This window comes from Lepus europaeus, chromosome 18, assembly GCF_033115175.1.
Source record: "Lepus europaeus isolate LE1 chromosome 18, mLepTim1.pri, whole genome shotgun sequence".
Taxonomy (NCBI): Eukaryota; Metazoa; Chordata; class Mammalia; order Lagomorpha; family Leporidae; genus Lepus; species Lepus europaeus.
The window spans coordinates 54,139,943-54,262,143 of record NC_084844.1 but is presented as its reverse complement, the minus strand read 5'-3'; the positions used below and the strand labels follow the sequence as shown (position 1 = coordinate 54,262,143).

At 42.4% G+C, this 122,201-nt stretch overlaps 2 protein-coding genes across 5 annotated transcripts; both read left to right on the top strand.

Moving 5' to 3' along the window:
- The first annotated feature begins 62,094 nt into the window (after positions 1-62,094).
- Positions 62,095-88,349, top strand: LOC133747070 (myosin-2). Of its 3 annotated transcripts, none has more exons than XM_062175206.1 (38): positions 62,095-62,298; positions 62,392-62,535; positions 63,892-64,048; positions 65,340-65,367; positions 65,451-65,565; positions 65,704-65,796; positions 66,301-66,364; positions 66,482-66,580; positions 67,047-67,150; positions 67,716-67,854; positions 70,538-70,656; positions 70,746-70,895; positions 72,397-72,567; positions 72,657-72,962; positions 73,580-73,651; positions 74,428-74,515; positions 74,598-74,715; positions 75,779-75,902; positions 75,989-76,125; positions 77,874-78,129; positions 79,708-79,950; positions 80,054-80,230; positions 80,312-80,457; positions 80,540-80,630; positions 80,717-81,106; positions 81,709-81,835; positions 82,526-82,644; positions 82,816-83,012; positions 83,787-83,970; positions 84,048-84,213; positions 84,315-84,439; positions 84,603-84,911; positions 84,995-85,198; positions 85,740-85,865; positions 85,957-86,127; positions 86,211-86,315; positions 86,442-86,537; positions 88,197-88,349. In XM_062175206.1, exons 1-38 carry the CDS (start codon positions 62,095-62,097, stop codon positions 88,347-88,349), a joined length of 5,817 nt encoding a protein of 1,938 aa, XP_062031190.1. The 3 variants fall into 3 exon arrangements, with proteins under 3 accessions (XP_062031190.1, XP_062031189.1, XP_062031188.1); XM_062175205.1 differs by having other exon boundaries at positions 72,657-72,966; positions 73,578-73,651; XM_062175204.1 differs by having other exon boundaries at positions 72,657-72,985; positions 73,585-73,651.
- A 4,499-nt stretch (positions 88,350-92,848) lies between these two features.
- LOC133747059 (myosin-4) lies at positions 92,849-118,185 on the top strand. Of its 2 annotated transcripts, none has more exons than XM_062175190.1 (38): positions 92,849-93,052; positions 93,144-93,287; positions 93,409-93,565; positions 95,725-95,752; positions 96,461-96,575; positions 96,714-96,806; positions 96,944-97,007; positions 97,653-97,751; positions 97,844-97,947; positions 98,095-98,233; positions 98,438-98,556; positions 98,647-98,796; positions 100,659-100,829; positions 102,231-102,540; positions 102,638-102,708; positions 103,827-103,914; positions 103,997-104,114; positions 104,369-104,492; positions 104,586-104,722; positions 104,821-105,076; positions 106,552-106,794; positions 106,887-107,063; positions 107,848-107,993; positions 108,073-108,163; positions 108,251-108,640; positions 109,558-109,684; positions 111,225-111,343; positions 111,460-111,656; positions 112,394-112,577; positions 112,862-113,027; positions 113,119-113,243; positions 114,028-114,336; positions 114,420-114,623; positions 115,285-115,410; positions 115,502-115,672; positions 115,919-116,023; positions 116,119-116,214; positions 118,033-118,185. In XM_062175190.1, the coding sequence occupies exons 1-38, from the start codon at positions 92,849-92,851 to the stop codon at positions 118,183-118,185; spliced, it is 5,820 nt and encodes a 1,939-aa protein (XP_062031174.1). The 2 variants fall into 2 exon arrangements, with proteins under 2 accessions (XP_062031174.1, XP_062031173.1); XM_062175189.1 differs by having other exon boundaries at positions 102,231-102,545; positions 102,640-102,708.
- The last annotated feature ends 4,016 nt before the right edge of the window (positions 118,186-122,201 follow it).

The window sequence follows — 122,201 nt, the reverse complement described above, 5'->3', positions numbered from 1 at the left end:
ACCAGGCCCCTACCCTGAGATCTGGTACCGACGCAGGAAGGCAGCCCGGGCTGCAAAGTCCCCTTGAAGATTCCTCAGCCTCCCAGGTATTTTTAGTCGTGGTAACTGTAGACGGGGGGGCCCAGCGCTGCAGCCCTCAAAATAAGATGGCTCTGAGAAGCCTAAGGTCAGCAGATGCCATCTGGGTAAGTCAAGCCCGCAAGGAGGCGGGGATTAGCTGTCTCCTCCGGGGCAGCTCCCCAGAAGCGAGTGTCTTGCAGAGTGATTTGTAGTGACTTTATGGAGGAGCAGACGCAAGCGCTTCTCCAGGGCGACACACGGGGACGCTCGGGAGATGGTGTGTTGTGGCAGCGAGGGGCAGGGTGTGAAGGCCTGCCAAGGGGGTGCAGGAAAATGAACAGGGAGCGGTGTGGCACGGGGAGGGCCAACAGGGGCTTCCTGACTCTGGTTGAATAACCTCGAATCACCCTCGGCATGTCAAGCGGCTTTGAATGAACTTAAGGATTCCCAGCTTTTGTCCTGTGCCTCTCCCCAGGGGAGTTTCGGGTCTCCTTTACCAGGAAAAGAAGGCTCTGGGTTCCACCGCTTAGGCCCAGAAGAGCTCCCTTTAGAAACAAAAGCACTGGAGTTCTGGTGATAGAAATCAGTCTCTCGTGAGTTGGGTTATAAACAATACTGAGGCCTCCCCACTACCTCTGGACTCTACAAGTGGCTTACTGAGTGGATCTGGAGAGGACCCCAGACGTCGGGAGTTTTTAAACGTCCCCAGATGACTCCGAGGTGAAGGCAGGCTGCGCATCTTGGATCTAGCTCAGCCCCTCTATGTGCTGAACAGTCGAGGAAAAAAAAATTTTTTTAATTAATTTATTTATTTTACTTGAAAGGCAGGGTGACACACAGAGAGAAGGAGAGACCAAGAGATCTTCCATCTACTAGTTTACTCCCCAAATGGCTGCAACACCCAGGACTGGTCTAGGCCTTAGCCAGGGCCCAGGAACTTCGTCCAGGTCTCCTACATGGGTGGCAGGGGCCCAAGTAGTTAGGCTATTTTCACTGCTTTTTCCAGGTGCGTTAGCAGGAAGCTTGATCAGAAGTGGTACAGCCGGGACTCGAACCGGTGTCCATATTGGGATAGCGGCGTTGCAAGCACCAGCCTAACCCATATACCACCAACATGCTGGACTAAAAGAATGATTTTTTTTTTTTATAATTACTATTTTAATCTTATCCTTGGCAGTAAACTCTGGGAGTTACAAGGGTACTTCAAAAAGTTCACAGAAAAGTGGAAATAAAAAATGAGATTCTTTGTGTGTAAAATATTTTTCGAAATTAATGCAAAAGCTTTTTTGTAATGTGAACTTTCCATGAACTGTTTGAGGAATTCTTCCAGACCTTAACGTTAAAAACCATTAAGGCCGCTGACTGAGCCATCAGCCACCTAGGTTCTGGTTGCATGTCACGCCTGGTGCACGTGTCACAGTTGGGGACACACAGGCCTGAGGTCTGGGAAGGCGTTGTGGCACCCGGCCAACAGTTGCTCACATGTGGTTGGAGGAAACTGCAGGTCCCCCCAGGTCCTGGGCTGCAGCTGAGCTCATGGAGGATGTCAGTCTTTTCTTGGCATCAAATTGGGAGGACTGGGCTAGTGACAGGATCAGGGTGAGGAAGGAGGGCACCATGGCCAGAGGATTGATTTTTTCCCTTCTCTAAAAGGCCTCAGGTCATCCCGTACCCTCAGACTATTAAAGTGAAGGGGCCCCTCCATCACCTGGGATCTGCTGACACAAACAGGCTTGGATTGATCTAGAAGGAGAGGGGAAAACCCATCACAAATGCTCATCAAGCAAGATGGCAGGGACGCTGCCGTGATTAGAGGCCATCTTTCAGCCTGTGTTCAGCAAGGTCCAGAATTTTTAATTTATTGTTCTGCGTACCAAGACCAGTTTGAGGGAGCCCATTCATCTTGCTCTCTTGTCTAATCTGTTTTGAATTGATACACGGTACACTGAGAGAAAGGAGGAGAAAGTTGGCTCGCTCACCAGTCTCCCCTTTAGGGAGCTTTGGGTGGCGTTCTTTGAGTTCTGACCTATGAATGTTTTCTAATTTGGGTTTTGATTAAGAGATTTCAAGCTGGGGATAAAAGTGATGAATGGAATTGGAGGGTTCATTCACAGATGCAATGAGATGACCTGGAATCCTTTAAAAGATTTATTTATTTAAAAGGCAGAATGAGAGAGAGAGAGAGAGAGAGAGAGAAAGAATCTTCCATCTGCCAGGACGTGATCTTGCACTCAGATATGGTATGCAAGCATCCCGAGCGGCAGCTTAACCCACTGTGCCACGTGCCTGCTTCCAGGATTTTCATTAAAGCCAACTATCCTGGGGCCTGAGTTGTGGCACAATGGGTTAAACCGTCACCTGCGACACCTGCATCCCATATCAGAGTGCTGGTTTGAGTCCGGCTGCTCTGCTTCCCATCACGCTCCCTGCTAATGAATCTGGGGGGGAGGGGGTGGGCAGAAATGACTGCTTGGGCCCCTGTCACCCACATGGAGTTCCAGGGTCCTGGTTTCAGCCTGGCCCATCCCCAGTTTTTATGGCCGTTTTGAAGGGGGAGGTGAATTAGTGAATGGAAAATCTCTTTGTCTCCATGTCTCCCTCGTTCTCTGTCAGTCTGCCTTTCAATAAATAAAATAAAATATTTTAAAAAAGAGAAAATCCCCAGACCATTCTGAAGAAAACCCAAGACTTTGTCTATTTCTCTCTTCCTCTCTCACCCTTGTATTTGAAAATGTTTTTCGACAGAGCTAGCAATTGCACTCCTAAGCAAATCCTTTGCGTAGACTCTGATTCAAGGGCACAAGAAGACACAAAGATGTTCAGTACAGCGTTGTCTACAGTGGAGAAGAATCAGAAGTGTGTTGAATGTTCATTAACAAGAGAATAGATAAATGGTGCTGGAGTCATAGGATACTATACAGCAAGGAAAACGAATGAACTAGAGTTACAGGTGCAACAGCATTTTTTGTTTGCTATTTTGGTATGGTTTCAAACCTAAAACAGCAGCGCACGTAGTTTGTGGATATGCTCCCATATTATGAAAGTGTAAAGCTGGGCAGGGAGACAGCCACCACGTTCAGGGAATCAGCTGCCGCTGGGATGACGGCAGGAGACAATTGTAGTATTTTATGATTACAATTAATTTTAGAGGAAATTTTAGGGGAAAAACAACATCTGTTAAATCTAGATGGATATTTATTAAATAACCTTCTAAACTTTTCTTTGAAAAGGTTGAAACCTTGTCCTTGAGGAAATATTGCAATTTTAGTGGCGGAAGCTTACATCAAAAGCATATGTATATAAATGTGTAGATAGATTTGTGACATAATGCATATGAATTCATTGGGTGGAAATATCAGGATTATGACAGATCTGTGTTGCCCACATTGAAGGACAAATGCAAAACCCCACTTGTGTCAGGTGGGCAGATACAGGTAAAACTGAAGGGATTCACCAAGGGGTTAAGAAAATAGTTTAATGTAAAATTTTTGTACAGGTAAAAAAAATCAGCGAGTTGGTAGTGTTTCATTTCTACAATGTTCCCTTTAATGAAAGGTGTTTCATTTTAAAAGTGCTTCATTTAAGGAAACAACCTTGCTTTAAAATATGCAAACTAAAACAGCTTTTTTGGTCCATTTTCTTCCTTTCTTGAATTTGCTTTAACAATGACAACAGTGCTAGCACTCCCATTAACAAGTCAAGTGAGACAGAGACAGGGAAAAATGGCAGTCCCCCTCTCGCCTTCCACGTCCACCAATCCACAGCTAACCAAGGTCACCGACTTGACACGTTCCCGCTCATCCCTTGCTTTATACAATTTTTCAAGACTGCTTTTCAGATGTTTTTCAAACCAATTCAGCTTTTACCACTAGAAATAACTTAGTTTTGCTATTGCCAAAGCGATTTTAGAAAAATACAAAGGGGCCGGCACGGTGGCGCAGTGGGTTAACGCCCTGGCCTAAAGTGCCGGCATCTCATATGCGCACCAGTTTGAGACCCGGCTGCTCCACTTCTGATCCAGCTCTCTGCTATGGCCCAGGAAAGCAGTAGAAGATGGCTCAAGTCCTTGGGACCCTGCACCCGCGTGGGAGACCCAGAAGAAGCTCCTGGCTTCGGATCTGCGCAGCTCCAGCCATCCGGGGAGTGAACCATCAGATGGAAGATCTCTCTCTCTCTCTCTCTCTCTCTCTCTGCCTCTCCTGTCTCTGTATAACTCTGACTTTCAAATAAATAAATCTTAAAAAAAAAGAAGAAGGAAAAATACAGAGAGTTCATGTAAGCCAAAGTTAGGTACAATGAAAACACAGCAGTGGGTGTGCATTTTACTTCATGGTTTGAGCACACTTGATACATGCTTAAATGGTGAAGCTGAGATTAAAGACAGGTGCCTCTTGCTGGCACACAGGTGGCTGGTATTATTCAGAACAACTGTGTGTCCTGAGAGGGTCTCCATCCTGGAGGAGTGGTGGGGAACTGGGACCGGTAAATCACTAAGCGCACTCTGAGGTTCAAAGCAGGGGCCATCCTGGGCCCCCGCAGCTATGTGCTGCTCCCTGCGCCAGGCCGCTGACAGCTGTGGCTCTCCTTGTCCTGCTCCACGCTTCCTCTCCCTGCCTCCTGTCACTGTCCCTTCTCCTCTGCCCTCCTCTTCACCACCTCGCTTGCCCTGCTCCTTCGTTTTTCTCCAACTGGCAGAAGAAATGTCATGTCACTCACCTCTCGGGTAACTGGAGCCCTTCAGCTGTTGCAGTGTCTGTTTGGAAGGACATCCCAGGGGTCGCTGGCCAGTTTCCCAGAAGGCTTCATCTGTTAAGACAGGAGGGTGGCTTTTTAGAATTCCTTACAAGAACTTTGCAAGAGCAGTTAAACTAAGTCCTCTTGAGCCCTGGCTCCTTCCTGAGGTTTCCATTTCAGAAGAAAACACAGCTCGGGGGAGGGAGGGAGCTCACCCTGTAGCCTTGGAGGGCGGGCAGGGGAAAAGCTGGGAGGAGAAGGAAGATCGCCGGACAACATTCTCTCTCCAGAAGGAAGGGGGTCCAGCAGATTTAGGAAACAGGAGAGGACCGTGGACATGTGAGGCAAAAGCCCCCACCCATGTCTGCCTACAGTGAGCTTCAGGGTCTGGGGATGGGCCTTGCCTGGGTGACAGGTGGTCCTTTCTCGTCTCTCTTTCCTTCCTTCCTCCATGCCTCTATTTCTTTCTTTTGCACTTCTACTCCATCTTAAAACTTCTCCAAAACAGGTTATTGGGAAATGGGCTAGTCTTACCAACCGTGCCTTCCAAGGGTTCTGGTAGGCTTCCCCAGGGGGACTGCTGCTGTGACAGGTCAACATCTCCTACACTAAGCATGAACCTGAACGTGAAGTATGGATTTTCAGTGACAATTAGGTTCACTGACTAGGACACATGTCCCACTCTGATATAGGACAGCCTCTGATGGTAGGGGTGGCTCTGTGTGTGTAGGGACAGGCAGTCTGTGGGATGCCTATGCATTTCCCACTTATTTTTGCTGTGAACCTAAAACTGCTCAAAAAACCCAAACAGCCCAAAATTGTTCTCACACACACACACTTTGAAAGTCAACAGCCACTATGAGGAGGCAGAAATACAAATCAGACTCAGCTGAACAAGGTAGCTGTGAAACAAACAAGAAACAAGACTTTCAAGACAGTCCCCAGGGTCTCAATCAGCAGGCACTGGCAATCGTATGAGGACAAGGAGCCTTGGATGGAGGCTGTGTTCCCTTGGCGGTGCCAGGATCCTCTGGCATTATCATTTTACACAAGGAGATGGAAGAATGTCTTCATAATCCAAGGCGTGGGCTCCTGCTCCTTGATCCCCATGGGGTAAGAAATCTGAGGACACAGTGAGCCTGCCAGGCACGGCCTCCCAACACTGCAGGTCTGGCCAAGAGTTGGGGCCGAAGCTGTAAATCCCAACTGGACTGTTCTGAGAAGCCAAGTGACAAGGTAACCTGACCTCAACTGATCTACCTGACCCTGGGTTCCTCTGCTGACCCCGCCAAAGGAAATGTTGCTGTCCATCGCAGGGTCTTCATCACATATAATCATGGGTTATTTAGACCCAACGTTTGTTGAGTACTTGCTGTGTGTGGGTCATGGCATGGAGTCCTTCACGTTCATTTTCTTACTCCTTTTGTTCCCACCTAAGACGTGTAACCTTTTCCTCCTTTTACAGTTAGTGAGCCTGATATCCAGAGTCAACACTTTGCTAAAACCACAAGTATAGTAAGATTTGGAGCTCAGAAAAGCACTTGAATGCCCTGTGTGAACGCCTATGGGGGTCCACCTGCTGAGCGTGCCCTTTTTCCACTCTTTTTTTTTTAAATTTTTTATTTTTTGACAGGCAGAGTGCACAGTGAGAGAGAGAGACAGAGAGAAAGGTCTTCCTTTTCCATTGGTTCACCCCCTAAATGGCTGCCGTGGCCGGCGTACCGCGCTGATCTGAAGCCAGGAGCCAGGTGCTTCTCCTGGTCTCCCATGCAGGTGCAGGGCCGCCCTTTCTCCACTCTTTGTTGAGAAAACTCCTCTTTCAAGAATGAACTGTGGTGGGGCCAGCTTGCAACACTGGAAGCACTCGTTGGAGTCCTGGCTGCTCTGCTTCCTATCCAGCTCCCTGCTAATGTGCCTGGAAAGGCAGCAAAATGATGGCGCAAGTGCTTGGGCCCCTGCTACCCATATGGGGGACTGGGATGGAATTCCTGGCTCCTGGCTTCAGCCTGGCCTAGCCATGGCTTTTGAGGCCATTTGGAGAGTGAACCAGCAGATGGAAGCTCTCTCTCTCTCTCTCTCTCTCTCTCTATGTGTTTCAAAGAAATAAATCTTTAAAAAACAAAGAAAACTTGCAGTGTTGCCCTTTCTTCAAGGAAGCGTTTCTTCCCTTGCAGAAATCACTTTTCCTCTCCCCAGTGTGTTCCTGCCCCACTGTGTGAGACCCTTGAATTTACACACCTTGGCATATTGCTTGTTATTATTTTTGTTCAATGTCTCTCTTTCCCACTGGACTCTGTACAGGCAACAGTGGTTGATGTCTTATTTTACTCACATTCATAGAGAGTAAATTCTAGCAGTATTGAATTAAATGCATAGCAGGTGCTCAAAATACCTGTTGTATGAGTGATTGCACAAAACAAATTTTAATTGAAAAATATAACTATGGCTTTGGCAATGAATGGTCCCATAGAGTTTTTGTTCACATTTGCAGGCTGCAAGGTTCACAATTATAGGCTCAGAGTCACACTACCAAAATCCTAAAGCTAGATCAGAACTAGTGTTAGTCACTGAGCAAATTGCCAGACTTAGATTGTAACCTCCTAACTGTGAATTTTGTTTTCATGAAAAGTGGTCCAAGATGGAAGCTATGTCCTGAAAAGTGGGTTTGATGACATGGAAGTATCTAATGGAAAGATGTGTACCCAGAAGAATTCCAAGACTTTCTCTATCTATGGACTTTTTTTTAAAAAAAGATTTATTTATTATTTATTTGAAAGAGTTACACAGAGAGAGAAGGAGAGGCAGAGAGAGGTCTTCCATCCACTGGTTCACTCCCCAGTTGGCTGCAACAGCCGGAGCTGCACCGATCTGAATCCAGGAGCCAGGAGCTTCCTCCAGGTCTCCCAGGTGGGTGCAGGGGCCCACGGACTTGGGCCATTTTCTACTGCTTTCCCAGGCCATAGCAGAGAGCTGAATTGGAAGTGGAGCAGCTGGGTCTCAAACCGGCGCCAATATGGGATGCCAGCACTGCAGACGGCAGCTTTACCTGCTACACCGGCCCCTATCTATGGACATTTAAGAGTCAAGCATTCCCTCCTAGGATCATTTGAAATAAAAAGGGGAAATTGCTTCTTCTGGAAATAAGTAGAAACAAACTAGAAATAAGTCTCATTCTAACTTCTTGGCAAATAATAATCCTTCTAGATGTGGCTCCAGACTGCAAGGTGCTAAGAGGGCCTTTCCAGTTCGTTCATTCAGGACTGGATTCTATGCTAGCCAGAGAGACTGGAGTGTGCTTACAACTGGTCTATGGGTTAGGGACCCTCTGATGTTAAAGGCTGGGCAATTCTCCTTGTTTGACTTGGGAAGCAGGAAATATTTGGTGAATTCAGTGTCCAAACTGGCCTGTAATTGGCAATGGATGTGTCAAATGATTAAGTCCATATGAACACCTGAGTCTCTGAGCTCATACTCTATCCCAAGCATTGACTTTTCAGACAGTAACTGCGAGGTGGTGGGTGCAAAGGGGGCCAAGCCAGGAAGTATGGATCCTGCCATTTCCTGCTCTGCCTTCCCACCCTCATCTACTACATATTATTGTCCACACAACATTAAACTCTGGCCACTGCACAAGGTCATTGATGGACCCAATATTCCAAGTTGGTTGGTAAAAACAAGGGAGTGTTATGCACAAGTAAAGCTTGGCTCTAAGTTTAGGGCAGCACATGGATGTTGTCTGCTCATGTGTTCAGGTCTGGCCTCCTTCACCAGTATAAGAGCAGCAGAATGGGCTTGGGACAAGGTGAGCACTGAGAAGTCTTTCTAGGAAATACTAAAGAATCTACTGTCTGCTGCTTAGAAAGAAAACTGAACTCTTCACAGGGTGAACTGGTGTGTCTCAGTTAGGGAAAGCATCAGAGCATCATCCACAGCTCATCCACTCGGGCCTCAGTTACCTTATTTGAACAAAGTGGTCCCTATATCTGCTGTCGTACATTCCTGCATAACTAATGCACCCATGAGACACTGAAAGAATACATTTTGTTTACCCATTTCAACAATGCATATTGTAGTTTTCTGCTTCTTGTAATTCCACTAAAATCCAAAGTAGGCCTACGGTTTTGACTATTTTTGTTTCTGTTTTGTTTTCTTCGTTAGGCTTGATACCCATAAAAAGTAACCTGACCACACTCTTGCTTCTATGAATGGACAGTCTTCTCCATACGCTAAAAGCACCACTCCAATAGGGATTACTTTGAATGATTCCAACACAGGCTTCTCCATGAGAGAATGCAAGAGAAGGGCCAGGCGGGAGCCCTGGAATTAGAACAACAATAAACCCAGCAGCAGGGAAGGTAAAATAGTGGCCTGCTAACATGATGGAATGCTTTATCTACATTCCAGAAGCTTACAAGAGGTGCCAGCTTTGAAAACCCAATGGTGGTGAGGGCGGGGACTGGCCACATTGCATTCCCACTGTTGCCTGAATCAAATTTAATGTATAATGACTGCTGGCTCCCCACCTGCTGCACCGTGCTGCCGAGGAATTATCTGAATTCATTGAGCTGCTTCCAAAACTTCCAGACATTTCCTATATGAGGTGGCACTCATCCGTACAACGTTCCTCCAGAAAGGAAGTCAAGTCCTATCCGTACTTTATTGAATGAATGGTGACACTGAACCATAGAGAGAAGCTGGCTTGGCGTAGACTAGCCTGAGGAGCTACAGGAGTTAACTTGCCCATTCTAGCTCTATGTATTGAGAGCCATCAGAGCAGAGATCAGACATTCAGTCGCTCAGTGAAAAATGTGTCCACTCTCATCAATTTGGGTGCTGGGTGTGTGTCAATCACTGTGTTAGCTGGGGGAAAGAACACAGACATGGGATCACCCCTAAGGGACTTACTACCTAACAGATGATTCTCTTACTAGGTGCTAGATGCTGTAGAGGAAATGCAGACTTCTTAAAAAAAAAAAAAAAAAAGATCCTTTGCCTTCTAGGAAACCTATGATCAACCACTGTCAAACTCCTTGCTACCTCAGGGTCTTTGCACTTGCTGCTCCTTTGCCTAAAATGTCTTTTCCCCGACTTTGCACGAATGGCACCGTCTATAGATTTCAACTCAAATGGTTTCTCCTCAGAGGGACCTTCACTGGGCATCTTATTCAACGCTATCTCATGTCCCTTACAAATTTAATCATATCACATTGCTTCCTTTTCTTCATTCTTTGGAATTACTGCATTTATTTTTGGACTTGTTCATTCTGCTTAACACATTGGAATATAAGCTAAGCTCCATGGGCACAGAATCTTGTTTGTATCCTCAGAACCAAAAGAGTGCTTAAAATACACAAGAGTGCTTGATACACATTTATAAAGAGCAGGTACATGCAACTTTTCATAGAGAAGTAACTTGCAAAGTGGAAGAGGCAAGACCTTGTAAACATGAAAAGAAGACTGAATCTTGTCAATGGAGTTGATTAGCAATTTCTTTCTGAAAAACAGATTCGGACCTGGATCACATGAATACAAAAGATGAATGTGTAGGGCAGGCACTTGACCTAGTGTTTAAGATATCAGTTAATACGACCACATCTCACAGCAGAGTACCTGGGATCAAGTACCCAGCTCTAGCTTCCTGTTAATGCAGACCCTAGGAGGCAGCGGGTAAAGGCTCAAGTAAGAGGGTCTCTGCTACCCACATAGGAGACCTGGATTGGGTTCCCAGCCCCCAGCTTTGGCCCAGCTTGGGCAGCTTGGCCCCCAGCTTGGCCCATTTTGGGCATTTAGGGAGTGAATTAGCAGATGGGAGCTCTCTTACTCTTTCTGTCTCTCTGCCTCTCAAATTTAAAAAAAAAAAAAAAAGGTGAATGTGTTTCGGGCCATCCAAGAGTAGATCAGAAGACTGTGCAAAGACTCAAAAGCAGAAAAGGGTGTTTTTGAGGAAAAGGACACCAATGTGGCTGCGAGCAAGAGTCCTTGGGAGCAGGCAGGGAGAGATGAGCCTCCCAAGATAGGCTGGATCAGCCCGCGGAGGGGCTTCAACACCAGCTGTAGAAATTACCCTCCAAGAGGGAGTTAGTACCCAGTGGCATCCTCACTAGAAAAAAATCTGTCATCCTCATAAAGGGGTGATCATTCAAGTTTCTTAGACAACACCATGTACTATTCAGACTTCTCTTTTGCTACCTGGAATATAAGTGCATTTCATGGGAGACTTAAGAAAAATCATTCAAGCTTGTTCAGGGCTCTCTCAAACCTGCCGTGGGATCTAGAGGGCTGAGGAACTGGGTGGACACAGAGACATGGGGTCCATGGTGCTTCTCCATCCTCTTGAATGTCCATGTGCGAGACATTCAAGGCCAAGGTAGGGACATCATGTTTACTCAGACTCAGTACCTGGGGACCATTAAATCTACTGGCAGCTCTGGGACTTTACAAAAAGTAGGTTACCAAGGGGTTCCACGTTCAGGATGACTAGATTTGCCATTCAAGACAGTTTAAAGTAGACCTTGCAAAAGGCAAATAAAACCATGCTGCAACCATTTGGGGATCGTGGACGGGATGTCAGCTAGAAATGTCTGGATGGGAAACCCACTTTTTTTTCCTTGCCCCTTTTTTCTTGACAAAGAGCTGAACAAAAAAATACACCTGTCTGTTTCTGTGGCTGAGGGGGAAACGCAGAGAGGGTCCATGTGCCCGTGAAGGGAGAATGACATTGCAGAACTTAAAAAAAGAACCTGATGATGGGTCCTAAAAGTCAATGTGTCACACTGGAAGCTGCCCCGGCACAGATCAGCTTCTGTTTGCAGCTCAGCGGGCCACATGCTAGCGTCACTCACTCCTCAAGGATCATCCGCTCCTTCCCAAATGTTAAGATGTCAGCGAAAACCTACCTTCTGGGGAAATTCGATCTGCAGGAGAAGAGCTGCTGACGCTCATAAAAATAGCTGTCAGACACTATGGCTCCTTTGGGATACAGATGATGCAGGTGGGGTCACGGCTCTGAGGGCAGAGCAGTAAAACTCTTCGGAACTTTCAAGATGGAGCAACCCAGTTGCTCCCCACCTGGGGTCAAGATGACTCACGGGGTCCATGAGTGGGCTGCGAGATTTCTAGAAATTCCTTGAAATTGAACAAAAATTTCCATGCCTTTGGGGGAGAACTGTTATGGGAGGTTGGGGGGCAGGGGAACTTTTGTTAGATTTTCAGAGGGCCAGGATCAGAAATTGAGTGAGAACCACCAGTTTGCTGTATTTCCTCCACAGACTTTTTTTTTCCTCTCAAAAATTACTTTTCATTACTCAAGAAATCTTTGAATACATGATCATAAGGGAAATTCTAATGCTGCAGATAAGGGGAGGTGTGTTCTCTTTGCCCACACCTCCATCCTAGATGCATTTTCCTCACTCTTGTCTATACAGGTAATAATAATAATAATAATAATAATTCTTTTTATGCTTTTATAATTAATGCACACAGAGAAAATGTATAGCACTTGAGTGTACGCTTTATAATCTAAATCACATCAAAGTGTGTATGAAACCATTTTTAAAAAATATTTATTTTATTTGTTCTTAAGATTTAATTAATTAATTAATTATTTAATATTTATTTATTTAAAGTCAGAATAACATAGAGAGAGAAGAGACAGAGAGAGAGAGAGAGGTCTTCCATCCGATGGTTCACTCCCCAGTTGGCCGCAACAGCCAGAGCTGTGCCCATCCGAAGCCAGCAGCCAGGAGCCAGGAGCTTCTTCTGGGTCTCTGATGTGGGTGCAGGGGCCCAAAGAGTTGGGCCACCTTCTTACTGCTTTCCCAGGCCATAGCAGAGAGCTGAATCGGAAGTGGAGCAGCTGGGACTCAAACCAGTGCCCATATAGGATGCCGGCACTTCAGTTCAGGGTGTTAACCCACTGTGCCACAGCACTGGCCCCTATTTTATTTGTTTGGAAAGAAAAGTGAGAGAGAGAGAGAGAGAAAGAGACAGAGAGAGAGAGAGAGATTTTCCATCTGCTGATTTACTCCCCAAATGCCCACAGTGGCTGGTGCCAGGTCAGGCTAAACAGGAGCCTAGAACTCCATCTGGGTCTCCCATATGAATCACAGGGTCCCAAGCACTTGGGCCACCCTCCACTGCCTTCTCAGGCACATTAGCGGGAAGCTGGATTGGAAGTAAAGCAGCCAGGACTCAAACCGATGCTTGTATGTGATGCTGGCATTGCAGGCAGTGGCTTGATTCGCTGTGCCACAACACCAGCATCATGGATCTGTAACTTGCCGCCACCTCTTCCTTTTCATTTGCTGTGTAGGATTCCAAGAGAAAGGCTGGGTTTACAGTACTTCTCTATTGCAATGCAAGCGATGAACCCTTTAGCTGTTTCCAGTGCTCTCCCACTACAAGCAACATCATGATGGGCATGTTTGTCCAAGTTCATTTATACAGAAGTACAGGTGTTTCTCCAGGAGCAATTTCCTTGTTATGGGATATGTGCTTTTAAAGTTTTTTAATGTTGGCCGGCGCCGCGGCTCACTAGGCTAATCCTCCGCCTTGCGGCGCCGGCACACCGGGTTCTAGTCCCGGTTGGGGCACCGATCCTGTCCCGGTTGCCCCTCTTCCAGGCCAGCTCTCTGCTATGGCCAGGGAGTACAGTGGAGGATGGCCCAAGTGCTTGGGCCCTGCACCCCATGGGAGACCAGGAGATGCACCTGGCTCCTGCCATCGGATCAGCGCGGTGCGCCGGCAGCAGCGTGCCTGCCGCGGCGGCCATTGGAGGGTGAACCAACGGCAAAAAGGAAGACCTTTCTCTCTGTCTCTCTCTCTCTCTCACTGTCCACTCTGCCTGTCAAAAAAATAAATAAATAAAGTTTTTTAATATTCCCTTTTTATTTATTTGCATCTACTAGAAAAGCAGAGAGAGAGAGAGAGAGATCTCTGGGCCAGGCCAAAGCCAGGATTCAGAAACTCCATTCTCTTCTCCTACATGGGTAGCAAGGACACAAACACTTGAGCCATCATCTGCTGCCTCCCAGAGTGCACATTAGCAAGAAGCTAGAATGGAAGCGGAGTAGCCGGGACTTGAATCAGCACTCTGATGTGGGATGTGGACGTTTTAAGCGGTAGCTTAACTTCATGTGCCACAACACCTGCCCCCATAGTTTAAATTTTTGATTCAACTTCCAAGCCTCCACCTGAAGTTGTCACACTGATTCACCCTTGCACTTATAATAAATGAGGCTTTTTACTTGCTGTCCCCTAATGCCAAACTAGATATTATCAATCTTTTTTAATTTTTGCCCTTCTGGAAGATAAAAAATGTATCTCTTTATTATTTTCATTTGCACTTCCCTAATTGTGAGGTTGATTCCCTTTCATGCGTCTATTGTGTGTTTGCATTTTCCTTTGCCTGAGAATTGCCTGAGAGAAGTGGTTCTCACATCTTTGATAGCTCAAAATCATCCAGAAGGCGAAGGCATGATTGACAGGCTCCATCCCGAGTTTCAGGCTCTGTGGGCATGGATGGGGCCCATGAATTTGCACTGTTTTCACTTTTTTGAATGGCAGAATTATGGAGAGAGAGAGAGAGAGAGATCTTCCATCCACTGGTTCACTCCCCATACCCAGAGCTGGGCCAAGCTGAAGCCAGGAGCCTATAATTCCTTACAGGTCTCTCTTATGGGTAGCAGGGGCCCAGGTGGTGCTGGTCCAGGAGCCAGATTTTGAAACCGCTGTCCTCTCATGGTCCTATCTTGGTGGTTTGCAGCTCTAGGTGAACATTAGAGAGCCACCTAGAGAAGGCCATGATAGGACTGGCACCTGAGTCCCACTCCAGACTCATTATACCATGTGCCCTTCCCATCTGTATTTTTTAAGCTTCCCAGGCTTCCCAGGTGGGTCTGATGCTCCGCCAGGTTTGAGAATCATTGCTGACTGATAGGAGTTGCTTTGAAGGAGGGCAAGGGCTTCATTGTATCTCCTCTTCTCTTGGAACACAGTTGTACAATGTGTTCCTTAGAACCATCTCAAAACACTCCTACCTGTGTTTCATCCACAGGCACACACATGGGAGCTTACACAGGGAAAAAAAATATTTGTTCAAAATGCTTATTCTGTCTTCTGTTTTGGGGAAACTCAACATGATGAGCCTTCAGGCCTGGGTTCTTATCCCAGTTTTGCAGTTTGCCAGCTGTAAAATGTCTAGGCTTGCCACTAAGCTTCCATTTGTTTGTCTGTGAAATGGACTTAATCATAGCTGACAGTCTTATGTAATAAATAAGTAAATAAATGCACAAAGGAGGGACCACAGACAATACCCAGCCCAGTAGGAATTCAACAAATCTACACTAGGATCCCTCCCCACTTTGCAACTTGTTGAGATAAAATCTGGCTTCTGGCTCCCTCATCATAGAACAATTCTATTTCTACCCATCCTGAGAATAATTGCTAGTCTCTCCCAGCCTCTAAAATCTGCATATTCCTCTTTATCACTCAGGCTTTTCTGCCTTTATTTAACTGAACAGGAATCTACTTAGAAATAGCGGCTACACTAAAAACAGTTCTGCTACCTAATGGTTAAGGTAATCAATCAATATTATCTTGTGTCTATTACATGCAAGATGGTGGAGGAGTTCAGAGAAAGATGGTATTTTCACCCTCAAGAACTGGTAATGGATTTGGGGAGACTGGGAGCTTGGAGAAAATCAAAAGCATCAGGTGAACAGAACAGTAAGTGAAAGGGACCCCGAGGGGTTCTAACAAGCCAAAAACAAAGACCTCTTTGAGTGGGGTAGACTTTGAAGGAAAAGCAGAATGTTGCTAGGTAAAGGGGAGAGAAATGTTTCTGGTGAGAAATATGGACAAAACAACAGCGGAGTGACTCGGGTGCTGAGTCCTGGGTAGACCAGATGAAGACCTGGGATGTTCCTGAAGGGCTGATGAGAAGCAGAGCCCAGAAAACTGAGCCACAGGGCTGTTTGAACAGGGCCTGGAAGGCCAGGGAGGGAGTCTGAATGTCAGTCAATAGACTGGACTTTCTGCAGCACTTGCTTTGTTCCCCTGAGTCTGAAAGAAAACAGGATGAAATTGTGTTTCTTCATTTTATCATTTGCATTTGTTTTTCAATTTACAATTACTTTTGGATGTGTACAACCACGTGGCACAAAAGCCATTGTGATAAAATGTCTCCTCCCGCCCCAGCTTTGCTCTTCAGAACAACTGGCTCTTACCAGCTTTTTGTCTATATCCTTCAAGGAGGTTTTGTCGCATTAATATAGTCAGGTCTTGTTATTTGTATAGCTAAGCTCTGTGACCTCACTGTGAACACTGAATTAGCTGTGAATTAGCTCTGAGCCAAGGCACCTAAAGTAAATAAAGGGTTTGGTTTCTGTGAACCTCTGGTCACATTTTCATCAACCACCAATACATCATTTTGCTTTAAGCGTGTTTCTATCTAAGGACACCATAAGATCTATTGTTCATTCATCAGCACCGAACCCATGGCCAACAGCACTGTTGCACATGCCTGTATGAAGTTAATCTAACACATGCATTTTCTGGGTAAGTCACATCACAGCCTTCTTGCACTTAGGAACAAGGGCTAGTACTTTAGCACTAAATTTTGAGGCCATTCTATCTATCTATCTATCTATCTACCTACCTACCTACCTACCTATCTATCTGAAAGACAGAGAGACACAGAGACAGAGATCTTCCACCTGCTGTTTCTCTGCTCAAATACCTGCGACAGTCAGGGCTGCACCATGCCAGAGTCAGGAGCCCAAAACTCAATCCAGTTCTCTCACGTGGGTGGCAGGGACCAAAGACCCTATGCCATCACCTGCTGCCTCCCAGGGGTGCACCTGAGCAGAGAGCTGGAATCAGAAATGGAGCTGAAACTTGAACCCTGGCACTCTGACATGCCCAAGTGCCCAAATGGTGGCATTTTCTTTTTTAAAGATTTATTTATTAATTTGAAAGTCAGAGCCGGCGCCGTGGCTTAACAGGCTAATCCTCCGCTTTGCGGTGCCGGCACACCGGGTTCTAGTCCCGGTTGGGGTGCCGGATTCTATCCCGGTTGCCCCTCTTCCAGGCCAGCTCTCTGCTATGGCCTGGGAAGGCAGTGGAGGATGGCCCAAGTCCTTGGGCCCTGCACCCGCATGGGAGACCAGGAGAAGCACCTGGCTCCTGGCTTTGGATCAGCGAGATGCGCTGGCCGCAGCGGCCATTGGAGGGTGAACCAACGGCAAAAAGGAAGACCTTTCTCTCTGTCTCTCTCTCTCTCACTATCCACTCTGCCTGTCAAAAAAAATAAAATAAAAATGAAAGTCAAGTGTTACATGGAGAGACAGAAAGAAAGATCTTTCACCCTCTGGTTCAGTCCCCAGATAGCCCCAATAGCTGGGGCTCAGCCAGACCAAAGCCAGGAACTTGGAATTCCATCCATGAAACTACAACAACAGGCTATAAAAATTCCCAAAAAAAGAAGCACTGGATAAGCTACAAAATATACACTTGCTTACAGTATGAGACTCAAAATAGAAGACTTGAGAGTCACCTACTTTGACTTCAGCTGAGAACGTGCAAGTGTAGGGATTCTGATGTTTCTCCATCTTTCACATGTCCATGAATGAACACAGTGCATGAATTCTGATCTGGGAGTTACAAACAAATTTCGGCAACTCGATGAACTTGCAAACATGGAATCCACAAGTAATGCACATCAAGTGTATTAGAAGATACCATTTTTCTCCCACTTCCATATAAGTAATGAAGGCCATAAATAAGAAAGATGGATAATAAATTAATGAATTGAGTGGGGAGAGACACAACCAATTGGGAGCATACCCCACTGTGGAACAAAAGGAGAATGACATCAACACCAACATCCATAGCCAGATCACCCGAAGGCTTGACTGCGCTTCCAGGACGAGAGGGCAGTGGCAGGTTGGGGATGGTGTCTCCTTCTACACAAGCAGCTTAGTAAGGAGGGATATCCAAGGGAGAGCAGTGGACAAATGAAAACCAAGATGGGTGTGGGCAGATGGCAAGCAGAGAGCAGAAGCACCAGATAGGACAATATAGCAAGGCCCAGCTGTGAACTCAGAGGGCAGGAGGAGGTTGGTGTTGGAGCACAGTGGATAAGGGATGATATCAGTGATCTAACTGATGTCTATGTGGAAGACTTGATGTTTAGACATTCTCTGCCTCAAAGGAGAAGCTCAAAGCCTGGGCTTGTTAGAAGGTGACAAGGGAAACTCTAAACTGGTGTCAAATGAATCCCAGGGGCCACAACAACCCTGTTTTAGGAAGACTGAAATCCTCGGAGGCCATTGTAGGGGCTGTTGCTATGAGCATTAATATAGGTCTCCGAGAATGTTTGGGTTAGAGTAGAATCTCAGAGTTGGGAAGGATCTTAGAACAATGGCTCCTATTCTAATTCATCACTGTCCTTTGCCTGCAACCTGTGCTTAACTGGGGAATTTGCTTAAATTCAGCTGGGAAGGAGTTTGCTGTTTGACTCTATTTCCCCATGAGGGTCACTGGGAGTCTAGGGCTGTGGTCAAGGAGGATGACACCAAGGTTTGCTGTGCCTGTAAGGCTCGGAAGGAATCATCACTTGACTCTTGAGAACTGGTTGATGATTTGTGTTTCAACACAACGCCCTGGCTCACAGCTGTCTCCTAGAGTCTCCCAAGTCTAAAGGTAACAGGCGCTACCACAGATCCTCTGCAAGAAACTGCTACATGAGCCATGTAAGTGGAAGGCAAAGATGGACTATGACATCTGTGAACCCGGATGCATCAGACATCATGCCCATTCGCAGGGCGATCTCATCCTCAAAATTCAACCCTCTGGGTGATGGCCAGCCTCAGTGCAGAAGCCCCACTGCCCCACACACCACAGCCATGGCCTCAGTAAAGTGTTGTCTGTGTGTGATTACCTACCTTGTCGTGGGCCATTGCTTCTCAACCTGGAGGCAGTTCATCCAGGGGACATTTGGCAACATCTGGAGCTAAGTTTTGGTTGTGTATCTCAGGGGATAGTGGTGCCACTGAGGCCAGGGATGCTACTGAGTAGCCTGTAAGGCACAGGTGTGCCCCCAAAACAAAGAAGCACCAAGTCCACAGTGCCAAGGTTGAGAGAATCTGGAACAGGGAAATCAAAGCTCCTTTGTTTACTGTGGTAGCATCTTACTCCAAATGTATTTAAAATATACTGAAATGTATTTCAGTTGTAACTTCTAGTCAATCTGCTGACAGGCCATTTTCCATGGGATTCAGGATTTACAGTTCAGGGTCTGACATATGAATGACAAGCAAAAGTCCATGCATAGGAATTAATTTGAGAGGTTCATACTTTCTGTTACACTGTGTAGTATTTCATTTTCCAGGTTTGCACTGTTGACTCAATATATTTCCTTATTTTATCACCGTATCATCAAAACTGCCATGAACAATGATACTGACTGAAGTTGACATGAGTTCATTTGATGGAATATACAGTTCCCTAGAGTACTGATCCAGCCCCGACCCAGTCCTGCAGAAAATAAGAGGTAAGACCAGTTTGTACACCAGCTATAGGTTCCTTAGAATCTGTCACTGCTTAAAAGGCACGTAAAAGGCACAATGTCATAATAGCTAGTGTTTCAAAATTACTTCTATTCCTTCACCGTGCAGCGAGATGGAAATTTCTGTGTCTTTTCTCCTCAAGGGATACATGAAAGGAAATGTTTATATCAGCCAAAAAGGAACCATGAATGGACATAGATAACAACCACTGCGTATTTATTTTGACTTGAAAGATGGCCCTTATTCAAAATAAACAGTGACAAGTCCACTGAATCAGGAATCAGTAGATCCAGGTACCAACACTGCCCCTGGGTCGCCTTGCAGAGTTGGGTAACCTCTGCAGGTGCCAGAATGAAATGTGTGAGGACCCTTTACATTCTTAAAGATCACAGCTTTAAGTGGAGGAAAACTTGGAATGGGTACACCCAGGGAGAGGTACACACGTTGAAAGTAAATATCTTTGATGGGTATTTCCTAAGCTAGCTGGAGGGTACCAGGTGCTTGTTTATTCTTTAAACCATACATATATATTATAGATGCTCTTTTAGATGTATGACATATTTCACAAAACAAATAATTATTCCAAAAGTCAAGTGGTTGGGCCCGTGTTATAGTACACTAGGTTAAATATCCCATAATGGAGTGCCAGTTTGAGTCCCAGCCGCTGGGCTTCTGATCCAGCTCCTTGTTAATGTGCCTGGAAAGATAGTGCATGATAACCCAAGTTTCTGGGTCCTTGATACCCATATGGGAGACCTGGATAGAGTTCCTGGCTCCTGGCTTCAGCCTGGCCCCGTCCTGACTATTGCAGCCATTTGGGGAGTGAATAGTAATTGGAAGATACTTCTCCCTCCTTCCCTTCCTCTTCTGTTTCCTCTAGCTCTCCCTCTCTGTGTTGATCAGCTTTGAAGGGTGGTGAGAGAGAGAGAGAGAGAGATCTATCTATCTACTGGATCATTCCCCATATGGCTGCAATTGTTGGGACTGGACCAGGCTGAAACCAGGAGTTGGGAGCTTCTTCTGGGTCTCCCACATGAGTACAGGGGCCCAAGCACTTGGACTATCTTCCCCTGCTTTCCCAGGCATATTAGCAGGGAGCTGGATCTGAAGTGGATCAGCTGGGACTCAAACTGGCACCCATATGGGATGCTGGTGCTGCAGGCAGTGGCTTAACCCACTCTGCCATAGTGCTGGCCCTCAGCCTTTCAAAAAAGCATATAAATAATTACTTTTAAAAGGTAAAATGTTGACATTATCAGGAATTTGGAGACTGAAACTCTAAATTAATCTCTTACTTAGTCTGTAAACAAGCCCAATTGCAATATCCTTTAGAAGATGGATGTTCATATTTTCTAAGCATGCACTCCCTGGCATGAACTCCCAGAGGAGTTGCACATCTGTATAAATGTGTATGTTAAACAATAAGGTGATTTAGCAAATTCTGTGCCTATAAATGTAGAATACAGATCATAATCTGACAGTGATTTGGAATGGAGGATTTCACAGTAGAAGTCAAGGAATTCCAGTCTTTCCTTAGTAGCTGTGGCCTCTGTGGTGTCCCAGAGCATGCAAGGATTACACACACAAGCCTGACACACAAAAGTTTTAGGAACTTTTCTGACAATATGACATCCTTATACTTGGAATAAGTATAAGTGGATATTTCTAGTAAGCACTGAAGGAGGAAATTCTGACAGTTCATATAGGTCGTGACCAGGTTCACTCCTATGCAAATCATTTCCCATCACAATAATGCATCACTAGTATAACACATAGTGGAAAACTAGAAGAAAAAAAAAAAAGAAGAGAGTTTGTAAATACAACCTAGATCCCCCATTTTGGAAGCACTTGTCCTTGGATTCCTAAAGGGTGACTCTCCTCAAATTCTTGACATCTTGTTACCTGTAACTCCTGCCTCTGGGCATGGGGAAAGTTCCTGGAGGGACCTGGGGTCTTGGGTCTCACCTCTCCAGGACCCAACATTTAGCAAACACCAAAACTCAGTTAATGTTAAGAATTCCAACTTTCCCTCCCCAGTCACAGTGGAAGTCTGTTATCTGAAGGGGTTGGTGCCATGAAAGAAGTGTCCAAGGGACTAGCATGTCACAGAGCACTGAGAAGGAGAGCTGGTGGTATTGGCAAAGTTCACACCTCCACTTCTTACATGGGTAATCCACAACAGGTCATTGCAACAGGTAGGCTTTGTGCAGTCGGGAACTAGGAAAGGGCCACTTTGTGGGTCAATATGTCAATCATGCTCAAGGTTGTCATTACTCAAAGAGAAATTTTTGAAAACACATGGGGGGCCAGTGCTGTGGTATAGTGGCCTAAGCCTCTGCCTGTAGCTCTAGAATCCCAAATGGGTGCCAATTCATGTCCTGGCTGCTCCTCTTCTGATCCTGTTCTCTGTTTGTAGCCTGGGAAAGTAGAGGAGGATGGCCCAGATGCTTGGGCACCTGCACACTGTGGGAGACCTGGAAGAAACTCCTGGCTCCTGGCTTCGGATTGCCCTAGCTACTGCAGTTGCGACCATTTGGGGAGTGAACCAGTGGATGGAAGACCTCTCTCTCCCTCTCTCTGTCTGTAACTCCACTTCTCAAATAGATAAATAAAATCTTAAAACACACACACACACACACACATGGAAGGCAGTACCCTGGATGGGATCCTGAAACAGAAAAATGATATTTAGGTAAAAACTAAGTAAATCTGAATAAACTGTAGACTTTTAGTTAATAATACTGTGTCAACATTGGTTTATTAATTATAACAAATATACTGCCTTCATTCAATCCCAGCTCCAGCTCCTCATTCCAGCTTCCTCTTATGGTAGAACCTGGGAGGCAGCAGGTAATGGCTCAAGTGATTGGGTTCTTGACACCCAAGTGGGTGTCACGCCCAAGTAGGTGACATACCAAGTTCCCAGCTCCTCACTGGATTAAATTTCAAGCTCCTGACTTTGACCTGGCCCAGACCTGGCCATTGCAGGCATTTCGGAGTGAACCAGCAGATGGGAGTTCTATCTCTATCTCTCTATCTCTCTACCTCTACCTCTATCTCTACCTCTACCTCTACCTCTACCTCTACCTCTACCTCTACCTCTACCTCTATTTCTCTATCTCTGTCTCCACTTTTATCTTTCCCATTTCTCTCAAATTAAAAAAAAAGTGTTAGATTTGAAAGTCTTCAAAAGTGTGAAAATAAGGAACCGTCACAACAGAACAAACTAACTGACAAAATGGGTCTCTGGGCTCCATGTAGATTGGGAAATCCAAATTTTCAATACATCTCTTCACATTCTTCCTTTAGTCTATTAAGGAGGCAGGATCTAGTTAATGGTAAGCAATGACATGACTCATCTTCCTTCACTCCTGTTTCCCAAAATAGGAAGGCTGTAGAGCATCAATACCATGGTCCTGACACCCTATATCTGTCAATCAGAAGCTATACTCTTCCAAGTCTCTGTGTAGGACTTATCAGTGTTGTACAGATTTTCCAACTACAAGTGGCTGCCAGGACTTGGCTTACCCACGGCCATGAGGGTGCTGAGGGAGTGTTCCTGGAAATCTAACATCCAGTTATCTCAGCAACTTTTATGATGATGTCAAGTTTCCACATTTTCAGCAGTTCTTTTGAAACAAATTCTTAAATACTCTCACGTACAGGCAATGGAAAATGAACAACAGTTTTATTTTCTGCAAGGTGTATCCTTAACCAACAGGTGTGTTTATATTTATTAGGCCTTCTATTTTCTTCTATAAAGTACTTGGAAATGTGAGACTGTGAATTTCAAACTCCTGTAAGAATACATCCCCCCATGCTGGTGCTTTCTTTAAATATACAGAATGGAAAATAAAAATAAACATGAGGCTAAAGAAATAAAAGAGCAAGGGGGAATAAAAGTGTGCTTCCCAACCTATGAAAATTAAGGCAAAAAATAGTGAATATTAGGATTTTAAAAATCTCTAACATTATTAATTCAGGAAAAGACCATTTTTAAATAAGCTTGCTTTTCACTAAGTATGTGTATCTTCATACTCCTGACATGAAAACGTATAACTCCATCATGTTCGTTGTAAACATCCATTCTTTGGAAATATTCCATCTCATTTAAGGAATGAACTTCGCTGAGCTATAGAGTTTTGTGTGAAAACTAACAAGGAATCAAGTGAAATGTTTTCAAGTGGAACAGCTGGTGATTTCGCGCATATTCACTTGGTAAGCATAGCCAGAGCTGCCTGCAGTCCTGAGCTTCGTTTATGGAATGCACTCAACAGACAGCAGCATTTGCAGGTGGCTATTTGGTGGCCCATTCCCTGCCTCCACTACACCACCCCCAGGGGATGTCAGCAGGATTGGAGAGGAAGCCTTATCACTACTAACCAAAGCCATCTACTTTTCAAGGGTAGGGTGGTTTAAAACGCTCACAGCTTTTGCACTCTCCCAACTGGGGAAGACCAGGCATCCAAGCAGGAAACATGCTGGAGAACAGAATATCTTTGCAAACATTTATAATAGACATTTTAAATTCATTTTTAAAAAAACTCATTCATTATCCCTGTATTCACTTTAAAAACTTAGTAGCAACTGTCTGTGTGCCAGGTCCTGTTTTAAATGCTGGATGGAAAAAAGACAAAAATATATGGTCCCATGTCCCATGCACATAAGGACATATACATATCTATCTCATACTTTGTAACACTGGCTAGTATTTCACTGATTGGATATATACCATATATTCAATCAATCTCCCATTGACAGGTATATAGGATTTTTCATCTTTCTTTTTCCTGCTACAAACATTTCCATATTGAATCTTACATGTATATATTGCTGCAGTCATGCAACTAAGTGTACAAATTAAATTTCCAGAAGTGGAACTGCTTGTCCAAACGATTTGTAAATTTTCAGTTTTACCGATACCCCCAAGTTTCCTAGAGATGTTGCATTTTTAAAAGGTAGAGCATTAGGCCACAGAGGACTAGGGCAGCCGCAGCCCAGAAAGATCATCTCAGTCAACCTCCTCAGCAAGTGAAAAATCCTACTTGTGGGGGAGCAGCCACTCTGTTTACAAGGTTGCTAGGTTACCAATGTGTCAAATGTACAAGTTTCAGAGGAAGGTGGCTTGTCTTTCAACACAAGTCATCTTTCACCAGGCTGGTCTTGGGCCTCCCAGGGACAATATCCTACTTAGCACCCTGTGCTCAGGACGTGCAGGGGGAAGGAGAAGGGACATAGAACCAGAAAAAACAAGGGCATCTTTTCATTATTAGTAGATCTCCTTCATTTTTCAAATGGAGGCATTTCTCCTTTATATTTTGAACCCTTGGCTAAAGTCTTAATCTTTTGATAGATTTATTAATAAAGAAAAATTTCTACACAAGACACCTTAATTTTTATTAAGCTGGTTGTCTAATATCATTATTACCAGTTGATAGCAAAACATACAATACCAAGATTCTTATGTACTAGTCCTGGGACACTTGACAAATGAAGATATCCCTTTAAGCTGATCAAATAAATGGACTCACTTTGGTCTGACGCAGGGCCATCCTTCAGTTCTCTGACTTAGACCTAAGTGGATGAGACAAGGTCCCTTAATTTTTCTTAGCAGAGTAAAGGTTTATTCACGGGTCAGGAAACCAAGCTCTTGCCTTTCCCAGGGCTCAGTTAACTGACAGTCGATGCCCAGTCTCCAGTTGCCTTTCTAGACACATTAGCTTCCAGTGGGAACTATCTGATGGGCAGAATTCTACAAACAGGCAGAATGCTGGTGGGCTCACTGGAAACGAATCTCACTGTGCCCTTCTCCCTTTTCTATCCACCCTACTGTCTTTGGTTTCCACTCCCTGTTGGTCTCTGCACCCCACACTATCAGAAAGTTCTCTTCTCTCATATCGTAGACGTCCCCTCTCAATGGAATTCACTCTACTCTCCTGCCTGCCTCCTCTTCCTCCTTTTTCCACTCTCCAAACCTTGCAGGCCCCACTGGTGTCCTGACTCCTACAGTCTGTGCTGGTCCTCTCTGCCCACTTGCCTGCTCCCTCAAACGTCTCCAGCCTACTGCCTTAACTCCTCCCTCCATAATTTGCTTAGTCTCCAATCACCAGTCACCCTCACACTTTTCCATTAACAGAAGCACATTTGTAACTTTTCTTGACCTCCACTAAGCCAGGAACCTACAATCCTGGGTTTCCAAATCACTGTGTTTCTATTTCACACACTGTTGACAACAATCCTACTGTTCTGTAGGCACAAAACTTCCTGCTCAAAACACTGCATTTTTAATACTCTTTTTTGACACGGACCTTTTGTCAAGGACCATCTGTTATATCTTGATTACCCTGAATGGAAATACAAATGAAGGCAAAAAGTAATAAGTCTAAGGTGTTGAACTGGAAGGGGGAAATGCAGGATTTAATCTTTTATGGAAACAAAGTCATTTCTTGAGAATCAAAGAGCAAAACCCTCCCAATATTCAAGTTCCTTTATTATATTCAAATTCCTTTCTTAGAAAAAGTTAAAACTTAGTATGTCACATCCACTCGCATAGGTATTTCTTGGGAAGTAGAAATCATACCCATGACAACTATAATAAAGTTAAAGTTAAAAGTTCACATTCACAAATTTTAAAGGCACTATGGAAAACAATATGTAAGATCCTCAAAAAATTTTTAAAAAATAGAATTATTATATGATCTGGCAAATCTACTTCTGGGCATTTATCCCACAGAATTGAAATTGGGGGTTGGGCATTTAGTCTAGTGGTTAAGATGCCACTTGAGAGGCTGGTGCTGTGGCGTAGCAGGTAAAGCCACTGCCTGCAGTACCAGCATCCCATATGGGCACCAGTTCAAGACCTGGCTGCTTCACTTCCGATCCAGCTCTGTGCTATGGCCTGGGAAAGCAGTGGAAGATGGCCCAAGTCCTTGGGCCCCTGCACGCATGTGGGAGACCTGGAAGAAGCTCCTGGCTCCTGGCTTCGGGTCAGCGCAGCTCTGGCCATTGCGGCCATTTGAGGGGTGAACCAACAGAAGGAAGACCTCTATCTCTCTCTGCCTCTCCTTCTCTCTCTGTATCTCTGACTTTCAAATAAATAAATAAATAAATAAACATTTTAAAGAAATAAAATAGATGCCAGTTGAGACATCCACATCCCAGGATGAAGCACCTCAGCTCAATGTCTAGCTCTGGATCCTGACTCCAGCTTCCTGCTGCTGCAGGCCCTGGGAGGCAGTACAATGGCTCAAGTGCCTGAGTTCCTGCCACCTAGATGGGAGACAGAGATGGAGTTCCCATCTCCTTGCTTCAGCCTACTTCCGCTCTAGCTCTTGCAGGTATTTGGGGAATAAACCAATAGATGGGAGCTCTGTCTGAGTCTGTGTCTTGGTCTCTCTGCTTCTCAAACCAAAAAAGAGAAGTGAATCGGGATCTCAAAGAGATATCTGTACTCCCATATTCATTGCAGCCTTATTCATAACAGCCAAAATGTGGAAATAATCTAACTGTCCAAAGGTGGATGAATGAGCAAACATCATGATGTATATACTTGTATATACCTTGTAGAATTATTCATCTCCAGAAAGCAGGAAATTCTGTCGTAAGTGACAACACAGATGAACCTTAAGGGTATCATGCTAAGTGAAATGAGTCAGTAACAAAAGGGCAAATATTACGGTGTCTTATTGTAGAATCTAAGGTATTCAAACTCACAGAAGCAGAGAGAAGAGCGGTGCTAGCTAAGCTGGAAGGAGGGGAGAACATCGGTGTAGAGTTTCAGTTATGCAAAACGAGTGAGTTCTAGATCTGCTATGCGACATCAGGCCTATAGCTAACAATACTGCTCAACCACAGATTTAAGCATTGACAAGAGCAGCTCTCATGTTCAATGTTCTTACCACAATTTAAAAAATAAAAAGTTGGCATTCATCAGATTTCTCTGGCTGCTAGTGACATTCAGCCAAACAACATTTACTATGTGCTGGGTTGTGGATCTGCACTTATTAATATGCACATAGACAAACACATATATTGGCCCAAGAGCCAATGTAAGGTTGGAGGAAAGCACTGAATCACCTGGCAGCAGGTGAGCTAATGGCAACCCCTCTCAGACCTCAGTCCCAGCAGAGGTCAGGTACAGGTTTGGTGGACCAGGGACACTAGAGGAGTGTCCCCTGCACCCCAATCTGGCCATCTGGTCCCCTAGTTTGATAAACAACCTCAGCATAAGCAACTCCATGACCTTACAGCCTCTCAACTTTTCTCTATGACATCCCCTCCCCCCATCCTTTTCCTTCCCATCTCAATCTCAGCTGCTTCTCCTGCTCAGTCCCAACTGTAAGACCAAAGCTATCCACTGATGCTTCAAAACACACAAACCATCTGCATATTCACAAGCTCCACCCTCAACTCAAAGTCTATTTACACAGGAATATCATTAGAGTGATTAGATTGAATGAGTATCTGTTCATGGGCAGTTGGACAGACATCAAATCTGCATAGATATATAAATAAAAAAGAAAAAACAGAGTAAGGAACACAAATCTATCAATATTCCATAACAGGAGTGGGGAACATTTTTCTACCAAGGATCACTTGGATACTTATAACATTATTCATGGGCCATACAAATTATCAGCTTAAAAATTAGCCTGCTATAGAATTATTGAATTTTGAGTCCTGCCTGCAGTGGCCTTGGCAGAGCCACACCAAATGGCTTTGCCAACCGTACATAGCCTGTGAGCTGGATGTTCCCCACCCATGTTCCATAAAAATATAGAAACATGGACTTGGGGCCAGCGCTGTCACATAGAAGGTTAAGCCTCCATCTGCAGCATCAGCATCCCATATGAGTGCTAGTTCGAGTCCTGGCTGTTCCACTTCCAATCCAGCTCCCTGTTAGTGGCCTGAGAAAGCAGCGGATGATGGCCCAAGTCCTTAGGCCCCTGCACCATGCAGGAGACCCAAAAGAAGCTCTGAGCTTTGGCCTGACCCATCCTGTGCCATTGCTGCCATTTGGGAGTAAACCCGTGGATGGAAGATCTTTCTCTTCCTCTTTCTCTCTGTCTTTCAAATAAATACATTTAAAAGAAAAATAAACATGGATTAGATATTGCTGACATTGTTGTTAGTACAAAATGATGTAAAAGAAGACCAGTTTCTTCCATAATAATCAAGTTTACAAAGGAAAGCATCATAAAAAGCTATTAACATAAACATCAATCACGAGCATGTATTTAGTATACTGCATCACATTACTAAGGGACAGCCCCCAGTTTTTTGCTTTTTAGTATTTTGCTTCTTTGTTCACCCCTTGCTGCTTAATCCAGATCCAGATATACTTCTCAATTTACCAGTACACTTAAGAAACTCTGCTTATTGGCCAACAGATGAAAATTATTGCTATAGATAACTCAAATTTTTTCTTAAAGATGTGAGTTTTGGGACTGGTGCTGTGGTGTAATGGGTAAAGCTGTTGCCTACAGTGCTGGCATCGCAGATGGACACCAGGTGGAAACCTGGCTTCTCTTCCGATCCAGTTCTCTGATACGGCCTGGGAAAGCAGTGGAAGATGGCCCAAGTCCTTGGACCCCTGCACCCGTGTGGGAGACCCTGAAGAAGCTACAGGTATCCTGTTATCAGTGCAGCTCTGGCCTTTGCGGCCATCTGGGGAGTGAATCAGCTAATGGAAGCTCGCTCTCTCTCTCTCTCTCTCTCTCTGCCTTTGCTTCTCTGTAACTCTGCATTTCAAATAAAGTAATTAATTTAAAACATGTGGGTTTTTGGAGGAAAGTGTTTTTGAAGTCAGTCTTCCAGTAACAAAACGCATCACTATGTTGACAGCTTACTCCGAAATGACCATCCTGTTATTTAAAAGGAAGATGCTTTTGCTTTGGTATCTCATCCCTAAACTGGATTAAGTTTAATCAGATTAACCTAAAGAAGGAGGCTGCTGTGGCGATGTTTTGATTTTTGACCCAGATGACGATTACTTGATTGTATTGGCATCAAGTGCCATCTGATGACATGCTTACCTTTTTGTATTTCTATCAGACTTGAATAAAGAGTTTCACAAAATGAACATGCTATCCTGACATAAAGATACAGGACTTGCAAATCTTCCTGGGTGTTTTTAACCTGTGGTAAATTGGTAAATGACTGGAACGGCTGCTGCTTGAAACCAAGAAAGGGTAAGTTCGGGGACCCAATCTAACACTTTGCAAGTGCATTTGTATTTGTAGGGGATTGTCTGAGCAAAACCCACGGCAATGTCCTTTTATCAATGATCAAATAGACGGGTTTAGTTCTCAGGTAGTGTGGGGGTAGGGCAAGGCTGTGGCTAGACCTTGCAGAAAAATCTGCTCTGTGACCAAAGCAATCCCCAAGAGACTTGGCCCCATGGCAACCAGCTGTGCCCGTCCATCCCTGGGGCAGTCCAAGTTCAGGATGTCAGAGCCAGTTGCTTCAACCTAGTTACAAAGCCACACACCCACTGTTTCTCTGTCTAAATCCCTTCTCTTCCCCTCCTCCTCCAGGACATCTCAATTGGATTCCTACACCCCAATTCACCCAGGGCCCCTCCTTTCTGCACTCAAATGTGTACATGTGAGGATACTCCAAAAAGTTCATGGAAAAATGAAATGGAAATATGTTTATTTTTGTGCAAAAAATATTGAGAATCAGTGAATAGATTTTTTTATAATATATATATTCCATGAATTTTTTGAAGACTCTTCATTGTCATGGATTTAAAAAGTATTTTTCATCAAAATAAACATCTTTAAATCCCATTTTCCATGAATTTTTGAGATATACTTGTAGATCTGAATTTTTTTTAAAAAGATTTTATTTATTTATTTGAGAGGTAGAATTACAGAGAGAATGAGAGACAGAGGGTATGGTCTTCTATCTTCAGGTTCACTCCTCAGATGGCCGCAATGGCCAGAGCTGTGCCCATCCGAAACCAGGAGCCAGGAGCTTCTTCTGGGTCTCCCACATATGTGCAGGAGCTCAAGGACTTGGGCCATCTTCCACTGTTTTCCCAGGCCATAGCGGAGAGCTGGATCAAAAGAGGAGAAGCCTGGACTAGAATGGGCACCCATATGGGATTCTGGCCGCAGGTAGAGGCTTAGCCCACTATGCCACACAGCTCCGGCCCCTAGATTCTGATTTAAATTGAACAACAGGGGCCGGCGTTGTGGCGTAGCTGGTTAAGCCGCCGCCTGCAATGCTGGCATCCCAGATGGGCATTGGTTCACATCCTGGCTGCTCCACTTCCAATCCAGCTCCCTACTAATCTGCCTGGGAGGGCAGTGGATGATGACCCACATGCTTGGGCCCTTGCACACATATGGGAGACCTGGAAGAAGCTCCTTGTTCCTGGTTTTGGATCAGCCCAACTCTGGCCATTGTGGCCACTTGGGGAGTAAACTAGTGAATGTAAGATCTCTCTCTCTCTCTCTCTCTCGCTCTCGCTCTCGCTCTCCCCTCCCCCCCGTCTCTCTAATTCTGCCTTTCAAATAAATAAATAAATAAATAAATCTTTTAAAAAAATGAACAACAAGCTCATATCCCTTCAAAGATTTCTCCTCTTATACTTGTAGACTGCTGGTTTATGTCCCAGCCAAACCCTCTTTCCCCTTCCCAGCATCTTCTAATTTCTGGTTGGGTATCTATCCAGTCCCAGGAAGGTGGCTGCCCTCCTGCTGGTTCCAGGGGTAGGTGAGGCAAACAGCCTAAGCCAAGGTCTTCATTATTTTTTAATTTTAATTTCTTGCTCACATGCACCTAAAAATTAGAGTAAACAATCTACAGGTCAGAGAATACAGACGAAAAGGATTTGTGTCCTCCATGGTATCCCTAAGCTTCCAATCAAGCCTGGCCTTACACTCGCCAATTAGCTGGATGTTCGAGGTCTATTAGCTGACCTATTTATAGTTTCAATTTATTTCAGTTGGAATTCCTGTTGTTTGTAGCAAAAACATACTACCTGATACACTTTTAAGACATTTCTCACCCAAATAGTCTACACTCACTGGCACCATTCCCTTCTCACTTCCTCTTGACCTACCTGCAATCAACTTCTGCGAAGGAGCATAGACATGGACCAGTTTCCCTCTGGGTACCCATGCCACACTCCTCTTTTCTTTTTAAAGATTTATTTATTTTTGAAAGTGTTACCAAGAAAGGAGGGGAGACAGATAGAAAGCCAGCTATCATCCGCTGTTTTACTCCCCAGATAGCCACAACAGCCAGCGCTGGGACCAGGCTGAAGCCAGAAGTCAGGGCCTTCATTTGGGTCTCTCATGTGGGTGCAGGGGCCCAAGCACTTGGGTCATCTTCTGCTGTTTTTCCCAGTCTGTTAGCGGGGAGCTGGATCAAAGTGTAGCAGCTAGGACATGTGGGAGACCTGGAAGAAGCTCCTGGCTTGAGATCGGCACCGTTCTGTAGTAGCAATGGTCTTTTTGACAATGGCATTTATCCCGCTGTGTCATATATTATTAGGTTCACCATCCCTTATCTGCAATTTTGAAGCCCAAAATACTTTGAAGAGACCCAAAAGCTTCTTTAAAAAAAATTTTTTTTAAAGTTAGCTCTTTGGCAGCAAAACTTGACTAGAAATAATGTACAGGTATTTATCTCTATGTACTCTACGCAGTGTGAATATTTATATGCAGAGATTATTTCACGGCAGGGATACGAATGTGTTTGGTTCCAAGGTGTTATCACAGACCCTGTGGGGGCATGGTAGGCAGTGCAGGCCCACAGTTCCAACTTCACAGCCTCAGGGGCCCGTGTGCTTGTAACTCAGTATTTTTGGTAATTTTAGGAACGTTCTGCACTGCATATAAAATATAGTAGCTTGCTGGGAATATTAGGTAATGTTCAGGAGTTCTCTTGAGAGGAAACCAATTCCAAAGCAGGTAGAACACTTACTGCTTGTAGCAGAGCAGTGAGAAGCCATCGATTCAATCCAGGGACAGATGTTGGGGGAGGCAAGGAAGATTCCTTCATCAACATGTTACTCATCTACTCTGGCTCTGAAGAAGAAATTGGCATCTGTGGGAGACCATGATGACAGATGCGTGACATTACTCATTTGTCAAAAGCCACAAAACAAGACAACAGAAAGAATGAGCCCTCACATAAATATGGACTTTAACAGTGTGTCAGTACTGCTCCATCAGTTGTAATAAACATACTACTCTAGTAATGGAAGATATTAATAATAGTGGACACTGGTGTGGGGAAAGGAGAGGGCATAAAGGGATTTGGAACTTCCTGTTTAGGTTTTTAGCAAATACAAAATTGCTCTTTAATTACATACAATTTAAAAAGAAATTCGGGGTAGACGTTTGGCCTGGAAGTTAAGATGTCCATGTTCCATATCATAGTGCCTGGATTATATATTCAGCTCTGCTCTTGACTCCAGCTTCCTAGTAGTGTAGATGCTGGGAGGCATCAGGGATGGCTGAAGTAACTGGGATCCCACCCATTGGGAGACCTGGATGGAGTGTCTGGCCCTGGCTCCTGGCTTTAGGCCTGGACCAGCCCTGATCATGCAGGCATTTGAGTAGTGAATCACAGGTTGGGAGCTCTGTCTGTCTGTCTTTCTTTTTTTTTTTCTTTTAAGATTTATTTATTTATTTATTTATTTGAAAGTCAGAGTTACACAGAGAGAAGGCGAGAGAGAGAAAGAGAGAGGTCTTCCATACACTGGTTCACACCCCAAATGACTGCAATGACCACAGCTGAGCTGATCTGAAGCCAGGAGCCAGGAGCTTCCTTCAGGACTCCCACGCAGGTGCAAGGGCCCAAGGACTTGGGCCATCTTCTACTGCTTTCTCAGGCCACAGCAGAGAGCTGGATTAGAAGTGGAGCATCCAGGACTCCAACCTGCACCCATATGGGATGCCAGCATTGCCAATGCAGGCAGTGGCCTTAATCACTATGCCACAGAACCAGCCCCATCTCTTTCTTTATATATTTCTCTTTCTCTCTCCATTGGTCTCTCTCTCCCCTCTCCCTCTCTTCCCCTCTTCTGCTTCTCTGTGTCTCCCAGTCTCAAATAATTTTTCAAAAATTTAAATTAGTGTATATTTTTGGGATATGCCAACTTTTAACAAATCGGTTAGTAAAGAAACTGGTAGGCTGATAGTGAATGGGGACCTTGTGAGGGATCAGGGAGGAGGATATCTGTTGTCCATCTTCACCTACGAAGCCTGAGCACTGATAAGCACTTCTCTGCCTGGAACTCCAGGGATCACTCAAGCCCATGGGACTCTGACCCGGGACAGTGGATGGGGAAGAGACAAAGCCACGTGGACCAAGCCTGTTCTGATAGGACAGGTGAAGTTTTCCAAGGAAAAGGAAGTGGACGTTTTACATGAGGAGAGATGAAGGGAAGTTTTTTGGGAAGAAAAGGCCCAAGCTTCAGGGTAAGAAAGCCACCCCATCAATGGGGACAGCGGCTCCTTGGAAGCTCTGAGTCTCAGGTGCCCTCTTGAGAGCACCTGCAGACAGCACTGGGCTTACATTTCAGTCCCACCACACAGTGGATGTGTGACTTCCAGGAAGTTACTGAATCTCCCTGGGTCTTGGTTTCCTTTACATAAAATTGAGATCCCATTAATACCTACCCCATAGGGTTCTTGTAAACAGTAAGCAAAATCAGGGATGGTGCTATGGTGTAGCAAGTAAAGCTGCCGCTTGCAGTGCCAGCATCCCATATGGGTGCCGATTGGAGTCTTGGCTGCTCCACTTCCGATCCAGCTCTCTGCTATGGCCTGGGGAAGCAGTGGAAGATGGACCAAGTCCCTGGGCTCCTGCACCCATGTGGGAGACCTGGAAGAAGCTCCTGGTTCCTGGTTTTGGATCAGCCCAGCTCTGGCCGTTGCAGCCATCTGGGGAGTGAACCAGCAGAGGGAAGACACCTCTCTCTCTCTCTCTGCCTCTCTGTAACTCTGCCTTTCAAATAAATAAATAAATATTTAAAGTTACATTAGAAAAAAGAGTAAGCAAAACCATGCACATAAACCTTCAGTACGGGCAAGCACCTAGTAGGCACTCAATGAAGGTTAATGAACTATCCACTAGGTTTTACCTGCTAATGGTAGAATTATCCTTTCTGAGCTTTCAATAAAGACATTTACATAGGAATGGACATTTGGCTCAGTGTTTAAGATGCCATGATCCATGTCAGAGTACCTGGGCTTAAGTCCTGACTCCACACCAGATTACAGCTTCCAGCTAATGTGCAAGTGATGGTCACCCACGGGAGAACTCTGTATTGAGTTTCCAGCTCCTAGCTTCAGTTGGCTCAGCCCTAGCCATTGCAGGTATTTAGGGAGTGAACCAGCAAATGGGAGATGTCTGTCTGTCTGTCTCTCTCTCTCTCACCTCCTTTCTAATAATTTAAATAAATAAAAGAAATCTGCAGAGAGCACAGTCAGTGGGTCTGTCAGTTTTGGGGAGATTAGGGGAATAGAGTGACAAAGGAGAGAGTGAAAGAGAAGTTGCTCCCCTCCCTCCACCCTCATCTCCTCCAGAGTCCACCAGGGAAGGGCTGTTGGCCTTCGAAAGGGTTGAAGCTCCAAGTCTGAGATCCAGATGGTGGCCAGTGGCAAAGCTGGCCGGGACAGTCACAATGCTGTAAAACATGTTGAAGAGGACCTATGCAAAGCAAGTCCTATACTTTAGAGAATGCTGCTTTCCTAAAGGGGTACCAAGGAGAGAACCCAGTGAATATTTGGACATACTAGTATCCAGAACCTTTTCAAAATGGCTTGCCAAATTCAGACAGAGTTGAGGTAGCAGTTGGGCCAGCAACTAGCCTGTCTATGATTTCTTTGGGAGCCTCCAACTCCTTCAGACTCTTCCAGATCTCATCACCTCATCCCTGCCCACATACTGAAGCATAAACCTCATTTGCCTCTACACTCCTCCTTGTACTCCTCCACCCTAGCCTACTGTAGACTTTGAGACTTGCTTTTCCAACATTCTCCCTTCCATTTTTTCTTTCCAGACCTTCTGTGGCTTCTACTGCCTACTGAGCCAAGGCCAGGGAGCTCTCCTAGACACTGCAGGTCTTCGTGAATTCAACAGGTTCCCCTCTACAGATACAACTTTTTCAATCACTCTTCTTCCATGAGGACCCTCTACTACAAGATGATAACTGAGTAAATCTTTGGAAAAGGATCTCCTTTTTCTCCTACATCATCTCCACTATTTACCATCAAGTGATTTCAAATGTGTTCCTTTAAGTGAGTTCTTTTAGCCATTAACACAAGTCATTGATTCTTATGCATGAGTATGTCCTTAGCGCCTCTCAATTGTTATACCCTTTTAAAGACTCCTTTGTTCTAACTGAACATGTCTCCCATGATCTTGCTACTTACTTAATTAGAGCTGTCTGAGCTTTTAAACATCATTTTCCAGAGGGTATCCTTGATGAATTACATTCCCTTTGAATATTTGGTCTTTTATAAAAAGCTATAAATTTGAGTTCCACACATTTCAGAATAATATCAGATTAATCAGTTGAAAGAATTAATTGTCCCACTAATTTTTAATAGACGACTGGGGAGAGAAGGGATCATTTTCTTGACATACAAAGGTGATTCAATCATGAACAATTTAGCTGAAAGGAAGGAATTAACTTTAATTTGAAAGATGTCATTTTCTGTCATTCCTAGGTCACAGAGAAAGGACTTGTTCCCTGAATAAGTGACACTCGAAATGCCATTTTTCTTGATGTTGGTCTATTTTTTCTTCCATCTTTGTCACCTACTCTTTTGTGTGTGTCAAAGCACATGCCCCTAAACTATTATAAAGCTTCAGAAACCTATATTGTGTCTAACCTAGACATAAACTGAACCTTTCAAAGGGTGAGTCAGTGCTTCCTAGCCCTTGATTTTATTTGTTTTGATGCCAAAGATAGACCAGAGGAAAATTGCTGTGGAACTTCCTTTAAAGGTCAACCCACTTCTTGAGTGACTTGTTACAAAAGACATGAGGATCATTGAAATCCAACAGCCTCAAGAGGGGAAGAATGTTCCTGTAAAATAGGCTGCTCCTTCAGCAACTATCATACAAGCAAGTGAACCCAACTTACCAAGAATTTTGACAACACTGAATCGGGAGGAGTTACCAATGGGCATAATTGGACATAAAATGAGGTCTTCTGAGACCTCCTAGACGGGACGACTGATTTCATGTGTACATTTGGCTCTCCCTAGTTTTGATCAAACACCTGTCTTGACATCGCTGTGAAGATATTTTTTACAGTGTGATTAACACTTAAATCCACAGATTTTAAGCGCAGCAGATGGCCCTCCATAGTATGGGTGTGTCCCATTCAATCATCTGAGGGGGCTTAACAGAAAGGATGGTGAACCCCGGAAAAGAGCCTTCAGCCTCTAGACTGCAACACCAACTCCATGGTCTCTTGCCTGCTGATCCTGCTGATTTCAAATTTGTCACCCCATAATAGTCCGAATTAATTCCTTAAAACAAATTCCTTCCCCATTCTCCCACTCCCCGCCCCACCCCCAACTCTGTATGTGTGCTACTTGCTCTGTTTCTCTGGAGAATCCTATCTAATACAATAGATATGCATACTTAGGACTGAGGTACACAAGTGAGGATACAGTGATGTGATATAGAATGTTTGGACAAATAAGAAGGCTTGAACTCAGCCCCTTGTCCTCCAACTAAGGCCCAAAATTTGCTACTGTGACAATGCATTCATTTATAAATTGCTAATTTTTAGAAGTCATTCTAAAAACCTGAATATCATCTTCAAGCCAGCAAAGGTGCTGCATCTAAATTCCTAGGTTGGTACTGGTCCCTGAGATACTTCTCAAAGTGACCTCTGAGTCAGTCTTAGCCTGCCACTGAGCCAGCTCTCACAGCCCTTGGTGAAAACATAAGGAGAAGCAGCTGGGCTTTCAAGCTAAGAATTCAGGGACCAAAAGTAAAACAAGAAACGAAAGAATAGCAAACTCAATTAAATTTTCAATTCAGTAACTGAGAGTGAAAAGAACAGTGGCATTTATTGTTAGTAACTAGTAATCTGACAAGCAAAAAAAAGTACATATTACTAAGTGAAGATGAGGATCTCAGGGTTTTGTTTTGTTTTTTTTTTTAAAGACTTATTTATTTACTTATCATAAAGGGTAAAGAAGAGAGAGAGAGAGAGAGAGAGGAGAGAATCTTTCACCTCCTGGTTAACTCCCCAAATGACTAAAACAGCCGGGTCTGGGCCAGGCCAAAGCTAGCAGCCAGGAATTCCATCCTGGATTCTGGAATAGGAAAAGCACATTAGTGGAAAAACTGAAAATACTCCAATAACTTCTGCAGTTCATTTAATCATAATGTATTAACATCAATTTCTTTTGTCAAATGACTAAAGTTACAGATTTTAGCATGAGTGGAAACTGGGTAAAGGATATGGCAGAATTCTCTACATATATTATGTTTGCATCTTTCCTGTTGAGTCTCAAATTATTCCAAAATAAAAAGTTATTTTAAAAAAAGTCTGAAAGAAAAGAAGGATTTGGATTCCCAATGGCATTATTAACAACTGAACCAACACCAGTGATAGACTCTCCAGATCTCTTCTTAGATGAGCAAATCAAACACCTTTTTAAAGGTGTGATTTCAGGAGCTGGCGCTGTGCCATGGAAGGTAAAGCGCCACCTACAGTGCTGGCATCTCCTCTTCCAGTCCCAGCTGCTCCTCTTCCAATCCAGCTTCCTGCTATTGCCTGGGAAAGCAGTACAAGATGGCCCAAGTCCTTGGGCCCCTGCACCCGTGTGGGAGACCTGGAAGAAGCTCCTGACTCTTGGGTTTGAATAGCTCAGCTGTGGTCTTGCGGTCATTTGGGGAGTGAACCAGCGGATGGAAGACCTCTCTCTCTCTGCCTCTGCCTCTGTAGGTCTGCTTTTCAAATAAATAAATAATCATAAATAAAACAAAATCAAAGTGTGATTTGAAGCCGAATAAGTATGAACTAAAACAATAAGTTTACTCTTTTGTCTGATGCAGTCAGCTCTGAAACTGCCTAGCTGAGAGCAACAGCACTAAGTGACCGGCAGCAGTGGGGCCAGTTCCCGTCCCTCAGTGCTGGCCAGAGGTGTGTTTTAGCAGGGCTTGAGTGCCCAGCCCCCACACTACTCCAGTCTCTTAATTTAGATAAGGAAAAGTCAGGAAGTGAGGAGGAAGAAGTTGTCTCTTTGGGGACCTGCCTAAAGCCAACAATATTGGTAAATAATCTGAGATCAGATCCGTGCACACTCACACAAAAATAACTTTCTTTCCAAGCTCCATTCATCTTCAATTCCTTCTTTTCAACTTCAATTCATCAAGTATAATGAATTAGTAAATATGTAAAATGGGAAACAAATCTCATTCAATGGCAACAAACACTATAAAATATCTAGGAATAACCTAATAAAAATGCTCAAGATATATATGAATAAAGCTATAAAACTTTACAGGACATGAAAAAAGACTTGAATAAATGAAAAGGGCATTATATGTTCCAGGATATAAAGATCCTACATTGTAAAGATGTCAGTTCTTCCCAAATTAATCTATAAGTTAAAAATATTGCCCATCAAAGTTCCGGCGTAAAACCTAAATCTTATAAACAATACAAAAATTAACTCAAAATGGATCATATATCTTAATGCGGAACAAAGCCACAATATATCTGTAAGATGATAGAAGAGAAAGTCCTCATAACCAATGAGTTCCTGGGTGGGACACCAAAAATGAAAGAAAAACTGATGTGAGACTACATTAAAATTTAAAACTCTGCTCTGGGAAAGACACTGTGAAGAGAATGAAAAGACAAGCTAGAACTGGGGGTGGGGAGACATTAACAAATGAAATGTCCAACAAACGGGACCAGTTGCCTAATTTTCGGGGCTTAGTACAAAATGAAAATGTGGGATGTCTTGTTGAAGAATTATTAAGAATTTCAAGACTGTGACGGGGGGCATTAAACAAAGCATGGGGGTCCCCAGATGACCGCAACGACCACAGCTGAGCTATCCAAATCCAAGAGTCAAGAGCTTCTTCCAGGTCTCCCACACGGGCCACATCGATCACACTGTTGTGAAGACATGTGGCTGACACAGGATTGCTGTCCAAAATATATGCTAGAACTCTAGAAGCTCAACAGTAAGAAAACAAACAACCCCTTTTACAATGGATAAGGCAGTGGGTATTTGGTGCAGTGGTTAAGATGCCATTTGGATGCCAATAACCCTAATCAGAATGAACTGGGTTCAAGTCCTGGCTCTACTTCTGATGCAGTTTCTGGCTAATGTGTACCCTGGGGGGCAGCAGGTGATGGCTCGAGTGTTTGGCTCCTTGTCACCTATGAGGGAGGCCCAGATGGAGTACCAGGCTCCTGGCTTTGGCCTAACCCAGTCCCAATTATTGTAGGCATTTGGGGACTGAACCAGCATATGGAAAATTCTCTCTCTCTCTTTTCTGTCATCTTTCAGATAAAATGAAAATAAATAAATTTTTTTTGAAATACAAAAGATCTGAACACACACTTCACCAAAGAGGACATAAGGATGACAGATACACAAAAAAAGATGTTCAATATCGTTAGCCATTAAATAAATGCACATTAAAAATAATGAGATCCTGGGGCTGGTGCTGTGGCATAGCGGGTAAAGCTGCCGCTTGCAGTGCCAGCATCCCATATGGGTGCCTGTTCGAACCTGGCTGCTCCACTTTCGATCCAGTTCTCTGTAGTGGAAGATAGCCCTGTACCAGTGTGGGAGACCTAGAGGAAGCTCCTGGTTCCTGGCTTCGGATCGGCGCAGTTCTGGCCATTACAGCTATCTGGGGAGTGAATCAGTGGATGGAAGAAATTTCTCTCTCTCTCTCTGCATAACTGTGACTTTCAAGTAAAATAAATAAATTTTTAAAAAAATGAGATCCCACCACACACTGATCAGAAAGATTAACATAAAAAATACCAACCATAGCAAGTGTTAGCAAGAACCTGGATACCTGGAAGAACTGGAACTCTCATACTATGCTGGTAGGGATGCAAAGTGGCATACCACTCTGGAAAACAGTTTGACAGTTTCTTAGAAAACTAAACCCACATTTGCCATACAACCCCGAAATTCCCACCCATTGGTATTTATCCAAGAAAAATGAAAACTTTTGTTTATAAGACAGCCCTATTCATAATGACAAGAATACTGCAAACAACCTAAACGACCTGCAGCAGGGGAGAATGGACAATCTGTGACCTAACCAGACAATGGAATACTACTCAACACAAAAGGATGGAGTCAAGGGCTTGGATGAATCTAGAATGCTCTCACAAGGTTTCATGCTGTGTGATCCCATTTATGTAACAACTTCCAGAAAGTAAAATGTAGTTACAGAGAATAGACAGTGCTTGCCAGAGCACAGATTTAAAGGAAGGGGTGGTGTTACCAGGGAGGTTTTGGGGATGATGAAACTTCCGCATCCTGATCGCAGAATCCATGCATGTGCCAAAGCTCATAGAACTGAACATTCTTCCCCAAAACCATTCTTAGTATCTGTTAATTTTGTAACGTTTCCAATATAATTTTAATTTTATTTACTTTCATTTGAGAGGCAGACACAAACATACACACCCACACACACACATACACACACAGGGGCGGGGAGGGGAGAGAGAGAGAGAGAGAAAACACCTTCATGTGCTGATTCATAACCAAATGCCTGTGACAACCAGGGTTGGTCAGGCTGGAGCTGGAAGCTGGGAACTCAATCCAGATCTCCCTCCTGAATGACAGGAACCCAACTGTGTGAGCCATCACCTGCTGCCTCCCAAGGTGTGCTTTAATCACTATGTCAAACACAGTATAATTTTTTTATTTTTATTTTTTATTTATTTATTTAGTTCTTTTTAAAACTTATTTGACAGGTAGAGTTATAGACAGCAAGAGAGACAGAAAGAAAGGTCTTCCTTCCGTTGGTTCATTCCCAAAATGGCTGCCATGGCCAGCGCTGTGCTGATCCGAAGCCAGGAGCCAGGAGCTTCTTCCTGGTCCCCCATGCAGGTGCAGGGCACAAGCACTTGGCCATCTTCCTCTGCCCTCCCGGGCCACAGCAGAGAGCTGGACTGGAAAAGGAGCAATCAGGACTAGAACCCAGAGCCCATATGGGATGCCTGCACCGTAGGCGGAAGATTAACGAAGTGAGCCATGGTGCCGGCCCAGTATAATTTTTAAAAGGAACCTGAAAAATTAATATTAAAGATCAGAAAGATGAGAAAATGTACAAGAATAGTGGAAACTTTTTCAGACAGTAAGGAATTGGTACAGATGGATAAATAAATAAATCAGAAAAGGATGTAGATATGAATTTAGCTTATGATAAATTCAAGATTTTAAACCAATGGGAAAACAATGGCTGGAAACTAAAGGATGTCTGTTCTATGTAAACAAAATACAATCTAGAATTAATTGTATAAAGCAAGATTATAAAAGTGCATTTCCAAAACGTGTGTATGTGTCAACAAGAATGTTTGCTGCTGAGTTGTGCTGTGGCACAGCAGGTTAATGCCCTGGCCTGAAGCGCTGGCATCCCATATGAGCGCTGGTTTGAGTCCCAGCTGCTCCTTCCTATATAGCTCTCTGCTATGGCCTAGGATAGTAGTAGAAGATGGCTCAAGTCCTTGGGCCCCTGCACCTGCGTGGGAGACCCGGAAGAAGCTCCTGGCTCCTGGCTTTGGATCAGTGCAGCTCCATCCATTGCAACCAACTGGGGAGTGAACCAGCAGATGGAAGACCTCTCTCTCTCTCTCTGCCTCTCCTTTCTGTGTAACTCTGACTTTCAAATAAATAAATATTTTAAACAATAAAAGAATGTTTGCTGGGACATTATTTGTAATAGGAGAGAGGGCTGGGGTAGAAAGAGAGAAGAAAGAGAGAGAGAGAGAAACAGAGAAGGAAGGATGGGAGGAAGGAAGAAAAGGACTGCCCTTCAGAAGTCAAATATTATACATTTATGTTACGAAATGAGTACATCAATGTGTGACATGAAAAGATCTTTTAAGTGCAGAACAAAATGTACAGAATGATCTCTTTATTTTTAAAAATAACATTTTGTATGTGAAGCTGCATGCAAATCAATCTGAAGGGGAATACTCCAAACCACAAATAGTGGGGTGGAAGGCAGGGACAAAGAATATTCACTTTATAACTCCATATACTTACTGCATGCTTACTCTTTAAAGCTTATCACCGTAAACACAAATCTATTATCACATAAAAACCAGACTAGCTTCACCGCCATGTAATAAGCATGAGGAAAGAGACCTGAGAAAGGAAAGAGGGGAGCCTGGGGAGTGGCTCAGTGAATATGAGACAGGGTCACAAGAGAAGGGGCTCCCATGCTGGGCCAAGGCCAGGTCTCTCTCAGCCAGCAGGGCTCCTTCCTCAGGCTACACCTGTCTCTTAGCCTCCAAGGTCCCAGTTCCCCAGAGAGGTGGATGTCGAGAAATAAAAGGATGCTTCAAGCTAAGACCCAGGGTTAGTAAATGTTTACCAACTTGCATTTCCCAGTACTTTCTATAAGAAAAAGTACAGCAGAAATAGTGACAGGCAAGGCGGGTGTCAAGCTGAAAGAATCAGCCAAAGTCAATGTTACAACCGAGATGGGCAGAGCAGTTTGTTATTGAGATAACACAGACTCCACTGAGTCGCAATAGTGACTTTCTGGGGCATTTATAAAAGCGAGACATAAACAAGCATAAGTAGTAACAATGTACACCATGCATTGTTTTTTCATAATATGCATTTCCATTAACTGTTCTTTATTTTATAATTTTTTAAATATTTATTTTACTTATTTGAAAGAGTTACAGACAGAGGTAGAGACAGACAAAGAGGTCTTCCATCTGCTGGTTCACTCCCTTGATGGCTGCAATGGCCGGAGTTGCACTGATCCAAAGCCAGGAGCCAGGAGCTTCTTCTGGGTCTCCCATGCCAGTGCGGGTGCAGGGGCCCAAGTCCTTGGGCCATCTTCTACTGCTATCCCAGGTCATAGCAGAGAACTGGATCGGAAGAGGAGCAGCCAGGACTAGAACTGGCGCCCATAAGGGATGGTGGCGCTTCAGGCCTGGGCTTTAACCCGCTGTGCCACAGTGCCAGCCCCCCATCAACTCTTCTAAGATCCTTTGTACACAAGGATTTCAAAAATCTTACACACCAAAATAAATTTATCATTTAATTCCATTTTCCATGAACCTTTGAAGTACCCTTATTATGTAGGGTACTTATTATGTAGTGTTACAGAATTATGCATATACTGTTATGCTATTATTGAGTTATTATATACTATATATGTGTTATACATACATATATATGAATAACTATATAAATCATTCATATTTTACAAAACCCTCTATACACAAGTTTTTATTCAATCCTTAAAGCAGGACAGGTTTTCTTTTTTAATTAATTAATTAATTTGAAAGGCAGAGTTAGAGAGAGGGAGAGACAGAGAGACAATGGCCAGGGTTGGGCCAAGCTGAAGCCAGGATCCAGGAATTTCATCCAGGTCTCCCATGTGGGTGGCAGGGGCCCAAGCACTTGGGCCATCTTCCACTGCTTTTCTAGGTATATTAAAAGGGAGTTGGATCAGAAATTGAGCCGCTGGGACTCGAACTGATCCCCATATAGGATGCAGCATTGCAGGAGGTGGCTTATCCTACTATGCAACAACACTGGCCGCAGGACAGGTGTTATTATCCAGACAGAACACGAGGAGCTTAGAGAGTCTCATGATTTGGCACCAGTTTTCTCTCCAGGTCTCATGATTGGCTTAGGTGAGTGCCTAGGCGTCTCACCACAAGACACATCTCCCAGAACACACAAGAGAACATGGCAGCTTCCTTAGGAAAACACATAGAAAGGACCATCTCATCTCAGCAATGCAAAGAAAGAATTTGAACAGCGTGGTTCTAGGGAGTAGACATTTGGTATAGTGTTCAAGATGTCACTCTGGACACCTGCATCGCAATCTGGAGTACCTGGGTTCAAATCCTGACTCCACATCCAATTCCAGCTTCCTGCTATTGAGCACCCAAGGAGGCAGTGGGTGACAGCTCGAGTGGTTGGGTCCCTGCCACTCCCATGAGAGATCTACACTGAGTCCTGGGCCCCTGGTTTTTAGCTGGCTCAGCTGTGACTGTTGTAGGTATTTGGAGAGTGAAGCAGTAAACGGATTTCTCTTTGTCTTTTTCTCTTGAATAAACAAAAATAAATAAATAAAAAAACTGAAATGGTTAAAAATATTTAGTAATAATGGAGCCAGTGCTGTAGCGTAGTAGCTTAAATCTCTGCCTGCGACACCAGCATCCCATATGGCACCTGTTTGTGTCCTGGCTGCTCCTCCTCCGATCCAGCACTCTGCTAATGGCCTGGGAAAGCAGTAGAAGATGTGCTTGGGTCCCTGCACCCACATGGGAGACCCGGAAGAAGCTCTTGGTGGCTGGCTTCGGATCAGCACAGCTCCGGCCGTAGTGGCCATTTGGAGAGTAAACCAGCAGATGGAAGACCTTTCTCTCTGTCTTTCCCTCTCTCTGTAATGCTGCTTCTCAAATAAATAAATCTTTTTTAAAAATTTAGCAATTACATAAATACAATACATGTATACATGCACATTAAAAGTTCCTTTGGGGCAGGTGCTTGGCCTAACAGTTAAGACACCTGTATCCCATCTTGGAATGCTGGGTTCAATGCCCACCTCTGACTTCTGACTCCAGCTTCCTGCTAATGCAGACGTTGTGGGATAGCAGTGATGGATCAAGTGATTAGGCTCCTGCCACTCATGGGGGACACCTAGATTAAGCTCCTGGCTCTAAGCTTCTGCCTTGGCCCAGTCCTGGCCATTGTAGATATTTAGGAAGTGAATCAGCAAATGGGACCTCTGTCTCTGTTTCTGTGTGTGTGTGTGTGTGTGTGTATCTTCCTTTCAAATAATTTTTTTTTAAAAATTAACTCCTTTTGTTAGAATTATTGATGCCTCAAGTAAAAAGAATAGAATTTAAAATTACTTCAATAGAATAAATGATACTCTCAAGGCAAATCAAGTCATGCCTTTTGTTTTAAACTTACTCTGTCACTTTAATTTTACTGGTAAAACATACTGCTACAAGGAGGAAATTCCTCTAAGCTGTGCTAATATTTGACTAAATTGAAGCTCTGTTTGGAAGTCATGTGAGTTAATTATCACAGGCTGTCAGGTAAATTTGTCCCCTTATGACTAATATAATTTACCACCTTTAGGGAGCTCGCACAGCTTTCTACAAACAGTAACAATAAAAAATTTTTAATATAGCAGGTACAGTGTTTTTCATATAAGCATCTGTAACTTCAGATTTACAAGACAACAGTCCTTGAAACTAGTAAAACGTTTTTCAGTGTTACAGAAAATGTCTCTGCTGTCCTCAAGAAACACAGAAATCAAACTGCAGGAGAAAAATGCAGAGTAACTGTTGGTTTACCTTACATCTTACACATCTCTCTCTGTCTCTCCCTCTATCTCGTCACTCTGCCTTTCAAACAAACAAATGAATGTTTTTTTTTTTAAAGATTTTTTATTTATTTATTTGAGAGGTAGAGTTACAGACAGTGAGAGGGAGAGACAGAAAGGTCTTCCGTCCTCTGGTTCACTCCCCAAATGGCCACAACGGCTGGAGCTGCGCCGATCCGAAGCCAGGAGCCAGGAGCCAGGAGCCAGGAGCCAGGAGCCAGGAGCTTCTTCTGGGTCTCCCATGTGGGTGTAGGGGCCCAAGGGCTTGGGCCATCTTCTACTGCTTTCCACAGCAGAGAGCTGGATAGGAAGAGCAGCAGCCGGGACTAGAACCGGTGCTGTATGGGATGCTGACACCACAGGCGGAGGATTAACCTACTGCGCCACAGCACTGGGCCCTAAATAAATGAATCTTAAAAAAGGTGTGTTTGTGTGTGTGTGCTCACACAAGCACAAGGGTGTGTGCCAGTGTTCTGGCATTCCATATCGGAGCACCAGTTCCAGTTCTGGCTGCTCCACATCCTATCCAGCTCCCTTCTAATGCACCTGGGAAGGCAGTGGATGATGGCCCAAGTACTTGGGGCCCTGCCTTGCATGTGGGAGACCCAGATGGAGTTCCTAGTTCCTGGTTTCATCCTGGCCCAGCCCTGGTTGTTGTGGCCATTTATGGGGGAGAACCAGCAAATGGAAGCTCGCTCACTCTCTCTTTCTCTCACTGTTTCTCCCTCTCTCTCTGTCACTCTGCCTTTCACAATAGCTAAGATATGGAACCAACCCAGATTGCCATCAACTGATGACTAGATAATGAAAATATGGCATATATACACTGTAGAAGACTACTCAGCCATAAAAAGAATAAAATCCTGTCTTTTACAGCAAAATGGATGCAACCAGAAACCATTATGCTTAGTGAAATAAACCGGTATCAAATATCATGTTTTCCCTGATTTGCAGTAATCACAGAGTACAAAAAAAGTAATGTATATAAGAGAAATTGACATTCTGAGATTTGGTTATTATTTACAGCCTTTGTAAAGAACAGCAGTTTTTATAGTTACTACTCATTGAATTCTTTATTTACTGGAGGATTAAGCTTGTGATTATAAAATAATCTGAAAATATGTCATAGTGAAAATTAAAAGAAAAAATAAGAAAGGAAGGAGAAGGAGGATGGGAGCCTGGGCAGGAGGGAGGACAGGGTGGCAAGTATCATCATGCTCTTAAATCTGTAAATATGAAATACATGAAATTTATTTACATCAATTTTTTTAATTTTAAAAATTTTAAAAAGAAAATAAAAATATTATATAAACATGTGCTCATTTTTTTATCTTCCAATAAGAAATGATGGCTAACTAAGAACTCTCAACAGCCCTTCATTTCTTCATGGTTTCTTTGTAAACTGCCAACCGAGGCCTGTAGTTTCCAGCTAAGGACAAGTTCAAGAAGACAAGGATGAAAAGACTCTGCTTCTCTGACAGCCAGCACTTTCCCATGGGCTGTGCCCAGTGTCTTGCCTGTACTATATCCTTCATCCATCACACTGTTACAGTGGAGGAGGCAACAAAAGCTGTCAACACTTAAGCAATGTGTCCAAGCCATGCAGAGGTCAATTTCAGAACCAAGATTTAAGCCCTGCAGATCCGTGTGAATCTAGAACATGGCTCTTCAACAGAGAACATGAAAATAAAGACCTCAGTGTTGGATTTAATTTATGATAATAAGTAATTCACATGTGTGACTTTTGCATTTTCATCATCAACATTCCATTTGAGAAATATTGTGTCCACTGGGCACCAGGAAACACCTCAGTGCTGGTCAGATGTAGTGGTAGATGAGAGCTCTTAGACTTGGGTTCTGGAAAGGATGGAAGATAATGAATGCACAAACAAGCAAAAAATAGAAATAGAGAAGAAAACTGGATAAGGGCTCTGGAGAGTACTAAGGAGGAAGGGGAGGGGAACTGTAGTCATTTGTCTTTCCTGCTCTAGTTCTCTTTGAAGATGTTAGCCCTGGGAGAGTAGGAATTCCCGTCCTGCATTTGCACATAGTAGGATCAACACATCAGTGACACACTATTTATTTATTTTTTAAAATTTTTATTTGACAGGTAGAGTTATAGACAGTGAGAAAGAGACAGAGAGAAAGGTCTTCCTTCCGTTGGTTCACTCTCCTAATGGCTGCTACGGCTGGTGCTGCGCTGGTCCAAAGCCAGGAGCCAGGTGCTTCCTCCTGGTCTCCCATGCAGGTGCAGGGATCCAAGCACTTGGGCCATCCTCCACTGCCTTCCTGGGCCACAGCAGAGAGCTGGACTGGAAGAGGAGCAACCGGGACTAGTACCTGGCACCCCAACCAAGACTAGAACCAGGTGCCCATATGGGATGCCAGCACCGCAGGCAGAGGATTAGCCAAGTGAGCCACGGCGCTGGCCCAGTGACACACTATTTAAAGAGGCAACTATGGAGGCCAGTGTTGTGGCACAGTGGGTTAAACTGCCACTTTGAACACTAGTGTTCCATATCAGAGTGCCAAAGTGCTCTGCTTCCCACACAGCTCCCTGCAATTGCATCTGGGAAGGCAGCAGAAGATGGTCCAACTGATTGGACCCCTGCCACTCATGTGGGTGACTAGCATGGAGTTCCTGGCTCCTGGCTTAGGTCTGGCTTAGATCTGGCTGTTATAGCCATTTGGGAGTGAACCAGTGGATGGAAACTCTCTTTCTGTCTCTGTCTCTCCCTCTCTCTGTCTCTGTCTCTCCCTCTCTCTTTATTACTCTGCTTTTCAAATAAATAAATAGCTAAGTAAGCACTCTGGATTTGAACGTATACCACAGTCTGTTGGAAACTGTAGTCTTCGGTAGTTCTGTTTGAAGGTGGAAGGTAAAAGGATTTCCCCCCTTATTCTGTAGGGTGCAGGAGCTCATGGAATATTTACTGTAGTCAGGAAGATCAAAAGAGAGGTCAACATGATCAGTTCTCCTGAGAGAAAATAAAATTAAAGATGTCAGATAATTTGGTGAAGACATTGAAGATTGTAAAGTCTGACCTTCTGACTTGTTTTTCAAAATCCTTTCACCAGCCAAAGCACTTGCTGCAGTTATTAGCTGAGCCACAAGTGCATCATCCATTACACAGATGCTGCCTGGCAATAAATGGCACCATCAGAGGGAGTGTTCATCTTCTCGAGGGCTAGCTGCCTCTAACTCCAAGAGTCATCAGACCCTGAGAAATATAGCTGCTCATTACTCAACATGTAAGCTTCAAAAATAGCATTTCTTTCTTTTGTTTGACAAATACTTTTTAGTCCAGGTCATGGGGCAGGCACTGGAGATACAATGAAGAGTAAAACTGTACCATACGCTTGACCTCATGGAGCTCAGCCGATCACGGTAGTTTTCCTACCTTGTTCCCTGAATTCTACCCCATATCTCCTAAACCAGAACCTCTAGGCCGGTGACTCTCAAACTGTAGTGCATACTAGTCACAGATGCTGGGCCCTGCCCCTGGGGTTTCTGACTCAGTAGGGGAGAAGGGCTCAATAATTTTCACTTTTAACAAATCCCCAGGCAACACTAATGCTGTTGGTCTTGGGATCATATTCTGAACATCACTGGCCTAGGATACAGAACCCAAGCATCTGCAGGAGATTCTTGATGTGTGTCCTGGGATGGAAAGTAAAGGAGTACGATGTGCCTATCACTGTGCAGGTTGCAATTCATGTTGGCAATTTTTAAACAAGCACAAATCTAGGCCCTGCTTTCAAGAAACCCACAATGAGAGAAGGAGGTGAAACATAAAGTTGAGATTTCATGAACAAGAAAAGGGGCTGCCTCTGTGTTACTATGATATGGACCTAGAAGTTTCAGAAATAAGGGATTTCGATGAGGATTTGAACTATCTGCTGGGTTTTGAAAAGTGTGAAGTCTTTGGATGTATAGTGGGGAAAATAGGAAATTTTTCAGGGGAAACTGATCTGAAGTCCATTTCTTTTCAAATATGGTACAGGCAAGAAACCCAAGTAGTAGTAGCAATGGACATAACTTTCTCACTGTATCATTCAGGGTCCTCCAGGAAAACCAAACCACTGGGGGTAGGGGTGGAGGGTAGTGGGGGGACAGTAATGAAGGACTGACTGTCTCATGCAATAATGGAGACTGAGAAGTGCCACAGTCTGCTGTCTACAAGCTGGGTCTACAGCAAAGTTGGATCTACAGGTCCAGGCCAAGCCTGAAGGGTTGATAGTAGGAGAAGGCAAGTGTCTCAGTTCAGAGAGCAAATTTGCCCTTGCTGTGCTTTTTGGTTCTACTATGGCTCTCAGTGGATTGGATGCTGCCCACCCATATTGGTGAGTGTGATCTTCTTTTTACTCAGTCTACCAATTCGAATGCCAGTCACTTCTAAAAATACCCTCACAGACACACTCAGAAATAACATTTTGCCAGCCATCTGGGCATTCCTTGGCATGGTCAGGTTGACACATAACATTCACCATCACAGAGAGTTTATAATCACAGAAATAATATATGCGGTACAATTTTCATATCATATCTCAGTAGCTGTAGATACTTCAAAATATTGTGAATGGACATCAACAGTGAAATTATAATAGCTAAAGATCTGCTCCTAGGTTTTATGTGAAATGGGACTATATTTGCTTCTTTATTAACACAGCTGTTAAAATATTCTAGTAGCTATGTTTCTATATATCTTGTTTTCTTTAGTTTCACTTAATGCATTTAAGAATGTTATTCCAGTTAGGGCTTCCATTGCACTGAAACAGGGCTGGAAACTGCATTAGCAAGGCACGAGTAGCTGTGTGAAGTAGGGTATCATGGACAAGAGTGGGTAAGTGTGGGAATAAGAATAAAAGTAAATGAAGGAGCTGGTGCCATGGCATAGTGGGTAAAGCCACCACCTGCAGTGCCAGCATCCCATATGGGCACCGGTTCCAGTCCCAGCTGCTCCACTTCTGATCCAGCTCTCTGCTATGGCCTGAGAGAGCAGTGGAAGATGGCCCAAGTCCTTGGGCCCCTGCACCCACATGGGAGACCCAGAAAAGCTCCAGGCTCCTGGTTTCAGATTGGTGCAGCTCGGGCCATTGTGGCCATCTGGGGAGTGAACCAGCAGATGAAAGATCTCTCTCTCTCTCTCTCTCTCTCTCTCTCTCTCTCCCTCCCTCCCTCCCTCTGCCTCTGCCTCTGCCTCTGCCTCTGCTTCTCTGTAACTCTGGTTTTCAAGTAAATATATAAATCTTAAAAAAAAAAAGTAAATTAAGTTTTGATTGGTTAGATGGGGTCGTAAAACTCAAGGGCAGAATCCAGAAGCTTTGGGTGGATGAGATATCATCTAAGAAAAGTGCCAGACTAATTTCTAACCGAACAGCCAACTCAGGGCTTCTTAAAGTTTCCTAAGAGTAAGAATCACATGAAAAGCTTACTAAAACATAGATAAAGTCTGGGACCCTATTTGTGGAGATTTAGATTCAGTAGCCTCAGAATCTGCATTTCTTTTCTTTTTTCTTTTTCTTTTCTTTCTTTTTTTTTTTGACAGGCAGAGTGGACAGTGAGAGAGTGACAGAGAGAAAGGTCTTCCTTTGCCATTGGTTCACCCTCCAATGGCCGCCGCAGCTGGCGCACCATGCTGATCCGAAGGCAGGAGCCAGGTGCTTCTCCTGGTCTCCCATGCGGGTGCAGGGCCCAAGCACTTGGGCCATCCTCCACTGCCTTCCCAGGCCATAGCAGAGAGCTGGCCTGGAAGAGGGGCAACCGGGACAGAATCCGGCGCCCCGACCGGGACTAGAACCCGTGTGCCCGCACCGCTAGGCAGAGGATTAGCCTGTTGAGCCATGGTGCTGGCCAAGAATCTGCATTTCTAATATGTTCTTGGGTGATGCCTGTTCACACAGATTCCACATCCAGTTAGAACTGATGTATACACAATGGCATATACCCAGAAAAATAAAGCTCAGAGATACTGTGTTAATGCCTTCCAGCACTTGGCAGTGTTGTGAAAACACTAATAGGGAAAAAAAGAAGTCCCATGACTAAGTTCATAGAAAAGTACAATAAAGACCCTTTATCCAGCCAATGTGCACGGTTACTCTCCACGAGAAGAACATAGAATGCAGTGTCTCAAGCTTGTGTGACCACGAAGTCCCTTTGTCATCAGTAATGCTGGTGTAGGCTATCTTTGGAAGAACAAACACCAGAGACGGCTAAAAGTTGTCTACAGATAAACCCATCTTGTTTGTAAGCTGTTGCCCACGCATCTTGAATATAGTTCAAGTGACATGACAAGATGCGATTGAAGACAGTTTCCAGAAGTTCTATTTCTTTATTTCACTCAAATTAGTAGCTTTTCCTGAATGTCAATCTAGAATTGATTGCTTTAGTAAGACCCTGGTGGGGAGGGCCCATTAAAACACCCAGTGCCCACGATGAGTCTGCATGATCCAAGACAGCATGTAGGACATCTTTTGTCAAGCACATTCATGGGTGTTGGACACACAGGAAAGCGCACTGCACCTAGAGCACACACACAGACATCTAGTCTCCCATACATCTATTCTTCATATAATTTCTACATTCAGGACTATTCAAGATTGGCTAGCTAACACTTTCGCACAAGGATATGGTATTTCTTAGGGGTTTCAACAATTATTTTTTGTTCTCATTACTCAAAGGAGAAAAAAAATACAGAACAAGAAGCTAATGCTTCCCACAGGGCAACCAAAACAAAGCCAATGCTTTGCTCACTGACAATCTATCAAAAGAACAAAGAATGAGAAAATCCCTGAAAACTTTTGCGAACATATTTTTCAAATGGGCTGGAAGAATGACTGGGTCTCCAGTGCTTGGATTCTCAGAGCTTGGCTGTTGTTCGTGTTCTCTCTGAAGTATGCTTCTTGAGTCAGGCCAAGTCCCAGCTCCTGCACAGGACTAGGGCTTTGGATGACATTATCATCCTTTCCTTCAAATAAAATAAACTCTTCCTCAAGACCTAAAAATACCCAGCCTTGGAGTGCAGCCTTGTTTTCATCAACTCCTCAACACTGGACCAGCTGCTTGACCTGGGACAAGCCAAAACCACAATGAAAAAGCAGCAGTTCTGAGGAAGCTGATCCACATTTGGGTTTCCTTGAAATGTCCAGATCACAGATCCTCCTTCAAGCCTGAGAATTTCATTCCCACTCCTAACTCATACTCCTTTTTTTTTTTTTTTTGGATTTATATTTCATTTTGGTTTAGTTTGGGGAGGGGCTTTGTTTTGTATTGCTTTTGGGGGGTGTGATCTTGGCAGCATAAGATAAAAATTGTTTTGATTGGGGTCCATGTTGTGGCTTAGAGGGTTAAACCTCCACCTGCAATGTGGCATCCTATATGGACACTGGTTTAATTCCTGGCTGCTCCACTTCTGATTCAACTCCCTGCGAATGCACCTGGGAAAATAGCAGAAGATAGCGCATGTGCTTGGCCTCCTGCACCCATGTGAGAGTCCTGGAAGAAGCTCCTGGTTCCTGGCTTTGGCCTGGTCAAGCCCCCATTGTGGGCCATTTGGGGAGTGAACCAGTGGATAGAAGACCTCTTTTTCTCTGTCTCTCCTTCTCTCTCTGTAACTCTGTCTTTCAAATAAATACAAAATAAATCTTTAAAAAATTGTTTTGAGTTTTTGTTCATGCAACTGAGATAAAGAAAACAGAATTAAGTTAATTAAATACTCTTTCCAATCCAAAAAACTGACTTCAAAAATTTCGTGATGGTCAAATAATATAAAAGGTTTTTCAAAGAACTGTTGGGTAGATTTGATTTTAGAACATGTATAAGATTATTTTAGTGCTGATTGGTATAGCATGCTAACTTCACAGCAGTATCATTTTGGCTAACAGCCCCACATTTGAGGAAATTTTATTTAGATGAAACTCTCAATTCTAGAGCTTAAGGGCCTTTGTTGTCACAGCCTGGGGGTGGGCTTGGCAGTGGAGCCTACAAGACAGGTGGAAGTCGTGGTTGTTTCCAGCTTCATGGGCCATCGGTGAGATGAAAGACCACAGTCAAAGAGAGGTGGGCAAGGTGCCTTGACAGAACAGTCCAGTGTACAGAGGGAAGAAAAGATCATGCTAGATAATGAGTCCAAAAACAGGAAGCCCTCTGGCTGGTGTGGATCTGAGTGGTGGAAAACCGATCTGAATGCAGAATTGTAAGTAAAATAGGCAAGCTCAGAGAAAACAGACTGGGGACCAAGGCAAGAAGTAGGCACTCTGGTCACCGTGTTTGGAATTCTGGGACAAGGCATGGTTCTTCAAACCAACTGCAGACTTTCCCTCCTCCCACCTCTGTGCTGTTTCCATACTTGTATCTAGAACTTCCCTTTTCCTGGATCTCCACCTGTCAAATCCCACCCATTCCTTCATAGACCATCTCAGATGTCACATTTATGAAGCCCTCCTGGATTTTTAAACCAGATGCTTCTACTTCATTAAGGAAATTTATATACACTGCCACAGTGTGCATGCTTGGTTTGAAGAGACTGAGCCAACAGAGTAGCAAAGGGTGAGGAGGGAGCAGCCATCCTATCTTCTCTGGGCCTTACTCTTAACATGTCCTGCATTCCAGAATAACTACTGCTATAATGATGATTCTTTTTTTTTTTTTTTTTTTTTGACAGGCAGAGTGGACAGTGAGAGAGAGAGAGACAGAGAGAAAGGTCTTCCTTTTTGCCGCTGGTTCACCCTCCAATGGCCGCTGCGGCCGGCGCACTGCGCTGATCCGATGGCAGGAGCCAGGTGCTTCTCCTGGTCTCCCATGGGGTGCATGCAGGGCCCAGGCACTTGAGCCATCCTCCACTGCACTCCCTGGCCATAGCAGAGAGATGGCCTGGAAGAGGGGCAACCCAGACAGAATCCCACGCCCCGACCAGGACTAGAACCCGGTGTGCCAGTGCCGCAGGCGGAGGATTAGCCTATTGAGCCGCGGTGCCGGCCTGATAATTCTACCTTCCTCACAACATTGTAGTATGACTGGATAAGGCTGGCAGTTCATTCACTGATGTCCAAATAGCCAACCTCAAGGAATTAGAAAGTACGCGGAATTGCACACATTAGGCATCAAGAGCAATAGGCAGTGTAGCAGGCAATCCTTAAGGTTAATCTTGAGTAGGTAAGCCAGTACACATCACTCTAGATCATGGTGTCTTCATGATAATTGAAGATAAAATAAGAAGAGTGTATCTGCATTATTCATAGCCCAGATTATTCAAAAAGTAAGATAATTCCAATTAGATAATTATAGGATGTAAATATCATGTAAATAGTGATATTATCAAAATAATGTTCATATATTATTTAGTTGTTCAGCCAACATGTATTGATGCCTATTGGGTAAGCACAAGGACAATAGGGACCATATCCAAATACCTACTCATTATTATGCTTCTCAATTGCAAAATATGATTAACCTGATACAAGTGGGTAAAAGAATGTTGAGATTGCAGAAGTGAATGCATTTTTCTTTTTTCACATTCACCATCAAGAAACAATGTCTCTTGGCTTTCATTCTTTTGAAGTTCTTTCTACAAATGTGTAGACTATCCATATCACTATCTTACTTTTATAATTAGAAAAGCAAAGAAACAAACAGTAGTTTAGTCTTAAGGGAACTAGTTTTTGCTCACTCCGAATTCCCTTGTTTATACCCAGGTTAGGTGCTCTGTGCTGGTGGAACTTCTGAGTTTAAGGCACCAGACATGGCCCATCTCTGACTCTCTTAAGCACTCTGGACTTTTGTTGAACTTCCAGCCACTTTCTCAACAATTCTACCCTTGAATACTTGCACATGCAAACTTTCCCTCTACCACTTCTATTTCAAATTTTTACTAAACTATTTAGTCTACTAAGAGTCTTGTTATTGCTTGATAAAATAAAATTATAAATGACTTTTGGATGATTCTCAACATCTCTCAATAACTTTAATTTATATTTTTCATGGGCCTCCTAGTTTTCTTCCTATCTAAAGCAAATTCTGAAGAAAATCTAATTATTCAAAAAATTTACTTACTTTCATTCTATTTGAAAGTCAGAGACAGACAGAAGGAGATCTTCCATCCATTGGTTCACTATCTAAATGACCACAATAGCCAGGGTTAGGCAAGATTATAGCCAGGATCCTGAGACTCAATTCAGGACTCCCACTTGGGTGGCAGGGACACAGATACTTGAGCTGTCATCTGTTGCCTCCCAGGACTTGCATTAGCAGGAAGCTGAACTGGAAGTGAAGTGATTGGGCCTCAAATCTGGCACTGCAATATGGGACAAGGATGTCCCAAGCTGTGACTTAACCATTGCATTAAAAGCCTGCCCCAAGACTGGACATTTAAAATTATAGATCTTTCTTTTTTTATTTATTTCTTTGAGAGGTAGAATTACAGAGAGAGGGAGAGACAAAGAGAAAGGTCTTCCAACCACTGATTCACTCCTCAAATGGCTGCAATGGCCAGAGCTGGGCAGATCTGAATCCAGGAGCCAGGAGCTTCTTCTAGGTCTCCCACGTGGATTCAGGGCCCCAAGCAGTTGGACCATCTTCCATTGCTTTCCCAGGCCATCAGCAGAGAGCTGGATCAGAAGAGGAGCATGTGGGACATGAACTAGTGCCCAAATGGGATGCCAGTGCTGTAGGCGGAGGCTTAGCCTGCTACACAACAGCAGCAGTCCCCAAAAAGTATAGATTTCTATTGATGGCACTGCTTACATTTGGGTTGCTGGTGCAAAAGTACCAACTTTGAGGAAGAAAATCAGTGCGTTACTGGAAAATAATATCAGTACCCCTTGTTTTTAGCATATAGGTTGAGACACCTGGAGTTTCCACTATGGAAGAAAAAGAGAAGTGGCCCTAGGAAAACTCATATCTTCAGTCCCAACTTCCTAGGGCTTAATCTCCCATCTCTTTATATATATATATATATATATATATATATATATATATATATATATATATAGGATGAAACATTAGTCTCCCTTCTACCTTGTTACCAATCATTTGGTGTTCCCTCACTGCAAGATTACCAGTTAGTCAATTTCCTGGTCATGTTTTCTTTTCTGCTTCTATCACCAAATTCCCTAAAGCAAGCTCTCATTTCTTCATGCCTAAAGTAACAGCTTACATGAGTCTGTCTGTCTGTCTCTCTCTCTCTCTCTCTCGGCCAACTACCCTTTCTCCATCAAGTGGACTGAGAAAAATGGCTGAGTAAGATCTGAACTTGTCTTTAATGTATCTCAGACAATTATATGAAAGAGAAGAAGGCATTCCATGGTGGCACTGGAAGCTTCCCCAGTAGCCTCGTATACAGTCATGCTCTGGAAATGTTTATGAGGTAATTGAAATGATCAGTGCAACAAGCACTTCCAGTTATTACAGGGATCAGAAAGGCCACCAATGCCATCACAATGGGCAGTTCAGAATATAGGAAACAGAAGACGACAGGCAGTTCAGAATACGAAGTAACAGAGGACAGGGGCCACAGTATCAGTCCTGTGAGGGTTGGATGCCAGGCACTGTTTTAAGCCTTCAAGCACTTTACTATTTTATTTATTCCTCAAAAACTCCTATGAAGTAGTGCTTCATTAACCACTTTAGAGAGCTGGAAACTGAGTCTTGAGAAGGTTTATTCAGTTTGGAACGTGGATAAAAGTTAAGTCCAGGTACCAATACCAGTTGCTGGAAATAAGATTAGGATAGAGATAAAAACCAAGCAAATGGAAAATAATAACAACAACAAAAATCTTAAGCATCCTAGAATTTGTGAACTGGAACTCAGAGTCACTTTATTTTAGCACCATTCTAAGTTTTGATGAGAATCAAACAGGCACATAAAACACGGTTCCTTCCCTGAAAAGAACTTGGACACTGCATTTTTTGCCATCTGCTATCACGTTGTCATGGAGGTGACTTGAGCTGCTTGGCCAATGCTCTCTTGAAATTCAGATTATAACTTTCCTAAGTCAAGGTCAGTGGCTGCTTCCTTTGAACCTCCTTGCAAAGCACAGGCTAGGACTCACTCTCGAATTCCCTCTCATCCTGAGTTGTCATGAGATCTGAATGTGACAGATACCAAGAGGTGAACAATGGCAAGTAGAAAGTCCTTGACTCACGACAGCAGTCGTAAAAATATTGGTGAAATCGAGAAAATTAAAGTGCATGTATATCGTTGATCTGTACTCTGAGTGGAAAAGTCAATTACACTGACTGACACACTGTTCTTGGAGAACACAGTGAGAGGTCATGAGCCAAGTTGGCACAGAAACAACTAAGAAACATCTATCAACTAAGGGGAATAAGGCATGACAGTTCTTAGTTAAGTTTAAAAATGTCATGTGAGAGTGCTTCAAAAAGTCTGTGGAGGAATGGAATTAAAAGATAAACTTATTTTGGCAAAAAATTTTTCAAATTCACACATAGCTTTTCCATAATGCACATTTTCCACGAACATTTTGAAGGCCTGTCATGTTAGCCTCTACCTGTAGAATGCACTATTCACTGAAGGGATTTACAAACTATAGAGACAGAGAATATATCCGTGAGATGACTCAAAAGGGAAGGTCATTTCATAAATAGCATAAAAGAAATATTTAATAGAGCTCATGGGCAGCAGGAGTAGAATAAGAGAATATCAAAATAATTGGTTTGGGCTCTAAAAATGGCTGTTTATCATGGGGAAATGGCACCACTGTTCATCTTACAACAGAGCTGCCCAAATAGGGTGGCATCAGGGAAGGTTACAGATGTGCTAGGAAGTGTTGATCTCTTCAGTCTCAGAATGACTGAATGTGCTGCAGGGGATGAAGGTGGATAAAGCCTTGGAGGTGGCCTCTAGCCATGAGAAGGCTGGTTAGGGTTCCACAGAGGGTGGCCTCTTCAGCTGCAATGGAGTTCGGCTGGGTACCCTCTAATCCCCCACGGAGGCAAGGACAAGAGTGGCATTTGCCCTGTGCTGAGTGGAACCAAGAAGGACTTCAGCAGCCAGTGCAGCGTATGGTACTGCCTTCTGTAGTCAAGGGACCCCTGCAATGTTAACATTCCAGGAGGCCTGGGGCAGGGCACACAGCCCAGAGTGCAACCAGCCAGAGTGAAGGCACTGGAAGTCCAAGTATGTTGTCCTGGTAGAGGCAGTTTGGAGTGATAGCTCCAAATCCTGGACCTTGAAAATATCAGGCACCTTGGTGTGTTTGTGATTGATGTGCTCAACCTAGGACATAGACTTTTCAAAGATTAGATTTCATCTTCTGAAATATTTCGTAGGAAAAAAAAGTGCAAATGAATTAAAATTGTCTTCTCATGATCCTAGCAAATTCAACATTATATTTCGTCAATGAAGGGGAAAAAAAAGAGCTGGCAAGTTTGCAAAATATAATTTCAACAGTTGTATAAAACCTGGTTTTACATTTTTATTTCCTTCTGGTGTAAAAATCCCCACGATAGTAATGATCAAGAACGCAGATACAGTCTGCACCATTTAAGAAGCTTGATCAGGAAATATGTGGCACATTTCAAATATAAAGCCAGATATAAGCATAGTTTTTTTTTTCCATGCAATTTAACTCAGATCCTCCTTAAAAGCTTCAACAGAAGATATTATTTGGACATTTAAGACATATTCAGTATTTAGTAATTTCCTTAATGCTGTGTGTACTGTTTATATATTATAAAGGCATACAAAGAAATATTCTCATCAAACCTGTCTCAGATTACTCTAGCATACTACACTAGTATTGTCATTATTTCTCCATGTGTTCTGGCATGTCTAAAAGCACCTTTTCCTGCTAAAAAGTGTTCAGCCTTTCTTACTGCAGGCAAGTCAGACAAGTAGGGGTACAGGGAATGGTGTGCTGTGTGCAGTGGACAGCTTGGGGAGAAGCAAGAAGATGAACAGCATGCAAATTCCGAAACTACAAGAATGCTGGAACAACCAAGAGAGGACTTTCTCCCTTTTTAAAGTGTTGAAACATGTAGCTTGATTTGGCAGCGCTGGAGAGAAAGGATCAACAAGTGAAAATTAAAACAAAGATTTGTATTTTTATTTATATCATTTAATACGTGAAATATGCAAAAATGATGCAATGCCAGTGCGAATGGTATGCACAGCAAGGCCAGCACGAAGTCCAGAGGGAAGCCAGGTATCTTGGCTGCCCTGTCACTGCCTTTATCCACCAGCCTGAATCTTCCTTTCAGATCATCTTCTCAAATTATCCATAGGAGATTTACCCACATACTCAATAAGAAAACTATGTCTAATTATATCCAACCATTCTTAATATGAATGAGAATTATGCGGAGACGCTAGATTGCCAAGGGGTTTTTTGCCAAACAATTCCTTTTGACTTAAGAAAGAAGAGGCAGCTGCATTGTTTCCATAACTATCCATATAAAAGAGCCCTTGGAATGAGGCTGACTCGTCCTGCTTTAAAAAGCTCCAAGGTAAGTGGGAGCAGGACGGGTCTTTCAAGAGGGATACTGGCCACATCTCCCCGTGTCTGCTGCAGCTGCTAGCTCTGGTATTGCTCTGTCTGGGACTGCATCTTTTCATCTAAGAATTCTGTTGCCTTCTGCTTACAATAGCAAGTCATGCTCCACATGGGATTTTTTTTTTTTTAATCTCTTTTTGGTTAACTAATTGCTTTTCCCTTTTCTTTTACAGAACCACCTCACTTCCAGGCTATACCTTCTCACTTGCTAACGAGGTAAGACATGGGCTAATCAGTCCCTTGGAGGTGAACCTAAGAGCCTCCTGGCTGGATTTATGTCACTGAGCAACCTTGGAGAAAGAGCCTGTCTCAGTACAAACCCTCTAACAAGTGCACAGGGGCTGGAGACAGAGAGAGGGATGGCTTTCCTGCAAAAACAAGGCACACACCCTCATTATTACTCAACCAGTGCTGGAGTGACACTGGAGCAAGAGAAGTCTTTTTAATAGAGTATTAATTTGTCTCTGCAAGGAAAAAAAAAATCTGCACTCAGATTCTCTTGCGGAAAATCCCAAATTTGATTTTTAATAAAAGTATCCTGCTGTTGGGACTCAGTAAACATGATACCCAACAAATAAGAAAGGAAGTGCTTGGGACAATTCCTCTTTTAAATTTCTGAAAGGAATGCTGCATGAAACGGAAACACTGGAATTTTTGTTGTATGTATAATGAAGGTATTAACCTGCCTTACTACTCCACATGGCATTTCTAAGGAGAGAGGCTGCCATAGCTGATTAGAATGAGTTTAAAGTAATTTGATCATGTAATGATTGCAGTGGCATTCTTTGCCAAGCCTTTCATTCTACTGATACCACTGGCAATCTGAGATAACAAGAATGGAGCAACTAGAGCCTGCCTTTTTCAGGGGGAAATTTCGAATAGCAAGGGGAGCCTTCAGTGTAGAAGAATGAAGATAAGGTTTGCTGTGGTTTTATCCTACAATGGTTTAACAGGCTTAAACCAATCAACTGGATTTAATATGCAAAGAAATTATGCTAGACAAACTTACTAGGAACCCAGCTAAACAGAAAAAAAGAAGGTAAACAAAATTATAATCCTCCAGAACCATTGAACTTGAGCAAATCTGGCTGCACATCTGACGGAGGAGATAAAATTCTCTTACATTACACTAAAAGACAGGAATAGTCCGACATTCTAATGACATTTTATATGTAAATGACAGCCTGAACTATTTCAAATTATTATGTTCTCAGTCATGCTTTTAACTTCTTTTTATAAGTATCTTCACAATATCTTATGGGCTGTAAATGAAGAAAGACAGATATCATAATCCTTATTCTAAAGATGGAGACAATGAAATGCAGAAAAATCAAGTGACTCAGCCAAGGTCACAGGCAACTGGGCAGCAGCGCTGACACCATCACTCAGTTTCCTGAATAGAATGCAAGAATGAAAGATGATGGATGTTGAGGCTTGAATACAGAATTAGGCACACAGTACCAACTTGATGCATTTGAGTTTTTGTGATGATGTTTGTTTCAATAACTGTAGCATGATGAACAGCAGGCCTAGTGGAATTTCCAACCAGGCCCTTGAAATATAATCAACATAAAGCTCGATCGTTATACTTGGCCATCCAAATTCTATAGTGTGAAATCTTTGATCTCCTTTAGGACCTGTGAGTTCAGCAGCCATGAGTGCGGACTCAGAAATGGCTGTTTTTGGGGAGGCTGCTCCTTACCTCCGAAAGTCTGAAAAGGAGCGCATTGAGGCCCAGAATAGGCCCTTTGATGCCAAGACATCGGTCTTTGTGGTAGAGCCCAAGGAATCCTTTGTCAAAGGGACTATCCAGAGCAGAGAAGCAGGGAAAGTGACGGTGAAGACTGAAGGGGGAGCGGTGAGTAGCGTCCCAGGAGTCTGTCACATTTTACTGATTTCTTGTTGTTGTGTCACTCAATCAATGTAAGTGGTTATGCTTCCTGTTTACCAGACTCTCACCGTGAAGGACGACCAGGTGTTCCCCATGAACCCTCCCAAATATGACAAGATCGAGGACATGGCCATGATGACTCACCTGCACGAGCCTGCTGTGCTGTACAACCTCAAAGAGCGCTATGCAGCCTGGATGATCTACGTGAGTGTCCCTGCCAGCAGTCTTCATCATCACCACTACCCCACTAGCCCACTGCTTGCACTACAGCATAGATGGGTCATGACTGTGTAACTAGTTGTGTAACTAGTGAAAGAGTTCATTATTGCTATTGTAAGGCACAGCCACAGCCAGAACTTCATCCTCGTCTTTTCATTAAAAGATAGGGAAGGTCATTATTGTCCAAGTAGACTGGGTTTGTCACAGATCCCTTGAGCAGTCACTGCTTATTATCTCAACCAAGTGCCTATCTATTTGTCCTGATTCCAGCTGCTAGATCATCCAGATGGATAAGGTTAAATTATGTTTTAACACTCAGAAAATGATTTTTTCAAAGACCAAACGCCTTATCTTCACCTCCCCAAAATAGCAGCAATTAGTATCTTGATGCTTTGACCTCTGCTATCTGGAATGCTACCTCTTTGGTGAAACCTTTCCAACTTCTCCAGACAGAGCTGAATACTATTCTATTGCTTCAGTCCCTCCAACAACACTGGCCATGTTTTTCCTTGATCATTCATTTACATGACTGTCTCCTACTGCGAGTTCTTCAAGGGACATCCTCTCATTGATGTTTTCTACGGCCTTCCAGAAGCCAGGAACAATAGTCACTCAATCAGTATTTGTGAATTGCATCTATTATTATTATTATTCATATTTTTGCACTGTTTAACCAGTGCTGATATTCAGTGTGCTACATCTATGCAGGTGTACTTGGTGGTTACAGCTGGCTTCCATTCTAATTGCTTGGTCTCTGTCTTGGACCAGCTGGCAAAGATTTTTGAAATCCCTCTATTGTAATCATAATGTATCTACATGATTTTTGCTCTGCTTCTTTATAACTCAAAAATATTCTGCAAACATTTTCCAAGTGTTGCTGCAAATTCCTGTTTACTTCTTAAAATTTCTGCATCATGCTGCATTAAGAATATTTACCACCATTCACCTAACCATTCTCTTATTGTTGGGTACTTAGCTTATGTCCATTTTTACATCCCCATATACTTGAATTATCTTAATACCTCAGAAGAAACACATGCCCATTTTCTTCAAAACATAAGAAAGTCTCATAGTACACATTTTTAAAATAAAGGTCTTTTGGAGCTCTTGCTTTGTGAAACTCACCGTGACAAGCCCCCAATGAGAAATCTAAATTGTGGTCCCTTTCCTCAAGAGTTTTGCTACCTCATCATTGAATCTGCCTACTAGTTTCCATGCTGATGCCTTGAAGAAATGTTAAAAAAAAATCAGTGTTCTTTTTTGCTAAAATTCAATGAATAAATGATTGCACAAATAACGGGAGAGGCATTTGGATAACTTTTTTATTTTTCTCTTGCCTAGACCTACTCGGGCCTGTTCTGTGTCACCGTCAACCCCTACAAGTGGCTGCCGGTGTACAACCCCGAGGTGGTGACGGCCTACAGAGGCAAAAAGCGTCAGGAGGCCCCGCCCCACATCTTCTCCATCTCTGACAACGCCTACCAGTTCATGCTGACTGGTGAGTGTGTTGAATGCATTATGTGTATAATCTTTTTTTTTTTTTTTTTTTTTTTTTTTTTTACAGCAGAACCATAGGAGAAAGTGACTGTAACCAACCTCCACACCATTTTGAGATGATCCCTTTTAGCTGAGGCTGCTGTAGGTGGGAGGGAGAAGGTTGAGAGAGGATAATCTGCATTATCCAACCAGTTGCTGGTGATTTTACAACCTTTCAAAAGTCAATGGACATTGGCTAGAGTTAGATCACTTACTTTTGGATGCCTTGGAAACTCAAATAAATTTGAGCAAAAAGGAAAAAAATATCTGTATGTGTATATATGCATTCATGCTCATATACAATCACACATATGAACTAAGCACATTAATACAAGGCAAAGAAAAGGAGGAGGAGGAGGAAGAGGTAGGGCTGGAGGTAGAGAGGAGGATGAGTAGAAAGAAGAATGGAATTTGCCTTTGTGGTTTTATCCTGAATCTCATAAATTATGGATAATGAAAATGTGTATTAAGGATGGCACAGAAGTCATTGCTCTTTGCCCAGAACCAATCTGAGTGGGCTCCAGATTCTCAGGTCTACCTGGTATTAAGATAATTATGCCATGAATCTGCTAACCACAACATTGTCTCGGGTAGAACAATCTAAGGTTCTTGTGGCACCTTGGGAGAGGGCTTAGAGGAAGCCTCTTCATCAAAAGGAACTTCTACTTTTCCCTAAAAGTATGCCTAAAGCCATGCGTACTTCCAAAGCCACCACCTTTACTACACTTACTCCTTCTAACACATTAATATCTCTAATGCCCTCCTTTCGTTATCTTTTGCACCCAAGATAAATATGACACTACCTTAAATTGTCATCCAAACCCAGCTAGAGAGCCAAGTTTACTTTCAGTATTTATTTAATAAATACTTGTTAAAAGAAAAAAAAAAAGAAATCTGGTGCTTCAGGAAAATACAGCTATGTGATCATCATTCACACTATGGCTTCAAACATTTCCTTTCACCATAGAATCTCTTCATCAAACGAATGAAACATTTTTTGGTAGAGTGGAATGTAAAACCAGATGAAAGTGGTGATGCTGTGTTTAAATGGGTGCATGTATACTACACCTGGGAGGAACAGTGAGAAGTAGGAGAGAAGGTTATGGGAAAGTGATGGGTCTAGGACTCACCAAGCCCTAAGGATTGCAAAGCTCAGTGTGAAACTATTGCGAGGTTCATTCCATTTTACTTTAGTTGCCATTTACAATTATATAAGGACATGGTATTAAGTGCCCATAATTTCTCTTTTGTAGATAGGGAGAACCAGTCGATCCTTATTACGTAAGTAGATTTTACACTTTCTTTCCACGACTGTAACCACTGCTACCTTTGGGACCTCATCTGATTTAGTTTTATTTCGGCAGCGGAGAATCCGGTGCAGGGAAGACTGTGAACACGAAGCGTGTCATCCAGTACTTTGCAACAATTGCAGTTACTGGGGACAAGAAGAAGGAGGAGACTACCTCTGGCAAAATGCAGGTGAGTGTGATTGCCGTGGTTAATTGCCATGGAAAAATACAACTTATGATGTGTTTTGCTTGAATTTCATGTTCTGTCAGGGCTCTCGGGTAACAAATTCCCGAGCTCCAGATATGAGGACTGTTTTTGCCTTTGCAGGGGACTCTGGAAGATCAGATCATCAGTGCCAACCCTCTACTGGAGGCCTTTGGCAACGCCAAGACTGTGAGGAATGACAACTCCTCTCGCTTTGTAAGTCTCTTGGACACTAGGACAGACACTGTTGACTGGTCAGAATTTATTTGGCATTTTATGAACACATTCTCTGGATCTTTTTGCATTCACATTATATTACATTATGGTTCTTTTCCTCTGAGCATGTAATAACACACATCAAAGCCCTGTGCTGAAAGATATGTATGTGGCCCTTTTCCTGACTTCTCTCTTCTCTGTCCTTATCTACAATTATTCACAATTTTTAAAATCTATTTTTAATTAAAAATAATTGTATATGATTATGGGAGCATAATGTGAAGTTCTGATGAATATATACATTATCATATAATTAAACCAAGATCATCAGCTCACAAGTTCTAAATCAAAGCTAAAATTCTGTTACAAATACGAGATACATATTTCTCTACCTGCTACAAATAATCTGTAGATTGGTTTAATACTATAGCATTAACGTTTCAAGTTTCTCAAAGCTTTGATGTTATTGAAGCACAAGGTAGTAACAATAGTTTTCTTTTCAAGGGTAAATTCATCAGAATCCACTTTGGAACTACAGGAAAACTGGCTTCTGCTGACATTGAAACATGTAAGTGCTCAGATATCCTTGAAAATCATTTCTGTTTCTTATGACCAATAAAACTGGCCAAAAATCACATTTGTATGCCCATAAATTTTTACACTTCTCGTGTTTGTTCCCTTCCAGATCTGTTAGAGAAGTCTCGAGTTACTTTCCAGCTTAAGGCTGAAAGAAGCTATCATATTTTTTATCAGATTACATCAAACAAGAAACCAGAACTAATTGGTAAGAGATTCCCTTGCAGAAATACCAACCCAGCCTCTATCATTCTAGTATTCCATGGCTGATTTTTTTCGAGTTCATATATTATTTTATTTTTAAAAATAGCTTTGCAAGTTTGGTAACACTTTGTGCTCATCATAAAAATTCATAAGAAAGCAAAAGAAAAACAAACTAATACCTCTCATTTCTACTGCTATGAAATAATCACCATGAACTTGGATAAAAATCATTCTCATAATTTTTATATGTGTATCATTACATATACAAGGCATATATAAGATGTATGGAACTGAAATCATAGCTGAATGCTTTTCTGTAATCTTTCTTGTTGAGGAATAATATACTATAGCTTTGTCCATCTCAACAGATACATTCCACATCATTATTTCTAATGGTCGTATAGCATTGCATTCTGCAGATAAGCAAGGTTTCCTTAACCACCCCCCCCTGCTCTTTTTCATGTACTTAGAAATGCTTCTGATTACCACGAACCCATATGATTACCCATTTGTCAGTCAAGGGGAGATCAGTGTGGCCAGCATTGATGATCAGGAAGAACTGATGGCCACAGATGTAAGTATAACATAAGAAAATTAGAATTATTGTGTCAAGTTAGAGCAATGATCCAAGCAGATGAATATGCAATCTCTCTAGAAGAAATAGCAAAGGAAGAGTCAAAGATTCTAAGTATGCATGTGCCCCTGGAGTCAAACTAAAAGATTAAGATATGTCCCTATAGCATTTTACTGTCCCTTACTACCCTTCTAAATATTTATCATAACCTTTTATATTTTTTATTAAACTTTTATTTAATGAATATAAATTTCCAAAGTACATATCATAACCTTTTAAAAAGTCACCTTGCATCAGATCCATACCAGCTCTCAAGACAACAGACTCCGTGGGTCACTATCCTTGTTCTCTGTTCTAAGTTTACTCTTTGAATCTTAAGAAGATAAACATGCACAATTTTACTGCCTTTGGTTGACCAAGACTCTCTACACTCCATCTGAAGGGTCCTTGGCCTCCACGAGTATTGGTAGTTTCCTCAGTTAGATCCAACAATTCAGGAAAGGGAGTGTGAACTAAGTGAGTGCACTTTGTAATCTAACAGTTATCCCGCTGGCTATATTGACAGAGCGCCATTGATATTTTGGGCTTTACTAATGAAGAAAAGGTCTCCATTTACAAACTCACGGGGGCTGTGATGCATTATGGGAACATGAAATTCAAGCAGAAGCAGCGTGAGGAGCAAGCTGAGCCAGATGGCACTGAAGGTACCGACTAAGTCATCCACCTGATTTTTTTGTTTGTTTGTTTGAAAATCACATTCTTACCTTGTAATTCTAGAGATTTCCTAGGGAAGATAAATTCACTTTTTTTTTAAATTTTTCTTACTTAGTAATTATAAATTTCCAAAGTACAGTTTATGGCTTTTTCCGCCCAACAATTTCCCTGCCACTCGCACCCCTCCCATCTCCGGCTCCCTCTCCCATTCCTTTCACATCAAGATTAATTTTCAATTATCTTTATATACAGAAGATCGATTTAGTATATATTAAATAAAGATTTCATCAGTTTGCACCCACACAGAAACACAAAGTGTAAAATACTGTTTCAGTACTAGTTATAGCATTACTTCACATTGGACAACACATTAAGGACAGATCCCACATGAGAAGTAAGTACACAGTGACTCCTGTTGTTGACTTAACAATTTGATACTCTTGTTTATGGCGTCAGTAATCTCCCTAGGCTCTAGTCATGAGTTGCCAAGGCTATGGAAGCTTTTTGAGTTCGCCGACTTCAATCTTATTCTGACAGAGTCATAGTCAAAGTGGAAGTTCTCTCCTCCCTTCAGAGAAAGGTACCTCTTTCTTTGATGGCCCCTGTTGTTTCCACTGGGATCTCACTTGCAGAGATCTTTCATTTGGGTCTTTTTTTTTTTTCTTTCCAGAGTGTCTTGGCTTTCCATGCCTAAAATACTTTCATGGGCTCTTCAGCCATATCCAAATGCCTTAAGGGCTGATTCTGAGGCCAGAGTGCTATTTAGGACATCTGCCATTCTATGAGACTACTGTGTATCCCGTTTCCCATGATGGATTGTTCTCTCCCTTTTTGATTCTATCAGTATTAGCAGACACTAGTTTTGTTTGTGTTATCCCTTTGACTCTTAGACCTATCAGAGCCATCAGTTGTGAACTGAAATTGATCACTTGAACTAGTGAGATGGCATTGGTACATGCCACCTTGATGGGATTGTATTGGAATCCCCTGGCACGTTTCTAACTCCACCATTTGGGGCAAGTCCAATTGAGCATTCCCAAATTGTACATCTCCTCCCTCTCTTATTCCCACTCTTATATTTAACAAGGATCACTTTTCAGTTAAAATTTAAACACCTAATAATTGTGTGTTAATTACAGAGTTCAACCAATAGTACTAGAACAAAACAAAACAAAAATACTAAAACGGATACATTGTACATCAACAGTCAGGACAAGAGCTGATCAAGTCACTGATTCTCATAGTGTCCATTTCACTTCAACAGGTTTCCCCTTTGGTGTTCAGTTAGTTGTCACCGATCAGAGAAAACATATGATATTTGTTCCTTTGGGACTGGCTTAATTCACTCAGCATAATGTTTTCCAGATTCCTCCATCTTGTTGCAAATGACCGGATTTCATTGTTTTTGACTGCTGTATAGTATTCTATAGAGTACGTGTCCCATAATTTCTTTATCCAGTCTACTGTTGATGGGCATTTGGGTTGGTTCCAGGTCTTAGCTATTGTGAATTGAACTGCAATAAACATTAATGTGCAGACAGCTTTTATGTTTGCCAATTTAATTTCCTTTGGGTAAATTCTAAGGAGTGGTATGGCTGGGTTGCATGGTAGGGTTATATTCAGGTTTCTGAGGAATCTCCAGACTGACTTCCATAATGGCTTAACCAGTTTGCATTCCCACCAACAGTGGGTTAGTGTCCCTTTTTCCCCACATTCTCGCCAGCATCTATTGGTAGATTTCTGAATGTGAGCCATTCTAACTGGGGTGAGGTGAAACCTCATTGTGGTTTTGATTTGCATTTCCCTGGTTGCTAGTGATCTTGAATATTTTTTTCATGTGTCTGTTGGCCATTTGGATTTCCTCTTTTGAAAAATGTCTATTGAGGCCCGTGGCCCATCTCTTAAGTGGGTTGTTTGTTTTGATGTTGTGGAGTTTCTTGATTTCTCTGTAGATTCTGGTTATCAACTCTTTTCTGTTGCGTAGTTTGCAAATATTTTTTCCCATTCTGTAGGTTGCCTCTTCACTCTCCTGACTGTTTCTTTTGCAGTACAGAAACTTCTCAATTTGATACAATCCCAATAGTTAATTTTGGCTTTGACTGCCTGTGCTTCTGGGGTCTTTTCCAAGAAGTCTTTGCCAGTACCTATATCTTGCAGGGTTTCTCCAATGCTCTCTAATAATTTGATGGTGTCAGGTCGTAGATTTAAGTCTTTAATCCATATTGAGTGAATTTTTGTGTAAGGTGAAAGGTAGGGGTCTTGCTTCATGATTCTGCACGTGGAAATCCAATTTTCCAAGAACCATTTATTGAATAGACTGTCCTTACTCCAGAGATTGGTTTTAGATCCTTGATCAAATATAAGTTGGCTGAAGATGTTTGGATTGATTTCTGGTGTTTCTATTCTGTTCCAATGGTCTATCCATCTGTTTCTTCAGTTTTAACGTATACCTAAATAACACATGATGTGAAGCATGGACATTAGGTATATGTTTTCTATAATTATAATTTCTGGAGTTCTTTAGGGAAGACAGCTCATAATTAAGATCTTGGACTTAGGGGAAGAACAGATAAGAACACCCAAAAACATAATCAAAACTCTGCACAAAATGTATGTAGCTTAAAGTAATCTTTCCTTGGGCAATAAAACTGTTTTATCATTACTTCCTTTCAGTTGCTGACAAGGCAGCCTATCTCCAGGGTCTGAACTCTGCTGACCTGCTCAAAGCCCTCTGCTACCCCAGGGTCAAGGTCGGCAATGAATTCGTCACCAAAGGCCAGACTGTAGAGCAGGTAGGTACATAATTCAAATTCATTACAGAGGCAAAAGCATTTTTACGGTCCTCAAACAACTACAAGAGACATGTCTTTTGTCTTTCAAGGTCACCAATGCGGTAGGCGCTCTGGCCAAAGCCATCTACGAGAAGATGTTCCTGTGGATGGTCACCCGCATCAACCAGCAGCTGGACACCAAGCAGCCCAGGCAGTACTTCATCGGGGTCTTGGACATTGCAGGCTTTGAGATCTTTGATGTGAGTTGGTATCTAGTTGATGAAAGAAGTTTTAATTCTGGAAAAATTAGTAAGAAGGAATTTGTGAATAGTATGACCTTTCTTTCCACTGTCACAGTTATGTTAAGACTTAAAAGAGATTGACTTGGCAGCTATGAATCATTTATTGTAATGGCAGTAACATTCCATTGAGAAACAGTACATGTGATGAGGGTCCTTCAATTTGCCACTTGATTCCCAAGTAGTCATGAACTGACTTGGTGTTGTAAAGAACTCTGGTATTCCCACAGAGAAAACTGAAGTTGGCATGATAGACCAAAGGAAAGCTGTGCAGCATATAATATGCTCCAAATACACGGTGGAGAAATCACTCAGCAGATAATAAAAGCTGGAGGTTCATAATGCAGAGTTAACCTTCATAAATGCAATTAGCTTTGAATGTTGATTAATGTGATATCATAAAATAAAAATTCATATTTGATCAGGAAATACATTTTTCTTACAGTATTTAACAAATTTGTTTTTCTCTGAGTATAAGAGCAAAACTTGGGCATTGCATAAAATGTAGAAAAGTAATAAAGAGATTCTACATAATTCCACTATTTATTTATTACTATTCTACTATTTTTAGTAATTGCTAACATTTTAGAATTTTTTTTAAATATATAGGTTGCGTTATACTGTGTGTAATATTTAGAATCTTGACTTTTTTCCATTTCACATTAAAGAAGACCAGAGGTCACAATTACTGCTCACTTGAAATGTTGACCATCATGACTTCCAAGCAAAACGTGATGGATAGTTTTACCATAATATACATTTTTCTAAAAGATCAAATAATTCATTTATTTGAAAGGCAGAGTAACAAAGAGGAAGAGACAAAGAGAGAGCTTCCATCTGCTGGTTCACTCCCCAAATTCCCACAACAGCTGGGGCTGTGGCAGACCAAAACCAGGAACCAAGCACTAAGGCTATCACCTGCTGCCACCAGGATGCATTGGCAGGAAGCTGCATAGGAAGTGGGGTTGCCTGGGCTTGAGCCAGCACCCTGCAGGTGTCCTAAGCAGTGGCCTAACCTGCTATGCCACAATACCTGCCTCTAAACTTTTCTTTTAATTCCATCCCCCCCCCCCCCACACACACACCAACTTTTTGAAGTACTCTCATAGACTTCTTGCAGTCAGTTTCTCATGAGTTGCAATTAGGATCTTAAATGAGTCAATAAAAAGCTATCACCCCTCTGGAAAACATAGAAGACAATGAGACCAAACAGGATGAAGAGGTATGAAATCCGGAAAATACATGAGTAAACTTAGCAAATGAAGGGAAGAAGTATTAATGAGAATTTTCTACAAAATGGCAGCAGAGAAAACTGGCTTCCACATGCCTCAAGCCTTCCACACTTTTCACTTTTAATCTCGGAGGAGTCTCTTCAACCCTAAAATCAATAATCTAAAGACTGTTGGACATGTATTTTGAAGTTTGAGTCCTGTAACTGAAGTAAACACAAATATCTTTTTAGTTCAACAGCTTTGAGCAGCTGTGCATCAACTTCACCAACGAGAAACTGCAACAGTTTTTCAACCACCACATGTTCGTGCTGGAGCAGGAGGAGTACAAGAAGGAAGGCATCGAGTGGACCTTCATCGACTTCGGGATGGACCTCGCTGCCTGCATCGAGCTCATCGAGAAGGTATCCTATTCCATCCAGTTGGTACCCTCTTCTCACACCCTCTGAAGTTCAGATTTACCCACATGCGTTCTGCATTGCCTTCAATCCAGCCGATGGGCATCTTCTCCATCCTGGAGGAGGAGTGCATGTTCCCCAAGGCCACAGACACTTCCTTCAAGAACAAGCTGTATGACCAGCACCTGGGCAAGTCTGCCAACTTCCAGAAGCCCAAGGTGGTCAAAGGCAAGGTGGAGGCCCACTTCTCCCTGATCCACTATGCGGGCGTCGTGGACTACAACATCACTGGCTGGCTGGAGAAGAACAAGGACCCGCTGAACGAGACCGTGGTCGGGCTCTACCAGAAGTCTTCACTGAAAACTCTAGCTTTCCTCTTCTCTGGAGCTCAAACTGCTGAAGCAGGTAATGCTCAAAAGTCCAGGTACAAAATGTGATGTTAGAATGAGCCTCGTGATTTGCCTATGGCAAGAGGATGGTTGCAGGCCAAACTTCTTGTTCCTCCAAGTACTAAGTAGGCAGGCTACATTATAATTATGAATTTGTGGTTCACCCATGTCTGACAGGGTTCCTACTGCAAAGGGTCAGGGAGGAAATGCCAAGCTCTGAACCAAAGAAAGCCCTCATCTTCTATGATTTTTGCTTCTTCCTTCAAATCTCCTGGATACTGAGTATTGGGGGAAAGGCATTATTTAAGGCAACAGAGTGACAAACCTCTCTCTCTCTCTCTCTCAGTACTAGCTTCTGTGGATTTTTGAAGTTAGTGTGTCTACAGATGGCCTAATATAGGAGAATGCATTTCTATATAGTGAAGTGAATGACTTTCATTTCATTTCCCAGTGGAGAAGGAATCACAGAAAATTTGATGCAAACACAGTGAAAAAAGAAAGCTCAGAGGGGTCATCAGGTGGAAAAATGCTGCACTCGATGAGCACAGAAATCAGCAAATAAGCAAGAAATAGTCCTATTGATTCAAAACTGTATTTGAATAACATCTTTGATTCTTTTTTCTCCAGAGGCCAGTGGCGGTGCCAAGAAAGGTGGCAAGAAGAAGGGCTCTTCTTTCCAGACAGTGTCTGCCCTTTTCAGAGTAAGGAAGAAGCTATTTTTGGCATGCCCCAGTTACTTGGAAGATTCCCTTTTAAAAGTACAAGACCTTCCATCCATGAGTTGTTTAGCAAAGGACTGATGTGAAAAACTTGTTGATCTCACTTTGTAAAGAGGGATTTTAATTGCTCAGAAATGATTAGCTCATCTGCCATGCAAAATTGAACAATGAATATTTTATATGAAATTTTATAAAAGTTACTCCTGCACCATTAATAATCAAGTTAAGGCATAAAAAGGAGCAGTGTGGGTACTCAGAGAAACAGCATTCATACTAGGGAAACCTAGCAGCTAGCCTACAATGAACCCAAGACGGTATCCTTGCTCTTAATCCAGATTCTCCATTGCAACTGGTAGATAGATTCCCTTATGGATAATCTTCATGCCCCCAAAGTGGGTAGAGTTGGAAAGGGAGTTATATTTATGAGAAAAAGCCCAAATGTAGAACCAGCTTTCCATGTTCTTATCAGAGAACTGTGGCGTTTAGTAAGAAGAAAGAGTGATCATCTAATAGGGGATGGAGTTGGCCCTGTCAGTGCATGTGAGTAGACATGGAGTAGGGTAGGAAGAAGGATGATGCTTCTATAAACTGAACAGAAACATATGTCAGGCAGCTTGGGAGCACTGAAGGTGCTACCTTCAGTGAAAACAGCCCATGCTGCTTATGCATCTCTGCTGTAGACACTGATGACACAGACATCACCAGCGACTCTTAACCATGTTGGAAGCCTGAGCTAACAAGTTTTCCTGGTTGTGCAGGAGAATTTGAACAAGCTGATGACCAACCTGAGGAGCACTCACCCCCACTTTGTACGGTGCATCATCCCCAATGAAACGAAGACTCCTGGTAAGGCACTTCTGATAGCCACACGAGCCCCAGCGTGCTTGCTGTATTGCATGAAATGTGGCACGTGTGTTCTCTCTTTCAGGGGCCATGGAGCATGAACTGGTCTTGCACCAGCTGCGGTGCAACGGGGTGCTGGAGGGCATTCGCATCTGTAGGAAGGGCTTCCCAAGCAGAATCCTGTATGCTGACTTCAAGCAGAGGTCAGAGTCTCCTAATTAAGGCATATCTTAAAGTTTGCTTTGAACGCATTTTATGCAAATGAGACTACTCAGTGAGAAATATTTTCCTATTTGCTATTTATACTTTGTCACAAGATAGGAAAAAGTTATGTCTCAAAGCACCCTTAAAAGTACATCACATTTTCAGTACAGTGTAGAATTTTTAATAGATTTGCCAAGCTCTTGGTCTGTCTCACTGATGTACTCATTAATTTCAATAATTTTGAGAACCACTTTTTGAGTGCTTAATGTGTTTGGATTATCTCACTAAATCCTCACAAAAATCCAACACAAATAAGCACTATAAGGCCTCATTTTGTAGATGAATAAGGTGAGGCTCAGAGAGACAACCATTTGTCCAACATCACACAGTTAATAAGAGGCTGAATTAGGAACTCTCTTGTGCATACTTGGTGACCAGTTAGTCATTTTCTGCCACTTTCTTCAGTATCATCTATCTTCATCTTCTCTCACACATTATTTTCCCAGAAACAGAAGGGACATATTACCATCTCAGATCCTCTGATCCTTTTTCTCCTCCTAAGATGAGCCCATCTTGACAATCACAGACAAAGCAGAAGGGACAAATGGCTGGGTCTGGAGGACTTGACAGCACTCAAGATCCAAAGCATCCCTCAGTCTGATTTTAGGAGATTAGCGCAGTTCCCCATACCTGACATGTACCTGCTCCCAGACCCCTCAATAACAAGTAGCTTTCTTGGATCCCATGTCTTAAAAAGCAAATGGGCCTATCAAGGATAATACATCACATTTTAACACCTTAATGTGAATAAGATTATAAAATCTTTTTCTGAGAATAGGCTCTGGCTCTGTTGAGGCAGAAAAGAAAGCTGCAACTAAGAGGGAAAGTAACATGGACTAAAAATTAATAGCCCATCATTTGAGCATCTATGTGAATAACATCCTCACCATGAACAGAGAATTGTTCAACATTTTATACAGTCTCTGTTTTTTTTTTTTAATGGATCATTTAATGTTTAGCTACTCTGATGTCATCACTAACTCAAGTTTTTAAAAACTATAGATACAAGGTGCTGAATGCAAGTGCTATCCCTGAAGGGCAATTCATTGACAGCAAGAAGGCTTCTGAGAAGCTCCTTGGGTCTATCGACATTGACCACACCCAGTACAAATTTGGTCACACCAAGGTAATATTCTCCACATCCCACCTAATGCTGTCCCTGTCCCTTTGATCGTCATACAAAGTTTCTGATCTACAACTGCCCATGCACAGGTGTTTTTCAAAGCTGGTCTCCTGGGGCTCCTAGAGGAGATGCGAGATGACAAGCTGGCCCAGCTGATCACCAGAACCCAGGCCATGTGCAGAGGGTTCCTGGCAAGAGTGGAGTACCAGAAGATGGTGGAGAGAAGGTACAAAAACACAGTGCTCATTCACATCTTCCTTCTTCAAAAACACATTTGATGTGACGCAGTTAAGATTCAGCTATGGTAAGGACAACAAAGTAAGAAGGAATGTATAAGAGTCCTACAATGACATGGGGCTGTGCGTATATTAGAAAACATAAGGTAAGGGTCATAACCATAGAACACATTCTGAAGGTTTGGGTAAAAAAAAAAACCTGAGCATGATAAAGTGCAGAGTTACTGTCTAACAAGAGGAACACACACCAGTGAGTGTGCAAACTTCTGTCATAGCACTTGGTTCTAATATGATAAACCATTAAATAAGGGATGCTCAACTACACAGCATTCATGATTTTCAAAAGTGGTTCAACAAAGGATGAAGAAACAACTTCTTTCATCTGATCAATTCTGTTACCAAACTATTAGGATTTAAAATATTAAGGGCAAATATCTGCAAAATTATCTTGTGCAGTGAGTTAATATGATGTCCCTCTGGTATATGGCTCTCGGGGCGGGGGGATCTAATCTGATATAATGAAGAGTTTGAAGACGAGAGTTAGGCATCTCAAACTATAGGAAGCAAACGATCAGGACCCATAGAAAGAAAAGCATTTGAGGTTGCCACCTGCATAGTCACACAAATATGGTTATGTCAGCTTTTATGAACAACAAATATGTGTGTGTCATCTTTTATAAACAACTCACATGAAACAAATTTTATTTTTAGCACTTATAATTGTGCTATTTTCTATTATTATCTATTTCATTAAAATAATAAGTTTTGGTCAATGACCGACTATGTATGTATCTGAGTGCCAACTGTTCATATATGAGGGTAGCTAATCTTTAAAAATAATTTAGATTGAAGGCCAGCGCTGCGGCTCAATAGGCTAATCCTCCACCTTGCGGCGCTGGCACATCAGGTTCTAGTCCCGGTCGGGGCGCCGGATTCTGTCCCGGTTGCCCCTCTTCCAGGCCAACTCTCTGCTATGGCCCGGGAGTGCAGAGGAGGATGGCCCAAGTGCTTGGGCCCTGCACCCCATGGGAGACCAGGAGAAGCACGTGGCTCCTGCCATCGGATCAGCACGGTGTGCCGGCTGCGGCGGCCATTGGAGGGTGAACCAATGGCAAAAGGAAGACCTTTCTCTCTGTCTCTCTCTCTCTCTCACTGTACACTCTGCCTGTCAAAAATAATAGTAATAATAATAATTTAGATTGAAATGAACATGCAGTTACAGAGTGAAATGCAAAATTCACACAAATTAAAATACAAAATCAGAGATTTTCAAAGACATTCTGAGGGTATTTTTATTGAATGTATGACATCCCTCAAAGTCATGTTCCCGTTTTTCCTACCTTAGTGGTGTTTTGGAAGGAATGTTTGAGAAGCACTGAGGCATAGCAGTTTTCCTTGGATCGGTATCATCAGCAACGCTTGCAAACTTAAAAATACAAACTTCCAGCCTACCTCAGATCATCTGAACCTCAGTCTCTCAAGGGGAGGTCCAGACATCAGTGCTTGTAACAAGTCCTTGAGGTGATTGTGATGCTTGCTCAAGTCTGAGAAGCAGTGATGTAGACAAATGAGTGATCAGCAAGTCCTTGACCATTATCTCAAAATATAAATTCTTTCATTGGCACATCTGAAAGCAGATGGCGATGAGGGTAATAGCAGAACCTCCTGCTCTCACTACCAAGATTTCATCTAATTCCATCACTCACACAACATCTAACTTGCATGCATCAAATTCCAGGGAGTCCATCTTCTGCATCCAGTACAACATCCGTGCCTTCATGAACGTCAAGCACTGGCCCTGGATGAAACTGTTCTTCAAGATCAAGCCCCTGCTCAAGAGCGCGGAGACTGAGAAGGAGATGGCCACCATGAAGGAGGAGTTCCAGAAAACCAAAGATGAGCTCGCCAAGTCAGAGGCCAAACGGAAGGAGCTGGAAGAAAAGATGGTGACACTGTTGAAAGAAAAAAATGACCTGCAACTACAAGTTCAGGCTGTAAGTTGGGGCATCTGCATGGGCATTAGGACACAAGTGACAGAATTCTTTCCACTATGGGCAGTGAGTAGAGTAGGTAGTCAGACTAGAAGACACCCACTGGAGAAGATCAAGACACTCCAATTGTACTAATAAAGGTCCATACATTCCTTCATTGTCCCAAAAACCCTTTCCTCCAACCAACACCAGGGCAATGAAATAAAACTGTCATCTCCCACTCTACACAACGTTATAAATCTATAGGATGTGACTTATTTTCCCTTTGAAGATGGTCCTTAGAAAGGTTTTTAACATGAAACAATAGCAAATAACATATTAAGGAGATGATGGCATGCAGTGAGTGATTTTGTTTTTTCCTTAAACTTCTTTGAACTTATCCTACATGTCCATGGGTCTTAAATTATTATATGGACAGCTGACTAACAGCAGTATTTTACATTAAAATTTATTGAATTATTGTTGGTTATTAATCTCAAAAACTCAGATTCTGTCTTTCCCGTTCATCTCCACAGTCAGTGCCCATCATGTCATACCCAGATTGCTGCGTCAGCACCTATGTGGCTCTGCCCACCCCCAGTTCTCTCTTCTGCTTATTGCTCAGTCCTAGACCAGTGATTTTAGAACTCCTTCCATCAACTTGGAAATGTAATGTTAAGGCTGTCTTTCATTTGGGTCAAGTTGAATTGGTCTGTTATAATTTACTCATCACAAAATCACATATTTTTTTCTGTTAAGATTGAACTCTGCTGTCAGCTTTGGACAGTGTAATAATTCTTTCTTCTAAATTACAGAAGGAAAATGAACTCTTTTTCTGCCCTTACTCTCTTCAAATCTATACTGAATTCTCTTCTGTTGCTCCCATAAACTTACTAAGAATCTGTCCAATGCCACTGTATTTACTATGTAGTTCTACATATCACATTTTATTCTTTTATGTATTAAAATGCTGATATGGAGGATAATTGAAAAAATATATTCAATGTTGTCCTCATCTCCTGCATGCCCTGGCCTTCTTATTTGGAAAGAGCTGGATACCAGGACTTTCTTAATTACTTTAGGCCTCAACTTGCATTTATAGTATAATCAGGATCATCTTCCAGTGCTACAAATAAAAATATTTCTGTAGCATCTCCATCTTAATTTGTCCCACTGGAATCCTCTTCCACACTACTCCTTCTCCTTTCCCCAATAACTTGATTCTGTAAATCGAAATCCTACTCATTTCTCAAGGCTCAGTTCAGATAACACATTCTTCATGAAACTATCATTGACTTAACTTCGGTGATCACTTGTGTCACTAACTGCTTTCTTCACTGATAGTTCCTTTGGGGAGACCAGCTTTCAGATCTACTATAAGACATACTCTTCTAAAGGAGCAGGACAATATCCAGTACATTTTGGCTTCCTCAATTATGGAAAATATGTTATATACCACAGGTGGTCCATGAAATCAACGTTTGTGAAGACACAAGGAAATGAATAAAGACATCCAAAGATTCTATTGCAGAAACTAACTCTGTTATCACTGTAAAGTACTTCATTCTATCTTCTCAATTTTGACTTTATTTTCAAATCAAGGAAGCTGAAGGCTTAGCTGATGCAGAGGAAAGGTGTGACCAGCTGATCAAAACCAAAATCCAGCTGGAGGCCAAGATCAAGGAGGTGACGGAGAGAGCCGAGGACGAGGAAGAGATCAATGCTGAGCTGACGGCCAAGAAGAGGAAACTGGAGGATGAGTGTTCAGAGCTGAAGAAAGACATCGATGACCTGGAGCTGACCCTGGCCAAGGTCGAGAAGGAGAAGCATGCCACAGAGAACAAGGTATAAAACACATAAGTTTGTGGGCATTTTTATTCTGAAATAAAACACAGAACTGAATCCACCATAATGTAACATTTAATCCAAAGCGTGTTTACTTCCTAAGGTGAAAAACCTCACAGAAGAGATGGCAGGCCTGGATGAAACCATCGCTAAGCTGACCAAGGAGAAGAAAGCCCTCCAAGAGGCCCACCAGCAGACCCTGGACGACCTGCAGGCAGAAGAGGACAAAGTCAACACCCTGACCAAGGCTAAAATCAAGCTAGAGCAGCAAGTGGATGACGTAAGCCTAGCATTATCAGGACACTTATTTTCTTTTCAATGAAACTAGCTATTCTTCTGACTAAATACTATTTACCTTTAGCTTGAAGGATCTTTGGAGCAAGAAAAGAAACTTCGCATGGACCTAGAAAGGGCTAAGAGGAAACTGGAGGGGGACTTGAAGTTGTCCCAGGAGTCCATAATGGACATTGAAAATGAGAAACAGCAACTTGATGAAAAGCTCAAAAAGTAAGTATGACAATGTGCTTATGGTTTTGCCTCCAGGGTTGGATATGGACTAAATTGTTATCCTTCACTACTTGTCTAAAAGGAAAGAGTTTGAAATGAGCAATCTGCAAAGCAAGATTGAAGATGAACAGGCCCTTGGCATTCAGTTGCAGAAGAAGATCAAAGAATTGCAAGTAAGTACATGGCTTTCATCAGTCTGGTTCACAGAGGTGCAGGTGTGACACAAAGAAGCTGAGTGTGTGCTTCCCTCTGTTCCCAGGCCCGCATTGAGGAGCTGGAGGAGGAAATCGAGGCAGAGCGGGCCTCCAGGGCCAAAGCAGAGAAGCAGCGCTCCGACCTCTCCCGGGAACTGGAGGAGATCAGCGAGCGGCTGGAAGAAGCCGGTGGGGCCACGTCTGCCCAGATCGAGATGAACAAGAAGCGGGAGGCTGAGTTCCAGAAAATGCGCAGGGACCTGGAGGAGGCCACGCTGCAGCACGAAGCCACGGCAGCTGCTCTTCGGAAGAAGCACGCAGACAGCGTGGCCGAGCTCGGGGAGCAGATTGACAACCTGCAGAGGGTCAAGCAGAAGCTGGAGAAGGAGAAGAGTGAGATGAAGATGGAGATCGACGACCTGGCCAGTAATGTAGAAACAGTATCTAAAGCCAAGGTACTACAGGTTCTGGAAAACTGTTTTTACATGGCAGTAATCCACTATAGACATGTCAGTTGGCATAGAGCAATTTAAACTTATTAAGTTGCTATTCATAGTAACAGAGAGAGATAAGCAAGCAAAATATTAGTATTTTTATTATTTCTATTTAACAAATGAATAAGCAGAAATTCAAAGAGGCATTGCACATCATCCCCATCACACCACTAATAAGTGATAGCACCAGCTTTTGAGCCTGGGTCATCGGTGGTTTCCCAGTCTCCAAGTGAAGAACATGGATCTCCAACATTTTCCATTTTCTAATAGGCAAGGTTTAATTACACATAAAAGCAAAGAAGTATTTCTGAACATGTTTTCTGTAAATAAACCTTGCAGTTCTCACCAAATCTTACAATTAGAACCTCATCTCTAAATTCTCCTGTCATGATTAGCTTTCATAAAATAGAAACAATTTCTTATATACCATATTACCCATAAGAGAATTTATTTTATACATAAAAGTTAATATTTTATTTTCCATTTTGGGAGACAGTATAGCCACTGCAAAGATTATCAGCTTGAAATGTCTTCATTTACTTCATTGTCTTTTTCCCCCCTAGGGAAACCTAGAGAAGATGTGCCGTACTCTAGAGGACCAAGTGAGTGAACTCAAATCAAAGGAAGAGGAGCAGCAGCGGCTGATCAACGACCTGACGACCCAGAGAGGACGCTTGCAGACCGAGTCTGGTAATCCCGCCCTCCTCTACACTCCCTGACAGTGGGGATGATGTGGTTAAGAACAAACGATTTGGTGATGTAAGAGCCTAACAAAAGTAACTGGGAACAAGTGTGATTCACTGAATGGCTCCAACTCTCACCCTGTCTGCAAGGTCACTTGAGGACAATGCTGGAGATGAAAACTTCCAGATGCTTGGGATCAAGCTCTGTTCCAGAAAGGCCTTGAGTGTTTGCCCACAGAGGGGACGTGGGCATTTGGGGTCATCCAACAGCGGTCTCAGGCTTCTGCTTCAGACCAATTTTCTTTTTATTTACTTCAGCATGAACTAACTTCCTAAATGGGCCAATACATAGCCCAGCTTCTCAAAAGTCTTACAGAACTAGAATTCTGTAGAATTAGATATTTTAATTCTCTTCTTCGGAAGTCCTCACCAGATTTTTCCCGATATCATATAACTATGAAAGAACTAGTTATGAGAAAAACAAAAAGAACTTAAGCTGTGATGTTACACTCATATATACATGTAAGTTTCTCCATAAAAATGAGAAATTTGGTATTTAGCATGAAGATGTCAACAGAGAATTCAATCGTCCGAGCACTCAAATTGAGGGGATAAAGGTTAAAATAGATTTCTATCATAGCCTTGCAGAATTTTTTTCTTCATTTTCAAAGATGGTGCCATTTCTCTTCTCTATCAGGTGAATTTTCACGCCAGCTTGATGAAAAAGAAGCTCTGGTGTCTCAGTTATCAAGGGGCAAACAAGCATTTACTCAACAGATTGAGGAATTGAAGAGGCAACTGGAAGAAGAGATAAAAGTAATTATGCATAATATATTGATGTGAATATATATATTACTCTTAGACTGATTTTTTTTCTCATTAGCCAACTCTAAATGGAGTCCATTTCACTAACATTGGAAGGGTTTTGAAACTTAAGGATTTAGTATTTAAATGCCCAGTAATATGTAGGCATAACTATTCCCACAGGCCAAGAACGCACTGGCCCACGCCCTGCAGTCCTCCCGCCATGACTGTGACCTGCTGCGGGAGCAGTACGAGGAGGAGCAGGAATCCAAGGCCGAGCTGCAGAGAGCAATGTCCAAGGCCAACAGTGAGGTTGCCCAGTGGAGGACCAAATATGAAACGGACGCCATCCAGCGCACGGAGGAGCTGGAGGAGGCCAAGTATGTTCACAGATGTGAGAAAATGTGCAAAGCCTTTGCACATTTGATCAGAAAGTTACAACCAATTCAGATTCAGTGAAGCGGTCCACAAATGTTCATTAATTAACTTCTATTTGCCATTCGCTATCAGGCTCTAAGATGGAGATGTGAATAACGCCAACATGGCCCCTTGTCCTTCTAGTCTAAAATCTAAGGAAGTGAAGAATAGTAAAATGAGTCACTCAGATAACTGGAAGCCTTGTTGCTGTTTGCGAAGCAGGCCAAGCTCATCACTCTTTTCTGGTTTTGCACTTGGTGTTCCTTTTTCTGGAATACCTTCTCTCAAGGTCTCCCTCCAGCTTATTTTCTGACTTCTTTTAGATCTTGACTCAAATTTTGCCTCCTCAGGCAATCCTTCTCTGAATACCTAGAGTAGTTGCCCACCACTCACCTATTTTACTTTTCTTCACTGCACTCACATATCTGTAAGGTCGTACACTTAACTTGCTTACTCTTTCTTTCTCACTTTTTACCAGCGTCATGAGGTGGCGGCCTTTTTTGTCTGAGTAGCTGATATGTACCCAGTATCTGGCTTATAAAAAGATACCATCAATACTTGTTGAACAAACAGATGGATGAATGGGACCGTTGGATGGTTGGGTAGATGGAATGTTTGAATGACTGCAGGATGGATGGATAGCTTTCATATGAAGTTTCCAATACTATACAGTGTCGTAACAGCTCGTAATTCTTGCTATGGGTCACCACTCTCTAAAAACATCTATAAACTTCAAGGAAGAAGCTGGCCCAGCGGCTGCAGGATGCTGAGGAACACGTAGAAGCTGTGAACGCCAAATGCGCTTCCCTTGAAAAGACGAAGCAGCGGTTGCAGAATGAGGTGGAGGACCTCATGCTGGACGTGGAGAGGACAAACGCAGCCTGCGCGGCCCTGGACAAGAAGCAAAGGAACTTCGATAAGGTAATTCCTGCGGCAGCCTCTGCTCTGCACTATGCTTGTCTGTCCCTGACTGCAGATAACCACTCTTGGTGTTTCAGATTCTGGCGGAATGGAAGCAGAAGTACGAGGAAACGCATGCCGAACTGGAGGCCTCCCAGAAGGAGGCCCGCTCCCTGAGCACTGAGCTGTTCAAGATGAAGAATGCCTATGAGGAGTCCTTGGATCAGCTGGAAACCCTGAAGCGGGAGAACAAAAACTTGCAGCGTGAGTACCTTTCACTCTCAGCACTATTCATGACCTGGGGGAACCTTTCTCAGACGCCACCTGCTTGACCACATTCCAACCTGTCTTTTTCTCTACAACAGAGGAGATTTCTGACCTCACGGAGCAGATCGCGGAAGGAGGAAAACGTATCCATGAACTTGAGAAGATTAAGAAGCAAGTGGAACAAGAAAAGACTGAACTGCAAGCTGCTTTAGAAGAAGCAGAGGTACTGGTCAAATTGTGCATGAAAAAAACAATAAATTCAGGAAAGAACTGTGTCCATCTGCATAGACTGAATAAAAAGATATACGGTCCCAAATTATTGGTGAGCAGAAAGACTTCAGAATGCTCCCATTGCCCTATTAATTTCTCTTCTCACTGTCACGAAGGCATCGCTTGAACACGAAGAGGGAAAGATCCTGCGCATCCAGCTTGAGCTGAACCAGGTCAAGTCTGAGATCGACAGGAAGATTGCTGAGAAGGATGAGGAAATTGACCAGCTGAAGAGAAACCACATCAGAGTGGTGGAGTCGATGCAGAGCACGCTGGACGCGGAGATCAGGAGCAGGAACGACGCCATCAGGATCAAGAAGAAGATGGAGGGAGACCTCAATGAGATGGAGATCCAGCTGAACCACGCCAACCGCATGGCTGCCGAGGCCCTGAGGAACTACAGGAACACCCAGGGCATCCTCAAGGTAAATGGTCCAAGAGGTACCCAGGTTGAAGGGAAGGCGGCAGCCCTGAGAACGCGGTGTCTCAAAGACTGTGCACTCCACAGGATACCCAGCTGCACCTGGACGATGCTCTCCGCGGCCAGGAGGACCTGAAGGAGCAGCTGGCCATGGTGGAGCGCAGAGCCAACCTGCTGCAGGCTGAGATCGAGGAGCTGCGGGCCACGCTGGAGCAGACGGAGAGGAGCAGGAAAATCGCAGAACAAGAGCTCCTGGATGCCAGTGAACGCGTGCAGCTCCTCCATACTCAGGTGGAAATGAGTGCCAAGAATTCCCCTGTACTAAATGTTTATGTGCCCCAGAATACAGAAGTCTGAAGTTTTTATATAACAGACATGTTTACATTTCTACCAAATTTTTATAATCTTTCACTATTTTATTTTGCAAATTTATTACTGAATTCTTTCCTCTGAGATTCATAGGCTGCCCAATATTCTATTATGTTATTATCATTATTGATCCTCATCATCAACAGTAGCATTTTTGTATCGGAGAAATGCAATATTACGATCATCTGTTATTATTTTAGACCTATGAATGGTCTCAATGATAAACAGCTGTTACAAAATTGTCAGCTATTTGGTCTACTTATAAGCTGTGCATTTGAAGATGCTGACTCTTCTAAAACATATCTGTTTTATGTACTTTTACTACACAACAAACTTATTTAATGTTGAAAGATATTAGTTGTACTTGAAAATGTTTGAGTTTTTTTTTTTTTTAAAGAAATAGTTATGACTAGATACTTTGGCAACTTGCTAAAAAAAATATATGTAACTTATTTTTTATCAGAACACCAGCCTGATCAACACCAAGAAGAAGCTGGAGACAGACATCTCCCAAATCCAGGGAGAGATGGAGGACATTGTCCAGGAAGCCCGCAACGCAGAGGAGAAGGCCAAGAAGGCCATCACTGATGTGAGCGCAGGGCAACACACTGGGCGGTCAGACTTGGATCACGACATGCTCTCTCCCCTCTCTTAACTCAGTCTGTTTTACTGCTGGGTAGGCGGCCATGATGGCGGAGGAGCTGAAGAAGGAGCAGGACACCAGTGCCCACCTGGAGCGCATGAAGAAGAACATGGAGCAGACTGTCAAGGACCTGCAGCTCCGCCTGGATGAGGCCGAGCAGCTGGCGCTGAAGGGCGGCAAGAAGCAGATCCAGAAGCTGGAGGCCAGGGTGGGTCTCCCAACACTTGCCTGTTTCCTTCTGCTTCCAGTGTCTTACTGGATCCAATTTCTTACGAGGCCATTTATCTGTAGGTGCGTGAGCTGGAAGGAGAGGTTGAGAGTGAGCAAAAACGTAACGTAGAGGCCGTCAAAGGTCTGCGCAAACACGAGAGGAGAGTGAAGGAACTCACCTACCAGGTAGGGCAGCCGTTTTTATCTGCTAAGCACTCTTTCATATGTGTGTGTGAAATATTTACATGCAATGATGCAATTAACAGTCATGTATTTTAGAAGTAAGGCCTTACGGTTTTTAAAATCTTTCAGACGGAAGAAGATCGGAAAAATATTCTCAGGCTTCAGGATTTGGTAGACAAACTGCAGGCCAAAGTGAAGTCCTATAAGAGACAAGCTGAGGAAGCTGTAAGTATCCTTAAGATGGAAGCGAAGAGTGAAGTCCTCGGGTTATGAAAAGCTAATAAATCATTAGATTCACTAGCCCTTGTGGTAAATAAACTGCTGCTTTATAGAACACAGTATCTTTAAAAAACGTTTGCACATTTTTGTGCTTATTACCTAGCATTTGTAATATTAATAGTTTAAGAGTTAACTTGCAGTCCACAAAGAAACCTCAAAGAATTGAAAAGCAGAAATGACACAGGCCGAATTCTCTAACCACAGGGTAATGAAATTGTGAAATGATGAGAAAATATAAGCAAATATTCCTGCATATTTAAATGTGGAAACATGAGTTTCCTTAAATATTCCTGGGCTAAATTAGAAGTAGAAAGCATAATCACTGCATCATTATTAATCATAAGTAAGATTACAAAGAAGATACTACTTTTAAAAATCCATAGAATGTAGTCAAAGCTGTGCTTGGAGGCTAATTCATTGATTTAAGTGCTTTCAACATGATCAAAAATTTTAAAAGTGAAAAAACAGTCCAATCAAGAAACTATAAATAATATTAACAACAAGAAAACAGAAAGAGGAAGTACTTGTAAAAAATAAGGAAGAAATTGATAAATTAGAGGGTCTTATTTTCTAATTTATTTCAGCAAAATCTGATAACTTCTGAGGAATTAATAAACACACCTGAAACTAGCTTGACAAAGGAAAAAGTGAGAGAAAATACAAACTGTCAGCATTAGCAATGAGCAGAAGGGTAATTCACCCACACAGAGGGTTATTATTTAAGACGTTACATATAAATCTGGCCATAAAGTTGAATTCTAGAAGAAACTGATGGTTTTTCTAAAAGAATATGAATTAGCAAGTTGACTAAGTTAGTTCAGAATTACTTCTGAAAATGGACCCAGGTCCAAATAGGTCTTTCAAAATTTCAAGGAACAGATAATCCCCAGGTATGTAAGCTGTTCAAGAGCATGGGAAAAGATGAAAAGCTTCCCAATACATGTTCAGAAGCTCACATAACCCTCATGCCATAGTCTGTCCAAGAGAGAAGAGGAGAAAGAAACCAAAGGCAGTTTTGCTTATATCTGTAGCTAGAGCAAATATTAAATTATTAAGTAGTAAAACTTGTACATTATTAAAAGAATTGTCAATCATTGTTTGCATAGTCTTATTTCCTACAACATAAGGGTTACCTATATAATTGGAACTCTGTCAATAGAATCATTACATCCAAAGCAAGAGAAAAAGTGAGAATCTTATGTCTAAATGACATGATAAAATTCAACATTTGCTTCTATTTTAAAAAACAAAAAATTATCTTTAATATGATTTTAAAAAATCTAAGTCAAAGTGAACAGTCATCATCTTAAACCAAGCTTTAACAACCCTGACTTTAATATTCCTGCCTCTTTCTGATCTTACTTTTTCTTTGCTCTACTTGTGGTATATATCATTTACTACATTTTGCTGCAAAAAATAGGGGTGTTATTATTTTTGAGGCATAAAGCCCCTCAAAAGTCATAAAGTTCATTTCAATGATAAGCAAAATCTAGCAGGTGGCAAGATTCTGTGCATCTACAGATGCCAAGTCCTTTCTTCCTTTGGGTCTACAGAGTCTAGAAAGATGCAGAGTATGGGTTCTTACAGTTTTATTTTTATTCTCAGGAGGAACAATCCAACACAAATCTGTCTAAATTCCGCAAGCTCCAGCATGAGCTGGAGGAGGCCGAGGAAAGAGCTGACATTGCTGAGTCCCAGGTCAACAAGCTGCGGGTGAAGAGCCGGGAAGTTCACACGAAAATCATAAGTGAAGAGTGAGCAAGTCCTGAGGCTGTGGAATGTCCAAAGAGAGGCACAAAATGTGAAATCTTTGGTTATTTCCCTCTGTAATTACTGTAAATCTACCCTACTGCAAAGGAAATAAAGAGCATAGGGTGTTTTGCAAACAATATCCTTTGACTGGTCTTCACTTTCTCTTTCTCCTGAAGATGCCAAAGTTCAAATAATCACAAGGCTGAATCACATTCGACCTGCCACTAGGAAATATGTATGTATCCACTTTTATTTTAGGTCCAGAGACTAAAAATATGTCACTTGTCAGAGAAGCCTGTTCTTATGAATAGAAATCTGGAAGTCATTTTTATTTCTTTCTAGCTTTTCCTGATATCTGGGTATAGTAAAATCCTAGAAAGTTCCTGCTTCTCCTTTTAGGAAATTAATTTTCAAGGTCTATGTAATGGATGGCACAATCTATAGTTTCATGTAGGAGATTAAGGCTGAAATAGATCATTAATTCTCCTTGCTTAATAACTGTTATCAAGTATCCAATCCCAAATATTCTAAATTAGCCCATGAAGATGTTTACCATTAATACCAATATACTCTGTGCAGTGGGTAATGGATTTGACATGATTGAGATGTGACCTTTCTCCCTATGAAGGTCATGAGGTGATTATCAAATCTGGAAACAAAGAGAACATTGTTTTATATATTGTTCTGTAGTATTGGTAAGCTGTGCTCCAAAGTTTTATGGTCTTATCATGTAACAAGCCAAAAGAAATGACTGAAAGTAGATATACAAAATATGAATCTCACAGCAGATTATTCAGTTGTATACACACATAATTATAGGAGTGAGTTTGGTATAAAAATTAGATATGGTAGCAATCTGGTTTACTAAAAGAAGTTTTCTTAGACCATCAGTTTTTAAACTGGATACAGGGGAGAGACATAGACAAAAATATGACCTTCCTGGACAGCTTCAAGGAAGAGCTGAATAGTAACTTCCCTCTGAACAGAAAGCACGAGTATCTTGGTGTAAAGAGCAGTGTGGGAGAATGATTTCAGTGAGATCCGGGAGAGCACTTTCCCAGGTAAATTGGATCCACACTGCCACACTGGCTTGAGGAGGGTGTGGGATTACTCTTCTCACTGCACAGTCCCCTCTTTCATTTTGCTCCTGTGTCATCTGCAGTGCTTAAAGTGCCTCATAACTTGGCATAAATGACCAAAAACAATGTATTACTTTCTACTTATTGGCAAGTTTATCCAGAGGAGGATGAAGAGCTGAATCCTAAGGAGAGTATTATTATCTCTCTCCCTGAGTCCTGCACACACTCTGCAGATGCCAGATAAAGAAATAGAGACGTAGATAAGTAAAAATGATGTACCTGTGTTCAAAGCAGGCTAACAGTTGGCTAGGAAAGCCACTCTCAGATGCACATCCCCCTGCAACTCCCATCCTGGTGGATCTAATGTACTCCAGGTAGAAGTATCAGCGGCAAGCATGCTGGGCTGTCTGTCAGTCAGGTGACCCTACGCCTACCATGTGATTTGCAGAGTTTTTCTTAGTAAAATGAGGGATGTGGACTACATGGTCCCTTGCAGTAGTAAAATCCTATGATCATTACCACCACTATCTACAGATATCACTTCTCAGTAGGCAACTTATTTCCACTACTTCAGCTGAAATATACACACAGGAATGAATGCAAAACAGGGTACACTGGATCCCAGTCCCAGTTGGACAGTGCGGACAGAGAGAGATGCACAGCCACAGAGAAAGTAAAACAAATATTTTTAAGTTAAAAATTAGATTAGAATTTTCAAGTATTGTATGTAAACAAAATATGAAATACATATCATGGGTAGCAAGTGGAAGAAAAGTAGGCTGCATATGTAGATGAGAAATGCCCTGTTTCTAAAACTTTGTTGAGTTTCATAGAAGAAACAGGATTTCACAAGCAACTTACATTTTTTTTTTTTAAATGAGAGAATCAGGACATATCTGCTCAGAAAAGCAATACAATCCAATTTTGGAGCAAGTTTGAAGTGGGAGTGGGATGATCTGACGATGAATCAGAGGTGACTGGAGGAAACAAAAGAAACTGCTCTTCATAATGCAAGTTTGAAAATTCAATTTCCTAGCACCCTTGAAAGAAAAAGCACAATAAAATCTGGGGGTGGGGGGGACGGAAATCATGACATCTTGGGAGGACTCAACAATCTTTTTTTTTTTTCTTTTTTTTTTTATTTTTATTTTTCAACAATCTTTTTTTATAACACTCAGCTAAGGGGCAGAAATCTTCTCCCTAGTATAACATTGCAATTATGCAGGCAGTGCGAAGGACTTGCCCAGGCGACTCAGTGAAACAGAAGAGCAGTAGGCAACAAAGTCCAGGGATTCCTGGCCTTAGCTGTCTTAAAACAACACTTTATATTATTCCAAAGGCAGATCACTTTCAGATTGCCAACAACTCAAATTATTTATAGGAGATTGATTCATATACTTAACCCAATGTGAGAGGAAATAGTTCTAATTATAACCAAACATCTTTAATATGAAGGGAATTAGGCTTGGAGACCTTCATTGCCAAAAAGGTGTTTTGCCAAATGTGTTTTAAGAAAGAGGAGGAGGGTACATGTTTTCCATATTTGATCCTATAAAAGTACCCTTGGAATGTGTGTGACTTGTCTTTCCTCATCAAGCTTCAAGGTAAGTGTGTGTGAGGACAGGGTTCTGTCTGGAGGGCAGGAGGGATGCCTGGCTGCCTGAGTGCACGCCACACATCCTGGCTGCCTCTGTCCCTGGCAGCCCCACCAGTGAGACACCGGCTTACTCCGCGGCAATTTTAATTAGATGTTGCACTCTTCCCACTCATTTCCTGTTCTCCATTAAGAATTTTGCTATTATTGGGAAGTGTCAGAATTTAATCAGAAGAAATTTGCTCTGTTTCTTACAGTTCTGACCCACTTCAAGGTTTCATCTCCAAGGTAAGACCTGATTTTTTTTTTTTTTTTGTCCCTTCTTCACAGAGTGCAAGGAACCTTCTGCAGTGGTCTGAAGAGTAGATGAGGGGAGGGGAGGGGGCTTAAGAAAAGCATCTCAATTCCACGGCTTATCACGCTTCTCTTGAAAAACTCTTACGGGGCTTTAGAAAGTGGTCCTCACTAACTCATATGCTTTGCAATACATGAAAATGCTTTCTAGAGTCTTGGGGAGTTTTATACACAATTTTTTTCCATTTCTAACATTGTCATTGTGTTTTTAATGATCACACTACAGCATGCAATGCAACATGTCAGAGTGTTAGTCATTTATGGAGAAGATGTGAATTTTCTATACTACAGCCTTTACTCATCTCTATACTTTGAGATGATGTCTAAATGGAAAACAAAGAATGGTCTGAATCTTTAACTTTGGAAAAGTTGCTTAAATCTGCACGTGGTTTCACAACCCATAAAATGGATATATTTTCAAAAATATGAAATAAAAAAATGATTGTCAGCATTTTTAGTGAGACAAAGCATTTAAATTGTGTCAAAAGAGTCACTTTAGTTTGAATGGAAAAATGAAAAAAAGTTTACCCAAGTGAGCTTTCCTGGAAAAGGGAACTTGGTTATTATAAAATCAGCTATATATGAAGATAATCAACAGGATTAATAAATGTCAACTGGCATGAAATGTACCTTGTAAGTGAAAAGTACTTGAAATTTTTCTGGGAATATCAGTACTAGAGCAAGAAAACATGAGTAATAATATTTTATGATGAATCTTTGAAAAATAGTAAAGACAGGTGAAAAAGCCCAGTTTGTCAAAGTTATGATACTGGAACAAGAGAAACTGATGTATAATAGACCAGTTTTTAACAAAACAGTGCAAAACAAAGCTTCTCCCATTTCTGCTTTCCTCTATATTAGGCAGTCTTTTTCTACAATGCAAAGACTTGCATCCCATACAAAACAGTTACTAAAATTTTAGCAACCCATTCTTATTGTTCTCCTCCTTCACAAAGCTAGCTTTGAGCCCTTCTCTGCAGCTGGCATGTGTTCTAAGAGTGGTGAAGGATGCCACGAAGAGAAGAATGATCCCTGCCTGCAAGGTGCTTATAATCCAGTAAGGAAGTTAACAGCTCAAGTGAAAGAGCTGGAAAATATCCTGCTATCATGTTAGCTTTGTGTTCTGTATAAGCCAATGAGATGCAGTTTATAAAGATTAATTACCATATCAAATGAAACAGAGAACGCTGCTACAGTATCACAGTAGGTAAGCCAGAAACGACAGCAGCAGTCTGCTTCCAAATGCACTATTAAGTATCTGTCAGCATTGGCACAGAGCAGGGAGGATGACATTTCATCTACGACCAAGCCAAGGAGGTGTTCATACCCAATGCCCTGCTAAGTGCTCAACTGGTCAATGAACTAAAGAAAAAATATTTTATATGAATCTAATGGTGCAGTTCCTGAATTTCTATAAATTCTTTTCTTCCTCTGTCAGGCAGGGTCCTTAACTGGGCTGCCATCAGTAACCTGCAGCCATGAGTGCCGACGCCGATATGGCCGTTTTTGGGGAGGCGGCCCCTTACCTCCGCAAGTCTGAAAAGGAGCGAATTGAAGCTCAGAACAAGCCTTTCGATGCCAAGTCATCAGTCTTTGTGGCGGACCCTAAGGAGTCCTTTGTGAAAGCGACAGTGCAGAGCAGGGAAGGGGGGAAAGTGACAGCCAAGACGGAAGCTGGAGCTGTGAGTAAAACATCTGGAGCTGATTACACTGTAGGGGAGGTTAGTTGACATTTGCTTTCCTAACCTGGCCCTCTCTTGCTTGATTGGACAGACTGTCACAGTGAAGGAGGACCAAGTCTTTCCCATGAACCCTCCCAAATATGACAAGATCGAGGACATGGCCATGATGACTCACTTGCACGAGCCTGCTGTGCTGTACAACCTCAAAGAGCGCTATGCAGCCTGGATGATCTATGTGAGTTCTTTCTCATTGACCATTCGCTCATGCAAGCAGTTGATATTTTTTGAAAGATGGTAGATGATTACAATGCCCATCAAATAATTGTACTATTTTCTGTGGGTTTCTTTTGGTGCAGACCTACTCAGGCCTGTTCTGTGTCACTGTCAACCCCTACAAGTGGCTGCCAGTGTACAATGCAGAGGTGGTGACGGCCTACAGAGGCAAAAAGCGTCAGGAGGCCCCGCCCCACATCTTCTCCATCTCTGACAATGCCTACCAGTTCATGCTGACTGGTGAGTGGCTCAACTGGTTTTCACATGTATTCTTTTTTTTTTTTTTAAATTTATTTATTTGAAAGTCAGAGTTACATAGAGAGAGGGGAGGGAGAGAGAGAGAGGTCTTCCATCTGATGGTTCACTCCCCAATTGGCCACAATGGCTGGAGCTGCGCCGATCCAGAGCCAGGAGCCAGGAGCTTCTTCCGGGTCTCCCATGTGGGTGCAGGGGCCCAAGGACTTAGGCCATCTTCCACTGCTTTCCCAGGCCACAACAGAGAGCTAGATCAGAAGTGGAGCAGCCAGGTCTCAAACCAGCACCCATATGGGATGCCGGCGCTTCAGGCCAGAGTGTTAACCCACTGCGCCACAGCGCCGGCCCCCACATGTATTCTTTTACCACCCGTGGTCACAAAATGTTAGAGCCCAAACAACTTTTAGAAGTTTCCTAATCCAACCCATGACTGTTCAGGACTGGTCACTAAAGCACAGAAAGGTACATGCGCACTGTCAAACCTCAGCTCACCTGGGTCCACCTCCGAGATCTTACCGTAGCCTCTGATCAACCTCCATCAATCACCTTGCCTGGAAACACATAATTTACTTTATATATTTCAGCAATAAGAGTAAGATTAAGTAACAGCTGAATCACATATTGTTCAAATAGAAATGAAAAATATGTGTTCAATCTTTTTAGTGCCTCATTTTCTTGGTAATTGTGCCTTAAAGACTTTTACAAGTACTGTCATTTCTTTATAGTCATCAGAATATGTCTCAGAGACAATAGTCTTCCCTTTAATTAAAATGTTTTGGGAAACACACATATAAACAGAGGTTCTCCTCGCAACATTAAAAAGATTTTATTTTGATTTCTGTCTTATTTGATCTTTCAAATCAGAAGGCTGATCATACTTACGATAGTAGTCTTGGGAACTAAGACCAAGAAATTTTTCCATTTACAAACTAATTTTTTTTTTTTTTTGACAGGCAGAGTGGACAGTGAGAGAGAGAGAGAGACAGAGAGAAAGGTCTTCCTTTTGCCGTTGGTTCACCCTCCAATGGCTGCCGCGGCCGGCATGCTGCGGCCGGCGCACCGCACTGATCCAACGGCAGGAGCCAGGTGCTTCTCCTGGTCTCCCATGGGGTGCAGGGCTCAAGCACTTGGGCCATCCTCCACTGCACTCCCTGGCCACAGCAGAGAGCTGGCCTGGAAGAGGGGCAACCAGGACAGAATCCGGCGCCCCGACCGGGACTAGAACCCGGTGTGCCGGCGCCGCAAGGCGGAGGATTAGCCTATTGAGCCGCGGCGCCAGCCACAAACTAAATTTTTTAAGATTTTATTTATATATTATTTGAGAGGTAGAGTTACAGACAGTGAGAGGGAGAGACAGAGAGAAAGGTCTTCCTTCCATTGGTTCACTCCCCAAATGGCTGCAAGGGCCGGAGCTATGCCAATCTGAAGCCAGGATCCAGGTGCTTCTTCCTGGTCTCCCATGCAGGTACAAGGGCCCAAGCACTTGGGCCATCCTCCACTGCCCTCCCAGGCCACAGCAGAGAGCTGAACTGGAAGAGGAGCAGCTGGGACTAGAACCAGCACCCATATGGGATGCTGCTGCCACAGGCGGAGGATTAACCTACTTTGCCACAGTGCCAGCCCCACAAACTAAATCTTGACTTTGACTTGATTAGCACTATTGAAATCTAACAAACCACAGTCTAAACCCTTACCATACCATGCATTAAGCAGCTGACAGCATGCCATCAATGTCTACAAGGGGTATGCAAAAGAAAAATTCATGGAAAAATGCATCTGATGAAAAAAGTATGCATGGATTTCAAATTTTTCTTGCACCAAATTAAACTTAGCTATTAATTCCATTTCCCATGAACTTTTTTGAAGTACTCATGCACAGATGACAACTAGGACATGTGTCTGGCTTTGGTGGACACTGCTCCTTAGAATACAACAGTAGAGGGTACTGCCTGTGGTGAATTAAAGAATTTAAGATGAGACACTTTATGTTTTTAATCCCCAAACTAACAGGCTTAAGAACACCATGTATAACTTTATATAGTTCAGTATGGCACTTATACATAAATGTCCTAAGTGTTTTCCTATAGAAAGTTTTGCTTCTACATACTGATACACATACTGATTGTCCACTGTTTTTCTTCTAGATCGGGAAAATCAGTCTATCTTGATCACGTATGTATTCTGAGACTTACTGGCATTTTATTCTCACTGGGAAAATGACAGACCAAAAGAAGAAATTAGTGCATGCCTTCTTACTAAAGCAGTGCCAAGATCTAGAACTAGATATTGTTTTAGTCTCATTATAGGGTACAGATTGAGTCACAATGTAAAATAATAACAATGCTCCAAATAACCCACAGGATTTTTTCCAGAAGCAGGACATGTAAAATGTCTTCCTGGAGCTTGGCCACAGTCCAATACAGGGCAATGAGCAGCTTATAGACTTCTGAAGGTAGAACATACTGGTAATATTGTCAGCGGTGCATTTGTAAGACCTCACTAGGGAATGTCTGTCTTTGAAGATGTACCTGGAACCTCACCTCTAGTCTAAGCAAGCTAAATAACACATGTACATTTGCTACACAGTTGAGTTACTTTTCGGACCTATGTGCTAGCCCAGGGCTCAGCACACAGAAAAGAACCTGGCAAGTTTGATGCACTCAAGAAATACATCCTAACCAAGTAATGAATAAATTTCTCTTCTTGTCAGTGCAAAGCAGCAGAAATGATCTGACCTATATGTAGGCTGAAGAGAAAGATCTAGAAAAGTATCTGCCAGAGATGGAAAAACCGATGCATGAAGTAGAAAATGCTGTTGGTGGGCGTAATTAATTTCATCTCTCAGAGTTTAACTTCTCACATGTGTTTGGTCTTCGGCAGCGGAGAATCTGGTGCAGGGAAGACTGTGAACACGAAGCGTGTCATCCAGTACTTTGCAACAATTGCAGTTACTGGAGAGAAGAAGAAGGAGGAGACTACCTCTGGCAAAATGCAGGTGAGTGTGATTGCCGTGGTTAATTGCCATGGAAAAATACAACTTATGATGTGTTTTGCTTGAATTTCATGTTCTGTCAGGGCTCTCAGGTAACAAATTCCCGAGCTCCAGATATGAGGACTGTCTTTGCCTTTGCAGGGGACTCTTGAAGATCAGATCATCAGTGCCAACCCTCTACTGGAGGCCTTTGGCAACGCCAAGACTGTGAGGAATGACAACTCCTCTCGCTTTGTAAGTCTCTCTGTGGTCACAGAAGGGCATTCTCTGTTCTTAGATGCCAGATAAAGCATATCTGAATTGTTTCGATTGCATTTCACTTCTTGTGTGTTTCAAGTTTTGCATATAACATCATCTTTTTTACTTGCAAGGGTAAATTCATCAGGATCCACTTTGGTACCACAGGGAAACTGGCTTCTGCTGATATTGAAACATGTGAGTAGCAGAGCCTCCTAAATAGAATCCAAGAATGATAAATGATGATTTGAAGGAATACTTTGCAGCTCCCGCTGAGCCTGGAGGCTGTTGCCAAACATGCCATGTTAATGCCAGTCTTATCCATGGTTCACAGTGTGCATTACCCATTCCAGTCATGAGCTAATAATTCTGTAGGAACTGCCAGGAACTTTTAGGCTTGTCTGAATTATCCCAGCTTCAGAATGATTTCATTTTTTCCTAAGGAAAAAAAAAATAACCCTAGGGGCAAATGAATTGCCTATGGGTTGAGAATATATTATTATTTCCTGGTCTGAGCCTTGAAAATTGTCATTCTTAGTGGCCCCTCTACTACAGAGTGACTGGAGACCCTGGGGAGAGAGGACTCAGTTACAATCCAAATGTCAAAGATACTCCGTATAAGATATGAATACATCTTATACCAAGAATGTCTCACTTTCTTTCTAGATGTGCTAGGAGGAACAGGGACAGTGTGTGTAGAGATGTAATATGTGATGCTTCTTAGGAACATTTAGCTAAAATCTCCAGGGGCCAGTAAGATTTAGCTAATGACCCCATGTTCCAAAATCTCCCCAGGTCACTTTCTATTTTTTCCCCTAATCCGATGTCTACTATCTATTGCAGATCTTCTGGAGAAGTCTAGAGTTACTTTCCAGCTAAAGGCGGAAAGAAGCTACCATATTTTTTATCAGATCATGTCTAACAAGAAGCCAGATCTAATTGGTAAGAAAGAACTTAAGTTCACAGGCTAGAAGATAATCACTGTACTAATATCTTCTAATATAAAATGTGTACCTTGAATTCTTCGTACCCAGAAATGCTCCTGATCACCACCAACCCATATGACTATGCCTTCGTCAGTCAAGGGGAGATCACAGTCCCCAGCATCGATGACCAAGAAGAGTTGATGGCCACAGATGTAAGTTACATGTGTATTTTTCTTAAAAATCCATTATATATGGGAGTAATAATACCAACCAACTGTAGGTATGATTAAGTAGTATAAATTCTTCTAAATAAGTTAGAATCTTTTGCTTTGACTTTTGCTCTCTCATCTCTCTTGTAGAGTGCCATTGACATTCTGGGCTTCACTTCTGATGAGAGAGTCTCCATCTATAAGCTCACTGGGGCTGTGATGCATTATGGGAACATGAAATTCAAGCAGAAGCAGCGTGAGGAGCAAGCTGAGCCAGATGGCACTGAAGGTACCAAACAAACCTCAATCCGAGTTGAACAAGACAATACAGATTTTTAAAACATTCAAAACTTATGTCCCCTTCACAGTCAAGTTTCTGATGGCAAAATTATTCCTAAACCGACTTTCTATAAAGTGATTTCCTCAATACTCTGCCCCTATGAATGTGGTGCCCAGGTATGTCATGTTGGGTGCTTGAATTATGTTTCTGCAGTTGCTGACAAGGCAGCCTATCTCCAGAGTCTGAACTCTGCTGACCTGCTCAAAGCCCTCTGCTACCCCAGGGTCAAGGTCGGCAATGAATATGTCACCAAAGGCCAGACTGTGCAGCAAGTAAGTTCATGACCTCAATGAATCATACACATTTCAAGCTGTCAAGACATGTCTTTAACAACACCAACACATATTACTGTCTCCGTGAAGGTGTACAATGCAGTGGGCGCTCTGGCCAAAGCCATCTATGAGAAGATGTTCCTGTGGATGGTCACCCGCATCAACCAGCAGCTGGACACCAAGCAGCCCAGGCAGTACTTCATCGGGGTCTTGGACATTGCAGGCTTTGAGATCTTTGATGTGAGTTGGTAGAAATTTAATAGCAGGAGAGTTTACAAACTTCATTGCTGCAGTCATGCGTGGAAAGGGTCTACGAAAAACAGCTGCACTATAAATTTAACTGACACATGAAAGAGGAACATAGGACCAGAGAAGTGAATGAACTGGAATGTGGCAGACCTGGATTCAAACTCCAGCTCTGCCAGTTCCCAGAAGTGCAATAACTGGAATAATATCTGAATATAATTCTTAGGCAAATTCAACTAGGACCTGTAGACAAAGCATGCAGCATTCCAGGTAACATGTTGACTTCCGATTTCCTTCTGCCAGTTACAAGATTTCTGAATTTAAAGCCCTTAACATAGTCCCGGAGCACCAGTAACAATGACATCAAATGACAGCAGGGAAGACAATGACATTTCAAACAAAGACTTTGAGGTTCCTATCTGCCTAGTTAAGGGAAAGAAAATGTGTTTAAATCTAAGGATAACCTCTATAATACCTAGGTATAGAGGTCGGAAGTGACATTGTAAATCAACTCAAATTTTTCTGCCCAAGAAAGAGTATCTATTAATACCTTAGGAATTAAGAGTACTAAAGTCCTTTACCTGACAGCCGTATGGCAGATGTATCTCATCTAGTAGTCATGTTTGTAAACCTTTTCCTACACATGGAATGATGGAAACATGATGAAATTTTCTGAGATTTAGGAACAAGGGCACTTTCAGAAATTCGCAAGCTGACATTGGAAAAGAGGAATTATCTGTCACTAAATAGGAACAGGAAGATTGATTCACCCTTTGTAAAATAAAAAAAAGTAATCATAATGTAAATAGTTAACCTTTTTGGATTATTAAAAATACCAGCTTTTTGAGACATAATCTGTATGCCATATGATTTATATATTTAATGTACACAATTCAGTGGTTTTTCATACATTCACAGGTATGTGCTGTCATCATGACAATTGATGAGAACATTTTCATCATCCCAACAAGAAACCTAAAACCTACTGAATTGTTACTACCCATTGCCCCCTCTCCCAGGCTGTGGGAACCATTACTATGCTTTCTCTCCCTGGTTTTGGCTATTCTGGATGTTTTCCATGATAGAACCATAAAATATGGGGTTATTTTGTGGCTTCTTTCACTTAGTGGGCATGCTGCAGAATTTCTTTGACTTTTGTGCATGGTGGTAACACTCTTACACAGGGACGACTTCAGTAGTGTTTTACATGTCCTGAGGAATAAAGCAGAGCATATCAACTCAAGTCTGGGAATGGGTACAAACACTGGCTCTGGTGTCAAAGTCTTAATGCCCACACCATGCCTTTTATAAGTATTGTCTTCCACAGGCTACTTACGCTCTCTAATGGTGCTTTCTCACCAAAAAGGGGGCAAATAATATCACCTTAAAAATGTATCGGTGCACAGTCAATGCAATAATTTATACAGAGCACTTAGCACCGTATCTCTTATATAGCAAAGGATTGATAAAATTTAGCTGCTGAATTTTTATTCCTATTATTAATAATAACACAGAGACCACAGTGGCTCAGGTGTAACAAACATGGCTAGTTTTACAGCAGAATCATAGAAAGAAAAATCATTAGGAAACCTCTGATCAACAAAAACAGATACTATAAGAACTAAACAGCTTTTTGTTGTAGAGGAATGCATCACTCAGAGCCGATTTCTGTCAAGTGCAGTGATGGCAAATATTTTGCAGCTGGCAGCAGCAAAAACAATATAAGAGGGAGTAAGGGGCTTGCTATGAGCAAGGGAAAACCAAAGCATCTTAAGAGGGCAGTGAATCTAACTTCTGCGAAAAGCACTTTTGGAAGAGGAGCTTTCATTATACATTTGTATTTCCCACTTATTTAGTTCAACAGCTTTGAGCAGCTGTGCATCAACTTCACCAACGAGAAACTGCAACAGTTTTTCAACCACCACATGTTCGTGCTGGAGCAGGAGGAGTACAAGAAGGAAGGCATCGAGTGGGAGTTCATTGACTTTGGGATGGACCTGGCTGCCTGCATCGAGCTCATTGAGAAGGTTTGCTTGCTTCTTTCAGACCACAGATTATACTACTATACAGTACTTAAAATTAGAAAGTCTTGGTATAGTAATGATTGCTACTTGTAAACAAAATTCTTTGTTTTGCCAACTTTGAGGTAGGTATTCTGAATATTTTCTCTAGACCCCAGAATACTACACTTACCCAGTTTGCAATGAAAAGTCTTACAGTTAAAGCCATCTTTCCTTATAAAACACAATACTGACCAGAATATTGTTTTTTTCTTAAAGATTTATTTATTTATTTGAAAGTCAGAGTTACACAGAGAAGGAGAGGCAGAGAGAGAGAGAGGTATTCCATCCACTGGTTCACTCCCCAAATGATCACAATGGCCAGAGTGAGCTGATCCGAAGCTAGGATCCAGGAGCTTCTTCCCAGTCTCCCACACAGGTGCAGGGGCCCAAGGACTTGGGCCATCTTCTACTGCTTTCCCAGGCCACAGCAGAGAGCTGGATTGAAAGTGGAGCAGCTGGGTCTTGAACTGGTGCCCATATGGGATGCCGGCACTGCAGGCAGCAGCTTAACCCACTATGCCACAGTGCTGGCCCCAAGAATATTCTTCATTCATTATTTTCTTGTCACCCTTGGATTCATGATAACTTGCATTTGAAGTGTGAATTTGGCCTACAAATTCCAGTGGTGCCAAGGCTCACCCTGAATACTTGATGTAATTGCAGATTCCCTTACTCTCATCACTCAAAATACTTGTTGGCAAGTGTGGGATGAAGCTTTGAACCCTCATTTTTAACAAGTGATTCTTCTTTGAAGATTTATTTATTTATTTGAAAGTCAGAGCTACACAGAAAGAAAAGGAGGGGGAGAGAGAGGTCTTCCAACCGCTGGTTCACTCCCTAACTGGCCGCAACGGTCGGAGCTGTGCCAATCCAAGGCCAGGAGCCATGAGCTTCTTCCAGGTCTCCCACGCATGTGCAGGGAGGGGCCCAAGGACTTGGGCCATCTTCTACTGCTTTCCCAGGCCATAGCAGAGAGCTGGATCGGAAGTAGAGCAGCAGGTCCATATGGGATGCCGGCACTGCAGGCAGCGGCTTTTCCTGCTGTGCCACAGTGCTGGCCCCTAACAAGTGATTCTTATAGCTAATTTTCAAGTCACACTGGGAGAAGTATGTTCTAAGTCTTTGTGGATAAAGACAAACCCCATTAGAGCATAGCCCTTGTCAATCTTACTCTATCACATCTCAGAGTCTTACTCAGCACCTGGCTCTTGATAGGCACTCAGTTAAATTAATGACTTGCTGACCAAAATATTGGGTTTTCATTAATTCTATAGAATTAGAGGATACATGGGATCATTAATGTCATTGATTATTTCTGTAAGCAGAAAGAACTTAAATGGCAAAAGTTTCTTTCTATTATTCCAGCCTATGGGCATCTTCTCCATCCTGGAAGAGGAGTGCATGTTCCCCAAGGCCACAGACACTTCCTTCAAGAACAAGCTGTATGAACAGCACCTGGGCAAGTCCAACAACTTCCAGAAGCCCAAGCCTGCCAAAGGCAAGGTGGAGGCCCACTTCTCCCTGATCCACTATGCGGGTACCGTGGACTACAACATCACTGGCTGGCTGGACAAGAACAAGGACCCCCTGAATGAGACCGTGGTGGGGCTCTACCAGAAGTCTGCAATGAAGACTCTGGCTTTCCTCTTCACTGGGGCAGCAGCTGCTGAAGCAGGTAATGTTTCACTTGAATTAATCATTTATTCAGTGCATAAAACATAAACGGAGAAAGCGTGTCCTATGATTGCTTGTGCTTTCTTTGCTCCCCTCAGAGGCTGGTGGTGGAAAGAAAGGTGGCAAGAAGAAGGGTTCTTCTTTCCAGACCGTGTCTGCTCTCTTCAGGGTAAACTTGTCTCTTTAATTATATTTCAGATATTAAATTTTATTCACCTATGTAGGGAAGGAGAATTAATCTTGCAAGGATGCTAGACTCGGATGTGATTCAAAGAGATAAATCAGCCAATAGTAGAACTGAGTGTGGGAAGTTCCTGGATAGTTTGGAAGAGATATTTTGCTATACAGAAGACACAAGAGTCAAGAGGGATGAAAAGAAATTGCAGAAGTTGGCATCAGATGGCAAAATTCAATTCAAATGATCTCAAAAGAGGTCATTTGACACATGAAAGGCTCCCGTTAAGAAAGGGTAGATACAGCATGAGATTTGTTTGAGGCTTTGGGAACCTCCAAGTGATTTATGTAGCTAAGTATATATAGGTATAAAAGGGAAATGACTAGATTTTGACAGCTTAAGATAGAAGAGTAGGGGTTACAGGAATTGCAATTGGAGGGTTAGTCTAGAGAAGAAAATAAGAATGGTAAATAGCTCTTTAAGAAATATTGGCTATTTCACCTCTAGTCTCATGTTCATAAGACTAGAGGTGAATAACTGAAGTGTTAACTGTTCTGAACAGCCAGGATTTCTACAGGATAAAAAAAACTTCACACTTGATAACATGGCTGGAGTTTTCTGCCTATTCCCAGAGAGAAACACTAAAATGTTACCTTCTATGGGACCAGCAGGACACAGCTCTGTATCTATGATAAGAAACACACATGTGATAAAGAGGCAGATACAATTTAAAGTTGGGGAAAGAAAGAAATAAGAGATGTGGAAGACATTAAATTAGTAGCAAAACTAGAAAATATATCTAGGCAAAAGAGTATGTGTAGACTATTTCCATATGTTTGGAGTATTATACTAAATTTATAACACATGACAGGAAACTAAACAGCAGTTAACAACCACTTCAACAGCTAGTATAAAAATACATTGAAAACACACAAAAATAGAAACAGGAGGACATGCTGGAGATATGGAAATTCCAGGGATAACTCTGAAAATTCAAATCTAGGTACTATTCATTAGAACTAACTCAATGCCATGGACCTAGATAATTATGTCTCTAAATATGAATGTACAAAAATAGTGTTTTTCAACCACATCTTCCCATGGGTCCACAGGAGAATTTGAATAAGCTGATGACCAACCTGAGGAGCACTCACCCCCACTTTGTACGGTGCATCATCCCCAATGAAACGAAGACTCCTGGTAAGGCACTTCTGATAGCCACACAAGCCCCAGCGTGCTTGCTGTATTGCATGAAATGTGGCACGTGTGTTCTCTCTTTCAGGGGCCATGGAGCATGAACTGGTCCTGCACCAGCTGCGGTGCAACGGGGTGCTGGAGGGCATTCGCATCTGTAGGAAGGGCTTCCCAAGCAGAATCCTGTATGCTGACTTCAAGCAGAGGTCAGATATTCTCACTGTGATTTATTTTAGGATGATCATGTTATTTTCATTTTCCTCTTAAAATTGATGACAAGAGAAACAAAGTTAACTTTTCATATGTATAGACAAGAAAAGTCTGAAGTCCTGTGAGTGTAATGAGAATAAAGGGGTAGCTAGCACTTATTGTTTATGTTAGACTACTATGTTGTTTCAGGAAAACTTCTTGTTGATGACAACAGCTACAAGTATTTCATTTCTTTGTTTGGATTAAACAGATACAAGGTGCTGAATGCAAGTGCTATCCCTGAAGGGCAATTCATTGACAGCAAGAAGGCTTCTGAGAAGCTCCTTGGGTCTATCGACATTGACCACACCCAGTACAAATTTGGTCACACCAAGGTAATATTCTTCACATCCCACCTGATGTGCTGTCTCATCCCTGTCCCTTTGATCTTCACACAACGTTTCTGATCTACAACTGCCCATGCACAGGTGTTTTTCAAAGCTGGTCTCCTGGGGCTCCTAGAGGAGATGCGAGATGACAAGCTGGCCCAGCTGATCACCAGAACCCAGGCCATGTGCAGAGGGTTCCTGGCAAGAGTGGAGTACCAGAAGATGGTGGAGCGAAGGTATTCAAAAGGACACTCTAATCAACCTTATCAGCCTAGGCCTTTTAACCCTGTTTCCTGTTGTAATTTGACTTTAAACATCCCTGTCTCTATCACAGAGAGTCCATCTTCTGCATCCAGTACAATGTCCGTGCCTTCATGAACGTGAAGCACTGGCCCTGGATGAAGCTCTACTTCAAGATCAAGCCTCTCCTCAAGAGTGCAGAGACAGAGAAGGAGATGGCCAACATGAAGGAAGAATTTGAGAAGACCAAAGAAAGCCTTGCAAAGGCTGAGGCCAAAAGAAAAGAGTTAGAAGAAAAAATGGTTGCTCTGATGCAAGAGAAAAATGACCTGCAACTCCAGGTTCAAGCTGTGAGTAGCAGAACCCATTTGTCCCAATTTGATGCTAAAATTTCAGCTGAGAGATCACTGTGGAACAGTCTAAATTCCACCTAAGTAAGAGACTCATTATCAATCTTTCCTAGTTCACTCTTCTTTTGAATGTTCTGTGGAATTTCACATACAGCATTACTGAAAACCATGGTGGGAGAATTCCTTGCTGTCAATGAGGAGAAAATAGAAACATTTGACCTTTCCCCCTTCTTTTTTTTTTTTTCCTAGAAGGATATAAACAGAAAATAAGATGATTTCTGTTCCCTACTGAAAAATGCAAATAAGAGCAGAAGAAAGAACAATAATCAGTGACTGCAAAGGAGATATTAGGATGAAAACATGTCAACTTGAAAGCAATATTCTGAATTTTCCAAAAACAGTCTAACAACTTTCTGTTCAGATTTATTTTATATATTTTCTAGTATATGAAAAATAGCATCATGGCAAAGATAGTGGTAAAGCTTTTTATAGATAATGCCTATTTTAATGCAAAGTATGAGAGAGAGGGTTGATGTCCTCATTCTGATGTCCCAATAAATACCTAGAGGCTTGAGAAATATTTTGTTCAAAGGCCATTGTCTAAGCCATTTTTGTAGCACAAATTACAAGAGAATTTGGTTGTTGCCACCAAAATAAACAAAAGAAAAACTAAAAGCTACCCTTCAGTTCTCTGAATTCAGAGAAGAGAGTTAGTTGGTCTTACTGGGTCTATCGATTTTGGACACATAACTGCAAAATCTGAAGGAAAATGAATTGCAAATAACTAGGTTGGCACTGTGGGTTTACTGTACTTTGCATAGATGAGGGTTTTCTAGATTGAGAAGTTTATGATACCATCAGAATCAGAGAAAATTGAAGGGGTTACCTAAATTTCATCTAAGCATACCCTGCTCCCTTCACTACTGTATGATCTCCTTACAACAGTATTCCATCTACTCTCCATCTACTCCTAGCTCTTCTTAAGAGAAACAGGCTTGCTATTTCCACAAGCTTTGCCATGTTCTGTGTTCCAGTCCATGTGGTTCTTCAGGGTCTCCTTAATCCCAAACTATGTCACTGAGAATGTTTCCTTTTAAGCCACATTTCTGATATTACTCTTCCCTCCTAGCAGCCTTCAAAATACTCAATTATTTTTTATTGGTTTTTCTAAGCGCTTCTGAAAATAATATCACACAAGTGAAAATTGACTTGAAATTATAAATTACATGCCAACACGGTACATATAGGATACAGCAAATATAACTGTATATAATTTCACCAAGAATTATGACTTAAATTCCTTTTTTCAATCTTCAGTTTTTATAAGTGCCCAGTAAATATTTTCTGAATGGTGGAAAGCCAATGAAAATTAACCTGAGGCCCTATAAAGTAACTTACTTGGTTTCAAAAAGGCTAACAAAACTTGAAAATGTCCTGGGAACTAAAATCTAAAAATGTCTATTAACTCTTCTCAGGAAGCAGATAGCTTGGCTGATGCAGAGGAGAGGTGTGACCAGCTGATCAAAACCAAAATCCAGCTGGAGGCCAAGATCAAGGAGGTGACGGAGAGAGCCGAGGACGAGGAAGAGATCAATGCTGAGCTGACGGCCAAGAAGAGGAAACTGGAGGATGAGTGTTCAGAGCTGAAGAAAGACATCGATGACCTGGAGCTGACCCTGGCCAAGGTCGAGAAGGAGAAGCATGCCACAGAGAACAAGGTATAAATCATATTCTCCTGTGCTACATTGAAGCTCTTCCACCCAACTAAACTGCTTTATGGCACAGGTCTTCTCTTTCGTAACCCCTGTAGGTGAAAAACCTCACAGAAGAGATGGCAGGCCTAGACGAAAACATCGCTAAGCTGACCAAGGAGAAGAAAGCCCTCCAAGAGGCCCACCAGCAGACCCTGGACGACCTGCAGGCAGAAGAGGACAAAGTCAACACCCTGACCAAGGCTAAAACCAAGCTAGAGCAGCAAGTGGATGATGTATGGTTAAAATTATATAAGAATAATTTTTTAAGTTTGTAACTAAGCAAGCATGAGTAGATATTCTTATGATGCATTAAGTAATTATCAGGCTCCTCCTATGAATAAGTTGCATAGAGCATCATCCCTGCTATAAAGGATATACACAAGAAAATAAAAACAATTGATAACAAAGCTGTGAGAAACAGATAATATAGGCAGAAGAAAATAAGAGAGAGCCAAGTTAGCATTTTCACCAAGAAAAGCTATAGCAACTGAACACGTCCTTAGCTGGGCTTGCAAAGCGATGGAAAGATATAAAAGAGGGAGGCATTCTAAGCAGAGAGCAGAGCAACAGCAAAGAAGCTATAACTGTCAATAAGGTTTTCTATCAGAGGAACAAAAGGAACTCTGAATAAGCAGCCCAGAAGATAAATTTGGCGTTAAACATGACCTGATATCTAATAGAGAGCCCCCATGAATGGAAGGCATTAACAAAGTCACAGCTGGGAAATATTACCATGACATCCATCCCATGGGGTGAGATATTAACCACAATGGATTCCAGTGGGAAGATATAGTATGTATGATACCTTGGTAGTAGTTTATTGTAATAATGTGATAATGAGGCATATTTCACCTTTTAAGTGGTGAGTTCTTGAACTAGATAAATACCAGTAGAATAAATCTGCCTAATTCATAGAAAAATCAAAAGAGTTTGCTGGTTATATATGAATTAAAGTTTAACCTGGGACAAAAGGTGAGACCAATCCAGGAACCATAATAATGAATAATTAACTTTTAGCTTGAAGGCTCTTTGGAACAAGAAAAGAAACTTCGCATGGACCTAGAAAGAGCCAAGAGGAAACTGGAGGGAGACCTAAAATTGGCCCAAGAATCCACAATGGATATAGAAAACGACAAACAGCAACTTGATGAGAAACTCAAAAAGTAAGCAGTAAAGACAAAACTTTCGTGAAGAGCTTACTGGGAGTATTTCCTTGACTGACATAAAGTGCTTTTCTAACAGAAAAGAGTTTGAGATGAGCAATCTGCAAAGCAAGATTGAAGATGAACAGGCCCTTGCAATGCAGCTACAGAAGAAGATCAAGGAGTTACAGGTCAGTACTTGGTTTCCTTCAGTCTAACTCAACATGAAAACATCACAGACACAAAGAAGCTGAGTGTGTGCTTCCCTCTGTTCCCAGGCCCGCATTGAGGAGCTGGAGGAGGAAATCGAGGCAGAGCGGGCCTCCAGGGCCAAAGCAGAGAAGCAGCGCTCCGACCTCTCCCGGGAACTGGAGGAGATCAGCGAGCGGCTGGAAGAAGCCGGTGGGGCCACGTCTGCCCAGATCGAGATGAACAAGAAGCGGGAGGCTGAGTTCCAGAAAATGCGCAGGGACCTGGAGGAGGCCACGCTGCAGCACGAAGCCACGGCAGCTGCTCTTCGCAAGAAGCACGCAGACAGCGTGGCCGAGCTCGGGGAGCAGATCGACAACCTGCAGAGGGTCAAGCAGAAGCTGGAGAAGGAGAAGAGCGAGCTGAAGATGGAGATCGACGACCTGGCCAGCAACATGGAGACTGTCTCCAAAGCCAAGGTACAGTCATGATTTAAGCTTCAAGGACTTCTGTAGGAAAAGTGGGAGTGGCTCTCAATAATCATTAGTTAACAGGTGATTCAAGTCAGGGGACACGGAAGGGGATCAGCCCTGGTGTGCTCACTCTATTTGAGAATAGCTGTAGTGAAATATTATGAAGAGTGAAAATATCAACTCTTTCAAATAAAAACAATTCAACAGTGCATCTTGAGATTAAAAAAAAAATCTATTCATTTTTTTGTAAGGCAGAATGTCAGAAAGGGAAGGAGAGGGAGAGGAAGACTGAGAGGGAGAGGGAGAGAGGGAAAGAGAGAGAATCTTTCATCTGCTGCTTCATTCTCCAAATGCCCACACCAGGCAAGGCCAGGCTGATGCCAGGGGTCAGGGACTCCATCTGGTTCTCCCGTGTTGTGGAAGGGATCCAAGCACTTGGGCCATCATCTGCTGCCTCCCATGTGCATTAGCAGGAAGCTGGATCAGAAGTAGAGGAGCCAGGATTGAAACCAGAACTCTGATATGGGATTTGGGTGTCACAATGGCAGCTTCACCTGCTGTTCTGCAACACCTGTCCTGCGTTTTGAGGTTTTTAAAGCACCTCACATTATGAGCTTTTTGTTTTCCCTTAAACACAAACATATTTTACTTCTCAGAAACATATCATGAGATGAACTGGATGTGGTTATGATACAAAATTATTGTGATACAAAGGCAGTTCACAAGCAGTATGTTTGGACTATGTACCTTCTCACTGTTTCCTAACCTAAGGTCTCTGTTGCTTTCTCTTGTTTGTTAAGATGGCTTCTTCTCAAAATAAATGAAAACTGCAGCTCCTATGGAATGCCTGGGTCACTGGAACGTTCAACTTCCTTTGGTCTAAATACTTCCTTGAGACACCTTCTCCCTCTTTGTGCACGCAGGGAAACCTTGAAAAGATGTGCCGCACTCTGGAGGATCAAGTGAGTGAGCTGAAGACCAAGGAGGAGGAGCATCAGCGGCTGATCAATGACCTCAGCACACAGAGAGCACGCCTGCAGACGGAATCAGGTGGGGTATTTGCCAGTGTTTCCCTTGGACGACAGCCAAACTTACCTTGGGTGGTTAATTTGTCTGAAAATTCTGCGTTGAGTTATCTGAGATAATGTATTACCTTCCTGGAAAACCCACTAATATAACACATAATTGATTCACTGACACAGAGCTACTTTCTTTCATAGACCAGTATATATTTAGACAGGCAGGCCCAAACCTTTTGTTTTTTAGCATTTTTAAGCAGATTTGACTCTAACCAAGAAGTTGTCAAACACTTTTCAAAATGCTTTCATGAGCTATTTTTTACATTATTTTCTTCATTTGGCTGTTTCATGTTATCCTCATTTTTAAAAAATGACAGATTATGGTAGTGATAAAGTGACTTGTCCAAGAATGCTTACTCCAATCTTTTTCCTGAAGTCTTGCCAACACAGTCAAGTAGGGAAATAGCCAAGAACACAACCCGGCTGAGGCACATTCAAAAGGAGGCTTCTAGAAAATCGATTAGCCAAATTGGAAACTCTCCATATTTACTCTTCTTTTTTGACTGACTTGTCCAAAGTCATACCACCTCAAGTTAGAGGTAATAAGTAGAAATTATGTTATGGGTCGTTTGGGATATGAAAATCATAGGCAGATGAAAGGACTGGAGAACCACTCTTTCATTCAAATATTGTTCTTTCTATCAAAAGCCTCAACGTAAGCTTTTATTATTGTTAAGGAATTGGTCAGCACATTTCATGGAAAAGAAAAAAAATTACACTCTCAAGAGTGCCAAAATGCTGTCTTCTAATTTCTCTTCCTCAATGCATGTTTACTTCCAGAAACTCAGAAGTATGAAAAAATATAATGTGATGCTTAATAAATGACAAAGAAATAAGGTTTCCAGATAATCTGCTTAATAATGGTACTGAAAAGTTTCCTACTTTTCTAATGTAATCTAGTATATTTTTTGAATTATCACAGAGTGGAAAACAAATTTAAATGCCCGTTAGTTTGGAAACTGATCAGGTATCCAGAAATCCAACTCACTGAGTGATGGAAGGACACTTAGTGATTTCTTAATATAAAAATGTTTCCAGGGTTTTCTTTTGAACATCATTTCCACTTACAGAGGCAATTACTCTAAGTCTCTTATAAGATAAATTCTTTCTTTCAAGTTGTCCACAAGATAAATTCTTTGTTTCATTCAATGTTCAATGAAAAGTAAACTAGACCAACACTATTGCTTTAGATAAACAGCCTGGTATATTCAACTTTGATTTGCATTTCTTTATCAATTTCAACTGTGGTCAAATAATATTAACTATCAAATAATATTAACTATCACCCCAAATCTTTCATGTTGTTCATAAGCAAATAATCTACTCCAAAGTTTTCCTGTCTTTTCGTTTGCAAAGGTTTGCTCATGGGGGTTGAAGTAGATATTGGTGGTTTGCTGTAATCTACTCTCTATATTAGGTTCAAACCTGGCCCCCAATCTCTGCTCCAGCATTTACTGCAGAGCTTTCATTTCCAAAGTCAGGCTGAGTTTTCTGCCTCTTGGTCGTTACAGGTGAATTTTCACGCCAGCTAGATGAAAAAGACTCATTAGTTTCTCAGCTCTCAAGGGGCAAACAAGCCTTCACACAACAGATTGAGGAGCTTAAAAGGCAGCTTGAAGAGGAGATAAAGGTCAGCCCAACTTGTTGTCTTAATGCCTGTTTTTGTGGTTGTCTTTGCCTACTTTTATAGATTTTCTTCTGATATATCTATCTATAAAATTAAGTCACCAATCTCTATGTTCTCAGGCCAAGAGTGCCCTGGCCCATGCCCTGCAATCAGCCCGCCATGACTGTGACCTGCTGCGGGAGCAGTACGAGGAGGAGCAGGAAGCCAAGGCCGAGCTGCAGAGGGCGATGTCCAAGGCCAACAGTGAGGTTGCCCAGTGGAGGACCAAATACGAGACGGACGCCATCCAGCGCACGGAGGAGCTGGAGGAGGCCAAGTATGTTCTGGACATAGTTAAAATGGAAATATCTCTGTTAACAATCGAACAAGAAAGGAAACTTTGTTTTATAAAGGACTCATTATTCAATGCACTTCAAAAATTCAACGCTGAATTGCGGTGTGGGCGGAAATCTGGACAGTAGAAAGTTTAAGGTCAGAGTCAATCGTCTGAGAATAATGCATGGCCATGTTGCCGGAATTCACGGTTTGGGGGATGCCTCAGAAGAGATTCTGAGAGGGGCTCTCAAAGGAAAATTTACACCAACTTGGGAAAGCTTTTTTAGTAGCAGATTCATGAAAAACTGGCAAATAAGGAATAGAATTAAAGTCAAGTACGTTTCATTCATCTAACATTTGAGTCCTTACTGTGTGACAGCCTACAAGAACATAAAAAGACCATGGGGATTAAAATTAAGTGGAGACACAGACATAAACAGTGATGCAAGGTATATAGTAATATTTTGTAAGAGAGGCATAAACCAGCTACCAATGTAAAATGTTGACCCATGCTTATCACAGATGGCCTCAGAGCTTGACTATGAAGTATAGCAATGCTGAAATTTGGTTTCCAGTGTTTGGTAGTAGGACAATGAGAATGAGTTAACACTGCATCAGATTTATAAAACAAGTCTGATTAGCAAAGTGTTAAGGAAGTGTGACTCACGTGTACCAGCTTTGAAACTGCCAACTCTGCCCAAGGCCGTTCGCTCCTATTGTCCATGTTTCACTTTCCAGGAAGAAGCTGGCCCAGCGTCTGCAGGATGCTGAAGAACACGTGGAAGCTGTGAACGCCAAATGCGCTTCTCTGGAGAAGACGAAGCAGCGGCTGCAGAATGAGGTGGAGGACCTCATGATTGACGTGGAGAGGACAAACGCTGCCTGCGCGGCCCTGGACAAGAAGCAAAGGAACTTCGATAAGGTATGCTGCAAAGTTCCTGCTTAGGCATTCAACATGATTGACAACAGCCTCCACACTCCGTGCATCTTATTCAGACCACCTGAGGGCTGTTCTCACTAGCTTTCGCTCTACTGGCAAGTGTATGTGTAAGGCAGGGGTTAACTTCCTGTGGTTTCTATTCTTCCCATTCACAATTATTTTTCAATCCCAGATCACCTCAACCGTGCCTGAGAGCTGCCAAAATAGATGGCTTTCCTCCCATCCAACTTTCTCCACTAATCTTCCTGACGTTCCATGTCCTTTAGATCCTGGCTGAATGGAAACACAAGTATGAAGAAACTCACGCTGAGCTTGAAGCCTCCCAGAAGGAGTCCCGCTCCCTCAGCACAGAACTGTTCAAGGTTAAGAATGCCTATGAGGAATCTTTAGACCAACTTGAAACCTTGAAGCGGGAAAATAAGAATTTGCAACGTGAGTAGGTTTTCTGTGTGTTCTTCAACAAAAGACATGATATACAGTTTTCCCTCTCTGGACATATTTTTCTATTTTTGTTCACCAACAGAGGAGATTTCTGACCTCACGGAGCAGATTGCAGAAGGAGGGAAACGTATCCATGAGCTGGAAAAAGTGAAGAAGCAAGTTGAGCAAGAGAAGTCAGAACTTCAGGCTGCGTTAGAGGAGGCAGAGGTAGAGACTTTGTTGTATGTGCTAAAACAATTATAGGAAGAATTAGATTCTACTGAGTGCAAGGATTAGTGAATTAAAAGAAATGAAAAATAATTTTTAATCTGTGTACTAAGTATGAGGATGGAAACTTTACTATGCACAGCAGCAATGTAACTATATGGCAGGAACTGTGCTAGACACTGGGAAAACAAAGATGAGTAAGTAGAGGGCCCTATTCTCAAGGGCAGAATCTAACTGGACAGACAAAAGCATACAAAACCAACAATAACACATTGTCGAAATTTCTCTAACAGTAGACTGACGATGTACAGCCATGCCCCACAAAGCACTATTTCAGTAAATAATGAACCAAATATACAATAGTGGTCCCATAAGAGTATAACGGAGATGAGAAATTCCTGTTACACAGTATTTTTACCATGCCTTCTCTATGTTTAGATATACAAACACCACTGTGTTACAGTTACCTATAGGATTCACAACAGGAACATGGCATCCAGGATCGTAGCCTAGGAACAACAGTCTACCATTTAGCCTACAGATGTAGGGTGCTGTGAACTCTATACCATGCTAGCGCCCTCTATGATGATTTCACAATGACAAATTATCCAGTGATGCATTTCTCAAAATATATTCTATCTAATGATCCATTTCTCAGACCATATTCCTGTTGTCATGCAACATATGACTATACTCTGGCAGTACAGAGGTACAACCAACTCTTATTTCTAGAAATCTACACACTTCCATTCCCTTGATAACATCACCTCTTTTTCTCATGAAGGCATCGCTTGAACACGAAGAGGGAAAGATCCTGCGCATCCAGCTTGAGCTGAACCAGGTCAAGTCTGAGATCGACAGGAAGATTGCTGAGAAGGATGAGGAAATTGACCAGCTGAAGAGAAACCACATCAGAGTGGTGGAGTCGATGCAGAGCACGCTGGACGCGGAGATCAGGAGCAGGAACGACGCCATCAGGATCAAGAAGAAGATGGAGGGAGACCTCAATGAGATGGAGATCCAGCTGAACCACGCCAACCGCATGGCTGCCGAGGCCCTGAGGAACTACAGGAACACCCAGGGCATCCTCAAGGTAAATGGTCCAAGAGGTGCCCAGGTTGCAGGGAAGGCGGCAGCCCTGAGAACGCGGTGTCTCAAAGACTATGCACTCCACAGGATACCCAGCTGCACCTGGACGATGCTCTCCGCGGCCAGGAGGACCTGAAGGAGCAGCTGGCCATGGTGGAGCGCAGAGCCAACCTGCTGCAGGCTGAGATCGAGGAGCTGCGGGCCACGCTGGAGCAGACGGAGAGGAGCAGGAAAGTCGCAGAACAAGAGCTCCTGGATGCCAGTGAGCGCGTGCAGCTCCTCCATACTCAGGTGTGTACAATAATACAACAGGAAAATGTACAAAGGAATGAAAATGAAATTCTTGCTGAAATCTTAGTGTTATTTACAAATTTTTCAAAATGCATAATGGAGAATAAAATTTTAAGTAAATTTTTGACTAACAATATTTTATCTGAATTGTGACAACAACTTAATTGTCTTTTAAAAATAATTCTTGCCAGTGCCGCCGCTCACTAGGCTAATCCTCCAACATGCGGTGCCGGCACACCGGGTTCTAGTCCCAGTCGGGGCGCCGGATTCTGTCCCAGTTGCTCCTCTTCCAGTCCAGCTCTCTGCTGTGGACTGGGAGGGCAATGGAGGATGGCCCAAGTACTAGGGCCCTGCACCTGCAACGGAGACCAGGAGGAAGCACCTGACTCCTGGCTTCGAATTTGTGCAGTTACAGCCATAACGGCCATTTGGGGAGTGAACCAATGGAAGGAAGACCTTTCTGTCTCTCTCTCTCTCTCTCTCTCTCTCACTAACTCTGTCTGTTAAATTAAAAAAATAATTCTCAACTCAGATGACTTATGGGACAATAGGGATACCAATTGGTTAATTTAATTAATCAGTTTGTGAATTCATTGGAATATCAGGCATCCTAATTTTGCTGTCATATACTTAATGCTTCTAAATTTGTTATTTTAACCAGAACACCAGCCTGATCAACACCAAGAAGAAGCTGGAGACAGACATCTCCCAAATCCAGGGAGAGATGGAGGACATTGTCCAGGAAGCCCGCAACGCAGAGGAGAAGGCCAAGAAGGCCATCACTGATGTGAGCGCAGGGCAACACACTGGGCGGTCAGACTTGGATCACGACATGCTCTCTCCCCTCTCTTAACTCAGTCTGTTTTACTGCTGGGTAGGCGGCCATGATGGCGGAGGAGCTGAAGAAGGAGCAGGACACCAGCGCCCACCTGGAGCGCATGAAGAAGAACATGGAGCAGACGGTCAAGGACCTGCAGCACCGCCTGGACGAGGCCGAGCAGCTGGCGCTGAAGGGCGGCAAGAAGCAGATCCAGAAGCTGGAGGCCAGGGTGGGTCTTCAGACCAGCATGAATTTCCATCTCACTGTGATCCAGTGCACAATTCTGAATACCTAGCACTGCTAGCTAGTAGGGGGCATGCTGAGATGATGGAGAGAGATTCCCTGCTGCCTGAGAGCTGATAATGGGGCAACTGGACAAGGGCATCAAAAACTGCATACAAAATAGAGCAAAAAGTAGAGATTCACCGAGTGAGTGGAAAATGTAAACATCTGTATGATATCCATCTTATTCCAGGTACGTGAACTTGAAGCAGAAGTTGAAAGTGAGCAGAAGCGCAATGTCGAGGCTGTCAAAGGTCTACGCAAACATGAGAGGAGAGTAAAGGAGCTCACTTACCAAGTAAGGAAAATAACCTGTCTAGGTTTTCACCCAATCTGTAAGAGACTGAAAGCCATATGTACAGTATATGAAACTCACCCTTTAAAATATTTCAGACTGAGGAAGACCGTAAGAACGTTCTCAGGCTCCAGGACCTGGTGGATAAACTGCAAGCCAAGGTGAAATCTTACAAGAGACAAGCCGAGGAAGCGGTGAGTCCAGCACCTCTGGGGGAGACAGGGCAGCCTCTGGTTCTCACATGTGACCAGGCCAATTTAATTAACGGGATAAAAGAAAAGATGAGTAAGTGAGAAAGAAGGAAAAGAAAGCAACTGAATCAAGGTCTAAGAATGAGAAGAAACCAACCACTTGATGGACTAGGGGAAAATGTTCTAGGGAGGGGCAGAGAAAATGCAAAGCTTTTGAGTGGAAAAGGTCTAGTTCAAGGCACAGAAGGAATCAGGAAGAGAGCAGTATAGATGGGGATAAGAGCTAAGTGAGAGGCACATCAGAAGCTCTCCTGGGAAACACTAACAAGTAAGATTTTATCCCAAGTACAGTGGAGTGCTGAGAAGCCAGGAGAATGTTTTAAGCTGAATCAGCCATGATCTGATTTATATTTTGTGAGAGTATCCTGGCTACTCTATGGAGAAAAGATTATTGGATAACACAGGTGGGTGCTGGCAGACATGTTGGGAAGTTTTCCAGGTGGTTCTGGGGCTTGGATTAGGATAGTAATGGAGCAAAGAGACAGAAATGCTAAGATCCAAGATATATTTTGCAGGCAGAAACTACAAGATATGCAAGTAATTTGCATGTGAGACATGAAAGAAAGTAAATCAAGGGTACTTCATCAAGTTTATAGCTTGAGTAACCAGGTGAATGATGTAACACTCACTACAATAGGAAAGGAAAGATCAGATTTGCAGAGCAAGAAGGAAATAGTGATTTTGTTTTGAATAAATGAAGTGTGAAATACCATTATATATGCAAGTGAAAATGTCAAGTTGATAGCTTAATCCAAGAGGCTGAGACTCAGAAGGTCTTGGTTATGTTCCAGCCAACAGGTTCTTGGCACTCCACCTTATCTCATTTCCCCATCCTGTGGCTTATCTGAAATCATAATCAAATGGTGTCAATTTTCTAAGTGCGTATCACAAAAGTGGTGCTCTATTCACTGGTGGTTCTGTTTTCCCCTGAACTGCAGGTCTGAGAAAAAAGAGGAGGGAGGGAGAGAGAGAGAGAGAGAGAGAGAGAGAGAGAGAGAGAGAGAGAGAGAAGGAGGGAGAGAGGGCAAGAGGGCAGAGGATGAGGGAGAGGAAGAGAACACACAGTGTTCACACTCACACCTGAACTTCCTCTAGCTCCTTACTTTCCTCCTATGTGAGAGGAAGATCCGAGGTTTTCCTCAAGCTTAGTATCTGGTGATTCTAAGCTTTAGAAAAGTTCTCACTTTGAATGCCATATTTTGCATGGTTCTTAAGGAGACTTCGAAAAAGAATGATTCCTGGAGACTAAACCAGAATGGGCTTCCTCAAGTTCTCTGCTGTATATTCAAGCATAACCAGAGAACAAACTATTTTTGGAAGCACTAAACTTATTTAATTTCTAAATTTCATTAAGTGGCAATACTTTGGACTCAAGTAGCAATAATTTATATTTAAGGCTAATAGTTTGGTATAATATCGATTGCCTATATTCATTTTTAAAAGGCTTGGTTTCATTCTCTAGATTCTTTAAAAAAATAAGCAAAGCTGGACACCTAGCACATTTAGTAGCAGCTCTAAAATGTTTAGCTGTTCTAGAGGTTCAGAGACAAATGTCATCTGTGTTTCTTTGTTATCTACAATTTCAAGAAGCCTAAGAAGACTTAACACACACACACACACACACACAAAACCCTCTAGGTTTTTTTTTTTTTTAATTTACTACAATGAAACACCTTTAAATAAAATAAAATTTAAGACCCACTGACTTGAGAATCTAGGAATTCTAAATGTTTTTCCTTATAAACGCATTTCCATTCACAGGAGGAACAATCCAATGTCAACCTCTCCAAATTCCGCAAGCTCCAGCACGAGCTGGAGGAGGCAGAGGAAAGGGCTGACATTGCTGAGTCCCAGGTCAACAAACTGCGGGTGAAGAGCCGGGAAGTTCACACGAAAGTCATAAGTGAAGAGTGATCCATCCACATGCTGGAAAGTGACCAAAGAAATGCACAAAATGTGAAACTCTTTGTCACTCTGTTTTGTACTTATGATTTTGGGAGATAAAAAATTTATCTGCCAAGAATTTGTGAGTCTCTTTTTCTCCTGCATGTCAAATTAGCTTTTAATGTGAAAAAAAAAAAAGGAAAGAAAACAAACAATAACCTTCTTACGTATTACAGAAAAGTGGTTAGTCAAGATTAAAACATGAGCGTGAGCAGCTAGCCCACGTCCAGTGAGTGCTGCCATGCTTATACTACCCCTGTGGGAAACAGATGAAACCCAGAAGAATTGCATAGGCATAAAGAACATGGGGTGTTTGATAAACCTCACTTGGCAGAATATCATTTAGTTTCTGTTAGTGAAATTATGGATTTTCTTCATAAATAGGAAGAACATTCACAATAGGAAATATTTCATCCTAAGATGGAGTAAGAACAAGTTGAAACACTAATTATCTACATAAAAGAAAAAGTAAAAAATTGAGATTAAATGCTGTCAAGATATTTTAAAATGCAAACTCTTCACATTAACAACTGAGTTGGGATTATGATCCCTTGAGAGGGAACTATGCTCTGAGGTTTGATTCTTGTTAACTATATGAGATTATTCGTTTTTTTTTTTTTTTGTCATCTACAAATGCTTAGGTGTTTATGTGCCTCCTCCAGGGTTTCCACATTAGAATGGTAAAGAGGAGGTAAGAATGAATATCTTTCTGGTATTTGTCCTATTTACTTGGAACTGTCTGTATCTTCTAAAGCTTTCCTCTCAGTACTTTCGATAGCAATAGGTCAATATTTTTTTAAAGTCAGTTCCCTACTCTCATTATTTTCACTTAGATTTCTATACAGTGCTTTTGTCTAGTGCTATGGCAATTATTATCATCATTACTATACTGGTATTACTAGCACAGGTTTATATGGGCTAAGGGTAATGTGGGCCTTCTATTCATATTCATTTTTAATAGTAAGACAGTAAAACAGCAAGTAGCTTGTCTGTTAGGAATATAATAAAGACGCTGTGGGAGCAGCACAGACTATTTAAAAGGAACAATATATAATTAAATATTTTGATTATACCATTAAATGGGTTAAATTATCCAGGTCTATACAACAGGACGCCAGCTCCTGAGGAAGATTCTATCTGGGTTGTCATGTACCACCACTTATTTTCCATTGATCATTGGAGACAACTACTTAATCTATAGAGTAATTTAAAAGCACTTTTTAACAATTATTAATATCCAATTATCTGTCAAATGTTACAAGCTAATATTATAATTCCACATTGCTCTTTCACCTGGTTTTTGACTTAGTGAGGACAATGGAGTGATAAAATGTACAGAGGTTAAGCGAAGAGGAGAGGGAGGAAGGGTCTGATCATGGCAGCAAATCTGAGTGGTATCTTCCACTTGACAGTGACCCTCCTAGAAAACAAGAGATCTCTTTTGCCCTTTGGAACATTCCCCCCACAACCTGCTTATCTACCTCCTCTTGATAACAATGTTCCCCAGGAGCCCTCTTAAGAGATGACCATTATCCTCTCATGCTTTTAGAGCTCCTTAGTCCTAAGTGAGAAGTGATGTTTCTCTCAAGTCCCATTGCTGCTTATCCTTGTGTAGAGGGACCTTTAATCTTTGAGGTTCATACTACTTAGCCATTCCACATACCTATTTTTGACATATGACTTTTCATTTATAAAAATTTTGGCACCTGCCTTCTCTCTCCACCCAACTCTTAACAATTGCTTGGAGATTTCTATATCCATATAAATGATTCATCCAACATATTGATTCTACCTTTATTATCTTCTCTGTCACTCTACATCTTCCATAATACCACTCTAGAAAATATCATCAAAATTACCCAAGCTTGAAAGTCATTAAATCAAACATCTCATTGTTGACTCTGTAGGTAGCTTGTTGGATTATTCCAAACGTAAAAATTTTCAACCTCACTGACATTTGCAGTATTCAAACTCTTTTACTTTTTCCATTTCCATCAGCCTGTTTCTCTTCCAAATCAAGCAAAAAATCCATAACCTATCTTTATGTCCAATTTCTTCACAACTTCCTAAACTTCTTTGCCATTCTCTACCCCATCACACCTGAGTGGAAAAATACCAAATATGAAAGTGTCCAACAATATACTTCTCAGTGTTTCAAAGAAAATGGTAATATTATAAACTCATACTTTGTCTTCAGTACTGGAGTTATGCTAAACTTGCTCTATGATTCTCTTTATTTCTATTTCAAATCTTATCCAGATTCCTTAAACCTCTGTTTTCCTCTTTGTCCTTAACAAATGACCTCACATTCTGCTTAGAAGAAGAAAAAAAAAAAAAAAGGTCAGCAAGCTGGTGGAATAAAGGGCTCCCTGCACTTATCTCTCATTACAACAATATTATTTCACAGCTAGCCATGACATAAGTGTCCTTGGGCGAGCTTTGGAATTTAGGTAGTATATTTTGAAACCCTGATGGAGCCCAAGTTCTAGGAGGACTGTTTTGTCCCAGTCCAGGAGGCAAGTCCACTGACCACGGTCCCAGTTTCAGGAGCGGTTCCTTCCATCTGTGAACATTTTCCCTTGGTTGTGCTCCTTGAATGCACAGACACCGTGCTCGCTTCGGCAGCACATACACTAAAATTGGAATGCACAGACACCAATAAAGGCCATACAGATAACAAAGAATCAGGCAAATGTGTAAAGTTCTACTAACAAATACCAAAGATATGGAAATCTATGAACTACTTGACAAAGAACTCAAAGTAAAAAAAAGTTCAATGAGATGCAAGAAAGCAGAGATGGATAACTAAACAAAATTAGGAAAATTCTATATGACAAATTGAAGTTTAATTTAAAATGGAAATCAAAAAATAAAACAGAAATCCTAGAGCTGGAAAATGCAACAGAACTGAAAACTTCAACAGAGAGAGAAGGCATTGTGGCACAGCAAGTTAAGCCACAGCGTGGGATGCCTACTGGAGTGCCAGTTTGAGTCCTGGCTACTCCACTTCCAACCCAGCTTCCTGCTAATGCATCCTAGGATAGAGTAGATGATGGGCAAGTTCTTGGGCCCCTGCCTCCCATAGGGTATCTGGATGGAGTTCCAGGTACCTGGCTTGGGACTGGCCCAGTCCTTGTTGTTGTGGATATTTGGGGAGTGAACAGGTGAACGAAAGATTTAATCCTTTCAAAAAATAAAGGCCCAGGCCGGCGCCGCGGCTCACTAGGCTAATCCTCCGCCTTGCAGCGCCGGCACACCGGGTTCTAGTCCCAGTCGGGGCACCGATCCTGTCCCGGTTGCCCCTCTTCCAGGCCAGCTCTCTGCTGTGGCCCGGGAGTGCAGTGGAGGATGGCCCAAGTGCTTGGGCCCTGCACCCCATGGGAGACCAGGAGAAGCACCTGGCTCCTGCCATCGGAACAGCGCGGTGCGCCGGCCGCAGCGCGCTACCGCGGCGGCCATTGGAGGGTGAACCAACGGCAAAAGGAAGACCTTTCTCTCTGTCTCTCACTGTCCACTCTGCCTGTCAAAAAAATAAATAAATAAATAAAATAAAGGCCCAAATGGTTGCACAGGTGAATTCTATCAAACATTTAAGGAAGAACTGATAACACTTCTCCACAATTATCTTCAAGAAAGCAGAAGTAGATGAACATTTTCCAGTGCATTCCATGAGGTCAGCATGAGTCTATATAAAAATCAGAGAAAGACATTACAAGAAAACTATAGACTAATAATGCTCTGTTATCACTCATATCATGGTTATAAAAATCCTTAATAAATTTTTGTAAATCTAATCCAATAGTGTATAAAAAGAATTATATACCACAGCCAAGTGGGATGTATTCCAACAGCTCCAAAACCTCCACTCCTTGCAGTTCACCTACTCCAGATTTTCTATCAATTGACATCAAGACTTCCTATCCATTGCTCTTCACCCCTTTCTCATTGTTCTGATATTTTCCCTCATATCACCACTTCCTTCCCTA

What these genes read in the sequence shown, in the direction of transcription:
- LOC133747070 (XM_062175204.1), top strand. Translation starts at nt 62,095, where the DNA reads ATGAGTGCGGACTCAGAAATGGCTGTTTTTGGGGAGGCTGCTCCTTAC. An exon ending in CAGGCTTTGAGATCTTTGAT is followed by an intron (nt 70,896 to 72,396) that starts GTGAGTTGGTAT and finishes ATATCTTTTTAG; the next exon opens with TTCAACAGCTTTGAGCAGCT. An exon ending in CAGAAGATGGTGGAGAGAAG is followed by an intron (nt 76,126 to 77,873) that starts GTACAAAAACAC and finishes ATCAAATTCCAG; the next exon opens with GGAGTCCATCTTCTGCATCC.
- LOC133747059 (XM_062175189.1), top strand. Translation starts at nt 92,849, where the DNA reads ATGAGTGCCGACGCCGATATGGCCGTTTTTGGGGAGGCGGCCCCTTAC. An exon ending in CTACCAGTTCATGCTGACTG is followed by an intron (nt 93,566 to 95,724) that starts GTGAGTGGCTCA and finishes TTTTTCTTCTAG; the next exon opens with ATCGGGAAAATCAGTCTATC. An exon ending in AGAGACAAGCCGAGGAAGCG is followed by an intron (nt 116,215 to 118,032) that starts GTGAGTCCAGCA and finishes TTCCATTCACAG; the next exon opens with GAGGAACAATCCAATGTCAA.